This window comes from Peromyscus californicus, unplaced genomic scaffold (genome assembly GCF_007827085.1).
Source record: "Peromyscus californicus insignis strain IS unplaced genomic scaffold, ASM782708v3 Scaffold_7__1_contigs__length_154581171, whole genome shotgun sequence".
Classification (NCBI taxonomy): Eukaryota; Metazoa; Chordata; class Mammalia; order Rodentia; family Cricetidae; genus Peromyscus; species Peromyscus californicus.
The window spans coordinates 143,081,787-143,223,396 of record NW_026294595.1 but is presented as its reverse complement, the minus strand read 5'-3'; the positions used below and the strand labels follow the sequence as shown (position 1 = coordinate 143,223,396).

At 48.2% G+C, this 141,610-nt stretch overlaps 4 protein-coding genes and 1 long non-coding RNA gene across 12 annotated transcripts in view; 3 read left to right on the top strand and 2 right to left on the bottom strand.

Annotated features, from left to right (window-relative positions):
- Positions 1–8,745, top strand: part of Kcng1 (potassium voltage-gated channel modifier subfamily G member 1) — a 19,325-nt gene extending 10,580 nt beyond the window's left edge. Inside the window, exons 2-3 of the mRNA XM_052724952.1 lie at positions 2,425–3,224; positions 5,621–8,745. Coding sequence (XP_052580912.1) covers positions 2,451–3,224; positions 5,621–6,391 — 1,545 coding nt within the window. The 5' untranslated portion in view covers positions 2,425–2,450 and the 3' untranslated portion in view covers positions 6,392–8,745. The remainder of the gene's footprint in view (positions 1–2,424; positions 3,225–5,620) is intronic.
- A 26,204-nt stretch (positions 8,746–34,949) lies between these two features.
- On the bottom strand, positions 34,950–37,332 carry Mocs3 (molybdenum cofactor synthesis 3). Its single transcript, XM_052725452.1, has one exon. The coding sequence runs from the start codon at positions 37,114–37,116 to the stop codon at positions 35,740–35,742; it is 1,377 nt and encodes a 458-aa protein (XP_052581412.1). The 5' UTR covers positions 37,117–37,332; the 3' UTR covers positions 34,950–35,739.
- Positions 37,333–37,354: 22 nt separating this feature from the next.
- On the top strand, positions 37,355–58,973 carry Dpm1 (dolichyl-phosphate mannosyltransferase subunit 1, catalytic). Of its 2 annotated transcripts, none has more exons than XM_052725454.1 (9): positions 37,355–37,548; positions 40,660–40,759; positions 44,060–44,093; positions 48,020–48,096; positions 48,315–48,340; positions 52,055–52,150; positions 56,130–56,198; positions 57,753–57,867; positions 58,606–58,973. In XM_052725454.1, exons 1-9 carry the CDS (start codon positions 37,388–37,390, stop codon positions 58,708–58,710), a joined length of 783 nt encoding a protein of 260 aa, XP_052581414.1. In that variant the 5' UTR covers positions 37,355–37,387; the 3' UTR covers positions 58,711–58,973. The 2 variants fall into 2 exon arrangements, with proteins under 2 accessions (XP_052581414.1, XP_052581413.1); XM_052725453.1 differs by lacking the exon at positions 37,355–37,548 and adding an exon at positions 37,738–37,937.
- Positions 58,974–62,344: 3,371 nt separating this feature from the next.
- Positions 62,345–90,158, top strand: Adnp (activity dependent neuroprotector homeobox). 4 transcript variants are annotated; one of them, XM_052725449.1, is made up of 5 exons: positions 64,262–64,436; positions 70,490–70,558; positions 81,214–81,326; positions 82,892–82,984; positions 85,999–90,158. In XM_052725449.1, exons 3-5 carry the CDS (start codon positions 81,219–81,221, stop codon positions 89,110–89,112), a joined length of 3,315 nt encoding a protein of 1,104 aa, XP_052581409.1. In that variant the 5' UTR covers positions 64,262–64,436; positions 70,490–70,558; positions 81,214–81,218; the 3' UTR covers positions 89,113–90,158. The 4 variants fall into 4 exon arrangements, with proteins under 4 accessions (XP_052581407.1, XP_052581411.1, XP_052581409.1 ...); XM_052725447.1 differs by lacking the exons at positions 64,262–64,436; positions 70,490–70,558 and adding an exon at positions 62,345–62,441; XM_052725448.1 differs by lacking the exon at positions 70,490–70,558.
- Positions 90,159–99,909: 9,751 nt separating this feature from the next.
- Positions 99,910–109,955, bottom strand: LOC128102196 (uncharacterized). Of its 4 annotated transcripts, XR_008215346.1 has the most exons (5): positions 109,836–109,955; positions 109,287–109,577; positions 101,929–102,081; positions 101,260–101,311; positions 99,910–100,121 (listed from the first exon to the last, which is right to left on the bottom strand). It is a non-coding gene; the product is annotated as an uncharacterized LOC128102196 (long non-coding RNA). The 4 variants fall into 4 exon arrangements; XR_008215347.1 differs by lacking the exon at positions 101,929–102,081; XR_008215348.1 differs by lacking the exons at positions 109,287–109,577; positions 109,836–109,955 and adding an exon at positions 105,390–108,611.
- Positions 109,956–141,610: the final 31,655 nt, after the last annotated feature.

Below are 141,610 nucleotides of genomic sequence, written 5' to 3'. Positions count from 1 at the left end.
ACCTCCTCTTTGCTAGTTACAGCCAAGTGTAGACCCTCACAAACACCTGGTACCCAGGCCCGTATGGGGTCCCATCAACCTCTTATGCAGTCATGCTGCGTACAGTCACTAGGAAACCTAGTGAGCTACAACAGGGGAGTAGCTGGGACTGCAGTAGACCAGAGATGTCTTGAAAGGCAAAGGCATTTCTCAACTGGAATTCAGGCCATGAATACATATTACATGAAATTTCTTAATTAGAAGTATTCATGAACCAAGCTGAGCCCACGAGCTGGAGACGGTTAGCCATCTGATTCACTGGGTGCAGACCCTTCCCTCTGAAGCCGGGAAGGAAGGAAGGAGTTCCTAATTGCTGATGTTCTGACCTGTGTTTTCTAAAACTGGCGTGTGCTGTTGGCTTATCCACAGTAAACGCTCTCATCTAGCGAGCGGGTCTTGAGCCTTTACACTGCTGGGTGATGGGGTGAGTCAGGCATGGGACCTACCTCCCCCGGTGAGCAGACAGCACACAGGAGGATCCAAGCTGCTCACAGATAACCGTAAAACTGGATACACAGTGGGGCTAAGAAAATGGCTCAGCAGGGAAAGTGCTTGTTGCTCCAGCATGAGGACCTGAGTTCAATCCCCAGCACCGAGTACTAAGCCAGGCCTGGTGGCGTGTGATTGTGATCCCAGCCCTGGGAAAGTGGGCAGGCAGACCCCGGGGCTAGTCAGCTAGCCTGGCTTAAAAACAGCAAGTCTCAGGTCCCAGTGAGAACCTATCTCCAAAAAAAGGGTGGATGGCTCCTGAGAAAGGACACCCAAAGTTGACCTCTGACCTCCACAATATGTACACACACCTGCACATTACAGTTCATGCGCGCACACACACACACACACACACACACACAATGTACCTTGAAAAAGGAAGAACATGGCCTATGAATGTGACTCAGTAAGACTGCTTGCTCTGCAAGCATGAGAACCTGAGTTCAAATCCCACCTCCCATGTAAAAAGCCAGACATAGATGGGTGTGTCTGTAGCCCCAACACTGGAGGATGGAGAAAAGCAGATCACAGGAGTTCACTGGCCAGACAGCTGAGCTGAAGCAGCAAGCTTCCGGTTCAATGAGAGACCCTGCCTCAAGGCAACAAGGCAGAGAGCCATAGAGGGTCCTCCAGGTGACATCTGCCAACAGTCAAGCAAACCAAGCCCAGTCAGACATTTCTTTGTCCATTAACTCTTATGTACCTGCTTCCTGTTTGTGGACGTGATAGGATGTTCAGATAAACATTCATACAATAACCAGCCAGTATTGAGTCCCTGGCCTTTGTCCAGGATTTTGTCCTTCCTGATCCCCTGGAGTGGGTCACATGATTAAACTCATTTCACAGGTAAGTGACTTACCTGGCTGTCTGACTCCGAAATCTGTCACCTCAGTACCAGGGCTTTTCTCCTCAGCATGAAGGATCTTCTCAGCCAGATGACTGGCAGGGTTGTCATGGGCTGCCTCCCTGGCCCCTCTGCTGGAAGCTAGAACTCCCCAACACATCAGTCAAAACTACCTCAGACATTGCCGAATGTCCCATGTGGACTAAGTCCACGCCACTTGAGAGCAACTGGCCTGTGCCCAGCTATCCTTCTCAGCTAAGCCAATCTGATAAAAGTTGGCTGGGCTAGGGATGCCTGCCACTCTGGCAGAGTGCCTACCCAACATGCACCTGGGCTCAGTCTCCACCACCTCACGCATGAAACTAACCCAACCCCAGGACCACTCTGACCCTCATGGACCCCAGTTATCTCAGAGGCCCGCCTCCAATTCCCAACACCAAGAAGTCAGAGCCTCAGGCTGGTCAAGCACGCTGTGACCGAGTTCGTTCCCCAGAGCCCATGTGAAAGCGCATGGAGAGAACCAGCTCCGCAAAGCTGTCCTCTGGCTTCCACACCCATACGTGCGTGTGCACACACATCTGCCACACAGACACATCCACTACCACACCCACAATAATAATAGTTTTTTATATGTTATATATTACATAATTGGGGGAGCTAGAAAGATAGCTCAGAGCTTAAGAGCACTGGTTTCTTTGGCAGAGGACCAAGATTCAATCCGCAACACCCACATGACAATTTACAGCCACCTATAACTCCATTTCCGGGGACCCTAACATCCTCTTCTGGCCTCCTTAGCCACCTGCACACATGTAATACATACAGACAAATAGGCACACACACACATACACACAAACAAAAATATTCAGAACCTACAGTGGCATTTTTAAATATAATAAAAATGCATATTCTTTTTGTTTTTCAAAGTCAAGGGTTTCAACCTGTGGCCCTTGGGACCCAGACCAGGGAAGTGTCTTTAGAATCCACAGTCAGAGAGGGACTCAGCTAAGACTCGGGGTTCACCAAGGGTCTCTCTTCCTTCTCCTCCCCAGGCCCAAGAGGGATGTGAAGCCCCAAAATGACCCTGTTACCGGGAGACAACTCGGATTACGACTACAGTGCCCTGAGCTGCACCTCAGACACCTCCTTCCACCCAGCCTTTTTCCCACAGCGCCAGGCCATCAAAGGCGTCTTCTACCGCAGGGCCCAGCGGTTGCGCCCGCAGGACGACCTGCACCAGGGTAGCTCACTTGGGGACCGCAGGCGCCAGATCATCATCAATGTGGGTGGCATCAAATACTCGCTGCCTTGGACCACGCTGGATGAGTTCCCGCTGACGCGGCTGGGCCAGCTCAAAGCCTGCACCAACTTCGATGACATCCTGAGCGTGTGTGACGACTATGATGTGACCTGCAATGAGTTCTTCTTCGACCGCAACCCTGGAGCCTTCGGCACCATCCTCACCTTCCTGCGGGCTGGCAAGCTGCGGCTGCTGCGGGAGATGTGCGCCCTGTCCTTCCAGGAGGAGCTGCTGTACTGGGGCATCGCCGAGGACCACCTGGACGGCTGCTGCAAGCGCCGATACCTGCAGAAAATCGAGGAGTTCGCCGAGATGATGGAGCGGGAGGACGAGGAGGAGCCTCTGGACAGCGAGGACCCAGACACTGAGGGTCCGTCCACCAGTGAGGGCCGCCTGGGCCGCTGTATGAGGAGGCTGCGGGACATGGTGGAGAGGCCACACTCGGGGCTGCCTGGCAAGGTGTTTGCCTGCCTGTCCGTTCTGTTTGTCACCGTCACCGCCGTCAACCTGTCTGTTAGCACCCTGCCCAGCCTGCGGGAGGAGGAAGAACAGGTAAGGCTTTCTGTGACTCCAAAGACTGGCTGTAATTTCAATCGCCATTACCTTCCCTGGGCAGCCTTCCCTCACCGCACTGGTTGAGTAGCCTCCATGGTGCTCGACATCAAACTGTGTGGATGTGTTTGCATCCATCTTCTCTGCCTCCCCCCTGGAGTCAGTGGCTGTGACTAAGGAGTCAGTGTCCTAGTCTCTACTGTGTCCCCTACTCTCCCATCCTGTGAGATCTAGAACCAAACCCAAGAAAGAGGAGACTCTCAGCCTCTTCTGCAGACTGCAGGAGTGAGTGAGTGTGAATGAGACATGCCCGCCTCTGAGCTGGGCACATTCCAGAGGCCATCAAAACTGACCTGAGTCCTCTCTCCTGCTTCCTATCTCCCTTCTATAGTAATACCCCAAGCACCTTTTCTTAGTCATAAAAATTATTTTTATCCATAGGTCTGTGTGTTCGTGCATGTGTCCACCGGGTTAGCATGTCTCTGTGTACAGTAGGAAATTGTATATAAGACATTTACTGCCAGGCTGACACAGGCTGTGTGCCCCCAAAAGCCATGGGATGGGGGGAGGGGGGCTCTGCCCTCTGCCTCCATCTTGTCTTCCCTCCAGGTCCTCCTGTGACCCTGCAGGGGATATGTTTCTCACATCCACCCAGCAGTTGAGGATGCTGGGGCAGGCAGAGCAGTTTGCCGAGTCTAGGTTCATGAAACCCACAGTCTCTATGCCCCATACAGCAGCTGGAGACCCAGGATAAGCCCACAAAAGTACACAACTCCCCTACATAGCACCTCCCCCAAAGTGGACTTGGTTGAAATCTTCAGAACTATGGTTGGTGTTTGCCATATAAAAATGCACACTAGGCTTTTCTTACAGATGACAGAGAAAGGCCTTTGGTGAGAGCTGGGTACATGGGGGAGGTCTCCTAGTGACTCTCCTTACCTACAAGACCCCTGGGCCTGTGAGTTGTGACTCCTGCCCCACGCATACAGGAACAAGGTACACACTGTATAGGCATTTGAGGGATAGGCTTGATGACATGAAGTGAACATAAATGTCATGCCAGCCAGCATTTATTGAGCACCAACTGGACACCCTGTGTGTGCTAAGCATTTTATGCTGTTTGACTTAGCCTTTTCTTACCAGGGAAAAGTTCTTCTATCTACAGATATCATGGAGGATGTGATCATCACTACTGTATTTACAACCCAGAGGGGATTACTGGCATGGTCTTACACAGTGAAGCTTTTAAAAGGATCTTAAGAAAACATGTGGCTAATAAAATTAACTTTTGATGACCATAGGGACTGGGGACAAGGAGGAGGGCTGGAGCCTGAACCTGAATCCCATCTCATCCACTCTGGTAGCGTAGCTGTGGGACAGTTACTAGACCACTCTATGGCTCAGCTCCCCTCACCTGCCCAGGGGACTATGACCACTCTTAGTGAGTCTATGTAAAGGGATCAGAACAGAGCATGTTATCTAGTACCTGGGTTAGTGGCCCCCTACTCCATAACCATACAGGGGGGCTTATGTAAGAGACCTCCTATACACCTGAGGCTACTTAGGTGGGGTGCACTCCAGGAAGGTTTCCTGGAGCAGGAGGGATTCCCATCTCAGGTTAGAGACATCAGAGTCCCCAGGTCAGATCATGTCCCCAGGCTGGAGGGCATTTTCAGAAAGACAGACTACACAGGCCCTCTGAGAACCTAGCCATTTAGAAAGTCTCCAGCTGGGACATCTGTAGCTTTCCAGGGCTCCAGCCTCTTGGGAACTGTGTGCTAGGAGGATGCTGGCTAGGCATGTGGGTGAGGGGGACGCAGGCTGCCTGAGTTTTGTGGACTGCATCATCTGAGCACCTGTATCAATATTCTGATGCAGAAAGAAAGACTGGCAGAAAAGGAAAAGAAGGAGAGCCAGGCTGTGGTGGCGTACACCTTTAATCCCAGCACTCGGGAGGCAGAGGCTGGTGGGTCTCTGTGAGTTCAAGGTCAGCCTGGTCTACAGAGCAGATGCCAGGACTGTTACACAGAGAAATCCTCTCGTAAAACCAAAAGAAAGGGAAAAAGAGAGACAGAGGGAGGGAGGGAGGGAGGGAGGGAGGGAGGGAGGGAGGGAGGGAAGGAGAGGGAGAGGAGGGAGGGAAACACATACAAGGCACGGGAGCACCAGCCGCTGGAGGGGTGGGATTGCCTAAGTTGAGGAAATCGAAAGGCCCAGAAAATAGGAACCCAGCTGGCAGCTGCAGAGGAGTCTGTCTGGAGATCAGAATCATCAGCTAGAGCAGTTGCCCCCAGGGCCTGGTGGCATGGAGAGGCAGGGAAGAAGGGTGCCCAACCCAGGCTAGAGCTTCTTCCCTGCTGGCTTGCTGGTGTGACCCCTGCCCTGTCTCTCCGCAGGGCCAGTGTTCCCAGATGTGTCACAACGTCTTCATCGTGGAGTCCGTGTGCGTCGGTTGGTTCTCCCTTGAGTTCCTGCTGCGGTTCATCCAGGCGCCCAGCAAGTTCGCCTTCCTGCGGAGTCCACTGACCCTCATCGACCTGGTGGCCATCCTCCCGTACTATGTCACACTGCTGGTGGATGGCGCTGCCTCCAGCCGCCGCAAGCCAAGCACCGGGAACAGCTACCTGGACAAAGTTGGGCTGGTGCTGCGTGTGCTGCGGGCACTGCGCATCCTCTATGTGATGCGCCTGGCCCGGCACTCCCTGGGGCTGCAGACGCTGGGGCTCACAGCCCGTCGCTGCACGCGCGAGTTCGGGCTTCTGCTGCTTTTCCTGTGTGTGGCCATTGCCCTCTTTGCCCCACTGCTCTACGTCATCGAGAACGAAATGGCCGACAGCCCCGAATTCACCAGCATCCCTGCCTGCTACTGGTGGGCCGTCATCACCATGACAACCGTGGGCTATGGAGACATGGTACCTAGGAGCACGCCTGGCCAGGTGGTGGCTCTGAGTAGCATCCTCAGCGGGATCCTGCTCATGGCCTTCCCTGTCACCTCCATCTTCCATACTTTCTCCCGCTCTTATCTGGAGCTCAAGCAGGAACAAGAGAGGGTACTGATCCGCAGGGCCCAGTACCTCATCAAAACCAAGTCGCAGCTCAGTGGCATGTCCCAGGACAGTGACATCTTGTTTGGAAGTGCCTCTTCAGACACCAGGGATAACAACTGAGGCCAGAAGACATCCCTGCCCTGCCTGCCAGCTGCGGCTTCATGCAACCACCGTCACCAACCTGGAGTGCAACCGCCTGGAGACGGACGTTAGCGCTTTCAAGTCCTGCCCTGGCCCGGGACTGACCTGAGTGAGCCACACCACAAGAAGGATATGTGCCACATCACCGAGAGTCCCTGCCCTCCCTCAGAGCCCAGAAGTGAAAGGGAAGCGAGCTGAGGCCAGCACCTCACCCGCCCCAGCCTCACATCTGTTTCCCACCCTCAGGAGCCGACTGGCTCCTTTCCACATGTAAAGAACACACAGGGGACTGTGTGGAGAGAAGTCCAGACAGCAGGCGGCCACACATGACTTTAATTCGTCCACTGAGAAGGGAAAAGCCCTCCACTGGGGCTCTCGAGGAAGGAGCTATGTCTCTAAGTGAAGCCAGCAGCAGGGTCGCAGAAGTGAAAGGGCCATGTTGCTGGGGTCTCGGGGCTAGTGAGACCCCGGTGGGATGGGAGGAAAGGGAACAGACAGACCTCTATGGAGACCACCTTGGATGCTGTGCTCAGCCTCCTGCTGCTCCTGACTCCCAAGCCTGCCCTTCATCCTGCTTCCTGCTCACCTCCGCCCTGTCCTCTTTTTCTCCTTGAGAGCCCCCTTTCCAGACTCCCCTCATCCCAGTTGGGGGACACCATAAGCCGGTCAGCTCTACTGACTTTATAGGTGAAATTGCTTCATTTTGTGGCTTAAAATAAGTGAGATTTTAGCCCACTCCAATTTATTTTAATATTTTTAAAAAAAGCCCTTGATACACCTTACCAGATCCTCAGTCTCAACCCACAGTGGGCCAGTGCTTCCTGCAGATGCAGCCCTGGGAGGTCTTGGGAGTGTGTGGAACCTCCTCTGTGCCCTCAAAGGGAGCCGCTCCCGGTCTCAAAAGCATAGTTTGTGCACCAAGAGGGACCCTAGGCCAAGTTAGAAGACTCCATCCCAGCTCACTGTGTGAGTCCTGGGTGCCTGGCACTGAGAGGAAGTCACACATGCACATGTACACACATGCACATGTAACACATGCACACACACTTGTCCCCAGCCTCACAGGTGCAACAGCTTCCTTGACTGCTTTATCCCACATCCCAGCTGCCTTCTCTCTGTTCAGCAGCAGAAATTGCGCATTGAGACACGTCTGGTTCTGACTGTGGGCTGTGCAGCTCAAATCCCTGCCTGCTGCTACAGTCTCCAGCTTTTCCCACACCTCCACACCTGTCCAGACAGTCCACTGGCCCCTCCTACACCTCCACACCTGTCCAGACAGTCCACTGGCCCCTCCTACACCTCCACACCTGTCCAGACAGTCCACTGGCCCCTCCCACACCTCCACACCTGTCCAGACAGTCCACTGGCCCCTCCCACACCTCCACACCTGTCCAGACAGTCCACTGGCCCCTCCTACACCTCCACACCTGTCCAGACAGTCCACTGGCCCCTCCCACACCTCCACACCCGTCCAGACAAGCCTCCCTTCAGACACACCCAGCCCACCCCATCTCATCACGGGCCTTCACCCCTGCAGAGCCATCAGCTGGAATGCCCTCCCTACGGAACCTGCATGGCTAAATCATTCCTTTCGCTGCTTCCCTGACCTGAGCACCCACTCCTGCAGTTTCCCCATTTTCTCCTTCCTCTGCTGGATCTTCACCAGGTGAAACTCATTTCTCGGCTCCTGAGCTCTGGTTCGTCTCCTACAGGACCAGCTCAGTTTATACTGGTAGGGACTCTAAAGCGGTTCCCTCCCTGCTGCCTCCCAGGACCTCAGGCAGGTTAGCACCTAAGAGGTGCTCAGAAAACGTTTTTGAAAAGCAGAATAAAGGGGAAACAGCAAAAAGGAACAGAGATGGAAAATGTATCCATTACAGCTTAGATCTGAACTGTCCCTGACTCTCTAGAGCCATACCACCCCAAATGTGCCTGATCTCATGTGAAATGTCACCCAGAAGCTCACATGTCAAAGACTTGGTTCCCCATGCAGAGGTGGGACCTCTGGTAATGGGGTTATGAGGGCTCTGACCCCATCAATGATGACCCCATCCACAGCTTTCAACGACCGCTGGGAAGCGGTAGAAACGTAGAGAGGGTGGGGCCTGGTTGGAGGAAGTAGATCATCAGAGATCTGCCCTTGAAGGGTGTGTTGCTCCAGATAACTCCCTCTTGGTTTCTCTCTGCTTCGGCTCCAGTGAGGGGAGCAGCTGAGTCCCACGACATACCCCTGTTGGGATGCTGCCCCTTGAAGTGGGCCAGAAACAATGGAGGCAAATGGCCATGGACTGAGACCGGAAACCAAAGTAAACCTTCCCTCCTTCGAGCTCCTATCCTCTGGTGTCTTGTCATAGCAATGGTAGCTGTCTGTCACCGAGTTTATTTTTAACACTGGAGCCTGGGTCCCTGGAGCACCCACACACACACATCTTCTCCTTACCTCACGGGAAGACATAGCCATCTCTGCACGGCATACCCACAAGCAGGCGGAGTGGAAATACCATCCAAACCCCAAGGGCCTCCCTTAAAGCTCCTTTAAAGCTCCTCTGACGCCTGCTCCAGTGACTCAGCTCTGCAAAGAAAGTTTTCCTACTAATTAGCATCACCTTCCCTGGCCCAGCAGATGTCACAGTCCAGCCACTTCAGGGTGGCACCTCAGAGTGGTGGGATGCCCTTTCCCCCTCAAAGGTGGCTGTGAGAAACAGTCTATGAATGCATTAAGCAGGGTGTAGAGGGAGCCTTCTGAAGGCAGAGTGTGGGAAGAAATGCCACTTGTTGGGGAGGGGACCCTCAAACTGAAAACAGGGCCTGGAGTGTGTGGAGAAGCTGTGGGGTCTGTGGCCGGGGTCTCTAACCTTACCTTGCAGGTTTAGCCCTGCCCTGGTGAGTAAGGCTGAAGCATAGATTGGCCACCACCCAGGACCTCACCTAGGGATGAGAGGCTCCAGATTCCACCAACATAGTGAAGAGGACTCAGGCCCAAACTAAGAGACAGGGCACCTAGGACACCCAGCAAACTGTTCTAGAACAGAGGGCAATCTCTAGGCCAGGCATTTTGTCCTCATAGCCAGGGACTCACTGTCCATGGGCGATCTGAGGCTGCAAGACAGCTGTGGTCAGACCCAGATGAGAAATGGTCTGGTGTGACCTGTTGGCCTTGTGCGCAAACCTTGGCTCTAGAAGAATTTAGGAGATTTGGCAGTGTCAGTCTGTAAGTCACGTGGCTGTCCCTACCCAGGACTTGTCAGACACTTCAGAGTCACAGCGGACAGGAGCAGAATCCCAGCCCTGCCTCTGGAGTGGCCCGAAACCAAAGTGTGGTGACTGGGTACCTGTCTTTGACACCAAAGAGAGGGAAGGACCAGAAGACTCAGGTACCTCAACACTTCCAGCTTCACAATCCAAACACTGCCGAAACTACACAATGAGGAACATGTCAAGATTTCACATGAAAACAAACCTGACCCCGATCTCCTTCACACTTGGTCCCATCCTGTCCCAATGCCTCAATGTACCCAGGTGAGACACTGTTACGTAACCACAGCCTGTCTCCATGGGGGAGCTAATGGCTGTCAACACCTAACTATGGGCACGGCATCTGTCCACATCCTTTTAGAAGGATCAGGGAGCCATCAGCAACACCCTCTGCTCGGCCAACCCTGGGGACCAAGGCCTGATCCTTGTGCGGTCCACACAGTGACAGGGAGAGAAATCGTGATATGCGAATTTGGCAGAAAAGAAACTGACTGTGGGTGATGCTGGTGACTTCCCAGAGAGTGACAGGGTCAGGGGAGGCCATGAAGTCTGTGACCCCGGCCACTCCAGAGGCCAGAGCAGAAGCATTGTCTACTCAGTGCCTGCCTGGGCTCCCGGGGGACTTCAGGGCCAATCTGGGCAACTCTGGGAGAGTCTGTCTCAAAGTAAAAAGGGCAAAGAAGGTCGTGGGGCAGTATTCAGAGACACAGCATTCCCGAGGCCTTAATACCTCAAAAGGTATTTTTAAATGTTTGTCCAGAGAAGGACTTGCAGAGGAGATGACACTAAATACAGAGTGGCGACTCAAGCCGAGAGAAGGGCTGGCCTACACGTCCAGAGGTTGGGGGCCTTTCCACCAGCCTTGGAGAGAGCTGAGGACAGACACACACACTGCCGGACCACCTCAGGATCCCACTTATGCCGCATCAGGGCCTGGCCCCTGACTCCCTCGGCTGCCCCCATCTCTCGCTGTCCCCCCTCATGTCTCTTCAGCTGCCCTGCCTGCCTACATCACCCTCTCCTGGCTCTGGGCCGCAGGTCCACCCCATTACCTCCCAGCTGAGGTATCACAGGTACCGCCTCCCTGTTTCTTCCTGTTTCTTCCTTTCCTGCCCTCGGTCCTGCAGCCCAGGGACCCTGTCGGATCTCTCACATCTGCTCGGAGCCCAGCCCTGCCTGGCACCCTCACCCCTGCCTGTGGTACAGACAAACACAAACACAATGTCTCTGGGCATTTCATCCTTTTTGTCTTCACCAGCGTCACCACAGACCAAGGGCAGTTGCTGCTTCCTGGGTCTCAGTCCCTAGAGAGGGTCGTTTTCAAACCCACCTCCAGAGCCCTGACCCAACCACTTCCCGGGCGGGGTGGCCACCCCAGCACACAGTTCCTGTGCCATGTGCATTAGAACCAGGCACCAGGTGGCAAGGGATGGTCCCTGTGACCCGGAGACTGCTAAGATTCCTCAAACAAGCTAGTTCCGTGTCTGCCCACTCGCCTCCCCTCGCCTGTCCTCCCTCACACAGACGCCACAGGAAAAGGCCCTGATACAGGCCTCCTAGCCCCCTGGTATCTCCTGTGCCCCTCCCCTGGAGTGGCATGCTCTCTACCCTCGACATGCATGACAGGCTGACATACTGTCCTCACATGCTTCAGTAAGGGTCAAGCCTTCACTCATTTATTTCATGGTGGAACCCATGGCCTCACACATGCTAGGCAGGGACTCTCTCTACCCCAAGCTTTGCTTCCAGACCTCTTTTTACTTCTCATCTTCAGACAGTCCAGGTGGGCCCTGAACTTGTGATCCCCCTGCCTCAGCCTCCAGTGTCCCTGGAATTACAAGCCTGTATGACCAGGCCCAGCTTAAACCTATATTTTAAACACCTCTTTGCCCATCTCTAAAAGCCATACTACCAAATGATACATTATACAGTCGTTTGCTTGTGATCTTTCTGTCCCCCTTGATGCGCAACCCTTTGAAAACAGAGCCAGAAGCACCCTGTCTGGGACAGAGCCAGGCCCACACTGGCCCAAATGCACCAGCTGGATACCTGTGCACATAGCCTCGACCAGTTTACCCTGGGGTTCTGCTTGGAAACGGATTCATCCTGTGAGGATTGCTGTCCATCAACGGTCTTTTATGTTGAGTCAAATGGACGAGCAAGTGCTGTGGGGCTCATGTCCCAACCATAAAACAGCCCCACGAAGTTTTTCACTCGCTTCTCAGAAAAAAAATCACTGTTTACCTAAATGACGTGTAAATATCCAGGCTTGGCTGGAAATAGATTTAAAGTCACCAACTAGCCTTGCTTGAAAGAAAAAAAAAAAAAAAGGAGGGTAGAGGTGGAGATGGGGGAGGAGAGACTGAGTACAGAAGGAGGGGGGAGAGAGGAGGAGAAGGAAGAGGGGAGGGGGGAGGGACTAGCTCCTGAGGCCAGGTGACTGTGCAGCACCTACTGTCTGAGCACACTCTATTCTGTATACATGGGGCCCAGAAAGGAACACCTGTCACCTGCCCCTAGTGACAGGTCCGGTTAGTCGGTAGCTTGAGTTTATCTAAAAAGAGGATACAATAGGAAGCATCTTGCTTCGGAAGTTTAAGGGCATAACACATGTGGTCATCCACCAAGGCACCTGGGGACAGAATTCCAGGGGAGAGAGACCCAGGAGAATGCAGCCAGGCTTCCTTCCTCCGGCCTCAGCTGGTGATCTATCCCCCGGGGAGCTCCCAGGGAGTGCTTTAGTTTCACAGGGAAGGAAAATGGAGGGGGCACCAGAAGCAGACCCCCAACACCTTGAATCCCTTGTACGGAAGACCTGAGTGGCCCTACCCGCCCTCCACAGTCCTCAACACAACAGCAGCCTTGTCACAGAAGTGCAGGCTGGGACACTGATGGAGGTGGCCCTGCTGCAGAGCAATCCATGCCCGGATGAAGTTCTAGCAGGAGCAGAATAGGCTGGGGTGGTGATAAGTCACTGTCACTTGTATTGGCTGAGCAGTGACTTTGACATTGCTGGCCACAGACTGCTGCTCTCCTGTTTCTCTGACAGTCCTGCTTGTTCATCTCAGGGTCGGCTTTGGGGTTGGACCAGCTGAAGTAAATCCATCTTCCCTCACAAGCGAGTCCCCGGGAAGACACATGATCCTGTGGCCACTCAGAAAAAGCCAGCTTAGGACCACTGGGGGCACCCTGTGGAAAGGAGAAGCTCTGCCTCCTCTCTGCCTTGGATATGTCCCAGGCACATGGGGGATTGATGCTGCCAGTGGCTAGGCTAGGGGCCCACACCTTGAACTCTGTGAGTTCAAGGCCAGCCTGATCTATATAGTGAGTTCCAGGCTAGCCAGGGCTGAGACCCTATTTCTCAAAAAAAAAAAAAAAAAAAAAAGCACCTGTTGCTCTTCCAGTGGACCCAGTTCTGTTCCCAGCACCCACACTGTGCCTCATCATTTATTCCAGGGGATCCAACCCTTCTGGTACATATACAAACATGGAAGTAAACACACTCATATATAGATAAAATGTCTTAATTTTTTTTTTCAATTTTATAAAAAAGGGAAGAGGAGGAACCAGGGCTTCCAACACTGTATTCTCAAGAACATCACCTTCCCGGAATCTCTCTAGGAGAGACCTCTGTACCCAGAGATACCAGGGAGTGACTGCACATCCCATCAGGGCAGCCCACAGTGAGACTAAAGGTCATGGGTCCCAGACTTGGCCCAAGGATGGAGCTTATTCTGGGATGCCAGCTCTGTTCTAGGCTCCCAGCTTATTCTGGGCTTCAGATAAATCCCAGGCTCAGTGCCACCACCATGCTCAACTGGGAACTGAATTTCTGCCTCTGAGGGAGACGCGGCACTCCAGTGTGCCCAGGACCCACAGGGTTCCCACAGTGCTTCATCGGGGTTCACTTCCTCATGCTAACACCAGCAAAGTAGCAAGGAAACCAGAATGAGTGCGTTTGGCATCTCTCCCTGCAACCAGAAGCACTCCGGCTACGAGGCCAACTCCCTCCACAGGAGAGGTAACAAGGAAAGTGCTACTGGCATGTGATCTTTGGGGGTTATTTGGGTTTTTTTTTCTTTCAGATTTAAGTTTAGTTGATTGGTTGTGTTTTCCAGACAGGGTCTCATGTAGCCTTGAACTTGCTATGTTGGTGAGGCCAGTCTTGAACTCCTGATTCTCCTGCCTCACAGAGAGCCACCATGCTCATTTGAAGTCCAGTTCTTTTTTTTTTTTTTTTTTTTTTTTTTTGGTTTTTCGAGACAGGCTTTCTCTGTGTAGCTTTGCGCCTTTCCTGGGACTCACTTGGTAGCCCAGGCTGGCCTCGAACTCACAGAGATCCGCCTGGCTCTGCCTCCCGAGTGCTGGGATTAAAGGCATGCGCCACCACCGCCCGGCTTGAAGTCCAGTTCTTAAAAACAGACTGTCTGACGGACATTGGTGTCGCGATGAGGAAATGAGGCAAATCATGTGACAGACCCAGCAAGAGTGAATGTGGTCCTCAAGAAATGCTCATGGAGTAGGAGATCTCACCACTGTTCTTAACTGTCCATCAAGGAGTAGACAGCCACAGTGGAAGGTCTGCTCACCTAACAGCAAACAGGCAGGGAGGGGGGGAGGGGAGGGGCGGTTCGCTTCAGCTGAGTTTTCATGGCGCCACCGTGAAGGCTTTCACACACGCTCCATCTGCCTGCACCCCAGCTGCTAATTGCCAATGCATGTTCACACCTCAACAGCAGACTTGGCAAAGCAGCTGGAGAGTTTTTCATTAGCCTTTAGGAGACAAGCTGCTTTGCCTCATTACTCAGCCTCCAGGCTCCATCCTCCTTTCCCCATGGTGACAGTCAGAGTCCAGGCTTGGGTCACCTTCCAAGATGCTCCCTTCAGACTCCGGGAGACATGGATTCCTGGATGTCTCTCCACTATGAGGCAAAGCACGATGGTGTGAAAGGCTGGGTGGCTCTCTGTCTGCCACTCATGAGCTGGGTGGCCTTGAGCTGGTTATTTAACTCCTCTGAGCAGTTTTTTCTTGTGTGGAAAATGGAAATAATATTGGCTCGGTCTGTAGCTTGGTTGGCAGAGTGCTTGCCTAGTATGTATGAAGTTCTAGGTTCTATCCCCAGAGTTGCATCAACTGGGTGTAGTGGTTAAGGTGTGCGTGTAATCTTAGCAATTGAGAGGTCGAAGTAGGAGGTCTTGGGCCAGCCTGGGCTAATGAGATCCTGTCTGCTCTCCCCCTAAAGAAAGGAAAAGAAGGAAGGGGGCTCATTGAGACTCTTTCCACCAAGGACCAAGTGAGGACATGAAGGAAAAGAAGTGAGGTGCACAGGAAAGTGTCTGAGAAAGTAGCAATTCTATCCAAAACTACCATGTTAGGAAGGACCACTGTGTTCCTACGTATCCAAAACCCAACAGCGACTGCTTTATGGGGACAAGTTATGACGAGGGAGGTAACTGGAAGCGAAGCCAGTTTTAAGTTCATGAAATTGTAAAGACCAGGGTCATGCCAGCCTCACACAGACAGGCTGCACCATGCCGTGAAGAGTCCCTTTCTGTTTTACAGCTCCCATTATATTTATCTCACTCCTACATTCTCTGCGGTGATTACTGACAGCTCAAGACTCTCTTCATGGTGACAACATGGCTGCCGCAGGCCCAGACGCTCATCTTCTCAAGACCAAGTCCAACAGGAAAGCCCAAGAGCTAAAATAACTGCTGCATACATAGGCCCTGAGATCTGCTCCGAGCAGAACAGCCCTCAGCCAATGAGACCCCGGGGGGTTGTGGTCTGAAAGCAGGTAAGGGATAAAACCCAATGGAGCCCACAGTGTCTCTCTACCGCCCTCTGTGGAGAGAAGTGGATATAGCACTAAGTGTAAAGGCCAGGTGTTGAAAGAAATACTGTTCTTGATCAGAATGAAGGCTTTATCTGGCTCACCCGCCTGCCTGGCAGGAGCTGCAGAGAGAAAACCGTAGTTGCACCTAGGAACAGAGGGAACCGGTAAGAAAGCCTTTAGCCCACCTTTGCCTGCCCTTCCGCCGTCACAGACGCGACAGAAACCACAGCAGGGGCACTTAAGCGATGCAATCCCCAAAGGTCGGTTCCCCCGGGGCAGAGAATTCTGTTGGGATGCATCTTATTTGCCAAGGACAGATGGGCAGGAAGCTGGGTCTTCAGAGTAACCATGTTGGGAAGCAATAGGACCTAGAAGGAAGGAAGGAAGGTCATGGAATCTTCCCTAAGCAGAGATTATAGTAGTTCTCATGAGACCCCATTTAGATCCAATGAGAGTGAATTGCTATAAAGAGCAGGCCTGTGCCATCCCCCACCCCCTACCTCCTCACCGCACGATCTCCTCCTCTTCCACATACAACCAGCATGATGCCATCCACCCAAGTGTGACCTAGCCAAGGAGACTTCTCCCCTGAGTACAGCCCGCAGTGGCACCATGCCCTTGAACCTCCACACCATGAGTCAAATCATTTCTCTTCATGCCATAAGACCCAGCCTCGGGGCATTTTCTCATAGCGACAGAAAGCAGGCTCGTACACCCAGCTCTGCAGGTACAGCCATCGTCCCTAGTTCCTAGAGGTGGCCAGCACAGGCCTGTAGCCAGCACGTGAGTGCACAGAGTCAGGCAGCTGGAGGCAGGAAGCCACTGCTGAGGCTGAGGTGGGTCTCTTATGGCCAGACTGCTAGGTACATAGGCCCAGTCTGGAATGTTCTTCCTGACTGTGTGAGTCAGCTTCCCACACCATGACCAAACACCTCAGATCAGCTTGGAGGAGGAAAGGTCTCTCTGGCCGTGATTTCAGAAGTTTCCATCAATGCTGCTTGGCCTGTCACTTTGAGCCTGTTGCAAAGCCATGGCCAGAAAGGCAGGGCTGGGAGAGGGGTGTTGGGGGGGAAGAATCTGCTCACTACAAGGCAAAGAGAATGGGAGAGTGGGGGGAGAAAACAGAGAAGGGAGAGAACAGAGACAGTCAAAAATGGGGAGGAGATTTCCGCCCATGGTGGCATGTGCCTAGATTCCCAGCACTCATGAAGCTGAGGCAGGAGAATTGCTGAGAGTTTGAGGCCAGCTGGGACTATATGGTGAGTCCCTGGCCATTCTGAGATCTGTCCAAAACAATAACAAAATCCAGTGTCTCCCACCGGCAGCTCCAGGTGCAGCTGAGTCTCAACAGCCACTTAGCAATCCCAGGGTTCAGTATCCTAGTCACTGGCTGCTGCCCTGCCTGCTTAAGCTTCTTGGGGGGTGGTCTTCCTTAGACTAAAAAAACACCCCCTCCTACCTCTGACTCTTCCCCGGAGTGGGGATGTGCGGGATGCATGAGGAGAGCCCACGGTGCTTGACCGTGTCTAAAGTTTCTCCTCCCCTCCACCTCCCTGTGCTTGCCCTGATTTATAGAACCCCAGCAAGATGGCAGGGTTGCTCGTGAATACTCCTCCGGCTTCTGTGCTGCTAGTTTTACGTCAACTTGACACAAGCTAAAGTCATCTGAGAGGAGAGAACCTCAATTGAGAAAATGCCTCCTGGGGCTGGAGATGGATTAGCTGTTGAGAGCACCGTCTGCTCTTCCAGAGGACCCGGGTTCAATTCCCAGCACCCACACGGCAGCTCACACCTGTCTGTAACTCTAGTTCCAGGGGATCTGACACCTTCACACAGACATACATGGAAGCAAAACACCAATGCATATAAAATAAAAATAAATTATAAAGAAAGAAAAAAGAAAATGTGTCTGTAAGATCAGGCCATAGGCAAGCCCTTGGGGCATTTTCCTAACTAGTGATTGATGGAGGAGGACCAGTCTATTGTGGGTGGTGCCATCCCTGGGCTGGTGGTCCTGTGTTCTATAAGAAAGTAGGTTGCACTTGGCGGGCAGAATCAGGTGGATCTCTGTGAGTTCACAGGCCAGCCCTGGTCTACAGAGTGAGTTTCAGGACAGTCAGAGATACACAGAGAGATCCTGTCTTGAAAAAAAAAAAAAAAAGCAGGCTGAGCAAGCCTGTAAGCAGCCCCCTCTGGCCTCTGCGTCAGCTCCTGCTTCCAAGTTCCTGCCCTGCTTCAGTTCCTGTCCTGGTTTCCTTCTTATGATGTGGAAGTGTAAGTCAAATAAACCCTTTCCTCCCAAGCTTGCTTTTTTAGTCATGGTGTTTTATTGCAGCAATAGAAACCCAAACTAAGACATTCTTTTTTTTTTTTTTTTTTTTTTTTCCAAGACATGGTTCTCTGTGTAGCTTTGGAGCCTTTTCCCTGGAAACTCGCTCTGTAGACCCTGGCTGGCCTCAAACTCACAGAGATCCACCTGTCTCTGCCTCCCGAGTGCTGAGATTAAAGGCGTGCGCCACCACCGCCCAGCTCAAGACATCTCCTTTGACCCATACTGATTTACATGCATGTTCCTGTGCCTCCCTCTTTAGCGCACATACACTAATGGATCTGGACAGCTCACTGGCTTCCCCTGCTGAGCCATTGCGACAAGTCTGTTCCTTGTACTTCTTCGCCACCCTTACTGGTCCATTTTCAAAATTACAACCTGGGATCAAGGCTGGCTTTCTCAGCCCACCTGCTTGTAAATAGCCAGATTCTATATATTGACTTAAAAGTAGTAGAGGCTATTTGTGGTTTTCTTTTGTTTTGTTTGAGACAAGGCTTCTATGTGTAGCCCTGGATGTCCTGGAACTCGTTCTGTAGAATAGGCTGGCCTCAGAGATTCTCCCCGTCTCTTGCCTCCTGAGTGCTAGGATTAAAGGCATGTTGCCACCACCACCTGGTTTATTTGTGCTTTTTTTTTCTTTTTTTCTACTTTTGAGAGAGCTTCTCAAGTATTCCAGAATGAGGGGTGATGCTGTGGATGATTGATTGATAAATTAAAACACTGATTGGCCAGTAGCCAGACTGGAAGTATAGGCGGGACAAAGAGAGAAGAGAGGTCTAGGAAGTGGAAGTCTGAGGCAGAAGAGACACTACCAGCCTCCATGATGAGGAGCAGGATGTAAAGTACTGGTAAGCCACGAGCCACGTGGCAAAGTATAGATTAATAGAAATGGGTTAATTTAAGATAGAAGAACTAGGTAACAAGAAGCCTGCCATCGGCCATACAGTTTGTAAGCAATATAAGTCTCTGTGTGTTTACTCGGTTGGGTCTGAGCGACTGCCGGGATCTGACTGGTGAGAGAGATTTGTCCTGACCGTGGGCCAGGCAGGACTGGAGAAAACTCCAGCTACAGGGGTGACCTTGGACTTCTGAGCTTCCTGCCCCCACCTCCCTATGCTGTAATTCCAGTTTAAGTACTTTAAAACACCTGCACATCTGGGAGGTGTCCTCTCTTAGCTCCTTATTTTCCTGTGTTTTGTGTGCCCCTTTCTGCACAGGCAGGGGACAGTTGGGCTGTCGCTCACAAGCATTTCACATCCACGGTTATCTTCCTTCCAACAGGTTCCTACCTCCATTTAGAAAGTCAGCCCCAAAACGAGGACTGTGCAAGCTTTTTCCCAGCTCTGCAGAGGCCTGATGCTTCTCCGTGCTGGACAGTTCTTCAAATATCACCCCCGGAGTCTGACTTTCACTCCCCTTACAAAAGGTACCACGAATCTGCCCACCCTGCCCCTCCTTATCCCATTCAGTTCCTCCTTGTTTACTGTTTCATATCTGTTAGCCCAGCAGAAAGCCGGCCCCAACTCTCTCTGCATCTAATTTGACCGTTACTCTCACACATCCGTGGCAGGGTTTATTTTCAGTATCTTTTCCAGTATCCATGTTTAACAGAAGCCAGCTATGAACAAGTACAAGATGGGGAGTTAAGGTTGTCTTCAGCTGCAAGTCTAATTCAAGACCAACCTTGAATTCAAGGTCACAGAAGACACTGTCTCAAAAAAAAATAGATGACTGGAGGAGACATGGCTCAATGGTTATGAGCACTGGTTGTTCTTGCAAAGGACCTGGGTTCAATTCCCAGCACCCACACAGTGGCTCACAACCAATCTGTAACTCCCCGTCTCAGAGGATGCAATTACTTCTTCTGGCCTCTGCTTGCACCAGATACAAACATGGTACAGAGACATGCATGCAAGCAAAACACTCACACACATAAAATAAAACTAAAAACTCAAAGGACCTAGGCTCAATTGCCAGCACCCAATGGCAGCTCACAACTGTCTGTAACTCCAGTTGCAGGGGATCTGATGCCTTCACACCAATGCACATAAAATAAATTTTAAAAGGCTGGCAGTGGTGGCGCACACCTTTAATTCCAGCGCTTGGGAGGCAGAGCCAGGCGGATCTCTGTGAATTCGAGGCCAGCCTGGTCTACAGAGTGAGTTCCAGGAAAGGCTCATAGCTACACAGAGAAACCCTGTCTCGAAAAACCAAAAAAGAAAGAAAGAAAGAAGAAAAAGAGGAGAAGAGACTACCTCTGGGCATGGTGATACACTTCTTTAATCATAGCACTCTAGAGCCAGATGGACCAGAGTTCCAGGCCAGCCAGGGGTTATATAGTGAGACCCTGTCTCCAAAAAAAAAAAAAAAAAAAGTCGCAATGACACCCATTGTTTGTTTGGCACATTACCTAAATCACGGTCTTTCATTTAAAGAGCCAGCTAGGAGTCAAAGGAAAGCGATCAGGCCAAGGTGAGCAGGATAGGCAGAAACTGCGGCTGGATGGGATTTGAGAGAAAGCAGGTGAGCTGCTTGGAAAATGATGTACACCCTGGACACACTGGCATAGGATGAATACACAGTGACCTCCTACAGTCAGCCCCCACCCACATACCTGATTCAGGACCCTCCTACACTTCTGATCACAGCCGCGGCCTGCCTGGCTCCCTCAGAAATCACCTCAACAAATGATGGAGGGGGGCACACAGGGTAAATAGAGTCTGTTAGACTCCCTGAAGCCACCGCGAATCTGCCAGTCTTCCTGGGCAGGAATTGTGCCCTCGGCAGCTGCCTCAGACACGTGTCTCTCACATTTCCTGTCTTGTGCCGTGCCTGGAGCTGGCTTAGTGGTTTTGACACCTAAAGAAAGCATGTGCCATCACCCACACTCACCCTCTGCTCCTGGCTACAGCAGGTGCCGTTTCTACACGGTCTTAAGATGACAAGAGAGGCTGGTGACAAGGGACGTGCGAGCCACTGTCACCCTCAAGTGTCAACTTTTCCTGAGAGTCGATGAAGTGAGCGCCAGTGGCAGGTGGAGCCCCTCGGACCCAGTGACCCCAGGAAGAAGCCTGGGGGAAATCCACTGCATCCAAGTGGCACTCCTCAGGAGACTGGGGGTGCATGGATCCCAAGACAAAGAAAGGGACTTCGGATAAAAATGAGGGAAACTGAGGCCCAGTTTGGGGTCTGAAGCATCTGGAACGGTGCTGACACAGAGAATGCCTTTTGTCTGCAGGCCCAGCATTTGTAATCTTGTTTTTCCTTGGGAAACTGAGGGGAGCAACCTTTGTTTCTTTGCTGGTTTTGTTTTGTTTATTTGTTTGTTTGTTTTTTCAGTAAGGTCTACCTAGGCTGGCCTGGAGCCCTCCACCCTCCTGCCTCAGCCAGTGCTCCCTAATGTTGGGATCACAAGTGGGCACAACACACCAGCTACTGTTTTGGGGGTTTGTTTCAGTTTTTTTGAGACAGGGTCTCACTATGTAGCCCTGGATATCCCAGAACTCACTCTGTAGCCCAGGCTGGCCTCAAACTCACAGAGATCCACTTGCCTCTGCCTCCTGAGTGCTGGGATTAAAGCACGCACCACCACACCTGGCTGCGTGTATGTGATTGTTACACCTGTGTTAAAGTCAGAGCACAGCTGACTACAGTCAGTTCTCCCCTTCCGTCATGTGTGTCCTGGAGACTGAACTCAAGTGGCCCAGCCTGGCAGCAAGTACCTCCGCCTACCGAGCCCTCTGCCTACCGAGCCCTCTCACCAGCCCCCTTTTGATGTTTTTATTTTGAGACAGGGTCTCACTTCTTAATCGGGCTGGCCTTGAACCCCCTCTGTAGACCAGGCAGGCTTTGAACCTGTGATCCTCCTGCCTCAGCCTCTATGTATTGTAACACTTTTCATCTTTGAAAACTTAGGATCTTGAAGACTCAGAGGGGTTAGCCAGGCTGTGCAGACAGAAATCAACTCACTGGGAGCTCGCATTTCCCATGCAAACCAAACTGGAGCCCACAAAATAACCACATATTTTGTGGGTTGCCATTATCCACCTCCCTAAAGTCACTATCACTCCAGAGTCACCAGGCAATGATTATCAGCCCTACACCCCAGGACCACCTGGTAGGTAGGGTCAGACCCTACACCTAAGAACCCACTAAAGTTCTTCAAACTATCCAGTTCTGGGGCTTCCCATGGAGGCTGCTATAAAGGTCCATGTTTTCCTGACTCAGCCTCCTGGCCCTGGCGCTCACCTGCAGCCTCTCCCAGGCAGAACAAGCCCTGTTCCCCTGAGAGCTGGGGTATGACCAGACATCTTCCAATAGCATCCTCATAACTAATTGTCTTAGTCGGGGTTTCTATGGCTGAGAAGGAACACCACGACCAAAAAGCCAGTTGAGGAGAAAAGGGTTCGTTTGCCTTACTCTTCCATATTTGCTGTTCATGACAGAAGGAAGTCAGGACAAGAACTCAAACAGAGCAGGATCCTGGAGGCAGGAGCTGATGCAGAAGCCACGGAAGAGTGCTGCTTACTGGCTTGCTTCCTGTGACTTGCTCAGCCTGCTTTCTTAGAGAACCCAGGACCACCAGCCCGGGGATGGCACCACACACTATGGCCTGGACCCTCTCCCACTGATGCTAATTGAGAAAATGCCTTACAGCTGGATCTCATGGAGGACTTTCCTCAACTAAGGTTCCTTCCTCTCCGATGACGCCAGCTTGTGTCAAGTTCAAACACAAAACCAGCCCGTATGGAATTCTTTTCCTGTTGCTGTGATAAAACAAACCAACGAAAGTGACTTGATGGGGGAGGGTTTCTTCTGGCTTCCAGTTGGGGGGTCTGGGCCATCACAGCAAGGAAGGCAAGGTGGTAGGAGCTTGAAGCAGCTGTCACGTGGAATCTGTGTGTCATGTGGAATCTGTGACCAGGAACAGACTGAGGGTGAAAACATGCGGCACTCAGCTCCCACGCTCCACTAAACATGGCGCAAGATCCCAGGCAGGAAGTCACCACAAGCCCCTCCAAGGATTGTGTTGAAAGGCCGGGGACAGGGCGGGGCTGAGTTTATGGGATGCTTGCTTAATTTAGGAGCCATCTTTAAGAACATGATTATAAAACTATGAGAACAAAATTTAAGTCCCACCAAGGGCCTTGGAGAGGGCCAGGGCAGGTGAGAGGCCAGACTCTTGTGCACATTCACTTCTTAGAGACTCGGCCTCCACCAGAACATGGTTTGTGTGGTGGTTTGAATGTAATTGGCCCCCATAAGCTCATAGGGAGTAGCACTATTAGGAGGTGTGGCTTTGCTGGAGTAGCTACAGCCTTGTTGGAGGAAATGTGTCACTGCGGTGGTGGGCTTTGAGGTCTCCTATGCTCAAGATACTACCCGGTGTCTCAGTCAACTTCCTGTTGCTTACAAGATGTAGGATTCTCAGCTACTACTCCAGCACCACGTCTGCCTGCATGCTGCCATGCTCCCTGCCGTGATGATAGTGGACTGAGACTCCAAAACTGTAAGCTGCTGCCTCAATTAAATTAAATGTTTTCCTTTATAAGAACTGCCATGGTCATGGTGTCTCTTCCTAGCAATAGAAACCCTAACTAGGACATAGGGAAAGGGAGCGATGAAACAGTACATAGGAGACACATCAACTGGTGTGGACCTCACCAAAATTCTTAAACGGTGGCTTTCTAGTTTTGACTTTTCTTTTGTTTTTTTTAATTTTTTGTTTGTTTGTTTTGAGACCAATTTCCTCTGTGTAGCCCTGGCTGTTCTGGAACTTGCTCTGTAGACCAGGCTGACCTCAAACTCAGAAATCTGCCTGCCTCTGCCTCCTGAATGATGGGGGTAAGGTGTGCGCCATCACCACCCAGCTATTTTCATTTTGTTATGTGTATGGACATTTTGCTTTCATATGTACATATACACTGTGTGTGTGCACTGTGTGTATGTGTGCACTGTGTGTGTGCACTGTGTGTATGTGTGCACTGTGTGTGTGCACTATGTGTGTGCATTATATGTATGTGTGCACCATGTGTATGTGTGCACTATGTGTATGTGTGCACTGTGTATGTGCGCACTATGTGTGTGTGCACTGTGTGTATGTGTGCACTGTGTGTATATGTGAACTGTGTATGTATGTGTGCACTGTGTGTGTGCACTGTGTGTATGTGTGTACTGTGTGTATATGTGCGCTATGTGTGTGTGCGCACTGTGTATGTATGTGTGCACTGTGTATGTGTGCACTGTGTATGTGTGCACTATGTGTGTATGCATTGTGTATGTGTGCACTATATGTATGTGTGCACCATGTGTATGTGTGCACTATGTGTATGTGTGCACTATATGTATGTGTGCATTGTGTCTGTGCACACTGTGTGTGAACTATGTGTATGTGTGCACTATGTGTGTGTGCACTATTTGTGTGTGCACCATGTGTATGTGTGCACTATGTGTATGTGTGCACTGTGTGTATGTGTGCACTGTGTGTATGTGTGCACTGTGTATGTGCGCACTATGTGTGTGTGCACTGTGTGTATGTGTGCACTGTGTATATATGTGAACTGTGTATGTATGTGTGCACTGTGTGTGTGCACTGTGTGTATGTGTGTACTGTGTGTATATGTGCGCTATGTGTGTGTGCATTGTGTATGTGTGCACTGTGTATGTATGTGTGCACTGTGTATGTGTGCACTGTGTATGTGTGCACTATGTGTGTATGCATTGTGTATGTGTGCACTATATGTATGTGTGCACCATGTGTATGTGTGCACTATGTGTATGTGTGCACTATTTGTGTGTGCACCATGTGTATATGTGCACTGTGTATGTATGCACTGTGTGTATGTGTGCACCATGTGTATGTGTGTACTGTGTATGTGTGCACTATGTGTATGTGTGCACTATGTGTATGTGTGCACTATGTGTGAGTGCACCATGTGTATGTGTGCACTATGTGTATGTGTGCACTGTGTGTATGTGTGCATCATGTGTATCGGGGACTAGGGAGGTATAGCCCCTCAATAGTCCCCTCCCAGGGTCCGGGAAGAATCTACAACCAGCTGATAATTAATCTTTGATGAAAAGAAATGAATCTATGTACACGAAACTCCTTAGTTCATACACTTTATTATTCTGTGATAGTTCTCTCTCTACACAGCTTCTATTCTGCTCTCATGTCTAGCTCCATTCTTGCCTGATTTCTCTCTACATTTATCTACTGTCCCCTCTAGGTTCTATCTTAATTCCTTCATCTAGTTCTGTCCCTTCTAGGTTCTCATCTATCTAGTTCTTTCCCCTATCAGCTCCTCTCCCATCTTCTTCTCTCTCATCTGGGTCTTCCTCATCTTGTTCTTCCCCATCTGGCTCTTCCTCATCTCCCATCTCATTCCTCTAGTCCTCTCTTCTAGCCCTTCAATCTAGTTCTTCTTCTCAGTTTGTTCCTCTCAAGTTCTTACCCATCTTGTTCTTCCATTCTCTTTTCTCTTCTTCATCCTGTGCCCTGGCAGTCCCAGTATATAAAGGAAGGGTCCGGTCCGAGCTAAACTGTGTAAAGCTATTACTTAACATCCACCTCTCCTAGGCGGTGTCTCCTTGTGGAATTTACCGTAAGTCAGGAGACTTGCATGTGGGCTGTTATCACTGTTAGTCCTCGGAAGCTGAGCGCCCACCTGGGTGGTGTTTCCTGTAGTCCTTGAAAGTGGCTAAGGGAGATATCTGATTCCAGAGAAAGCCTTTCCCGAGGCTGTTCTCCAAATTCCTGGAATGTGTATGTCCAGAGAGTGATCAGTCCACACTGTTAGCCCTTCTTAGGGAAAAGTCAATTGAGAAAACTATGAAGGCACACATGATTTTCATAACAGAAGACAGCTGATATATAACAAGCCAAGTAACACCAAAAACTCCTTGGGATTTGGCTTCCTCTGGAGGAATTCCCTGATTCCTCCAGGTAGTGACTTTGCCATAACCAACTGAGTTCTTATGATATATTCCTACGGCCCGCAGCACATGTGTATATGTGCACTGTGTATGTGTGCACTGTGTATGTGTGCACTGTGTGTATGTGTGCACTATGTATATGTATGTATGCACTGTGTATGTATATGTGCACTATGTGTATGTGTGCACTGTGTATGTGTGCACTGTGTATGTATGTGTGCACTATATATATGTGTGCACTGTGTATGTATATGTGCACTGTGTATGTATGTGTGCACTGTGTATATGTGTGCACTGTGTATGTGTGCACTGTATGTATGTGTGCACTATGTGTATGTACGTGTGCACTGTGTATGTGTGTGTGCACTATGTGTATGTGTGCACTGTGTATGTATGTGTGCACCATGTGTATGTGTGCATCATGTGAATATGTGCACTGTGTATGTGTGCACTGTGTATTTGTGCACTGTGCATGTATGTGTGCACTGTGTATGTATGCACTGTGTATGTATGTGTGCACTATGCATATGTATGCACTGTGTATGTATGTGTGCACTATGTGTATGTGTTCACTGTATATGTATGTGTGCACTGTGTATGTATGTGTGCACTGTGTGTATGTGTGCACTGTGTATGTATGTGTGCACTATGTATATGTGTGCACTGTGTATGTATGTGTGCACTGTGTATGTATGTGTGCACTGTGTATGCATGTGTGCACTGTGTATGTGTGCACTGTGTATGTATGTGTGCACTATGTACATGTGTGCACTGTGTATGTATATGTGCACTGTGTATGTATGTGTGCACTGTGTATGTATGTGTGCACTATGTATATGTATGCACTGTGTATGCATGTGTGTACTATGTATATGTGTGCACTGTGTATGCATGTGTGCACTGTGTATGTATGTGTGCACTATGTACATGTGTGCACTGTGTATGTATATGTGCACTGTGTATGTATGTGTGCACTGTGTATGTATGTGTGCACTATGTATATGTATGCACTGTGTATGCATGTGTGTACTATGTATATGTGTGCACTGTGTATGCATGTGTGCACTGTGTATGTGTGCACTGTGTATGTATGTGTGCACTGTGTATGTATGTGTGCACTGTGTATGTATGTGTGCACTGTCAGATGCCTCATGCTCCTGCTGTCATCCTGACACCATGGACTGTGCTCTTTTACACTGTCAATCAATCAAACCCTTCAGGGGGCTGGAGAGCTGGCTCAGCAGTTAAGAGCACTCTCTTACCACAGTTGGTAACTCTGGTTCCAGGGAATCCTTTGCCCTCTTCTGATCCCTCCTGGCACCATACACGTACACACACACGCACACATACATGTAGGAAAAACACTCATATGTAAAATAAACCTTTAAAAAAAGAAAAAAGTTAAACCCTTCCGCCCCAAGTTGCTTCTTCAGGTGTTTGGTCACACAAATGAAGAATAACTGACACATGGAGCAGCCAGGCAGCGACCAAGCTGGGACGGTCAGATGCCAAGTGGCTCCTGCGTGGGCGGGAAGCAGCAGCCAGGGAAGGAAGCAGCCGAGGACACACCCATCCACTTCATCTGGGTCCTGATTCGGAAAGGACCCTCCATATCGTGATGGCTATCCCTGCCACAGAAGGCACGGCCCTGACAGCCCAGTCACCGTGAGTGGACTCTGCTTAGATCCAGCTCCCAGCTGGAGTCTGGGGCTCAGAGATGCCGTGGTATCTCTGCATCATGAGAAGTAATCGAGTACACAGCACTCCTCCTGCGACCTGTGTGCCTTGAACAAGGGGACCAGAGTGTCTTTTGTCCTAGAGGCCACAGCTTCCAGGGGACATTGCTGCCAGGGCTTGCTGTTGGGCCAGTGTCTCTCATTCCGTGCAGGGCAATTTCTTTAGTGACGTTTCAACCAAGTTCCTTCCCTCAAACTCCAGAAATGACCAAAATGTTTTTTAAAGACCCTAATGTTTTATTGTTTTTGAGACAAGGTCTCTCTACATAGCCCTGGATGTCCTGAAACTCGCTATGTAAACCAAGATGGCCTAGATTTCAAAGATCCATCTGCCTCTGGGTTTTGAGTGCTGGGATTAAAGGTATGCACCCCCATGCCTGGGAAGACTTTCAGATTTTAAAAACTTTGCCCCAGATGGAAACTTCTGGGCCACTGTTTTCTGAGGAAAGAATATACAAATACATAGATTTTCATTCTTTCCAGAAACAACAATGAATGCCCGAGGCTAAATGCCATCTTCTGGTGAAAACTGTTACCGCACCACACCCCATCTTAGATTTGTTCCATGGCCATGCCCTTTGTCTGGGGACTTCCCATGGTCACTGTCACCCTGCAAGGGCTAGGGTAAGCAGCCACAGTGGGGACCCTACAGCTTGAAAGCCCAAAAGCTTGGTTCTGTTTCAACCAGTCTTGTATTTCCAAGGTCTCATGTGTGCATAGATGCTGGACACAAACTGATTGCTTCCTGGCAAAGCTGATGTGCTGATTTGAAAGAAAATGGCTCCCAAAGGAAGTGGCACTTGAGAAGGTGTGGCTTTGCTGGAGAAAGTGTGTCACTGTGAGGGTGGGTTGTGAGGTCTCCTATGCTCAAGCTACTCGCAGTGAGACAGTCTACTTCCTGTTGCCTGATATTAACACGTAGCAGCTACCTCTCCAGCACTGTCTGCCTGCACACCACCATGCTCCCCATCATGATGATAATGGACTGAACCTCTGAACTGTAAGCCAGCCCCAATTAAACGTTTTCCTTTATAAGGGTTGCCGTGGTCATGGTGTCTCTTCACAGCAACAGAAACCCTAAGACAGCTGGGGACAGTATTATTTTCTTCTGTTGTCATTTTGTGTGTTCTCGTGTTCATGAGTATGTGTGCATCAGTGTGTATGTACATGTGTGTGTGTGTGTGTGTGTGTGTGTGTGTGTGTGTGCGAGTTCGAGAACACAAGCCAGAGGACAACTTCAAGTGCCGTTCCTCAAGAGCCATCAACATTTTTTTTCCTTTTTTGAGGCAGAGTCTTTTACTGGCCTGGATTTTGCCAAGTAGACTGGGTTGGTTGAGCAGTGGGCCCAAGGGATCTGCCTCCCTGCACTTGGATTACAAACACACGCCACCACACCTGCCTTTTTTTTTTTTAACTTGCATTCTAGGAATCGAACTCAGGTCCTTGTGCAAACAAGCACTTCATCAGCTTAACCAACTCCCCAGCCCCATGTTTTGGGTTCTTGAGACAGTTTGACTAGCCCAGGCTGGCCTGGGACTTGAAGTCATCCCCCTGCCTCTGTGGGTCACAGGTGTGGGACCCATATCTGGCTTTTGGCTGCTTTCTTTAACGTTGCTAACTGTGGGTCTGGGTCCTGTGAGGAGCAGTTTATGAGAGCGTGGTTTTGCTCAGGCTCCTGCTCATAGCTGGAGGAGGCTCCCTCAGATCATGTATGATGGGCAGGGAGCTGGCCCGGCTTGTGCTTGAGTTTCCATTCTTTCACCCATTAGGGGTCCAGGGGGCTCACTTGCCTCTTAAGATGCTGATGCTGTTGTTCAGGAAGGCCAGCCTGGGCTGCTGCTGAGAGATTTCCTCCTCTGCCTGGCCCCATGACCCCACACAGCTGGGACCAGACAGGATAATCAATTAGGGAAGATGAATCTGAACTCTAGTTGCTTTTATCTTAGAACTCACAGGGGCAAGGGCATTTGAGCTCAGCCTTTTATCTTTTGGGACTTTAATGCACTTGCACTTTCAGTTACAATGCAGCCTTTGGACATGAACTTGACCCAGGGACTATAATAAAGACTTCCTATTGGAACCTGGATCTACTATTGGCTTTTCCTATCAGAGTTCATTTCATCTTATTCCCAAATCTCTAAAGAGCAACTGAACAACAAAGCCCAGAGTAAATTGAGATGGGAAAAAGAATAGACAATTAATATTCAAAACAGAAAACCAAGTAGCTGCTCTTGGTGGTATTTTACTCTTTTGAGGGACCTGCCACCCAGCTCCCAAATAAATCACACATGGAGGCTTATTCATACTTACAAATGTCTGGCCTTAGCTTGGCTTGTTTCTTGCCAGTTTTCCTTAAATTAGCCTATCTTTTGCCTTGGGCTTTTCCTTTTCTATTCCTGCACACCTTTCTTTGTTTCTTACTCTGGCTTGCTGGGGAGCTGGGGGGCTGGGGGGCTGAGGGGCTGGGGGCTGGGGGGCTGGGGGCTGGGGGCTGGCCCCTGGCATCATCATCCTCTTTCTCTGGCTACTTCTTTCTTCACTCTTCCATCTCTCTTCTTCCTCCTCCTCCCAGATTTTACCCTCTATATTCTCTCTGTCTGCCAGCCCCTCCTGTCCTTTTTCCTGTCTTGCTATTGGCCATTCAGTTCTTCATTAGACCATCAGGTGTTTTACACAGGCACAGTAACACAGCTTCACACAGTTAAACAAAAGTAACACACCTTAAAATAATAATCTACAACAAGTAGCCTTTGTCTTAATTTGATGAGTGCATGATTCTCCAACCCAGGGCTGAGATAGTCAGTTTAATAAGAAACACCTGCAAAGTCGAACATGGTGGGCACATCCCTTAATCCCAATGCTCCAGAGGCTGAGGCAGCAGGAATTTTGCAAGTTTGAGGCAAGTCTGGGTTACATTGTGAGTTGCAGACCAGCCTGAGCTACATAGTATGACATTGTTTCAAAAAGGCCAAACCAAAGGTCTAGAGAGGTGGCTCAGTGCGAAAAGTGCCTGTTGAACAAACTAGGACTTGAGTTCGGATCCCACAGCAACTTTGTAAAAAGGTGGACGCTGCAGTGTGTGTGTCTCACCCCGGAGCTGAGACGGTGGAGACAGGCAGATCCCCGAGCTCACTGGCCAGCCAGTCCAGCCGAATCAATGAGCGAGAGAGCGAGAGAGACTGATTTTTGTCTAAAGAAATAAATAAGAATGGAGAGTGCTAGAGGATTCCTGGCATAGAACTCTGGCCTCTACATGCACATTCAAAGACATCACACATGTGCACACACATGCACAGACACCAATAAACAACACACTAATAAGCCCAGAGTGGTTACACAGGCCTTTAATCCCACACTTGGGAAGCAAAGGCAGGCCAGTCTCTGTGAGCTCCAGGTCAGCCTAGTCTGTGTGGTGAGACTCTGTCTCAAAGTAAATAAATAGCCAAAAAACAATGACAAAAAGGAAACATTGGCAGATATCTGGGTCCAGGGATCCAGGGCCAGGGCTAGTCTGAGTCACTGTTACTCTCGGGGTGTCCACAGGTTTGGGAGCCGTACCTACAGGTTGAGAAGAACCAAAGAACAAGAAGGCACCTTCTAGGACCCCTAGCCCTACTCATTCTGTTGAGACAGCCTAGAGAAGCTGAGAGGCAAGCCTCAGTTGGGGAATTGCCATGATCAAATCACCCTGTGTGCATGGTTTTTGGGAATTGTCTTAATTGTTAATGTAGGAGGGCCAAGACCACTGTGGGCGGCACCATTCCCTGGGTAGGTGTCCTGAGCTATATGAGAAAGGCAGATGAGTACAGCAAGAAGTACCCCTCACGGTTCCTGCTGTCCTTCTCTGGCTGTGAAGTAAGTTCCTTGACCAAAGGTAATGCTGTATGGAATGATAAGCAGGCCTGCCTTCAGGTTCCTGCCCTCAGGTTCCTGCCTTGACTTCAGCAGAGAAGGTGCTACAAGGCACTTGGCTTAAAGCAGTGGCCTCCCATCTGGGCTTCCTGTCAGACTCACTGGAACTTAGGCAATCATAATTTTGTTTACATTGATTTATTTTAGGATTTATTTATGTATTTATGTATATGGTTATTCTGTCTGCACACCAGAAGGCACTGGATTCCATGGGACTACAGTTATGAACGGTTGTGAGCTGCCATGTGGGTGCTGGAATTGAACTCAGGACGTCTTGAAGAACAGCCATCTCTCAGCCTCATTATTTATTTACTTGTGTGTGTGTCTGTGTGTGCACACACACACACCCACGTGCACATGACTGCATTCTCATTCCAGTGCGCATGTGTAGAGGTCAGAGGACAACTTATGGAAGTCAGTTCTTCCATCTCGTGGGTCCCAGAGACTGACCTCAGGTGGTCAGGCACCTTTACCTGCTGAGCCATCTCACCAGCCCTAAATGCAGTCTTCGAGGTAGGTTATTTATGTGCGCCTGCGTTGTCTATCAGAAATGTAAATGTAATGAGGAATCCTGTGGTGTCTCTAACAACCCTGAGCAGAGGGAACTGTGCAGTAACCCCAGCACCCACTCCTGAGGTTCTGGCTGAACGCTGCCCAGTGCTGAGATTAAAGACGTGCACCACCACCACCCAGCTATCCCTGGGTTATAAGGACTCACTTATGCAATCAATGCCTGGGGCTCTGGGCGAGCACAAAGTGTGTCCACCTTAATCACTTCTGTGTCCCTGTTACTGGGGAATAGAAGGTGCTGGAAACCTTCAGAGAAGCTGCATCAAGGCCCTGAAGCTGTGCCTGCAGAGTCCAGAGGCAAAAGCAGTTCTACCCATTGGCTCACTGCCCCCAGGCTTCAAGAACTTTCTTCCAAATCCCTCTTGCCTGTGGAGCAGCAGGTATAGCTGTGTGGTCTGTGGGCCTCTCCTGTGGCCTGCCACATGCCATAGCAGCTAGACTGAGTGACAGCCCCCAGATGTCCTGGCTGACAGGGTAAGCTGATTTCTGTCCAGTTCACTGCACATTAACCCTGACCCATTCAGCTGTTGGCCATCTCAGTCTCATGAGCTATGGACTGCACAGGGCCCCAGGAAAAGGCTATTTACACTTAAAGTGGGGACCTAACAATCAGAGGTAAGTCTGACGGCTCTGATGCATCTTGATGAGTGTGGCTTCATCTTGGAAAATATTAGCTGGGCATGATGTCACAGCCCTCTAATCCCAGAACTGGGAGGCAGAGGCAGGCAGGTCTCTGTAGGCTCAAGGCCAGCATGGTCTACATATAAAGTTCCATGCCAGCCAGAGCTACACAGTGAGACCCTGCCGGAGGAAAAAAAAAAAAAAAAAAAAGAGCCTGTTGCTGCTCCCTACAGGTTCTCAGCCTATGCTGCCTCCTCGGGGATGGGGAGAGGTTTGGGGTGAAAGGGGACTCCTGTATCCCCGACAGTTTCTTTGTCTAAGAGGGAGCTGGTGACAACTGTGCTCAACTTGAGAAAAGCTTGGGCAACTTAGTGAAACTGTGGCTCAAAATAACACAGTTTTAACAGGGGGCTCAGTGGGAGAGTGAGTGCTCTCAGGGCTTGGCTACACGGATAAAGCTCAAGGTTCAGTCCCCATGGGGTGTGTGTGTGTGTGTGTGTGTGTGTGTGTGATCTCACACAGCTTCTGGCTGGTGTGCTTTTCTGTACGTTCTCCATCGTGATGTCTGCTGGACTGTCTCTAGAATGGAAGCACATGTGGAAGTCTGTCTTGTCTACAGCTGTGGCCACACCAGCACTGCCCATCCTTAAAAACAGCTTCTCCACTGCAGACTATTTGTCAACATTCAAGTTATAGTGAAAAGCTGACTTCTTCCTCCTTTTACTTTTTAAGTTTTTGGGGTTTTTTTTTTGTTTTTTGTTATTTTGTATAAGTGTTTGCCTAAATATGTCTGCACACCACATTTGTGCAGTGGCCACAGAGGCCAGAAGAATGTGTTGAATCCCCTGGAACTGGAGTTACAGACAGTTGTGAGCCATCATGTGGGTGCTGGGACTGAATCTGGGTCCTTTGCCTGCTGAGCCATCTCTCCAGCCCACAAACCCTTCTTTTAAAAAAAAAAAAAAAAAATTACTTGCCATCACCAGTTCATCAAAATACCAGGGAAGTCTGACATGAGGGCACATGCCTGTCACTGAATTTCAAAGCCAGCCTGGACAGCAAATAAGACCCTGTCTCCAGAGTAAATAACGGGCTAGGAAACAAAGACATGCAGGTGCATAGTACCTGGGAGTAGTCTTGATATACCTGCCCAGCTCACCATGCTGTTCAGTGGACCTGTTCAGTGTGGCACAATGTCACACAGCCGAAAGTAAAGTCTGACCTAGCTTTGACTCTTGTAATAATCCCGTTCTTATTTAAAAAATATATTTATATATTATCAGTGCTTTCAAAGAGGAGACTCTGGCCCACAGAGGGTTTTGTCTAGATACAGTGCTTTTATCCATTATTTTTTTTTTAATTGCCAGAGAAGCCAACGGTGGTGGCTCATGCCTTTAATCCCAGCACTCGGGAGGCAGAGGCAGGTGGATCTCTGAGTTTGAGGCCAGCCTGGTCTACAGAGTGAGTTCCAGGACAGGAGCAAAGCTACACAGAGAAACCCTGTTTGGAAACAGCTCCCACTTAAAAAAGGTTGCCAGAGATATGGCTACTTCAGTTACTTCCAGGGTCTTTACTTCTCTTAAGAAACAGTAGCTAGCCAGGTGTAGTGGAGCACATCTTTAAGCCCGGCATGCCAGAAACAGAGACAGGTGGATCTCTGAGTTCAAGGCCAACCTGGTCTACAGAGTGAGTCCCAGGACAGCCAAGACTACATAGTGAGATCCTGTCTCAAAAAAACCAAAAAGAAAAAGAAAGAAACAGAAACCTGGGCCAAGAAAGATGGCTTACCACTGGCTACTCTTTCAGGGGAATCAGGTTCAGTTCCCATCACCTCTTTGGCAGTCACATCCCAAATGCATTAACTTTGCTCTACATAATGAAGTACAGTGACGGCCCGCCAGCTCATCAAACTGTTTTGTGGTGCTGGAGATGAAACCCAAGCTCTTCTGCCTGTTACCACTGACTCCACTCTTAGCCCCCTTTTTACTTTTGATTTGAGACAGGTCTCCCTCAGTTGCCCAGGCTGACCTTGGACTCACTCTGTAGCTCAGACAGGCCTTGAACTTGTGCCTCGGCTTCTACAGTAGCCAGGAAGATGGACCTGGACCAACAGGCTTGGCGAACTGTTTACCTTGTAAACAAACATAAAAACACCTACATAAAAATTTGGGAATAGAGTAGATTGAATCAAAACAGAAAGACAAAGGGGTAGGAGCAAAAGGCTGGGACTTGGACTAGAAGATTCCAAAGCAGGAAAACCACAATGCACAGATAAGCAAATGTCTCATGTGTATGGCATTAAGGTGGACATGGAAGCGAAGTACAAGAAAAATGCTAGCAACTTCTGTGGGAAGCTGATGGCCCACAAATCAGTTTCCTTTATTGTGCTGTCAAGACTGCACTGACACTCGTAATAGTTCTAGAATGACCCATTTCCACTCTGCAGTTAAGTCGTTCTAATGGGTATATCCTATCATTTTAAGTAGAAATAAGACTCAAGTAGTCTTTTTCAAACTTTTTTTTTAAAGATTTTTAAAACTGTATGAGTGTTTTGCCTGCATGTATGTCTGTGCACCAAGACCCCGTCTGGTGCTGGAATAGTCGAGGAGACATCTGACCTCGTGGAACTGGAGTTACAGACAGTTGTGAGCCAACACAGGAGCGCTGGGAGTCAAACTAGGAAACACCACCACCACCACCACCGACGGCGGGTAGGGAGGGCAGCCAGTGCTAAGCCACTTCTCTGACCTCTCAAATACCTCCATTTAAAATGGGCTGAATGCAAGTGTACCATCTGTAAATAATCCACTTAGACTAAGGTGCAGTAAAACTGCATCTGAACTCCACGAATAAAATTGATGGTCCAGAGAGTATTTTGATTAGAACAGATGGGAAACATAAATACTGTCTGTCACACTCCACGTCGTATGTTGAAAGTACTGTACAAGTGCCCAAAACAAAAGCGGCTCTCAGAAACAATTTTATCCTGTTTTCTCAAAAAGCTCCTTGCAAAAGAGAGTCCATTTGTTCTGAGACTGTGGACCCAGGCTCTTCCCCACATTACTGGAAAGGTGCTAATAAATGGATCCTCGAGGTTACCACAACCATCCACGCATATCCCATGCTGTCCCCTCAGTACTGTGGAAATGCCCCATCAATTTTGGTGGCCCAGGCCATGAGTCCCCCTACAATATCCTGAACGGTTACAGAGTCCAGCTCTGGCACTGCCTTTAAGGACTGCAGGACCCTCACGGCTTTTTGGGAGTCGTTCCCCAGTTTGCAAATCACATACACGGAGACAGCAGCTCCTTCCTGCGAATCCCGCTTCCCATCCCGGAGGGCATCCCCTAAAAGCTTCAGGCTGTTGGCATCCCTGCGTTCCAACTGGTTCAAAGGGATGTGGAGGGCGTGCGGCAGACGACAGATGTCGACCTCCACTTGAGGCCGGACGTCCAGCAAGATGTGGGGCGCTCCGGAATCCAGAAGCCGCTTGTAATCGGTCACAGAAATCCGCTCCTCGGGGCTCAGGAGTTTCAAGGCACGGCACTTGTCGGTGGCCGAGGAGCCACAGAAGGCCTCGTAGTCCTGCAGGCGGGTCACGGTGGGCTGCTGACCGCATACGACACAGTCGGGCCGGCGGCGCCGCAGCCGGATCCTGCGGAAATGGCCCCCGAGGCCGTCGAAGAGCAGCATGCTGCCGCTGTAGGACGTCCCGAGCCCCGCGGCGATCTTGAGCACCTCCAGCGCCTGCACGCAGCCCAGCACGCCGGGCACCACTCCGAGCACGCCGCCGTCGGAGCAGTTGGTCACCGTCTCCGCCGGGGGAGGCCGCGGGAACACGCAGCGGTAGCAGGGCCCGCCGTCGTAGTGGTAGACGGTCATCTGGCCCTCGAAGCGCAGCGCACTGGCCGACACCAGCGGCCGGCCTGCCAGCACGCACGCGTCGTTCACCAGGTAGCGCGTGGGCACGTTGTCGGAGCAGTCGGCCACCACGTCGTAGCCGCGGACCAGGTCGAGCGCCCAAGCCTCGCTGAGCGCGCGCGCGTACGGCACATACTCCACCGCCGAGTTGAGGCGGCGCAGCGCGGCGGCCGCCGACCAAGCCTTGGCATGGCCCGCCAGCACCTCGTCGTGCAACACCTGCCGGGCTAGATTGCTCGTCTCCACCACGTCGTGGTCCACCAGGCCCAGACGGCCCACGCCGGCCGCCGCCAGGTACTGAGCCAGCGGGCAGCCCAGCCCGCCGCAGCCCACCACCAGCACCGAAGCGCCCGCCAGTCGCAGCTGACCGCGCACGCCCAGCTCCGGCAGCAGCAGCTGACGGCTGTAGCGGAGGATCTCATCCCGCGACAGGGCGGCCTTGGGGAGCAGCGGCGACAACGGGACCGGACGCTCGGGCTCCGACTCAGACGCCAGGGCTGCAGTCAACCTCCGCTTCAGCGAAGCCAGCTCTTCCTCACGCCGAGCAATTTCATCCAGTAAGGCCGCTACGTCCTCCTGGGCAGCCATGACAGCCTCTTCCGGAAATATCCGGGAAGTGACTTCCGTTTCCGGTTGCCCATCTCTTAGCGACTGGACGACTAAGGCGCTCCCTAGAGTTTGAGGAAATGAAACGAACGGGTGTTTCCTGATGAAAACTTCACAGTCGACTTGGAACAGTCACAGAATCTGAGTACGTCCAGGGAACCACACGGAGGCCAAGACTCCCTCGGCTTCCGGAATTTGGTACGACCCACGCGGGTGACGTAATTCCGCTTCCGGTGCCTCGCGCGGACCCGTCATGGCCTCCACGGGGGCGAGTCGCAGCGGTGCTGCGTCTCAGCGACCGCCGCAGGGCCGCTCCTCGCGACAGGACAAGTATTCGGTCCTTTTGCCCACCTACAACGAGCGCGAGAACCTGCCGCTCATCGTGTGGCTGCTGGTGAAGAGCTTCTCCGAGAGGTAGAAGCAGCGTCTCGCGCGGGCGCCGCGGAGCCAGCCGCGGGCTGCGGGTCGGCGGTTGGCCGCGCGAGGAGACCCATCTGGCCTCCGCTCCAGCCCGAGCCTGCTCGAGGCTTTTCCCAGCGAGGAGAGCCATGGCGGTCAGCCCCGCGTCTGTCTCGCTTGCCCTCATTCCTGCTCAGGACTCTGGCGAGATCTGTTTATCTTATGACAGCTCGCTCTGGCCTCCGCCCCCTCCCCCGCCTTTCTCTCGAAAGGGCTAACTCCACTTTTACTTGGGGCGAGGCTGAAAGCCTGACCTCATCCCCCTCCAGGCGGTCACCATCTGCCGCCGGAGCCGGGAGCCCCGAGCCAGCGCGCTCACCACCACGGCAGGGCCGAGTGCTTACGTAAGCTTGATGTTTGCGCTGTCAGGGAACCTCTGATGAGCAGTCGGAGGAGAGAGCACCTTCGCCGAGCATTGTTTGGCACCGTGATTAGAAACTGGGTCTTGTTTGTTTGTTGTGTTCATAAACACGGGGCCTTGCTCACTGCTAGGCAGAGTTGTACTGAGCCCCATTCCTAGCCCTTAGAGGAACGGGGATTCTGACATTGGACGTGTTAGGCAGGTTTTTTTAAAAGGTCTCCTAAGTGAACTAAATAAAATGCCTCCTGAGAGCAGTACGGAGTCAGTTGTTCTACGGCCAGACAAGTGTCATCATGCTGTGGTAATCTTGGGCGATCTTTTACTATCAACGTACACAAACATGCTTTTGCCAGTTGGGTAGGATGCCATGGTAGAGCGCTGTTTATTTAGACCAGTTCTGTCAAAGAACAGATTGTTTCCAGAGCTTTGTTTGTTCATTGGTTTTTGTTTTGCTTTTCAAATGAAAACGAGGACGCTGTGCCCATGTTTCTAGCAGTCAGAAAAAGTACTTGATGCCAAGCTTGGTGGTGTGCTGCAAGGGATGCAGAGGCAGACGGATTGTAGCAAGTTCAATTTCAGCCAGGGCTACATTAACAGCCCCTGTCTCAAAAAAAGAAACAAAATACTTGATACATAGTTTCTCTTTATAGAAAGCACAACCTCACCATACTGGTCCGTTGAAAGCCATAGACTGCCTTGTTTGATTGAGCCCTGACTGCCCTGGAACTCAGATCTGCCTGCTTCTGCCTCCCAGAATGCTGGGACTAAAGGTGTGAGCCACCACTCAGGGCCAGGATTGCCCGACTTGTTGTTCTTGTTTGTCTATTTGGAGTTGCTGCTGTTGTTTGGTTGTTTTGTTGTTGTTGTTTTTTGTTTTTTGGCTTTTTTTTTTCTTCTTTTTTTTTTTTTTTTTTTTTTTTTTTTTTGCTTTTGGTTTTGGTTTTGGTTTTTAGAGACAGTTTCTCTTTGTAGCCATGGCTGCCCTGGAACTCACTCTGTGGACCAGGCTGGCCTCAAACTTGGAGATCCACCTGCCTCTGCCTCCCAAGTGCTGGGATTAAAAGGCCGGCCACCGCCACTGGCCAGGCTTAGGATTGCTGTTTTGATTATATCTCTGAATAAAAATCACTTTGTATATAGTAGCCCCTCCATGTGCAATGCATATCTTTTTCGTTAGGTTTTATCTTTTAAATTGGTTCTGCCATCAGTATACTAAGCCAGAGTACATGAAAATGTTATGGTTAAGTTCTCTAATTTGGGAAAAGCTGGCAGAACCAATTTAAAAGATAAAACCTAACGAAAAAGATTAGAGAACTTAACCATAACATTTTCATGTACTCTGGCTTAGTATACTGATTTTATGGTATTTTTTGTTCTGTTTAATTTATGAGTCCAACACCCGGTACCTCCCCACTCCGCTTCCTGCTCCCTTTCATTACATTGTAATCAAGGCTGTGCTGGAATTCCCCAGCCTCAGCCTCTAAAGTTCTGAGATATCCTTTTTTGTGGTTTGGGGGCCAATTGTGCTGGGGGATGGAACTCTGCCAGTGAGCTGCATCCTGCAGTGAATATTCTGGAATCAAAATGAGGTTTACTAGGAGTAGCTGCATCTCAGATGTAGTTCTGTTGAATTGTTTAGACTACCTGACCCTCTGGTGATCTGGCTTATTTGAAACCAGAAAGGGAGGAATTTTGCTTAAGAATGACTTCACTTTGTGACATACATTTTTCAAAATCAAAAACAGTGGGGAGCTGGTCAGTGTCCCTACTCTTTTGTGTATGTTGTGGGGGTAGAGTGTGTACACACAGGCTAGTTGAGGACATCTGTCTTCCTCTTTAACTCGCCACTTTGAATTTTTTGAAACAGGGTCTCTCTCAGTGGGGAGCTTCTGTTATTTGGGGGTTTCAAACTCCCACCCCCCAGTGCTGGAGTTACAGGAATGCCTTGTCATCCCCATTCTTTTGGCTGCTGGGGATCCAAATTCAGGTCCTATTGCTTGCATGCCAAGTGCTGTTACCCACTAAGCCATCTCCCCAGTCTCCCTTGTACCTATTCTTGACATGTAGGCTGGGTTTTGTTTCTTTCCTACCAAGTTTGCCAAGGCTAACTTTCACAACCTTTAACAGTCTATTGTTTTCTGGTTGATTTCCTAGGTGCCTAATTAGGGTCAAGAGGAAGATGCTGCTTCCTTTCCATTCCCCTTTATGTCTTATACAAGGGGATGGGGCATGATGATTATGTGTGCAGCAGGTGGGATTTATCCACCAGACAACTGATGTTGAATGGTTTTTAGAGTAGAAACTATTGTGTGAATATAATAGAAAGTAATTTTAAGAGTGAAATAGCTGGTCAGTGGGGGCGTATACCCAGCACTCTGGAGGCAGAGGCAGGCAGATCTTTTGAGTTCGAGGCCAGCCTGGTCTAGGACAGCCAGGGCTACACACAGAAACCCTGTCTTCAAAAACCTAAATAAATAAATGTGAAATTAAGTCAGATAAATTCCAGATTATTTAAATTTGCTAGTGCCATTTAAAGTATTATTTTGCTTTGGATTTTGAAATAGGATCTCTGGTATTGCAGGCTGTCTGTGAAAGTCACTATAGCTGAGAATGGCCTTGAATATCCTCCTGGCTTTTAACTTAAGTTACTTAAAAATTTGAGAGATTGTCACCTAACATTAATATAAATTTAAATTTTATTTTAGTGCAATCAACTATGAAATTATAATCATAGATGATGGAAGCCCAGATGGGACAAGAGAAGTTGCTGAACAACTGGAAAAGATCTATGGGCCAGACAGAATTGTAAGTCACAGACCCCCTCCTTTCTCTATGGGGGAAGGGTGGTAAGGAACCAAGTCTGGAAAGACAAAAAGCAGCAGACCTTTTTGGCATCAAAACTATGTATCTTGCCGGGCGGTGGTGGCGCACGCCTTTAATCCCAGCACTCGGGAGGCAGAGGCAGGTGGATCTTTGTGAGTTCGAGGCCAGCCTGGTCTACAGAGCGAGATCCAGGAAAAGGCGCAAAGCTACACAGAGAAACCCTGTCTCGAAAAACCAAAAAAAAAAAAAAAAAAACTATGTATCTGATATGTGGGCCAGTGGTAATTTTACAACAAAAGAGTGGACCTCTGATTTATGATGGATTCTGCAGATAAAATGTGACACTGGGTGGATATGTTATAGCGCTGATCAGGAAGGAGTTCTTGGTTTCTGTCTTGTTCTCTCCCTTCTCTGGGCCTGCAGGTACTTTGTACACGGTGCTACCTGAGCTCTGAGCTTGTAGGGAGGAAAGACTGTTAGTGGAGACACAGGAGTGACTTCAGGGCTTGAGGCAGTTACATTTTTTCCCAAAGAGTAGGGGGAGTTGGGGAGATACTTCCTGAATCCCCAAATCCCCAACCTGACATTCTCACTGTACCATGAAGCCTGACCCCCTGTGGGAGTGACTTGGGCAGGTACAGAGGCGATTTTATAGTGGCTTCATGAATTTGATACTATTTTTAAAGCAGAGTCAGAGCTTATTAGAAGATATTCTTGATATAATCATTAGAAGATGTTCTTAGTGTAATTTGTAGAAGATATTCTTAGTATAGAAGAGCTCTTGCTTTTCTGTCAGAACCTGCCTGATCTTAGTACCCACATCAGGTAGTTCACAGGTGTCTGTAACCCCAGCACACTAACACACATGTGTAGCTGGAGTTTTCTCCAGTCCTGCCTGGCCCACGGTCAGGACAAATCTCTCTCACCCGCCAGTCCCGCAGCACTCAGATCCAACCAAATAAACACACAGAGACTTATATTGCTTGCAAACTGTATGGCCGTGGCAGGCTTCTTGTTATCTAGTTTTTTTTTTTTTATCTTAAATTGATCCATTTCTGTTAGTCTATAAGTTGCCACGTGGTTCGTGGCTTATCAGTACCTTACATCTTCTCATGGCGGCAGCTGGCAGCATCTCTCTGCCTCAGCCTTCCACTTCCCAGAATTCTTTTCTCTGCTTGTCCCGCCTATACTTCCTGCCTGGCTACTGGCCAATCAGCATTTTATTTATACAGAGCGATATCCACAACACACATGTAAAGAAAGGTACAGCGTAGCTGTGGCTTCACCAACAGTTGCTGTGAGTTGTATTTTTTTTATTACTAGTTGAGTTTTAAATCTTTCAAGATATTTGTGAATCCTGCTTTGGATAGCTTGGACCAAAAGTGCACAGTTGAGTATAGACTTAACTATAGAACATGTTCTGGTGTCAGCTTGCATTTCTCATTTGTGTTTGCAGCTCACTGCACTCCAGGGGTTCTTGGTGTGCACACATTGCTGGATGATTTACTGTGGGGACCTGTCCTGTTCATTGTAGATGTTTAGTGGCATCTCTGGCCTCTACCCACAAGATGCCAGTAGCAGCTTCCCTCCCTTCTTGGCAAGTTGAAATGAAGTTGTTTCATGTTCCCTTGGGGGCAACATTGTCCCTTTTCCAGATAGAAAACCATTGTCAGAGACACAGAAGTCTTTGGAGACTCTCTGGAGACTTACTTGCCTTTCAAGAAATGGTAGTTCATCACCATAAGAAGACTAGATCTTTTTCCCTGTGATACTGGAGAACTGAACCTCGGACCGTGCACATGCTAGGCAGATGCTCTACCACTGAGCTCTACCACCAGCTCTCTTTCTATTCTTCGAGACAGTGTCTTACCACTAAGTTGTCCAGGATGGCCTCAACACATACCTTCCTGAATGTGGTGGTATACTCTTTTAATCCCAGCACTCGGGAGTCAGAGCCAGGCGGATTGTGAGTTCAATGCCAGCCTGGTCTACAGAGCAAGTTCCAGGACAGCCAGAACTCTGTTACACAGAGAAACCCTGTCTTGAAAAACAAATAAACAAAACAAAACAAAAAAAAGCAACTGGCTATGTTATCAGAGCAGTAGAAAACAAGGTCAGTCATTCAAGGCACAGTTAGCTGGCAGAGGAGAAGGGGTGGCAATAGTGTTTAAAGTTTGGAAAGATGAAAAATGACACCAAAAGCTTTGGAAAGCTGTAGAATGATTTGTTAAAGGCTCAGTTTTTCTAATAATGAATCAACGAGTGCTTGAAAAAAGGGTAGATGGTGCATGTCTTTAATCCCAGCACTTAGGAAACAGAGGCCAGCCTCATCTATGGAGTGAGTTCCAGGCCAGCCAGGGATACACAGTGAGACCCTGTCTCCAAAAACACAACAAAAAAAAGTATGATAGATGTGAAGATAATTCTGTTTCCTATAAGAGTGGAACCAGAAGTGGGGGACATGTAAAACTTTTACTGTAAGATTAGAATTAAAGTTCTTTTTCCTGTTGCAGAGGCCCTGGATTTGATTCCGAGCACCCACATAGTAGCTCACAGCCATTCCTAACTCTTGTTCCAGTGACTCCCACACCTCCTTCTGGCCTCCATGGGCACCAGGCATGCACATGGTACATAGACATACACACAGGCAAAAATTCATAACACATAAAAGAAAATTTAAAAATCTAAAAAACGCCGGGCATGGTAGCCCACGCCTTTAATCCCAGCACTCGGAAGATAGAGGCAGGCAGAGGATCTCTGTGAGTTTGAAGCCAACCTGGTCTACAGAGCGAGTTCCAGAACTGTTACACAGCAAAACCTTGACTTGAAAAACAAACAGAAATCTAAAAAAAAAAAAAAGAGTTGCATTGAACTGGCTGGTGTGGGGGCTGCTGTCTTTGCTTTGTTGTTAGAAGTAGGTGTCCTGACGTCTGGGTTGACTCAGACCAGCTGAGCTGGAGCTCCTGATGCTTGGCCCTGCCTCTCAGACACTGGTACTGCTGGTGTTACACCACAGTGTGTAGTGTTGAGGAGGGAGCCGGCTCTTCATGCATGTTAGGCTACATCTCCAGCCCCCAAATACCTTTTTGGCTTTGGACAAAAATGTTGAACATACTCCACTTCAAGGTCTAATAAATTCAATAATCTTTTTCAGTGAGATTGCATTTATAGTAACAAAGTTAAGATCCCTGGAAGTATAGTCTTGAGTATGCATTTTTGGGAATAAAATGAAATTTTAAATATTTTTGTCTTTTTATGTTGACATGTTGTTTCTTCTTGCAGCTCCTGAGACCACGGGAGAAAAAGCTGGGCCTTGGTAAGTTGGGGCTCCGCCCTTCCTGTTACGTGACCTAGTCACATTTGCCTCCGTGTTCCCAGTTTGGAAAAGGGCCCAGTACAGTCAGCTGTGGTGGCCTTTGTGATCTTTGTGACATCTGACGGTTTTACTTAGGTTGCCTGTATCAGTCAGGACCCACTCAGCGAAACATAAACCACTCCTTCTGTCTAAATAGGATACTTAATACAGGGATTCTAGTTAAGAAGGAGAACAATTGTTCAGAAGTCTGATACAAAGCTGAGCTACTAGGAGAGGAGTGACTGACTGCTGAGGAGCTGGAGTGGGGTGGGAGAGGTGGGAAGTTGGAGTATGGTAGGGCCCAGAAACCTGCTCTGGGTAGAGGAAGAAGAATGTAGGGGAGGGGCGAAGGTTGCTGAAAGTGGAACTGTGGAAGCTGGTCAGTTGATGCTGCTAGGTGCCATGCAGACAGGGTTACTTAGATGTCCCTGGCTTCCCCTGGCAATCTTCACTTGTGCTTCCCACAACTGTCTGGAACACAAGTGACAAGAACCTGGGAAGTGGGGTTCCGTATAGTATAGCCTAGATAAAGGAAGAGCCAGGGTCTGAGGGTGCACATCTTGGACCAGTATATACTTTGCAAAGTCTTTAAATGGTAAGTCTAAAAGGTGATTATTTCTAAGAATGAAAAAGTTTCCACCTTAAACAGCATTCTAGAGCAGTGGTTCTCAGTCTACCTAATGTTTTGAACATTTAATACAGTTCCTCGTATCGTGGTGATCCCAACCATAAAATTATTTCACTGATATTTCATAACTAATTTTCTACTGTTAAGAATCATAATGTAGCCGGGCGGTGGTGGCGCATGCCTTTAATCCCAGCACTCGGGAGGCAGAGGCAGGCGGATCTCTGTGAGTTCGAGGCCAGCCTGGGCTACAGAGTGAGTTCCAGGAAAGGCGCAAAGCTACACAGAGAAACCCTGTCTCGAAAAAACCAAAAAAAAAAAAAAAGAATCATAATGTAAATATCTGATATGCAGGATATCTGATATTCGACCACTATTGAAAGGGTCATTTGACCCCCAAAGGGGTTGCAACCCATGCATGGATTGAGAACCGATGTTCTAGAGTATTTCACATGAGCCCAGTGGTTCTGAGATGAGACTGGAAATGCCTTCTTTTCATAGTTCTTAACAGATGGAAGCTGCTAAGCTGGGAGATGGCTCAACAGTTCAGTACTTGCACATGTACCAGGACCAGAGTTCAGATCTCCAGAAATGCTGGGTGTATGTGGTGGCTCACCTGTAATTCAGCCGCAGAAGGAGGAGTGAGACTAGCCAGATCAGTGAGGTCTGAGTTTGCTTGAGAGATCCTGCCTTTAATAAATGAGGTGAAAGAAGGATTGAGCATGACTTCCACCATCAACTTTGAACCTTCACATGCTCACACATACATACCTCATTCCCAGAAAGAGGGAAAACATGCATGCACACATGCATGCAAACACACATGGAAGAGGGAACAAGAAAAGGTTCTGTCCTGAAGAATGAACTTGCTAGCAGCATCAAATGCTTGAACTTCTAAGTCCACAGGATTCTTTGAGATTGAAATGATCTGGAAAATGCCACCCAAAAAAAGCCACAGTTTTTGAACAGTCAGTGAAAACATTAGAGTCAGTCAAAGTTGTTAGGAAACTCAGCGCTCTAAATGAGGTGTTTGTGATGTTTTATTTTTAAAACTTGTTTCTGCTTTCATTGATCCATAGCAATTGTCCACGCTGTGACACTAGCTTCTGTGTACAGTGTGCAAGGATTAGGTCAAGGGACTTGGCATTTCTGTCACCTCAAACGCATCATTTCTTAGTAGTTGGAACATTGAAAAACCTCTCTAGACAGATCTAGTGGTGCATGCCTTTAATCTCAGCACTCAGTAAGTAGATACAGGTGGTCTTTATGAGTTTGAGGCCAGCCTGGTCTACATAACAAATTTCAGGCCAGCCAGAGCTACATAGTGAGACCCTGTCTTAAAAAAATTAATAAACAGATAAATTTAAAAAATTTTAAAAAATCAAAAAGTCTCTCATTTTATAATGCTCAACTGGTGTCAGCCATTGCAACCTGACTGCTATGGATTGTGATGGTACTCAGGATAGAGAATGCAGGCATTCCCAGTCCTCCTGGCATAACTAATCAAGTTCTGAATGGGAGACTTTGTGCATGAAGATGGCAAAATAAGATAGCTGGGCCCCTGGCCACATACTCTAGTAGGGCCTATTGTACCTGGCAAATTGCAGTTGACCTTGAATAGACAGCTCCTTTGGAACCTGACTTGGAGTGCAGGAAGAGCAGGAGGGAAACTGGCTGGGAAATGAAACTGGGGCCAGAAGGTAAGGCCTGGGGCACCGTGAATGTGGAGACAGAGTAGGCAGTTAAAAGATGGTTGGGATATACAGCCAGTATGCCTTGTAATCACAGTGGGGAGTCACTGGCAGAGGCAGGAACTCAGCCTTCCCTGGGCGTGGGTAGCACACCTGGTGCCATTTCCTGCACAGTAGCTTGTTAGACGGCCAGAAATTTTGGGGGGGAGGTCATTGGAATATATTTGAGGTTTCTGAAATAGATAATATGGCAGTGGCTAGGAAGCTGATATGTAAATAAGGAGCTCTGAGAAACCTGGCCTCTTTCTGAGAAACCTGGCCTCTTTCTTGTTAGTGCTAAACAAGAAGGTTGGGTGGCTTTTTTGGGGGGCGTTGACCAGGGAACATAGCATATAGTAATGTTTATATAATCTGAAACTTTGGAAGCTTGGCATTGATGGCTCTTAGTGTTAGCATTCTGGCCCACCCAGCATCCTGACAACATCGTCCTATGTAAAGTCCCCTTTAAGAGAAGCCCCCTTCTCATTCCCTCCCTTCTCTTTCCCTTCCCCCTTTAATACTAAAACTTTTTTTTTTTGTTTTTTGTTTTTTGTTTTTTTTGGTTTTTTTTTTGGTTTTTCGAGACAGGGTTTCTCTGTGTAGCTTTGCGCCTTTCCTGGATCTCGCGCTGTAGCCCAGGCTGGCCTCGAACTCACAGAGATCCGCCTGCCTCTGCCTCCTGAGTGCTGGGATTAAAGGCGTGCGCCACCACCGCCCGGCTCTAAAACTTTTAAGGTAAGTGCCACCTACATGATGTGTCTTTCCTGCAGCTCCCACCTACCAGGACTGCCAGCCGCCATGTCTGCATGGTGTGTCTCTTTCTCACCTGCCCTGGGACTCCTCAGATCCAACTCACCAAAGTCTCTCCTGCTGTTTTTCACAACACTTAGCAGTTTGAGGCTGAGGCAAAAGGGTCTCCTAGGTTCAAGGTCACCTTGAGCTACAGTGTGAAACCCCAACTTAAAACCCCCCCCCAAAGAAAAGACTTTTGTATTAGACTTTTTTTTTTTTTTTTTGCTAATTTTAAATACAAAGATGGTTAGTTTTGTGTTGTTTTGTTTTTTTAAAGTTGGCATCAGAATGAAGGATGGGTGGCCACCTTCCTTCTTGATTGTGTTTATAAAGCATGTGAACTGTGCCACTGAATATGGGGAGTTACCAGCTAGTTAGGGTCACTTTTAGAAGATGAATGTTTGCTTTTAGGATGCAAAGTGATTTCTTTTCCTATTTAAATGCAGACCTAAGCATTTCGGGGGGGCTTTTGTTGTTGTTTTTGCTTTTCAAATTTTATATATATGAGTGTTTTGCCTACATGTATGTCTATGTACCATATACATGAAGTGTCTGCAGAGGCCAGAACAGGGCAGAAGATACCCAGAAGCTGGAATTACAGTGGTTATGAACTGCCATATAGGTGCTGGGAATAGAACCTGGGTCCTCTGAAAGAGCAGCCAGTGCTCTTAACCGCTGAGCCAACTCTCCAGCTCCTTCTGGCTATTTTTATTAATGAATCTAACTACTTTGGTTTTTAGGAACTGCCTATATTCATGGAATAAAACATGCCACAGGAAACTATGTCATCATTATGGATGCTGACCTCTCCCACCATGTAAGTGGCCTCCTCACTCTCTGTTCTGTTCAGTGTTGAGATGGTCTTACTGTATCATCTAGACTGGTCTGGAGGGTGCAGGGATCCCCCTGCTTTATCCTTAGAATGCTAAGATTACAGGTATGCACCACCACACCCAGTTTGCCTTTCTTGATTAGGTGTTTATGATAGACTTGTCATATGTTTCTGACTTACTGTTTATTCTTTCCAAATTTCAGCCCAAATTTATTCCTGAATTTATCAGGTAGGTACTGTTTCTAGTTTTTTGGGGGGTTTTTTGTTTTTTGTTTTTTGTTTTTTTTTTTTTTTTTGGTTTTTTGAGACAGGGTTTCTCTGTGTAGCTTTGCACCTTTCCTGGAACTCACTTGGTAGCCCAGGCTGGCCTCGAACTCACAGAGATCCGCCTGGCTCTGCCTCCCAAGTGCTGGGATTAAAGGCATGCGCCACCGGCTTAGTTTTTTTGTTTTGTTTTGATTTGTTTTGTTTTGTTTTTCGGTGTGTGTGTCGGGGGGAGCTGCCCTTTTTTTTACATTTATATTTTATGTATGAGTGTTCTACATGTATACCTGAATAGCGGAAGAGTGCATCAAATCCTATTATAGATGGTTGTGAGCCACCATGTGGTTGCTGAGGATTGAACTCAGGACCTCTGGAAGACTAGCCATTGCTCTTAACCCCTGAGCTATCTCTCCAGCCTTGTTTCTTATATTTCTGATACTAAAAATTTAAAACTCTGGGCGGTGGTGGCGCATGCCTTTAATCCCAGCACTCGGGAGGCAGAGCCAGGTGGATCTTTGTGAGTTCGAGGCCAGCCGGGTTACAGAGCGAGATCCAGGAAAGGCACAAAGCTATACAGAGAAACCCTGTCTCGGAAAAAAATTTAAAATTCAGTTTGTTTGTTCATTTAAAATATTCATGCTACTTTAACTTTTCTGTCAAAATTTAACTAACATAGAGACTTGAGACTCATAAATATAGGTCTATGACTAAATGACTTACTTTAGGAGCCCTTTGGAACCATCAATTGATGGTTCCTATTTTCTTTTCTTTCAGAACAAGGAAAAGATGAAATCCTTGTTGTCTAGAATTAGGCCTGACTTGTTAAAGTCAACGACCATAGACAATAGGATTTGGTCCAGGATTTCCAGGATTCTAGGCATCATGACTCCACAGTATAACTACTCACCACCTTGTCAGTCAGCAGTCACTGCTTAAAAGAGAGACTTAAAGGAAATCATTTCCAGGTGACCAATAAAGCATGAGAGAATTCCATCCTGTTGTGACCAGTTAAGTCTGTCAGATGTGGAGACTTTTAGAGAAGCAGTAAGATGGTAGACTGGACATGTTTGAAGGAGGTGAGTCATAGACAGGGCCTCTCTGGGAAGTCATTTGGGGAAATGCATCAAGTGTATTCCATTTGAAGGTCTAAGCATGCTGATTCTCTTCAAGAAGTTTTATTCTGACATTACTGGTTGTGAGTCTTTTGAGGTGAGCAGCGCCTACAGTGAAAACAGTCACTGTCCTTCCTAGTCAGGTTTCTGTTGCTGTGACAAACACCATGACCAAAAGCAACTTGGGGAGGAAAGGGTTTTGTGTCAGGATATTTAATCACTATGTGAAGATGCACCACTGTGATTAGTTTAATAAAAAGCTGAAAAGCCAAGAGATAGATAAGAGAGGTTAGGAACTTCCAGGCAGAGAGAGGAACTCAGGGATGAATCTAGCTAGGCTCAGGAATTTCACCAGCAAGACACAGAGGGAGTCAGACGTACAGAATGGAGGAAAGTAAAGAGCCACATGGTAGATTAATAGAAACATGTTAATTTAAGTTATCGGAGCTAGTTAGGAACAAGCCTAAACTAAAGGCCAAACTTGCATAATTAATAAGTCTCCATGTCATTACTGGGGAGCTGGCAGTCCCAAAAGAAAAATGACAAGATTTATTTCATCTTGCACTTCTAGGTCACATTCCATCACTGAGAAAAGTCAGGGCAGGAACTGAAATAGAAGCCACAGAGAAACACTGTTTAACTGACCTGCTTAGCCTGAGTTACAGGCTATAGACTCCAAAACTACTGCTCGGGGATGGCACCAGCCATAGTAGGCTTGGCCCTTCCATAGCAATCGTCAATCAAGCAATGCCCCAGGGGCTTGTCCACAGACCAGTCTGAAGAAAGCTTTTTGTTGTTGTTTTTTGTTTGTTTTTCCAGACAGGATTTCTCTGTGTAGCTTTGCACCTTTCCTGGAACTCACTCTGTAGCCCAGGCTGGACTCAAACTCACAGAGATCCGCCTGCCTCTGCCTCCCAAGTGCTGGGATTAGAGGCGTGCGCCACCACTGTCCGGCTAGAAGGCATTTTCTTAATTGGGGTTCCTTTTTCTCTGAAGACTAACTTGTGTCACGTTAGTGACAAAAACCAACCAGCACAATTGCAAACATCTGAGTTGAATAGTCTGGACCATTTTTGCAAGTGTTAAAATTTAATGGGCTTGCTAGGCATAGTGGCACAAGCCTTTAATCCTACACTAGGGAGGCAGAGGCAAACTGATCTTCGTGTGTTCAATGCCAGCCTAGTCAACATAGTGTTCCAGGACAGCCAGGGCTACATGGACCCTGTCTCAAAAGGGGGAGGGAGGGAAGTACTGGGCATATGGCAGCATCTGTAATCTCAGCATTGCTGAGTCAGAGGCAGGAAGAGTGCTGGGAATTCAAGGCCAGCCTGCACTAAAGTGAAACCCTGTTTTTATTATTGTTGCTGTTGTTATTGTTGTTTGTCCTAGTCTGAGAATTGGGAAGGTTTCTATTGACTTATACAGATATATACTTGGATTCTAAGTCAATAATTGCAACAAAACTCTTAGTGGGAATATGGATGTCTTGTTTTCTTTAAGAAACAACAGTCTGGGGCTGGAAAGATGGTTCACAAGTTAAGAGCACTAGCTGCTCTTGAAGAGGTCCTGAGTTCTATTCCCAGCAACCACATGGTGGCTCACAACTATCTAGAATGAGATCTGGTGCCCTCTTCTGGCCTGCATGTATACATGCAGGCAGAACACTATACATAATAAAGAAATCAAAAAAAAGAAGAAAAAGAAAAGAAAGAAACAGTAGTCTGGAGGTTCCTGGCCTTTCCTATAGAAGGGACCTGGACAGTGGGGGAGGGCTTGGGGCCAGCATGTGGTACAGTTAGCAGATAGAATCCCTGGACTCTAAGAAAAGTAAATAGAAGGACTGGAGAGATGGCTTAGTGGTCACAAGCACTAGCTGCTCTTTCCTGAAGACCCAGGTTCAATTCCCAGCACGCATGTGACAGCTCACTACCAGTCTGTAACTCCAGTTCCAAGAGACCCAACACCTTCTAGTCTTTGAGGGTACTGCAAACACATGGTATACTGATATGCAGGCAGGCAGATCACCCATACACATAAAACTTTTTAAAATTTTAATAAAACTGGCCAGGCGGTGGTGGCACATGCCTTTAATCCCAGCACTCAGAAGGCAGAGGCAGGCAGATCTGAGTTCAAGGCCAGCCTGGTCTACAGAGCAAGTTCCAGGACAGGCAGGGACTGTTAGACAGAGAAACCCTGTCTCAAAAAACTAAACAAAATAATAAAATTCAAGATCAGTTCAGGTTTGAAAGACTCATTTTGGACAGTCAGGTCATCTATTTGGCTTCATGCTTTGTCTCTGCTTCCCTTAAAACTTGATTGTGTGGCCGGGCGGTGGTGATGCACGCCTTTAATCCCAGTACTCAGGAGGCAGAGGCAGGTGGATCTCTTTGAGTTTGATGCCAACCTGGTCTACAAAGTGAGTTCCAGGACAGGCACCAAAACTACACAGGGAAACCCGGTCTCGGGGAAAAAAAAAAAAAAAAAAAAAACTTGATTGTGTGGTTTATAAAGATGCTTGTTGAAAGCCTAAGAGTTTTTTCTAATTGAGTTTTCCCCCCAACACACAGGAAACAAAAGGAGGGTAATTTTGATATTGTCTCTGGAACTCGCTACAAAGGAAGTGGGGGTGTTTATGGCTGGGATTTGAAAAGAAAGATAATCAGGTACATGTGTGTATGTGTGAATGTTACGTGATTGCTCTACAGGGGAACTATTGGAAATAGATGGAATACTAGGATTAGATTACCACAGTCAAGGCTTTTGGGTTTGTAGGATCAGGTTATAACTGTCAGTCAGTCTTCCCAGATAGCATCTAACCTGCAGTTTTTCTTTTCCAAAAGTTTTACTTTGGCTGTCTAGGGGAAAATGAGCACAATTATTAGAACCCTTAATAGCATTGGTCTGTATCAGTAGAGTTACTGTTTTGATTGCAGTTTTATATCATGCAGTTTTGGAAAAACCATTTTAAGTAAATACAGCACTAGATGAGAGCAGCTTTTAAGTCAATCAGACCTTAGTTAGAGTTATGTTTCTCAATATTGTGTTACCTTGTATATTTACCCTTTTAACGCTTTACTTTGGCCATCTTAAAGCCAGCAATCTAGTTCTGTGATACTGTCTGACAAAGCTGGGTAGGATTCCATGGGCTGCTTGGCAGCCCCTCCACTGCCTCACCTGGCCTTGCTCCTGCAGCTAACTCCCTTCAGCACAGGGCTGGCTGACAGGTCACACAGCAGGCAGTTAGTGCTGGTGGTTGGCTGGGACATCTCAGTTCTGATGGCTGCTCGTGTGTGTGTGTGTGTGTGTGTGTGTGTGTGTGTGTGTGTGTGAGAGTGTGACAGACTGGGAGATGTGCACCTCAGGTGTTGTTTAGGTGCTAGTCTTAAGGCATCCTCCACCTTGTATTTTGAGATAGGGTTTCTTTTCTGCCTGGCTTTCAGTGAGCATTCTGAGGACCCCACTCCTGTCTTCATGCATTTGAGGCTGGTACTTTGCTACCTGCGACATCTCCCCATCATCCCCCACATGTGCTGCTGGGGCTCCTATAAGATCAATATTTTCCATAAACAGATAATAGGGAATCATCTGGCTCTTGGTGTGAAGACCATAAGGAACTGAGACACACAGTATACCCACTCAGTGTCAGGTGATAGGAAGGGAGAGAGGTGTACCTACACTAATGTCTTCTGTCACCGAATGCCTCATCCAATTGCAGATTCAATTCACCTCAGTCATGGCATCTTGGGGTAGTCATTTAAAACATTTAAGAGACTTAATCTTCTGTGAAGTAAAGAGATTGGATAAGTAGTGCTTTTCAATCCTGCTAACACTGGAATCTTAAGACGAGAGAAGTACACACAGCCCTTTTCTCACCCATTGCAGACTTCATGACTGACAGTCCCCAGAGGGTGGATGCAGACTCAGCTAGGCTGACATTGAGTTATTAATCTTCCAGGGCATTTTGAACTTGGGCATTCATTCACTGTTAATTAACATTAGGGAGTTCTAATCATGAGCACGTTCTGACCTTTTAGTCATGGCATTTAGTACATCTGGTGATAGCAGTTACTGTCTGCACTGAATAGGCTTTGTGTCTTTCAGTGTGGCCAAAAATGAATTCAAACCCAGACCGGGAGACTCTGAACACATTTTAGTCACAACATTCTAATTCAAGGTCAGCTTGAACCATACAGGGATTCCACACCATCCAATTAAAAATACACCATCACCAGGCGGTGGTGGCGCACACCTTTAATCTCAGCACTCGGGAGGCAGAGGCAGCCAGACCTCTGAGTTCAAGGCCAGCCTGGTCTTCAGAGCAAGATCCAGGACAGGCTCCAAAACTACATAGAGAAACCCTGTCTCGAAAAACAAACAAAACTCCACCATCACTGGGCAGTGTGACACCTGCCTGTTGTCCGCCATACTCAAGAGGCTGAAGCGGGAGGGTGACTTAAACACAGGCTTTTGGAACCAGCTTGGGCAGCATAACAAGATTCCATCTTACAAATGTAAGATAAAAAAATAACATTGTTTTGGGGCTGGGGGTGATCACCTAATATGTAGAAGCCCTGGAAGTCCCAGAGGGGCTAATCCATGATCATGTCAGGAAGCATAACGACAGGCAGGCAGGCATAGTGCTGCACACTAGCTAAGAGCTTCCATCCTGATTAGCAAGTCGGAGGCAGAGAGAACAAGACTGGGCTCAGCATGAGTTGTTTTGTTTTGTTTTGTTTTTCTGGTTTTTCTAGACAGGGTTTCTCTGTGTAGCTTTTGGAGGCTGTCCTGGATCTCACTCTGTAGACCAGCCTGGCCTTGAACTCACAGAGATTCATCTGCCTCTGCCTCCTGAGTGCTAGGATTAAAGGCGTGCGCCACCACTGCCCAGCTTGGCATGAGCTTTTAAAACCTCAAAGCCCACCCCTAGTGACGCCCTTCTCAAACAAGGCCACACTTCTTAATCCTTCCTGAACAGTTCCATCAACTAGGAACCTAGTATTCAAATATGTCTATGGGTTCATTCTCATTTAAAGTACCACAGAGAGAGAACATAAGCTCTCTAAAGCTTTGTTTTTTTTTGTGGGGGGGCACTATATCTTGGAATGGTATCACAGATTTTAGACATAACTGAAGATTGGAAAAATGTTTGTTGGTAGCCATCATCCCAGCTGCAGTCTCTTAACATTGTGGTTTGATCTTTTTGGGGGGTGGAGTGGGGATCAAGACAGGATTTCTCTGTGTGTAATCCTGGCTTGCCTGGAACTCTTATCTGTAGACCAGGCTGGCCTCAAATTCAGTAGTCTGCCTGCCTCTGCCTCGAGATGCTGGGAGTAAAGGCCTGCGTCACCAATGCCTGGTGAATTTTTTTTTCTTTTTTAATTATCTTCTATAAGGAAGCCTTGGTTTAGGGCTTTGGGGCTTTGGAGAGTGATTCTCTACCTTCAGGCCATCCCAGAAAACCTTTCTGAACCTGTGTTACTAAAATGGCTGCCACACAAAAGTCATTTCCTTCAGGCCTTTGACACCTTTTGAAATGCTAATACAACAGTCTCCAATAGCTTGAGACTGATAATTGTGTGGGCTATGTTAATCTAGAGCCATTGTTATGGATTGAGTGTTTGTGTTTCACAAATTCCTATGTTAAATAAGAACCCCTCCCCCGCCCAGTGTTTTGGAGTCTTTGGGAGGTGATTAGTTTGGAAGATAATGGGATGAACCCTTTGATGGGATTAGCATCCTTTTAAGAGATCAGAGTGTCACACTCCACCCTATTCCCACGTCTAGCACCTTTTTAACTTCTCTTTAAAACCAGGAGACTACATCTCCAGTTTAAGACAGTGTACGGTTATAAAAATATGATGTGCGGTATCCAGACACCACCTGAAGCACCCGAGACCCCCATCCCGCTTGTTTTTCTTCAGACAGTCCGCTTCCCTGGCTGGCCAGGAGTTTGATCCTCCTGCTGCAGTCTCCTGAGTGCTACCAGGAGACTTGTACCGCCATGTTAGGTGTAAAGTCAGTCTCCATTGGCTGAAATCTGAAAAAGAACTTAGCAAACCTTATCTTTTCCTGCGTGCAAACTCATTCTCAAATCCTTGACCTTTTTCTGCCAAAGCATTTATAAGTTTAAATAATTGGTTTTTCTGTTTAGCAAAGTTTGTGTGTGTGTGGGGGTGTTGTTGAGTGTGTGCATTCGTGTGTGTGTGTGTGTGTGTGTGTGTGTGTGTGTGTGTGTGTGTGTGTGTCACTTTCATGTAGCCCAGGCAATCCTTGCCACACCTAGTCCATGCAGTGCTGGGGACTGAACCCAGGCCTTTGTAGACATATGCTGGTAAGCACTCTCCCAACTGAGTCATGCCCCCAGCCCTTCTTTCTCAGCATACTTTGGCAGGGTGGTTACTTTCAGGTCTCCTCTATTTCACTTGCAAAGGGTAAAAATTCCCTATTCTTTTCTGAAAAGTGTCAGGTCTCATTTCATTGTCTTTTTGTTCTACAGAATTAAGTGTATGTGTGTGTGAGAGAGAGAGAAATTGGTATCACATTTATTAATGACTAGCATTTGTAACATTGTGCTCTTGGGTATCTTTGGGTTTCTTTTGTTATTAAAATATATTAATAAGGAAAATCTGATTAATTTGGCAGCCGTGGGGCCAATTTTATAACTCAGATTTTGCTGAGACCAGGAGCGTCGGACTTAACAGGAAGCTTCAGGTACAGTGTTTCTTCTATATCTGGAACTTTTCCCTTCATTCTTGCTTTAAGAGGCTATTAAGCAGCCGGGCAGTGGTCGACCATGCCTTTAATCCCACCACTTGGGAGGCAGAGGCAGGAAGAACTCTGTGAGTTCCTGGCCAGCCAGGGTTACTCAGAGACCCTACCTCAAAAACCAAAAAAAAAAAAAAAAAAAAAAAAAAACCACTGTTAGGAGAGCTGCTTTCCCAGCCAAGCATGTTAATCCCAGCATGCAGGAGGTGGAGACAGATGGATCTCTGAGTTTGAGGCCAGCCTGGTCTACATAGTAAATTGCAGGCCAGGGCTACATAGAGAGACCCTGTCTCAACATCCTCCACCCCCCAAAACAGCTGCTTTTCTTCCACACTGACTGTCAGCAGACTGGACCTCCAAAGAACCTTGTTAAAGGCAGCGTGTTAGACTCTTGTTTTCCAAGTTGAATTTGGCATACTTGTTTACCTCATTGCTGGGCTGGCTGCCCACTGGAAACATGGCTGTTGCTGGTATGCTCTAAAGAACAGCACATTCATATCTCAGCCATAGCATCCTCTGCAAAAAAAGCCTTAGGTCCTTACTATTTCTTCTTTTCAGTTACCTTGTTCTCTCTATAAGTGAGTCTCTCCTGTCTGTTTTACCCACACTTAAAATCTAAAAGATACAGGAGCCTGGGGTAAGACTGGAGGAAGAGTTGGTTTCTAGATGACTCCCTGGATCTTCAGAGAATATAACTATGCCAAATTGCCACATTGAGCATGCGTGTGCACACGCATATGAGAGAGAGAAATAAAATTAAAAAGGAAATTGTAGCCTCCCTACCTATTGTTTTAAAAGAATAAAACCCCTTCTAAAAACTGATACCTCTTGCTGCTTGAATTTACTGAACAAAAGGATTGGATTCCCCACACGACTTCTACATCTTTATAAACTGAGTCAGCCATGTGCTTGAATGGCGAGGTGTGCTTAACCTAAGGGATTTGCCTACCACAAATGCCTGTGACCTCAAATGTTCACAGAAGTCTGCAGGATGGCCTCCATCCTGTGATGCCTAATCCTGGTCTAACCTAGCTCACCCATAGTATTAACAGCTGTTCCGGGGGTGACCTGATTGTCCTCAGAACCTTAGCCCATGTTGGCAAGTAGATGCCTGTTAACTGCTGGGCTGCTTGTCACCATGGTACATATCATCACTTCCATCTGTCAATTCTGCCATTCCAGCATGTCTGGTTCAAAGGCTGATGTTAAAGCAGTTTCAAAGCCAAAAGTACAGGTGCTTGTGTATCAGTGGCTAACTTACCATATCTTCATAATTCCTAATAAGTCTCAAGAAGACACTAAGAACTCATTTTCAAAAGTATTCCAAGCTCTTATAAGGTACATCTTGCCCAAGACACATGATCATAAGCTCTGAGAACTTGTGTATCTACCAGTGACTACTGAGAACTTTAGATTATAGACACCAGTGAGTTCTGAAAGTTCAGGATATGAGTGACAGGCATGTGTCCAGATGTTTATAAATACTCTGTTTTCTTACAGATTGTACCGAAAAGAAGTTCTACAGAAATTAATAGAAAAATGTGTCTCCAAAGGCTACGTCTTTCAGATGGAGATGATTGTTCGAGCAAGACAGTTGAATTACACCATTGGTGAGGTGAGTGAGTTGCTGAGTTCTGTGTCCTACTCCCCAAAAACGGAGGTTTACAAAAGCATAGCTCTCCTAACTGCTGAGTTAGCAGCATCTTAGACTTCCGGTTATTTGGAGTGTCCATACACTACAAGGTGAACATTCAGATGAGTGTGTTTGACCTACTGCGATTTATACCAAGGCATGATTCCTTGTAAATAATGAAGTTGCTGGCACCCAGAGCTCTTTCTTCTGAAGAGTCAGCTCTGCGGTATGAGCTTCTTGGCTGCTTTTCCTCTTAGTAGATGTTCAGGGCTACAAAGCACCCGCTGGAGGCAGGGTTTCAGGCTGGATGGTGAGTTATTAGAGAGAATCCCATATCTAATACCAAAGCCTTACTCATAGCAAGAAAACACCCCCTCCCAGAATGCCTCCTTCCTTGTGAACATTAGAAAATTGGCAATTTAACTCCACCGTGATCATTAAATGTAACAAACTGAAGGGAGAAAAAAGTGAAAGGTCATTTTACTTTAGAAATTTAAATGAACTAACATAATATTCGGGGTCAGTGCTTCTCAGACAGCTATGGATTTGAGTCAGATGACTTATTTTAGATAGTAAATATGCTAAAGGACAGTTACTTGAAGAACCATGACTGTCAATGTACATGTCCAACTGGTGGTGTGGGTTGAAGCTTTGCTCTTGTATTAGTAATGCTGTAGTCCTAGCTTGCTGTTTACTAATGTATATGTATTTTTTAACCAGGTTCCAATATCATTTGTGGATCGAGTTTATGGTGAATCCAAGTTAGGAGGAAATGAAATAGTCTCTTTCCTGAAAGGATTATTGACTCTCTTTGCTACTACATAAAAGAAATTATTCATTTATACTTACCGTGTTCATTCCAATTAAAAGTAAGAGAAGCCCAGGTGACTGATTTTTATCATTGTTCTCTTAACACATGAGCCAAAGGTAAGGTGTATTTCATATGGATCGTTTCTCTGGAGAAACTCCATTTTTATATTTCAAACTAAAATTTAAAGTTATTGGTTTAATGAGCAATGTTCTCAACTTTCATGTATATTGTGCTGTATTAAGACCTATAAATAAATGTATACGGGTTTTTTGTAAAATGTTGCTGCTTTCATTAGATATGTTGGTGCAGAGTTTCCTATGAGAAAGAATATGAAATACTCCATATAAAACTAGGTTGTTAGTTCTTTATACCTAGATGTTAGAAAGGGAAGGTTAATTACATTTACAAAACACAGTTCATGTATGAACTGAAAAAAAAAAATTAAAATTCTGACCTTAAAGTACATCTGAGATTTCTGAACCTAGATAAAGTGGTGCTCTGCACACAGACCGAGAGTGCTAGCCTGGCAAGAATGCCAGGAAGCAAACTGCAAAGTATACATTGTGAGGTGGGAAAGAGCTTGGCAGTGGTTGGCACACAGCTGCTGGTTTGTTCTGTTTTTTCCTTTTGAGCACTAGCTTCTGTTGGAAAGAACAGTATCATATCTTGTTTTATCTCAAAATACTTGTTTTTACATTATTTCAGTACCTCAACAAACTTGCCAACATGACAAAAATGTATACTATTTTTCTCCAGAAAAATGTCCTTCTTGTTAAAATGAAGGATAAGTTGCTCCATGCAGCTGGGACAAACATTCCATTTACCATCCTTCTCTAACTCTTAAAAGTCGGTAAATTTCTATCTGTAGCATAGCTTTTGAGTCATGGAGCATATTTTAGGTTTTGAGTCAATACATGAGATCTAGTTGCCTGTCCTTTGCAAGAAAAAAGAGGAGGCATCTGCCTCTAGGTCACTTGATAATCACATTTAGCTAACAGAGTCTGAGTATCAAAGAGCCCAAGCTGACTTCCAACTTCCTCTGTAGTCAGCTGGTGTTGAATTACTGGTCCTCTTGCCCTCACTTGTCAAGTGCTGGGATTATGGGTGTGCACCATCACTTAGATGCATAACCTGTATATCTGTTTTCCCACCTTACTTTGGCTGCTAAAGAAATTGAAAGTCTTAAATTTTTGTTTCCATCTTTCTGGCTGATTGTAACAGGAATGAACATTGATTAAAGTCTTCATTTATGTTGAGTATTAAAATCTTTCCAAGTAGTCCCTAGCTAGACCCATAGCACGCATTCCAATAAGGGCCACTACTGTGCTCCCCTTTGCCAGAACCTGTTGAGTGGCCATAGGAAGTGACTTCTTCATCCTTAATAACTAGAAAATTGATTAGTGTCCAATTAAAATTTTTTTAAACCAAAGTCATAGGATTATAATATTCTGAAACTTTTTTGAGTGCTGAGGAATCTTACCTGTTCTCTTGAAACGCAGCATTAAGTTGTCAGTGTCAAGTACATGGAGCAGAAGTTAAGTAGCCAGCTCAGAAGTCACTGTAGAGACAGCATTGCTACCTCACACCTCACTGGAGCAGAGAACTTTGGTCTTCTTCATGTTCGCAGTTCTTAGCGTCACAATCATTCTGTCACTGCTGGAGTTTCTCTGGGCATGTTTGAGCAGTGAACACCACCATCCAGAAGTCATTTAGAGGAGAATGTTGTCTCATTTTTATGCTGCATTTTTGTACTAATTCTGGTGACATGAGCATGCACGTCTTTTTTTTTTAACCCCTCAATCTGAATCCAGCATCTTTTGTGCTTCAAAGTGAAGGCAGTGATGAAATCCAAATTCCCTTCATTCAGTGTTATTGCTGTAGTGAGTGTCTAAGGAAAACTAGAGATGAATTTACTTTGCCTATTTCATATGCCCGTTGCCTATCTTCTACATTGTGTAGGTCCTTATCTCTAGTCCTTTGATGAAAGGCCTTGCCACACCCCTTTTAAACAACTTCTATCCCTTGTTTTCCATTGAGGCACTGATTACGCTTTTAAATATATATATTGTAATACCTCCAGAAAACAATAGTGTAGGATAAAGGTTTGTTCAACTTCCTAACCAAACTCTTAAACACTGAGCTGTATATAGTTTGTCAGAGTCTTTCAAACTTGTAAACAAGTATAGAAACTACCTATAGAAAAAAAAAGTGGGTGTGGCCAATCCTTCACAACTTCACTTGCTACTTTTCAAAGCATTTAGTCTTCCATATACTCTAGGGGAACTACTTCATTTAAAGTGGACCCAAGGGTGTTGATGTTGACATGGTGTGTTGGTTGGGGTTGATCCAAAGTGACAAAGCCAACAGTCCACATATAGTCATGTGTCCAAATTGTGGGAGCGTTGACTACAGAGGGTTAGTGCCAGAACATCCTTAGGCATCGCCAGTCCGATGGCCTCAACTCTACAAACCCCACTTTTTTTTTTTTTTTTTTTTAAGTCAAGGAGAAGTGGCCATTTGATGACTTGGAAGAATATGTTAAGTAAAGCTGAGCCCTTGTCCATCTGTTATCCCACACCAATCCACTGGAAGAGCCGACATGGCCCCAGAGCTATGTCATCTCAAGAGAATGTGTGAAGCACGAGGGCATCACACCTCATTTAAGGCTGGAAGTATCAGCCTCAACCCTTCGCCTTGCCTCTCAGCCTGTGAGAGCACGCTCTCTGAGCACGTGGAGCTTCAGGCTGCCCGCACACCCTCCCTCCAGATGTAGTCCAGGCCCAGATGGGCCCGCGCAGGGATCCCCAGCACAGCCACCTGACTGATTGTCGGAGCGTGCTGCGGCCCGCTGCTTCTGCCTCCGCAGGCGGCGCTGCGGCCAGAGGAAGGCACCCAGGAGCGCACTGCGGCCATTATCCACGGCGCCTCCTAGTGGGTCAATGGCAAATCCTCCAAATTCTCGCGAGAGCTCCCCCTCAGTGGGGATTATATAATGTCCCCAGGCGAGGTTGGGGGTGCTGAAGACACCCTCCCACAAGACAAGTAAGGGTCCCTGCAGCAGAGGCCGGAGAGCAGTCCCTGGGGGGTCCCCGTGCAGGGGGCGCTGGCCCCCACGCCCCCCCTCCCGCTTAGCTGGACAATGAGTCCTCTTATGCTAATGAGGGGCTTACGTCACTTCCGCTCTTTCTCGGCCGCCATTTTGGCTAGGGCAGGTTCGGGGACTCGCTCCGAGGCGCTTGTATTGTCTGCTGAGGGGAGACGCGGGACCAGCCCCCTCCCCCGCCCGCCGCAGCCGCCACTACCGCCGGCCCGGTCTACCCGCCGCCGCCGCCGGGACCCATGAGCTGAGCGCCCGCCCCCCGGCCGCCGCCATCTTGGCCCCCTCCCCCTCGGCGCCGCGCTCGGGGGGATTTGGCGTCTCCTCAGACACAGCTCCCTCTCTCGGTCCCCGCCGCCGAGGAGCCGCGCGGCTGCCGCCGCCCGCCCGCCCGCGACGGTGAAGCCGCGGCCCCACGCCCTCCGCCACCCTCCGCCCCTCCTTTGTCTGCACTGCCCGCGCCGCCGCCCGCCGCTCTGCTGCGCCCGCCGCGCCCCCCGGCAGCAGCCGCGGCCGCGGCTCGAGCCGGAGCCCGAGCGCGACGAGGCCCGGGGCGCGTCCTCGCTGCCATCGCCGTGCCGCCGCCCGCCCGCCGCCGCCGGGCCCCGGAGCACGCCGGCCCCGCGCACGCCTCGAGGCCGAGCCAAGGTAAGCCCGCGGCCCTGCCCTGCCTGCCAGCCTCCGGTCCCGGGCGCGGTCATTGTGCTCGGCGCGCACACACTGCTCCGCACCGGCCTCTGCCCTCCTGCAGCCCGACCCCCTTCTCCGCCCCGCGAGGCCGCCGGCTACCCAAGGCTCTTGCGGCTGGTGGCATCTTCCCGCACCCACCCCGCCCCCAGCAGTACCCCCGCTCTCTCATCTCCCCAAGAACTAATCCCCTCCCGCCCCTTCCCCCCACGCACGCCCCCAGTCCCCGGAACCAGCTTTCTGCCAGGTCTGCCCACCCTAGACTTGGGGGGGAGGGGAAAGGCCTGGGGGGCGGGGAGTGCATGGCACAGAGTGAAAGTCTTTGCCACCCCAACAACATGCCAGCTTCCCTCCCATCCTAACAACCACAGTCCTTCACCAGCCCAGCTCTCAGTCTCGACTGCCTGGTCAGCACTACCTCTTTCTGATCCTCAACTTTGCAGTCAGAAAATGGAAATGCAGAAAGCCGCGAAAAGGTTTTTGTCGAATGCAATGAATGGGGAGTAGTTCTTTGAGCACCCTCTTATTCACCTCTTCTTTCCTCTGGGCTGCCTGTCCTTCTCTCCCCCCACCCCGCAACCTGGATGCCTGTCTGGTAGAAAAGGCGCGATTGCTTCTCTTCCTCTTCTGTCCAGGATCGGGCTCTGAAGTCTAACACCCGTTTTAGCCTCACTCCCTGCCACACACCCCAGTGTCTTCTCAGTGTTCTTCAGTCACCAGTTCCTCTGGACAGTTCTTGTCATAACCCCATTTCACAGACAAAGGCTTAGGAGGGAAAAAGAACCAAACTGTTTCCTGTGTTAGCCATTTGAATGCTGTCCAGCCCCCAAAGCCCAGTTCCTATCCCTGATGCTTCTTGTGCCTGTGTCTTGAACCTTCAAAATGGTGTGTGTGTGGGGGGGTGTCTCTTGGATAGCTTTGTGCAGTTTCTTTATAAATCTGCATTGTTGCTTCTGGTTTATGGCCATGAAGAAAATACCAGCCCCCACCCAAAATGCACCGCAGCCAAGTCGGTTAAAGGCAATGAGTGTTGGAGTCAGTAGGGGGCGCATTCTCTGCACTGGGTAAGGCTGCAGAGGGGGGAAGGGCCCCAGAACTAGAACAGGATGTGCTTAACAGCGCCTTCTACAGACCATGCGAAAATGGGCCCAGCAAGACTTGCACTTAGTTGAGCTGACAGACAGCAACATGGCGAAGGATTAAGTGAGTCTAAAGGGAGATTTATTTAAGAAAGCCACTTCAACGTTTGGAAAGTTCCTTTTTACTTTTTCCAAACTGTTCACCCTCAGACTTTGGTTGCTGATCAGTCACTTTGGTGTACATCCTTAGGTCATAGGTCCCTTTCTCAAGAATCCTTTCACCTTAAAGTTTGAGTGGGTTGACATCTCTTTCCAAGGACAGATGGTAAAGGGCGTTGTTTAAAGCCTGAAAGTAACGGGCTTGAGGTATCACTGGTCAATCCAAATCTCTCCAACTCTTTTAAGAGTGAAAAGTCATTCTTGAGAGGTTTTTGTGGGGTGGTGATTTTCATAGCCATGAGAGATGGGTGTCATGATTTGCAAGGCTTTGTTGGTAAACATCAGGCCCCTATTGAGTTCCTCGTTGTCAAACTTGATAGAGTTGATTGCAAATTTTTGTTGCCTTCCAACTTGAGCCTTCCAGCCATACATTACCTCAGTAGCCAACTGCCTTCGCAAGTGCTGACGCCAGTCTTGGTATGCACCCACTTTCTTAGGGTGTGTGGATTTCTGTAGATTTTACTCCTGTTGTTATTTCCATAGGTGTGAGATGCACAATACGAAACCTAGGCCCCAACTTTTACACCGTGATGCACAGGGTTGCACTTTTTGTACTGAACTGATAGGTGGCCTAGTGGTTATTCCCTGTACTGCCATTTTGAGGATCTGGACTCCGTTCTCTGCCTTGCTCTTTGGACTGCATTGTCAATTCACACCGGTGGGTATATCGTTTTGGAGGGTGGGGACTGCAGCATCAGGGAAGCCAAAGACTTCCTCCTTGGTCACCACCAAAACCTACACTTCCAAAATTTCAGCTTAGCCACATTCCTCAAAGAACCAGTTAGAGCTGGTTGCAGTAGTGGGTTCTGAGCATTTAAGAAATGTGGCTCTTTCAAGAGAAAATTTCAGAGTTAATGGTGGCATTATAATCATTTGCATTCTGTACTATTGGGCATAAAGTTTTTAGTAGTTAAACTCGGGACTTGCTAAACTTTCGCCTTACTTACTTACTTGATTAAAAGGGGCTGGAATGGATCATTGGTAGAGATCGTAGCTAGACTGGTAGGAGTTCCTGGATTTGATCTGCTTAGGAGGATTGACAGTGGGTGTTGATACACCTGTGGATACTTTATTCTACTATTACAAACATCTTACATGGGCATGTCAAGATAAATTTATGGGATGCCAAATGGATATATATGATAAATAGTTAACCATTTAGTGCTTGAAGATGATTTTTTTCTTTGTTTGATAGTTGCCAGCAGGTAACATTTTGCTGAGTGAAAAGGAGGCACTTTGGTCTTGGTGCCAATATTGCTCTAAGAGACTGCATGAATTCACACTTTATTTATTTATATGTCTTTGGTATTTACAGATTCCAATATTAAATACAAATAGCATTTTTTTTTTTTTTTTAAGATTTGTTTTCTATGTACTTTGGGATTTTGCCTGTATGGATGTCTTTGTGAAGATGCCAAATCCCCTGGAACTGGAGTTACAGATAATTGTGAGCTGCCATGTGGGTGCTGGGAATTGAACCTGGTTCCTTTAGAAGAACAACCAGTGCTCTTAACCGCTGAGCCATCTCTCCAGCCCCAGTTACTAATTCTTAAAGTGAATGATAAAGTTTGAGTATATGTTTGAGGTCAAGTTTGCAAATGTGATTTTGTTCATTCTGATAAGTGAAATACAGTGTTAGTTAATGGTGGTGTGGCCATTTTTCCTTCAGGGAACTTTGAGCTGTGGAATGTGTGTACTCCCAAGTTTGAACAGTTAACTGAGTTTGACACAAAAAGAGGGAGGGCAGGCATACTTGAGTTTGAAAGCAGAAATCTGTTTTTAGATTTGTGTGTTTTGTCTACATGGTTAGATGTGCATTGTGTGCGTGCAGCGCCTGTGGAGTCTAGAGGAGAGCAGTCGTCTCCTGGAGTTGGAGTTACTGATGTTGTGAGCTGCCATGTGGGTGCTGGGAACCCAACTCGGTCCTCTGCAAGAGCAGCAGTGCACCTCACAGCTGAGCCATCCTAGCCCAGTGAGAGCTGAGATTAGAGTCTGTGAACTAAAGATTCTTTTGAATAGCCTCAATTAACTATACTAAGGAAGTGGGTCTTCTGTTTCATTAACTTTCTTAGCTTGATTTGTTGAAAAATTTTCTTCCAGCTACTGTCATAGTCTTCAAAGACATTGAAAATAACCAGATCTTCTTAAATCTTGTTTCTCAAGACCTTACGTAGGAAATGCAGTCGATAAGGTTGTTGAAGTCATTGGTTGGTCTTATAAAACACCCACATGGACTGATTTTGCTTAGATATCTTTTTCTCTTCCTAAACCAGAGTCAGAAAAAATTCTGATAGCATTTTAACTTGACAATGTTGAACAGGTTTTGTTTCCACAAAAGTGTAAAAGTAATTGACCAATAAGCTTGGTTACTGAAAGTGTAGATATATACAGTATACCACAAATGAAATTGTTAACTTCCTTGTAGCAAATCTCTTAAATACCTGTTAAAAAGTATTCAGTCTTTAGAAAACAAAAATGTTCAGAATTATACATTATCTAAGTGCCGATGTCTACAATACAAATTCAGTTGTGAGAAGTTACAACTTGAGAAATAGCTGGTTTATTATAAATGAAAAAGTGGTAACTTAATATTTGGTAGGTTAAAAGAATGGAAAACTTGGCAAATTTAAGTAGTGTCTTTTTGGTGTGTGTTTTTGCTTAACTATAGTTGAAGCCCTAGCATTTTGAGCTCATTACTTGGGTGTGTATGGATGTGTTTATACCCACCAAAAAAAAAACAGTTGGGATTTTTTTAAGAGTTGAGAATGATTATCACACTCAATACAAATAAAATATTTAAGAGTTAGAAACGTGGTTTATGATAATTCTTAGCATTAAAGAAAAATTGAAAGTTTTTTTTTTTTAATAAATATTAGAAGCTCATTTGTTGTTCTCCCCATAGTGTCCATGACTGTTTTACTGTAAGCTACTTGTTAAGTCAAAATACAAGTGTCATAAAGCCTTTTGTACTTTCTGGAAGGTAAAATACTTTTCAGTAGAGTTTAATTTTCATTGGCTTGCCCAGAAGACTTGTAGGGGGAAAGTCACTCCCAAATGTGGATAACTTTAGTGAGACTGAAAGAACTTGACATTTTGTTGCTATTACATAAACTTGGAAAGCTTTTCCTTGGGTTTTGTAAGCACTTATGATGGCCCTGCAGCTAGTGTCACATCCCTTGCTGAGGTTTATATCATTTTTCATGTTGTCATTATGGAAATGTGGTTTATGAAGCTAGTATAAACTGAGGCTAGCTAACCAAATGGATGCTTCAGTAGGGTTATTGACTTCATTGCAAATTGGCGTTCCCTATCTTGATTGTGAAAACTCCATCTAAGTAAGCCATCCATGTCTTGACCAGACTTTGGGCTTTTGTTTGCTTATCCGTTGTTCAGATAGAAGGTTGGTTTTTGTTATTTTTGAGTGTCTTAGTGCTCCTCCCCACTGCCCTTCCATGACCCACCTAGTTCAGTGAGACTATACTCTGTCCCGTTGTAAGGAAAGATTCTAACACATATTGGCCTGCTTCCTACAGTTAGGAATGGCTACATCACCTTGATTGTGCAGAGGAGATATGAGGTGGGAGAGGGGAGTCTTAGACAGAATATGAGCCACAGTCTTGTTCTTGTCAGTGAAAAGTGCAGAATAAGTACAAACCCATTCAGGTTCCTTCATCTTCATGTGTGATCACAGTCCTTTTCCTTCTGAGAGGCACTCCCGTGTTTCCCTAGTGTTGTTGTTCTTTCCCTTCCAAGACAGTTGGTAGAGCAGTCCTGGAACTTGGAGAGAGGATCAGCAATGTTCCAGAAATGTGTTTGGGGAGCTCAGAGTAGTATAGAAGACCTTGGAGATAGAGCTTTTGAAGGAAGGCTGAATCTCTACACATCTTAATACTTTCTCCTTAGGCTAGGCTATAGATTTGTAATTGACTCCTGGTGGGGAGTTAGGTGTCACTTCTCGGGAGCCTTGGCTGGTAGCCTATGGTGTAGGGATAGGGACCCACTACTTGATTTTAGAGTATTAAGTAAGATTACGGCTGGAGAGATGGTTCTGTGGTTAAGGATATGTCCTATAGAGAACCAGAGTTCCCAGCACCCATGTCACGTGCCTCAAAACCATCTGTAACTCCAGCTCCAGAGTATCCAACAACACCTTCTGGCCTCCACAGGCACATGCCCTCACTCCCACACACACACACACACATGAGTGCACACTAAAAATAAGTCCACAAGAAGAGTAAAATGTAATGTTTCATCAGTTTGGCTTTCTAGTGTTTTGAAAACCATTCTTTCAGCACTGTCTTTGTTTTGAGAATCAAGGCACCACTATGTATAGCAGTGTAGTGAGCCACCAGCTCTGTCAGGTGTCCAGGCCTGTGCTTGGGACACTTGATACTTACTTATTGGGTGGTGGTTGTTGTTGTTGTTGTTGTTGTTGTTATTGTTGTTTTATGTATCTGAGTGTTTTACCTATAAGAGTCTGATCCATGTGTGTGCCTGATACCTGTGGAGGTTGGAAGGAGGGTGTTGGATCCCCTGAAACTGGAGTTACAGGTGGTTGTGAGCCGTTGGTGGTGGGAACTCAACTTGGGTCCTGGAAGAGCCAGTAGTGCTCTTTAACTGCCGAGCCATCGTTCCAGCCAGTGCTTGGGACACTTTGGATGCTCCTGTGAGCTGGTCGCTGCTGTCTGCTTAGACCCGTGGCCCTCCATGGCTTCTGACTGAGCTGGTCACAACCCATTGAGAGCAGGGTGGGAGCTGTGCAGGCTGCAGTAGTGCTTCTGGAGTTAGCTGTCCAGGGTCTGAAAAGAGAACTTGCTCAGATCCTGTTGCTTCTCCCAAAGTTTTAGGTTGCCTGGTTCCTGTTCTCACTCTGCTGAGTGGTGACTTCGCTTAAAATCTCAGCTTTTGTCCTCTCTTTCCGAATTCCTCCGAGCCTTTGCTTCCTGTGGGAGTCTGTATTGTTTTCTCTGGTGGGAGCTGTGACTGGAGAGCTTTGTGATTGATCTCTTTTGAAACAATATACCGGGAAAAACTTATATGTGGTGCTGTGGCTGCTTCTATTTAAATTTTAAATTGCAGTTGTGAATTCTGAGTTAGTAGAGTTCCTTACTCCTGTGAAAGGTGAGCTATGTTCCAATGCAAGAAGTGATCCAGATTATTAAAAACATCTGGCGCAAAAGGCAAATGAAATGCCTCTGGTTAAGCCAGCAAGTGGTGAAAACCGCTACATCACATTGGTTTTGAAAGAACTGCCTTGAATCCCTAGCACTGCGGAATCCCTGTGTGGTAGTACATGGCTTTCTTGTACTCAGCACCCAGGCAGTAGGGGCAGGAAGATTGGAAGTTAATGGTCTATCTCAGCTATGTGCCTTTTGTTAAATCTTGACCCTGAGGGGTGGCTTAGATAACATGGTTTAGGTAAACTGTCTGTTATTTAAGAATGGTACAGAAAATAAGTCCTCATTGCTGTGGAAAGTTATTCCTGAGTGGTTTTGATAGATAAATTAGAGTATTAAAATAACGTAGTTACACAGCATTGAGATACAATGTTGCTTTGCTCTCATGATTATAAATGAACATGTTTGCTGTGCGTAGGCCATCTATTTGAATTGCCTTTTTTCAGGTTCGTCTTAAACCAGGTTATCCACTATACTATACTGACAAGGACGTGCCTCTTAAGCCTGTGGAGCAAATAAAATAATAGCTCTTAAATTGATGAGGGGCTAAGGGGAGACCTTTTGGTGTCTCAGCTTTTACCTTGTTCCTTGGACATGGGGGTTGGAATGTGAATCTTAAAAGTTACTCAGCTAAGGTGTGAGTGTGTGCAAAAGTTTCATTAGATAAACATTTGAAGTACCACTAATTTTTTTTTTTTTTTTTTTTTTTTGGTTTTTCGAGACAGGGTTTCTCTGTGTAGCTTTGCGCCTTTCCTGGAACTCGCTTTGGAGACCAGGCTGGCCTCGAACTCACAGAGATCCGCCTGCCTCTGCCTCCCGAGTGCTGGGATTAAAGGCGTGCGCCACCACCGCCCGGCGAAGTACCACTAATTTTAAAGACTAGAATGTACTAACTTTAATGGTTCTGCTAAGTATACCTAAATTATTGCCCAAAAATACTACGGTGTGTCTGTGAGTACAGATGCATATTATACTGTATACAGAGAGAACTGTTACTATGGCAACCACAGCTGTTTCTCAGGAATAAGATAGCCTAAACTTTCTACAAGGTTATTAGAATTTTCAGAGTCTCTTACCTGGCTTCAGGAAACAATGGGAACTGCTTTAGTATTGACCTGACTTAATCCTGACACTTGAACAGTGCGATCATGTGTGTTTTTCTTTTGATACAGCGTCCCACTGTGTAGTCCTGGCTGGCCTCAAACTCACAGAGATCCACGTCCCTCTTTCTCCCAACTCCTGGAATGAAGGTGTGCACCACCACACCTGGACAAGAATTTAGATTTATTTATGTTTGTGTGAATGTCTGTGTGAGTAAATGTGCCTGTAGTCTAGAAGAGCACATCTGACTTCGTAAGTGCTGGGAACCAAACTCCAGCCCTGTCATACCACGTTAGGAAATAGACTTGTAGAGGCTAAGTAACATTTTTAGGGTCACAGAGCTAGTATATGACAGAGCAAGGAATTCAACACAAGTCTGTTTAGCTCCTGGGTAGATTCTCACTCACTCACTGCATTTTACCATCTTTTCTAGCAAATAGCAGCTTTACTGACAACCCTACCTCTCAAGAAGTTTGACATTGAAGTCTATATACCAAACCAGGTATGTTTTGGTCCGTGAACACAACTGTCTTACCAAGAGACAAAAATTTTGATTCAGGACAAATGTGCCTTTAATCTTAGCAGAGTTTGGGGCTAGTCTGATCTATAAAGCAAATTCTAGGCCAGCCATGGCTATATAGTGACACTCTGTCTCAAAAAAAAAAAAAAGTTTTGCTTTTTAATTGGGGCTATAAGTTGCACACCTGAAACTGTTCTGTCTCTTCCTTTGCTGTGCCTTCACTGTCTTAACTCACACTTAAGGAACAGACAGACTTAAGGCTCCACAGACGTTTCAGAGAAGAGTGAGGAGTCTAGAATGGTCTTAACAATACCTTGAGTGGTTCTCATGTTGGCTAATTCTGGTATCAAACAGACAACCGGACTAAATCTACTAAAGTGCCTTTAACTTCTTGGGTCTTAGGACTATAACTTAGTGTGGTAGTCCTTGCCTGGCTTGTCTAGGTTTAATCACACACAAACCCATGTTAGTTTCTATACCTGTAAGTAGACATGGTACCAAACTGTAGATTCACATTCAAGGCCCTATCTAATCATCACCCCACTTGTCCAGCTTTGCCATTCAAACTCGGTGCAGGGCTTGCTAGGGCTTGACTTTCCTGCCTCTGGCACCATGGCCATGCCCACTAGCTTGGAGCCAGGCCCCATCAGCAGCTTCTACTTCTGAAAATGTTTCTGACATGGCACCCCTCTTGCTGTTGGTGTTTGTGAGTGTCCTGTCTGTGAGCCTTATGTGGGCAGGCCCTAGTTCATTCAATCTGTTTCTTGGGGTCCTGCTTTGTAGCAGCCACTGATATAGGTGACAGGGACACCAAGAATGTCCTTTTTAATGGGTATTGTTTGTCTTGAATAAGGAGATGGTGTCTTTTATCTCAACCCCATAAGGGGTCACCTATCAGATATTTACATTACAGTTCATAACAGTAGCAAAATTACAGTTATGAAGTAGCAACGAATTAATTGGAATGTTTGAAATCACCTGTGGTGATCATTTAACATGAAAGCTCCTAAACCGGTGTCATTGTCATTGTGATAGTTGGTGATATGAGGAGCAGCTGTTTTTTAAGTTCGGTAGTTTCCTGGTGTGCTAAAGTGCTGTGCAGCAGTAGTCCTCCTGTTCCCTTTGAGAGTGCGCCCGCTTCACTTTCCCTGAGATGTCCCTTCTATTGAAGTGAAACTCTTGAAACTACTAGGAAGAAAAGTAAAGTGAAGTTTAAATTCAACACATGAGATTTTTCTGAAGGTGGTCTCTGTGAATTCACATCCTCAATTTTGCCAAACAAAAGCAGAGTTGAACTTGTAATCTGTCATCTGAGGCAGAGTGCATTAAGACCTTCGTTGTTAATGATACACTGCGCTGCTCTTGGCTTCTAGAAACGGAGCCAATTTGCAAGAAAGCTGTCTAGGTTTTTGTTTTTTTAAGTACTTAAAAGTTTTGGGGCCACCCAGCCAAGTTCCATTTGCTGTATTACCACAAAGTAACTCACCAACAGTATCTAGATTGTTCTGTAAACATGTCAAGATCATCCTGCTAGATTGTATCCAAGAACTTGCTCTAGAAACTCATCCTAGGCCAGAAAATCTTAACAGGTGTACAGTAATCACCATTTTGACTAAGAGCCATCAGTGATAAATTCCCCTGGTTTTGAACACCGACTATGGTTTAAAATTATCTCCCTGGTCTAACTGCGTGAATTCCAAGACAACTTGGGCTACACAGAGAAACCCTGTCTTGAAAAACAAAAACAAAAAATTATCTCCTTCAGGCTTTGAGTGTTGGCACAAGCTTCTAATCCCAGCGCTCAGGAAGCAAAAGAAGGTGTGGATCTTTGTGCATAGGAGGCCAGCCAGGGCTATGCGTTCATATATTGTTGTTGGCCTTGAATTTTTGTTTTGTTTCAGTATTTATTTATGTATTTTATATATATGAATGTTCTATTGCATGTATGTCTGCATGACAAAAGAGGGCACCAGATCTTATTACAGATGGTTGTGAGCCACCATGTGGGTGCTGGGAATGGAACTCAGGACCTCTGGAAGAGCAGCGAGTGCTGAGCCATCTCCCCAGCCCTGTTTTTTTTTTTTTGGTTTTTTTCGAGACAGGGTTTCTCTGTGTAGCTTTGCGCCTTTCCTGGAACTCGCTTTGGAGACCAGGCTGGCCTCGAACTCACAGAGATCCGCCTGGCTCTGCCTCCCGAGTGCTGGGATTAAAGGCGTGCGCCACCACCGCCCGGCTCCCCAGCCCTGTTTTTTATTTATTTATTTATTTATTTATTTATTTATTTTGGTCTTTTGAGGCAAGGTTTCTCTGTGTAGTTTTGGAGCCTATCCTGGAACTCACTCTGTAGCCCAGGCTGGCCTCAAACTCACGGAGATCTGCCCGGCTCTGCCTCCCGAGTGCTGGGATTAAAGGTGTGCGCCACCACCGCCCAGCCTGTTTTTATTTTTTAATGTGTGTTTGTCTGTATGTGCACCACATGCATGCAGTAATGCCAAAGAAGCCATTAGAGGTTGTCAGGTTGTCTGTGGAAGTGGAATTACAGGTGATTGTGAGCCATCAATATGGGTGCTAGAGACTGAATGAAGCCTTGTCTTCTGGAAGAGCAGCAAGTGCACTACTGCTGACCCATCTTTCCAGCCCTAAATTGTTTCTTGTCTTTGAGTCCAGGTCTGATATAATCCAGGATGACCTTGAACTCCTGATGCTCTTGCCTTCACTTTCCAAATGCTGGGATTACGGGCATGTGCCCCCTGCTAGTTTATAAAAGGGAAAACATTCCTGGGGTGTAACACTTAGACTATGCAATAACTTGGGTTTAGTCTCTAACACACAAAAAAAAATCCGCCGGGTGGTGATAGTGCACACCTTTGATCCCAGCACTTGAAAGGCAGAGCTAGGCAGATCTCTGTGAGTTCCAGGCCAGCCTGGTCTACAGAGTGAGATCCATGACAGGCACCAAAACTACACAGAGAAACCCTGTCTCAAAAAAAGAAAGAAAGAAAATCCAATTAATGTGCATAAAAATCTAGACTGTGTATTGTGTTGTCATGCCTTTGAGTGATGTGAGAATTTTACTTTATATTTTGGGGTTTTGTTACTTTGGTAACAGCTTTCCCAGTTAGAGCATACAGTTCAATAGAGTAGTTGGGGTGGCACCTATTGCAACAATAGACAGAAGAACACCTTTCTCCTCCAGGAAGAAGCCTGGTGCCCATCAGCAAGTACCCCCCTATTCTCCCACCTCTCTCAGGCTGCCCTGGTCTCCACCTGAAGAGTCACTTCTACATATTTCGTAGAAACAAGGTCAAATAAATATGACCTTTTACGACTGGATTGATTCACCTAGCATGTTTCAAAAGTTCATCTGTGCTAGGAACCTGTGTAGTAGTACTTTATTTGGGAAAAGGAGCCTAGTCGTAGTTGAACAGTCTAACATCCTACTAACAATCAACAAACAACAGTTTCAAAGCCTCTGCCTTCCCCAAGTAGCTTTTAGAAAAACAGGAGTACAGTGGTACACATCTGTAATCTCAGTGCTTAAGAAGTAGAGGCAAGTTCAGAAGTACAGGGTTACTCTGCTACAGTGCCAGCCTTGGTTGGCTGCATGAGAACTTATTTCCTCCAAAAACTTTAACAATGGGGAGGTGACAGAAGACATTTGGTTTTTGAAAAGCTGACTTCAAAGTGGGCTTGGGGGAGAGGATGTATGTAATGCTCAGTAGTAGAGTGCTTGCCCAATGTGTATAAAACACTGGATTTCAGCAAGCACTGAAGGAAAAGCAAAGCTGTCAGGGGTACCATTTTCTGTTTGTGAAACAATAGCTTTATGAATTGAATAGAAAGATTCTTCAGTGCCACAAAATGGCTCATTCCTGAGACGCACATGATAGAGAACTAACTTTTTTGGTTTTTTGAGACAGGGTTTCTCCTTGTAGTTTTGGTGCCTGTCCTGGATCTCACTTCTTTAAAGTTGTTCTCTGACCTGCCCATGTGTGCCCTACATACACAAATTTAACTTCTGGGTTTTTTTGTTTTGTTGTTGTTGTTGTTGCTTTGGTTTTGTTTGTTTGTTTTTGGGTTTTGTTTTTTTTTTTTTTTTTTTTGAGCTGAGGATCGAACCCAGGGCCTTGTGCTTGCTAGGCAAGTGCTGCTCTACCACTGAACTAAATCCCCAACCCCTTGTTTTGGGTTTTTTTGTTTTTGTTTTTGTTTTTTTTTGTTTTTTGTTTTTTTTTTTGAGACAGGGTTTCTCTGTGTAGCTTTGCGCCTTTCCTGGAACTTGCTTTGGAGACCAGGCTGGCCTCAAACTCACAGAGATCCGCCTGCCTCTGCCTCCCGAGTGCTGGGATTAAAGGCGTGCGCCACCACCGCCCGGCTGTTTTGGTTTTTTTTTTTTTTTTTTTTTTTTTTTTTGGTTTTTCGAGACAGGGTTTCTCTGTGTAGCTTTGCGCCTTTCCTGGGACTCACTTGGTAGCCCAGGCTGGCCTCGAACTCACAGAGATCCGCCTGGCTCTGCCTCCCGAGTGCTGGGATTAAAGGCGTGCGCCACCACCGCCCGGCTTGTTTTGGGTTTTTTAACAAAAGAAAACCTTCAGTGTTGTTACTTAGTGGCCATTAGCGTCCTAGCTGAGGTGAGAGTACACCTTGTCCTCATCTGTGTCCTTGTTCTCTTTTGGATGTTATGGGGTCATCTGGCTGACCTTAGATGTTACAGGTTCTGTGTGCACACCACAGGCTTGACTGAACAACTCAGGACCAATTCAATTGTGGCAGTGATGTTAGGTGCAGCACCTCGGGTGTGGTCTTTTTTCTTTTCTAGTTACCCATAGGTGTATGAAGTGGCTTTCACCAAACATAACTATTTTAGGAGAATTAATTTAAAAATAATGTCTAAAGCCGGGTGGTGGTGGCGCACTCCTTATAATCCCAGCACTCGGGAGGCAGAGGTGGGCATATCTCTGTGAGTTTGAGGCCAGCCTAGGCTACAGAGTGAGTTCCCGGAAAGGCTCCAAAGCTACACAGAGAAAGCCTGTCTCAAAAAACCAAATAAAATAAAAATAATGTCTAGAATTAGTGTTGCTTCTCTGTCTTCTGCTTTTGTCACATCCAAAGTAACCAGTTCACACGGGGCCAACCACGGAGATTGACAAACTGTAGCCTGTCCATTGAGAATGACTTGAAGATCACTGAGATGATGCGGGGATGGCAAAAAGAATTGATCAGAGGGAGAATGAGGGAGATGTCTTTAATTTGCAAGGTTGATGTCTAACAGTGGTTCTGAAAACAGTATATTTGTGTCGTCATTATTGGGGGTGCCACGATGCATGTGTGGAGGTCAGAGAATTAACTACAGGAGTCAGTTTTGTCTTTTCCATCAAGTGGGTCTCAAGAATTGAACTCAAATCACCATGGCAAGTGTCTTTTACTCAACAAACCAGCTGACTAGCCCTAGACCTAGATTTTTCTTGTTTTCTTTTTACTTTCAATTCATGTTTGTGGATTTTTACCTGTATGTCTGCACTGTGTTGTGCCTGGTGCCCTCAGAAACCCAAAAAAAGGCATCGGATCCCCCTAAAACTACAGTTACAGACAGTTGTGAACTGCTATGTGAGTACTGGAAATCCCACCTGGTTCCTCTTGAAAAGCAACCAGTGCTCTTAACCTCTGAACATCTCTCTAGCTCCTGGGCTTTATTTAATCTGTCTTGTTGCAGTTTTATCTAATGGAGAACATTCTGGGTAGCTAAAATCAGCCACTGTTGTGGTTGTGGTCGAGAGAGGAGGAGAGGGAGAGATGTTAGAGCAGCCCTTCTGTGGGAGCTCTCGAAGGGCTCTCCCCACGCTAACAGGGAAAAGAAAAGGGTCTGTAGGTTGTAGATGATCACTTTCAGATTGAAAAGAGCCTTTTGATAAGAGTGGCTTGCTGGATGGAAGGTTCTAGCAAGGCTTTGTAGAGTTAATTTGCAAAGAAAAAAAGTACAAATAGTATGTAATGGCATGTGCCTTTAACCTAGCACTGGGGAGGCAGAGGCAGGTGGGTCTGTTGAGTTCAAGCACAACCAGCTATGAAGAAAAACCCTGTACAAGATAAGTACAAATATATAAACCTTACAAGTATTTTAATTAAAAAATGGGGGCTGGAGAGATGGCTCAGTGGTTAAGAGCACTGGCTGTTCTTCCAGTGGGTTCCATTCCCAGCACCCACATGACAGCTCACAACTGCCTATAACTCTACCTCCAGGGGATCCAACACCTTCACACGGATATACATGCATGCAAAACACCAATGCGTATAAAATAAAAATCATTTTGTAAAAAAGAAACAAGGTATATGTTCACTGCTTCCCCAGATAGTTGGGGAAGAGGCTAGAGTCTGAAGACTAAGAGAGTGTTGCTGTGGCTGTAATTCCTTAAAATACTTTATTTCGTGTGGGCATGGTATGTCTGTGAAGATTGGAGGGCAAATCTCAGCAGTGGGTTCTCTTCCGGGTCCTAGGGTCAAACTCGGGTCCATAGGCTCGCACAGTAAGTGAGCCATCTCACCCATGGGACCATACTTAGTTTTTGAGACTGGCTCTCTCATAGCTTCTAACTTGTTATTTAGCTTAAGTTAGCCTTGAATGCCTGCTCGCAACTGTCTCCACCTCCCAAGTGCTAGGATTATGGATATGCCTCACCACCAATGGTGAACTAAATGATTTGAGAGAGAAGGGTTAGGTCCACTGTGGCTAAGATAGGAAGGTGAGAGAGAGACTACAGGGGAAGTGGTTAGTTAGCTGGCTATCATATTTACTGTTGCAGTTGGAGTGTGTTCAGTTAGCCTGGATACTCATTAGAGGTCTAGAAATACCAAGTTAGAGTGCATATTGAGGGGGCTGGAGAGATGGCTCAGTGCTTAAAAGCACTGGCTGCTCTTCAGAGGTCCTGAGTTCAGGTCCCAGCACCTACATGGTAGCTCACAACCATCTATAACTGTAGTCCCTTGGGATCCAATGCCCTCTTCTTGTGTGCAAATGTACGCGCAGACAAAACAGCCATAATACAAAGTGCATATTGAAACAAGGTGACTTTAAGGACACAGTGTTGCATCCTCCAGGTAGCTTCAGTGTAACCTGTTGATTTGAGGATTTTTCTTGATGTGCTCAGACAAAATGTTTCCAGCTGACTGTGAAGTTCCTTCCTTTCTGTTGTTTTACTTGGTGGTGTTTGTTTGTTTGTGATACTTCCTGGACACTCGGCAGCATCTTTACTGTAGAGTTGCCAGCCCCTGCAGTAGCTCTGCAGGGACAGTGACATAGACAGTCCCCATTAGTGCTTCGTATTTTATTCTGCTCAGGTCTGCAGACCTTTCCTTGAGCTAAGCTGTCACTGTTATTGTTGGGTCTTTCTCCATCCTACTAAGAACCTACTTGGCCTCTGAATGAATCCAGGACTTAAGGTAGAAGCTGTAATTAGTCTCTTGGTTCATAGGTTGTCCTCCGTATTGCCCCGTACTGATACTAGTTTGTGGTCTTTGTCCCTGCACAGTGTTGATCTGCAGCTGGGCTGTTTTCTGTTTACCCTCTTGGTGCTTGAAGTAATTGCTTTGGATATCTGGGGGGCAGAGAATATCAGGCATACTATATTATTTACTATATTGAATATATATAGTAAATAATATGTACTGTATTATACTATGTATACTATATTATTTACATAGTATATACTATATATACTATATTATTTACATAGTATTTCATATGTAGCCTTAGGGCCAAGATGAATCTCGAGTTTTCATTGCAGCTGTTAGACTCTTGCTTTCTAATAAAACACAGAAGATGAATTTGACCTAGGTTACACTGTGCTCCTGCCTTCCTCTTTAGGTGTAGGTAAGATTGAGAAAGGGGTGTGACTCATTCATTCAAAATGAATTTAATCATTCTCAAAGTTGATTGTGAGCCAGGAGTAGTAGTACATGCCTTTAGTCCACCACCCAGGAGGCAGGGGCAGGGTCTGTGAGCTGAAGGTCAGCCTATCCTATATGATGTAGCTCTTCTTCCAGTTAGTACATGGCTGTGACTAAGACACTTGCATTGAGCATTCCCAAAATTATTTTATTAGCATATTCTAATCAACTGAACTACCTGGCCTGCCCCAAAAATTATTTTAGAATTTAGCAATTGACTTTATATAGTGTTTTAGTTTTGATTGTCAGAGCCAGGAGATTTTTGTAGAATTACTGAATGTTTGGACAAACTTCTTTCTAATCAATCCCATTTTTCCTTTTGACTAATTCACTTCTTTTCTGTGTCCCACTGCCTGTTGATTCATTCTACCAAGACTTTGGTGGCAACAAAGCTTAAGCACATTTGCTGCCTCAGGGGTTTCCCTCTCTGCTTCCCAGCACTGCCATGTTTTTTGAGCACATCATTTATGGCAGGAGTAGTTCCAACTGAGGCTGAACAACAAAGCTTTGTGTAAAACCTATTGCCTGAGGGCCTACTGTGTGCTCCCAGCACCATGACCTGCAGAGTGATTGATGAACAAGAGTACAGTTGCATTAAGTTGGACAGTTTGCCCTTTTTGTGCTGTGTGCCGAAAGGAGGTTCTCCTTGGCAAGGACCTGTTAGACACTGCCAGCATAACAGACCGAAAGGCTGAGCACACTCGTTGGTGACCAAAGGATGGATGGATTAGGAGAAAGTATGCCACCACCCTGTCCCTCTGTACTGCAGGGTTTTTGTTTTTTCTCGTTTTCAAAATATGGTCTCCTTGTTGAAGTTCCTAGTTCAGAAAGGTTTTAAGGCTTGGAATCCTTATAAATTTTGAAGCAAAAAAAAAAAAAAAAAAAACAGATGGGTGATATTAATGAATTCTGGAGCCAACTACTGATATGAACTTAATTTCTTTTCTTTCTTTTTTTGTCAAGGTGTGACTATGCAGGGTTTGTTTCATTTAGGGTGTAGGTGGTCTCTAGCTCATGATCCTCCTGCCTCATCCATCTTGAGTGCTGGAATTACAAATGTGTTACCATCTGGCCCAGCCTGACCCTTAAGTACTTAACAGGTAGTGACCTGAGAAAAAACATAGGGGATCTTTGAGTCCTTTTTCATGTCATGTGTAGTAATTCAAACATGGACTAGTATTTTATTGAAACCTTGTTGCTTGGATTGGTAGAAGCCTCAGGGAGTATGAAGGAGAAATGGTAACTGTTGTCCCTTTTGGGGAAGGACCACTCACTCTAGGCCTTCCCTGGTCTTTAGCTCACAGGAGTTCATCTGGAGAATGATATAAGGCTGGGAAATTCTGATCTTCAGTGAATGTTCTAATGTTGGGAGACCCAGCTAAACTTTGATAATAATAGGGTGTTCTGGGACTTATGACTTACGGGAACATCCCCAGGTTCGGGCTTACAGCCAGTAAAGGTGGCAGTTACAGTTAGAAAACTAAGGTTTGTCAAATCCCAACTGCTGGTGCTTTGGTGTTGGTTTTTTGCTGGCTTTGGTCTTAAAGCTACTTTATTCTACAAAATTATGTTGAATTTAGATTATTAAAACAACTAAGGTCACATCCAGAGCCTTACAAAAATCTCACCTCAAATTGTACAAATTCAGTTTTCTTAAGTAAATACAAGTACTGGGCGGGCGGTCAAATTCAGTTTTCTTAAATAAATACAAGTACTGGCCGGGTGGTAGTGGCGCACGCCTTTAATCCCAGCACTCGGGAGGCAGAGTGAGGAGGATCTCTGTGAGTTTGAGGCCAGCCTGGGCTACAGAGTGAGTTCCACAAAAGGCGCAAAGCTGCACAGAGAAACCCTATCTCGGAAAAAATAAATAAATAAATAAATAAATAAATAAATAAATAAATAAATAAAAATACAAGTACTTTTTTTTTTTTTTTTTTTTAAAGAAACTTGGGAAATGGATCTATATTTCTTTCTACCTTTGTATTTGGGACAGTCAAGCAGCTTTTTGATTCCCTTACACACACACACCACACACCACACACAAAACAGGCATTTTCTTTTTTAAAAGATCCCAGAAAGCCTATAGCAGTCACCATGTGCTCTGAGGCCACAAGCATGGCTTTCCCCGTCTAAGTATTCTGTGGCCTGTGTGACTCCTTTGCCCCCGTGTGTTGCCACCTTAGAAGCAGGTCACACCATCATTTGGGACTTGGATTTGAGGAGGAGACAGAAACAGTCATTGAATGTCAGGTTGCTTCTGTGAGAGTATTGTTCCCTTGACGTTTCAGAAAGCAAAATCTTCTCCTCAGCCTTCAGAGCTGTGTGGTGCTGTGAAGTTCCGAGTCGTTTTCTAGGTTTGTAGGTCCAACATCACAAGGAGAAAAGCGTACTTGATTTGGTTTAAGATCACTGATTGATATTGTTTCATTCTCCAACTTCGAATTCATCTCTTAAAGGGTTGGTAAAGTCCAATCAGACTTGTGCGCCTAGACTCATGTAAAACTGTCCTCTAACAAGATAGGGAAAGCCAGCAAGCACTTACCTCTGCCCGCCTGCTGTAAGGATTCCATATACTAGATGAGGACCTCTTCTCACTGAAGGAGCCAGGGTTTGGGAGCCTGTCATCCGTGGAATTAGTAACTTTGACAAGTTGTTCATGTTTTGACTTTGACTTAAATTTTTTTTTCCAATAGAAACTATGTTCCAACTTCCTGTCAACAATCTTGGCAGTTTAAGAAAAGCCCGGAAAACTGTGAAAAAAATACTTAGTGACATTGGGTTGGAATACTGTAAAGAACATATAGAAGTAAGTAGCATGCCATTTTTAAATTTTAATGTGACTCGGCTTCTGATCCGTTCCTGTGTCCATGGGCAAGATGGTTCACTGTTAGGTGGGATATGAATTGTAACTACGCCTTCAACTTCACCAAAACTTTCTCAGTTAGAGCTTCCTCCCTTTTCCTGAAAGCCTGTTCATCTTTGCATCCTGAGGCAAAAACAGTTACAGTATGGAGAGTATACACAGACAGTGTACGAGGTGCTTTAAAATTGGATATGAACTTTGTCCTTGAAATAACCTTAAGGGGCTCTAGGAATTCTTGTGTCCAGTCTATGGACTAGGAACTGGGGACGCAGTAGTTTCAGGCTCACAGTTAGGGAAGAGGCAGTGGGACAGCAGAGCCTGTTTTCGTTCTCATAGGCCTGGGTATTTCCGTTGACCTGACTGTGGAGGCACGATTGTCTGGGTGTTTGTCATCTCTTTCCTTAGGATTTGAGCATTTGTCAGCCTTCTGACCCATCAAAGACTTATCTTGCCCTTGTGTAGCAGTTTGGCCTTTCCAGACTGTTCCCTGGCCTTTTTATTCTGAGCTTTTCAAGCCCCATGGGATAGATAGAAGCGTCTCCTCCTTGTCCAGATCTCCTTGCTCCAGATCTTACAGTTAGTTGGACACAATCTCCAACCGAAGCATTTAAAGCAATTTCCCCCACAGATTTTAGGTTCCTACTGGCCAGGCTAAAGTGGCCTTGCTTAACCATTTATCCCACGCACAGCACAATGCTTGGCAAGGAACAAGTGCTGAGGACACAGGTCAGGGGTGGAATTGACAGACATTGAATTCATGGGCCAAGTTCTCTTCTCCTGAGTCCCACTCAGAGTAGTCAGGGGTGTATCCTGGAAACTGAAGCTTCTCAAATAGACTTCTAGTGGTTTGTTCCCAGGGTGGAGGTAACTCTTCAGATTCATATGGATCTGTACTTAGGGGTGGGTGAGACCTTTTCAAATAAATATGCAAATAGTCAACTGTCTTTCCTATCCTGTACTGGGTTTGCTCCTCCCACTAGAACTAATAGGTACTCTGAAGTTTACACATATTTAACTTTCCACCTACAGCTGTGAGCCATTCACCCTACTTCTTCTTAGTCATGGAGGGGGAACATTACAATTTCACATTATAGTATAAATTGAACGACGGCATGTTGCTTTCTTTCTGGGTTTAAAAATCTGATTTTTCGTCCAGATCCACCCTTCCTTCGTTTGTTTGTTTGCTTGTTTATGCTGCCAAGCTAGACTCTTACTCCTCCAGGGCTATGAGCACATGTCCCTCCTCCACCCAGTGTTGTGACTGGTGAGTTATGTGGTTATGGAGCTGTTGTGGAACTAGAGCCTTCCCATCTGCACTTGGGGCACTTTCTCTGGAACCCTGGCCATGTGCCTTTTGCATTTGCTGAGCCTCAGCACCACTGCATTACTTCTCAGTGGTTGACCCTCCTGTGCCCCCCACACTGGTTAAAGAGGTAGAGCTTAGGTGTCAGCTCAGGCTGGGCTTGATACCACTATGTTTTTGTAAATTTCTCTCACTGTTTTTCTAGGATTTTAAACAGTTTGAACCTAATGACTTTTATTTGAAAAACACTACATGGGAGGATGTAGGACTGTGGGACCCTTCACTTACAAAAAATCAGGTAAGTCTCATAGGAGATGTCCTGGAATGTCCATTTCCCGCTTGAACCTTTCATAGTGACAGCTGTGTCCAGGTAGTGGCCTGCCGTGGAAAGTGTAGAGTAGCATGCACATCTCCTTTTCCTGAGGCATTACTTGTTACTGGACTGAAACGTCAAGTTAAAAGAATGAACAGAAATTTTGTTTCTTAAAAATTTGTGAGGGGCTGGAGAGATGGCTCAGAGGTTAAGAGCATTGGCTACTCTACCAGAGGTCCTGAGTTCAATTCCCAGCAGCCACATGGTGGCTCACAACCATCTGTAATGAGATCTGGTGCCCTCTTCTGACACGCAAGCATACATGCAGGCAGAACACTATATACATAATAAATATATAAAATCAAAAAAATTTTTTTTGTGAAGTTGGAGCTAAGGCTGGAGCTCAGTAGTTAGAGCATTATTCCTTGCCTGCACGAAACCCTGGGTTTGATCTCCAGCACCACATAAACCAGACATGGTGGCATATACCTCTAATTCCAGTGCTTTGAGAGGTGGAGGTGGGATCAAAAGGTCAGGGGCATTCTATATAACAAATTTGAGGCTATCCTGGGCAAATGAGATCCTGTCTCAAAAAACAAAGATAGCAAAGTTGGGGGACCGGTGGTGTATAAGTATCCCTCCGCAGTGCCTTCCTGCTTCCATTTCTAAGGAGCACTCTTCAGCGTTATCTGTGCAGCCACCCACCTGCTGCCCTGCCTCTGTTAGTTAGCACTTGCTTCTAGGGAAAAGTCACAGTCAGTTGTTTTGTTTGTTTGTTTGTTTGTTTGTTTTTCTAGACAGTGTTTCTCTGTGTAGCTTTGGTACCTGTCCTGGATCTTGCTCTGTAGACCAGACTGGCCTCAAACTCAGAGAGATCTGCCTGACTCTGCCTCCTGAGTGCTGGGATTAGAGGCGTGCGCCACCACCGCCTAGCACACAATCCATTTTTTTTGTTTGTTTGTTTATTGTTGTTGTTTTTGAGACAGCCTTTAGCCCCTGACTGTCCTGGAACTCACTCTGAATACCGGTCTGGCCTCCAGTTCAGAGATCTGCCTACCTCGGCCTCCTGGGATTAAAGGTGTGTGCCAGCACTGCCTAGTTACACTCAGCCTTCTATTTATACCTCTTTATCCCCACCGATGACACCTTATCTTTATGGCAAGGTGTGGAGGGTAACCCCTAGGATGGCAGTGACAGGTCATTTTTTTATGCCTTTGTGTTCAGAAGGATAGTTACTGATGCCAGTGTATCCAATTATGATATAATGATGGCCTGGCAGTAGTGGTGCAGGGCTTTAATCCCAGCACTTGGGAGGCAGAGGCAGGCAGAGCTCTGTGAGCTCAGCTTGGTCTACAGAGTGAGTTCCAGGACAGCCAGAGCTGTTTCACAGAGACACGCTGTTTCAAGGGGGAAAAAAGATGTGATAATAACATTGTAAATGGTACTTCTCTCCATGGAGAAAAGTATTTGTGAACTCCCTTTCTAATTCTGTATTTGTGCTTTTGAACTCTACTTAATGCCCTAGGGAGCGATGCTGAACAGCATTCTTACAAGAGAAGGCCTTTCTAGAGAGGGTTTGGTTATGAAGACAGGGTCTCTCTAACCTTGGCTATACTGGAACTCAGAAATCCACCTGTCTCTGCTTCCCCAACACTGAGATTAAAGATGTACACCACTACACCACATGAGGAGCTTTGAGGGAGTGCAGAGAAACTCATTTTGGTTCAAAACAGTTCATGAAAAACAGGAGAAAAGATGATTGCTTATCACATATTTGCTTGTTTAAGGTCTTAATTCTGAAAGCTGATCCTCTAATATCAGTGTGCTCTCTTACTTAGTACAACGTGGCTTCTGAACACTTTGCCCTATGTCTATAAGACACTCGTAGTTAACTTCTTAGCTGGATTAGAGCAGCTAATTCAATGGCTACTTGTTGGTTGGTTGGTTGGTTGGTTGGTTGGTTGGAATTTGATGTTTGTTTGACTGACTGACTGACTGACTGACTGTCTGTCTTTCTGTCTGTCTGTCTTAAGACAGTTTCTCTGTGTAACCCTGGCTGTCCTGGAACTCTGTAGACCAGGCTGGCCTCAAACTCGGAGATCCACCTGTCTCTGCCTCCTGAGTACTGAAATTAAAAGGATACACCACCATGCCTGGCTTTATTTGGCATTTTTGAAGGGAAAAAAGTATTTTTTGATGTCTGTTTTGCTTGAATGTGTATTTGTGTGCCGTGTACATGCTTGGTGCCCTCAGCGATCAGAACACCAGACACCCTGGAACTGGAGTGTGGATGGTCATTAGTTGCTGGGAATCAAACCCAGATCCTCTGAAACCAACCAGCTCTTACCCGCTGAACTGTCTCTCCAGCCCTCATTGGCCTTTTGGGAGCTGCTCTGCTGGAGAAGAAGTAGAAAGAGACCAGTGTTTCCAGTTTGGAGCCTTTTGATCCACAGCAGTGTCTAAATTCACTGTGCTTTATTTAGATTAGAAAAGAAACTTTAGAGATTTTTTTTTTTTAAATGAAAGTTATTGCATGGTGGGAAAGAGAAAAGTATACCTGTGTTGCTTATAAAGGTGTATATGGGCCTGTGAGTTCCCATGTCTAAAGCCTGAGGAGATTACTGAGCCACAAAATGGCGAGTTTTCGTGGTTTATTCTGGTTTTTAGCAATAAAATGTTTTTCTTGAAGCTTTCTTTTTTTTTTTTTTTTTTTTTGACTTCTTTCTGAAACAAGCCAGCAAATATGACTAGCCATTTTTAAAGGATTAGCAAGGACTTAATTAAGCACTGGGTTTTAATTTACACAGGAATACAAATAAAGGTATTTGATTCAAAATGGATCTGAGTTCCTTGAGGTTCTCTTTCTAGTGTCGCCTCCAAAAATGATTGCCTTGCAGAATTTCTGGGAATGCCTAGGGGGGTGCCTAACCCTGTAACTGCCTGCCTGCCTCGAGCGGCTTTCTCATCCGGTTCTGTTGTTTCATTTCATTTCTTTTTAGGACTATCGGACAAAACCTTTTTGCTGCAGTGCTTGTCCGTTCTCCTCAAAATTCTTCTCTGCCTACAAGAGTCATTTCCGGAATGTCCATAGTGAAGACTTTGAAAATAGGATTCTCCTTAATTGCCCTTACTGTACCTTCAATGCAGATAAAAAGACTTTGGAAACACACATTAAAATATTTCATGCTCCAAACTCCAGCGCACCAAGTAGCAGCCTCAGCACTTTCAAAGATAAAAACAAAAACGATGGCCTTAAACCCAAGCAGGCTGACAGTGTAGAGCAAGCCGTGTATTACTGCAAGAAGTGCACTTACCGAGACCCTCTTTATGAGATCGTCAGGAAGCACATCTACAGGGAACATTTTCAGCATGTGGCAGCACCGTACATAGCAAAGGCAGGAGAAAAATCACTCAATGGTGCAGTCCCCCTGGGCGCAAATGCCCGAGAAGAGTGTAACATCCACTGCAAGCGATGCCTTTTCATGCCCAAGTCCTATGAAGCTTTGGTACAGCATGTCATTGAGGACCATGAACGGATAGGCTATCAGGTCACTGCCATGATCGGGCACACAAACGTTGTAGTTCCCCGAGCCAAACCCTTGATGCTGATTGCTCCCAAGCCTCAAGAGAAAAAGGGCATGGGACTCCCACCAAGAATCAGTTCCCTTGCTTCTGGAAATGTCCGGTCTTTGCCATCACAGCAGATGGTGAATCGATTGTCAATACCAAAGCCTAACTTAAACTCAGCAGGAGTCAACATGATGTCCAATGTTCACCTGCAGCAAAACAACTATGGAGTCAAATCTATGGGCCAGAGCTATGGTGTTGGCCAGTCAGTGAGGCTGGGTCTAGGGGGCAATGCTCCAGTTTCCATCCCCCAGCAGTCTCAGTCTGTGAAACAGTTACTTCCAAGTGGAAATGGGAGGTCCTACGGGCTAGGTGCTGAGCAGAGGCCCCCGGCAGCGGCCAGGTACTCCTTGCAGACTGCCAACACCTCCTCTCTACCCCCAGGCCAGGTGAAGTCTCCTGTGTCTCAGTCACAGGCATCTAGAGTATTAGGTCAGTCCAGTTCTAAACCTCCACCAGCAGCCACGGGCCCTCCTCCAAGCAACCATTGTGCCACTCAGAAGTGGAAAATCTGTACAATCTGTAATGAGCTTTTTCCTGAGAACGTCTATAGTGTTCACTTCGAAAAGGAACATAAAGCTGAGAAGGTCCCAGCAGTAGCTAACTACATTATGAAAATACACAATTTCACTAGCAAATGCCTCTACTGTAATCGCTACTTGCCCACAGACACCCTGCTCAACCACATGTTAATTCATGGTCTGTCTTGTCCATATTGCCGCTCAACCTTCAATGATGTGGAAAAGATGGCAGCCCATATGCGAATGGTTCACATTGATGAAGAGATGGGGCCTAAAACGGATTCTACTTTGAGCTTTGATTTGACATTGCAACAGGGGAGTCACACCAACATCCATCTCCTGGTGACCACATACAACCTGAGGGATGCTCCAGCAGAATCAGTTGCTTACCATGCCCAAAATAATGCCCCAGTTCCTCCAAAGCCACAGCCAAAAGTTCAGGAAAAAGCAGATGTCCCTGTTAAAAGTTCACCTCAAGCTGCAGTGCCCTATAAAAAAGATGTTGGGAAAACGCTCTGCCCTCTTTGCTTTTCAATCCTAAAAGGACCCATATCTGATGCACTTGCACATCATTTACGAGAGAGACACCAAGTTATTCAGACAGTTCATCCAGTTGAGAAAAAGCTAACCTACAAATGTATCCATTGCCTTGGTGTGTATACTAGCAACATGACAGCCTCAACCATCACCCTGCATCTAGTCCACTGTAGGGGTGTGGGAAAAACCCAGAATGGCCAGGACAAGACGAATGCACCCTCTCGGCTCAATCAGTCTCCAGGCCTGGCCCCCGTGAAGCGTACCTATGAGCAGATGGAGTTGCCTCTGCTGAAAAAGCGAAAGCTGGAAGATGATAGTGATTCCCCCAGCTGCGTCGAAGAGAAGCCTGAGGAGCCTGTTGTTTTAGCTTTAGACCCCAAGGGTCATGAAGATGATTCTTACGAAGCTAGGAAAAGCTTTCTCACAAAGTACTTCAACAAACAGCCCTATCCCAGCAGGAGGGAAATTGAGAAGTTAGCCGCCAGTCTGTGGCTGTGGAAGAGCGACATTGCTTCCCATTTCAGTAACAAGAGGAAGAAGTGTGTCCGTGACTGTGAGAAGTACAAGCCTGGTGTGCTGCTGGGCTTTAACATGAAAGAGTTAAATAAAGTCAAACATGAGATGGATTTTGACGCTGAGTGGCTATTTGAAAATCATGACGAGAAGGACTCGAGAGTCAATGCTAGTAAGACTGTGGACAAAAAGCTTAACCTTGGGAAGGAAGATGACAGCTTCTCAGATGGTTTTGAGCATTTAGAAGAAGAATCCAATGGAAGCGGCAGCCCTTTTGACCCTGTCTTTGAAGTTGAGCCTAAAATTCCTAGTGATAATCCAGAGGAGCATGTACCGAAGGTAATTCCTGAGGATGCTTTGGAATCTGAGAAGCTAGACCAAAAAGAGGAGGAGGAGGAGGATGGTTCGAAATATGAAACTATCCATTTGACTGAGGAACCAACCAAACTAATGCATGATGCCTCTGACAGTGAGGTGGACCAAGATGATGTAGTTGAGTGGAAAGATGGTGCTTCACCATCCGAGAGTGGGCCTGGTTCCCAACAGATCTCAGACTTTGAGGATAACACGTGTGAAGTGAAACCGGGAACCTGGTCTGATGAGTCTTCCCAGAGTGAAGATGCAAGGAGCAGTAAGCCAGCTGCCAAAAAAAAGGCTGCGGTGCAAGATGACACAGAGCAGGTGAAATGGAAGAACAGTTCCTATGGAAAAGTTGAAGGGTTTTGGTCCAAGGACCAGTCACAGTGGGAAAATGCATCTGAGAATGCAGAGCGCTTACCAAACTCACAGATTGAGTGGCAGAATAGCACAATTGACAGTGAGGATGGGGAGCAGTTTGACAGCATGACTGATGGAGTTGCTGATCCCATGCATGGCAGCTTAACTGGAGTAAAACTGAGCAGCCAGCAAGCCTGAGGGCCTGGCTCGCCACGGCACATGGGCCATGTTGCATCCTGGGCCTCTGTTCTGACTGCAGAGCTGTCTTCTAACTGGCACTGCCTTGCAAGGACTGGTCAGTCAACAGGCTGTTGGGGACATGTAACCACTACAGCCTCAGTGGTTATTTCTAAGTCTATGACATGTGATTGGTTGATCTTGCTTCAGACCCTTCTCTGATAGACTCAGTAATGAAGTGTGAAAAACCAATAAGCTGGTGGCTCATGAATGCACACAGGGAAAGGCAGTTCTTTACTTGCCTTTCCAGCATTTCTTTCCCTCGGTAAGATGTTTGGTTGGATGTCCTGGGAAAGCCTTACCCTGATTCACATAGTAGTGCAGGGCGGGCATACATGCTACCAGTCAGGTTTGTCTGTTAGACTTGGGAACATGGACCTTTTTCGTGTATTCATTCTGAATAGTTGAAATGTATATTTGTACAGTCTTTTAGACCTCAAGTGATGCTTATGACACTGTTACTGTGTGCCCGTCATAGATTGGTTTTTAGTGTTGCCCTTGCTGTGTGATAAATGCTATATCTAGTTTACCTAGCAGAAGCTTGACCCTGCGATAGTGCGGACCTTTGGACAGACTTAGTTTTTGCACATAACCTTGTACAATCTTGCAACAGAGGCCAGCAACATAAGATATATATCTGGACTCTCCTGTATTATAGAATTTTTTTTCTTGTTCTGAGTATCCTTGACATTACAATTGTCAAAACTGATATTTCAGATCTCTTTCTGAGACCTTTTAAGCTAAAATAACATGCAAGAATTGATTTTACAGCTACTAATTTTGACACCTTTTAGATCTGTAAGAGTGTTGTGTCAGAGCAGCAAGCACAGTTGAGTGCTGCATTTGGGATATTTAGTTTCCTCTTTAGTTGAGCACCGCCGGGTGTATTCATTTATACCACCTAATATATGACACACTGTTGTAGTATGTATGATTTTGTGGTCTTTATTTCCCTTTGTATTCATTTTAAGCATCTAAATAAATTGCTGTATTGTGCTTAATGTAAATATTTGCTTTTATTACACAAGACAGTCCTGTGTGTCCGTTCCATCTTTTGCTGTTTGATGCCACAGCACCCTGAGCAGAGATGGAAGCCACCATGCTTATGAAGAAAACTTGTGGGAAACAACGATCTGTCATTGCCTAAAGCATGCTTTCTCTCCAGGTACCGGCTACAAATTGTTTTCATGCGTGTATATGTTTTCTTTCTGCTGCAAAAGTAAACATCCCTGAGGTTTTCAGTTCCCCTTTTGATAAGGAGCAGAGCTTGGGTCTATATGTAAATGTCATGGTGACAGATGTAAATATGTTGGCCCCTGGTGGTCTTTTTTCCCTGTGTACCGTTCATTCCCGCCTTATGGCAACAGTTGTACCAAACAGGCAGCTGCTTTGCCTCTGGAGTCCTTTGACTATTTTGCTCTGAAGAGAAAGACTAGAGAGCATATACATTTTGGGGGTACTTGGCACTGAAGGAGCTGGTGGATTGACTGCAGAGATTCCTGAGAACAGGCTCGATGCAGGATGCAGTAAGGAGACAGAAGTGGCATAGCGTTCAGAGTGGGACTTCTCTCCATACTTGGGTGGGTAGGTCAGCCACCTCTCAGCACCATCGCCGTAGAGAAATCAGAAGTGGCTGCCTTCAGGACTCCTGAACCTCTTTCCAAGAAAAGCTGTTTCCTGACTTGAAAACAGTAAAAGAAACATACATAATTCTGCAGGAGCTCTCCTCAGTCGGTCTTGCCAGGCTACATTATGAACATGTGCAGCAGCTATGGTTCAGGGAGGATTATCTCCATAGCCACATACTACAGACACCCAATCAGAAACACCAGCTGATATGTAATCCACCTCCCACTTGTGGGAATTTAGCCTAAGATCTGCAAGAACCACTAACAAGACTTGCAGATAGTGTGGAAGTGAGGTAGGGCTTGTGGTCCTGCCTGATCATCTAAGCAGAGTCCTGGTGCTGCCTTGCCAAGTGGATGTGAAACCTCCAGCACCAAAAGGGGTTTAGCCCTTTAGCAATGGAAATGGGTTCCCAAATGGAAATAGTGCCGAAGCTCTGAAAGTGTCTCAATAAAAGCCATTTTGAAAGAACCAGTGCTGCTGTTTGCTTTTGGCTGAATCCGACAGTCATTCAACTTCACCACACAGGCTGCCACCTTGCACTTTAGAAACTGCCTGGAACTCTTCAGCTTAAAAATTCTATAGGGTTTTCTAAGAAATCTTAATCCCAGAGGTCCTTGCCTTTTTGCACTTGAAATTTTATGTGGATGTAAGTTCTAGTTCATGATTGCAGTGGACACCTGTTTCTCTCCCCTCTGTACATCTCTCATCATTGTCATAGGGGCATAAAAGATTCATCCAACTGTTTTGCTAAAATGGAGGCAGCAAGGGTCAAGATCCCTTGTTTGCCTAAGCGTGTGTTCATTTGATCTCAGTGCTGGCTGTTGGCATAGTGAGAGTCCAAGTATTTAGACAGGAGAACTCACCAGCTGAAGCATTCCAAGAAGGGAGTATTCTGCAGAGCTGCCCATCAAGTGATCCCTCTCACACACAAGTCCTTCCTCGGCTTCTACCTCACTGCCAAAATGGGGCCCGAAAATCTCCAAGGGGCTCTCTGCCCTTAGCCTGAGATGATGAAAAATCTCTTCTTAATGTTGACTGAATTTCACCAGAGGATCATGTTGAGTGATGGTTGGTTCTACCAACTATTTCTAGCCCTGCTGTTGAGAGCTGGTACCAACTGGAAGCCTGGTTCAGTACAGCATTGGTGTGAAAGATCTGGAAAAATCCCAAAGACTAGAAATAAAGGGTGAAGACTGCCTGAGAGAACATTCCAGCATGGCAGCTAGCAATTGGCCCTCAGTGTAAAACAACGTCTCCCCACAGCAGCAGGGAAGCGGGCTTCAAATGGCGTCCAGTTCTGTCCTGAAGATTCGGCCAGGAAGCATCTGGCTACTTTCCATCAGCTAGAACTTGAATTCAAGGCTCAAGTTTACTATAGTGTGGTTGCAGGGCTCTGTTGAAAATGACCAGAAATAAAGGTAGTCAAAATACTCCCCTGGGAAGCCTCAGGTTGCACTTTAAGAGTTCAAGTGAAGGCATGAAAAAAGACTATCACCGAAGTTTTCTTGCATTCAGATACGATCTTCATATGACCCTCCCCTCTCCAGTGCACCATCTGACCTTCAGGTGTGAGACCACCTAGACAATTTGCAGTTTACAATCTTGCATACCCTTAGGTCTTAGGAGCAAAAAAAAAAAAAAAAAAATGTACACCCCAATAGACTGGTTACCTTTTGGGAACTAATAAAGTGGCTGGAAATAAAAGGGCCTTTCCAGGGCTGGAGAGATGGCTCAGAGGTTAAGAGCACTGGCTGTTCTTCCAGAGGTCCTGAGTTCAATTCCCAGCAACCACATGGTGGCTCACAACCGTCTATAATGAGATCTGGCGCCCTCTACTGGCCTGCAGGCTGAACACTCACTGTATGCATGATAAATAAAATTTTAAAAAAAAAAAAAAAAAAAAAAAAAAAAAAAGGGCCTTTCCAATGTCCTGGCTGCTAAGCCCAGTGTGACAGTAGCGTCCTTGATTAGCCATCTGGAAGCAGAGAAATTTGCTGCTTGGAGTTGGAGGAGGGCAAACCCCAAGATGTGCCTGCTGCTCTGGGTTGTACGTCCAGCTGCAGGCTGGCATCTCTAGTAGTTCCTGGAGAAGTTCCACCCTGGCTGGTCTCCACTAGGAGGGTCCTAAAAACTGGAAGTTTGGGGAGCATTCCCTCTGAAAGGTGGTCCCAGTCTGCTCCTCCCTCCCTCCCTGTCAAAAATCCCTGCAAGGGAGAGAGAGGCCCTCAGTCAAGTCCCCAAGGCTCCTCCTGTTCTCAGCCATATCCTGCAGCCTTGGTCTTGCCTGAAGATGTGTTGCATGAGAAAGGCTTCCCTGGTTGGGAATAGAAAGGTGTGCAAGTCCAAACTTTCACATTGACCTTCCTGCCTCCTGTTTGTAACCACACCCATTTTTCTGGTGGGGGGCAAGGATTGAACCTAGCAGCGTTCAGTCATGGGAGACAAGCTCGTGGTTGTCCCCACCCCCCCATGCCTTTTTTGGAGAAAGGAGACAAGGTCTTAACTCATCCTGGCCTTTACCTTGCTTTGTAGCTAAGGATGACCTTCAGCTTGTGATCCTCCAGCATGCACTTCCCAAGGGCTAAATGACAAGCATGCATCAGCCACCATACAGATTGGTGTGATTCTGGAAATGAACCCAGGAATTCTGCATGCTGGGCAAGTACTGTTGCTGCTGCACCGTCTCTGCAGCCGATGCTGGCTGTTACCAGCTTTTCCTGTGTGCTGAGGACTAAAGGGCTGAGGCCTGCTCTGTCTAAAGGGAAAATCACCCTGTATAGTGGAGCATACCTTTAGTCTAGGACTTACCGGCCCATTTGAGATTTTTCTCCTCCTCAATTCTGGAGGATTGAAAGGCTCCTATTACTCTGGTGTGGTGGCTGACACTAGAGATGAGTTGTCAGCCCAGTTGGGGCTCTAGCTCCAGCCCTTTTCCAGGAAAGGTGGCTTCCTTAGCAGTGGTGGCCCAGGTTGCCTCATGTACATCACCTCATTGAGATCAGGATGGCTGGTGTCAGTTCTTTTCCTGAGTTCCAGGGATCAAACTCAGGTCACTAGGCTTACTCAGCAAGTGCCTTTACCCACAGCCATCTTTCTGACCCCTAAATCTCTGAGATAACCACGACCCTCAGCTCAAGCTCAAGGAGACAGTAGTTGACTGTCAGGGGGACTGTTGAGTGATGCCATCAGCAACAGCTCAGGGTCTTTTGGGTTTTGTTTTGTTTTTCAAGACAATGTTTCTCTGTGTAGCCCTGGCTGTCCTGGAATTCTCTCTCTAGACCAGGCTGGCCTCAAATTTACAGAAATCCACTTGCCTCTGCTTCCCGAGGTCTGGAACTAAAGGTGTGTGCCACCACATCCCGGCTCAGCTCAGGGTCTTAAGTGCCCCACCTTCATTCTAGGCAGACACCAGTTTGTGTGTGCGTCCCATGCAGTACCCTAAGAAGGGGCTCCCCTCCAGTATTGAGCACAGTACTTGGATTGACCCATTGCCTGGTAGAATGGGTTAGCCTAGAGCCAAGAGCCACTACCACCAGCACAGTGGACGGAACATCCTGGCAGTCACCTGTTAGGTCCCTTCTGGAGCTGAGGTAGATCTATTGACACAAATCAGAAACAAGTTTGAGCCAGCACCATGTGAACCTCAGAGATAAGAGATGATGGGAATGCTGTGCTCAGTCTTTCATCGTCCCTTGCCAGCTGGAAGTAGGTGTCCTGGGCAGCCTTATGGCTGCTCTGGGCCCCTCTAGGGAGCCTGTGGGATTAGTTGACATGTAACAAGGACCAGGACAGACAGGTGCCAGCCAGACTGCCAGCAGCTGGAATTGCCTAGAGCACATGTACAGATCCCACCCCAGAGACTGCCCAAGTGTCTCTTCACTAGTCTCCTTGGAGTAAGCTCCTTGACACTAAGGATGCCGAATCCAGCGCCCACTGGTCCTAGGCAGATGCAGGAAGTCTGAAGGGATCTGGACAGTTGTCCTAAGTGCACATAGTTGGGGCTGTAGAGACGGCTCGGCCTATGAGAGAGAGTGCTTGCTGCTCTTCCAAAGGGCCAGAGTTCAGTTCCCAGCACCCACACATGCATACTTAAAAAAGAAGTAACTGCCACATGCCTGGGGTGTAGGTACTTTTTAACTCCTAATACGAATGTTTGTGCCACGTGTGCAGGTGCCCATAGAAATCAGGAAGTCAGAAGCACCTCACCCTGGAGCTGGAGTCAACAGCAATTGTAAGCTGCCCAATGTGGGTGCTAGGAAGGGACTCTGGTCCTATGAAAGAGCAACAAGCACTCAACAGCAGAGCCATCTCTCCAGCCCCATAGATACCCATTTTTTTTTTTTTTTGGTTTTTCGAGACAGGGTTTCTCTGTGTAGTTTTGCGCCTTTCCTGGGACTCACTTGGTAGCCCAGGCTGGCCTCGAACTCACAGAGATCTGCCTGGCTCTGCCTCCCGAGTGCTGGGATTAAAGGCGTGCGCCACCACCGCCCGGCGATACCCATTTTTATGTGGAATATCCTGGGGGGGAGAGGGGGTTGTTGGCAGATTCTATTTTCTGGTTTTTCGAGGCAGGGTTTCTCTATGTAGCTTTGGTGCCTTTCCTGGAACTCGCTCTGTAGACCAGGCTGGCCTCGAACTCACAGAGATCCACCTGCCTCTGCCTCCCGAGTGCTGGGATTAAAGGCGTGCACCACCACCGCCCGGCCTTTTGTTTTGTTTTTGAGATCCATTTTCTCTGTGTTGCCCTGGCTGTCCTGGAACTCCCTCTATAGACCAGACAGACTTTGAACTGACAAAAATCCACCTGGCTCTGCCTCCCGAGTGCTGGGATTAAAGACTTGTGCCACCACTGATCAGAGGGCAAATACTTTTGAGTAGGAATTTTTGATTAGGTAAATAAAATAGGTTTTTGAGTAGGAAAACACATCAAGATATCAAAAAGGAAAGGAGAAAGCAATAAAATGGACTCCATGGAACAGAACCACTGAGAGCATCTCATTCCCACACATGCTGTTTCCTATACTTCCTTTTCATATCTTGGAAATAATTTTGCATCAACTCATAAGGAACTCCTGACCCATCATCTCCACTTTATAGCACCATGCCCTGGGGACCAGCCAGGACAGCAGCATTCCCCTCAAGGAACACTTGGGGCTTGGGATGGGGCTGAGCTGGTAGAGTGCTTGCTGAGCATGTAGACGCTCTCAGTTCCATCCCCAGCACCAAGTGAACTGGGTGTGCTGGTGCAAGCCTGTCCTGCAAGCCCGTCATCCAAGCAGTAGAGAGGAAGCAGATGGGGGAAGTCAAGGCCACCCTTTGCTCTGTGGTGAGTCTGAGGCCAACCTGAGCTACATGCGCCTTTAACCCAGCAATTGGGAGGCAGAGGCAGGTGGATCTTTGAGTTTGTAGCCAGCCTGGTCTACAGAGTGAGTTCCAGGACAGCTACAGCTATTACACAGAGATGCCCTGTCTCAAAAAAAAAAAAAAAAACTTGGTTTCTGGTTTCTTTGTTGCTTTTGCTACAATGCACAGTGGATAACTTGTTTGTTTACTATCTTCTTTGAGTTCTAAAGATGAATCCAGGGCCTTGAACAGACTAGTCAAGTACTCTTCCAATATCTTTCATTTTTCTGAGATAGTTGCACTGTGTAGCCCAGGCTATCCTTTGTACCTGTTTTATTTAAGGTCTTACTGTGCAGCCAAGTGTGGCCTGGAATTGACTATGTAGCTGGCTTTAAAATCAGAATCCTCCTGCCTCAGCCTCTCAAGTACGGGATCAGGTATGAACCCACCATGCTCAGCTGGCATTTGTCATTTCCTTGTACATTCTGTGAGCTGGGTTCCTAGAGGTGGAATTCCACACAGTCCTCGTTCTGGCAGACACTGCCAGTTGTCCACAAGAATGGTGTCCATCGTCAGGGAACAGGATGTGACTGACGAAACTTTCATCAGCACTGCCATCAAACAGTTTAATCTTCTCAGCCTAAAATGTCAAACATCAAAGCTATTGTAGGCAAGTGCCCGACCACTGAGCCACGTTCCTAGTTCACAGTGATTTCAGGCAGGCAGGCAAATCTCTGAGTTCAAGGTCAGCCAGGACAACATGAGTTCCAGGCCAGCTAACACTACACAGTGAGACCCAACCTTAAAAAAAAAAAGAAAGAAAAACAGGAGGACTAAGAAGATGGCTCTGTGGATAGAGAGCTTGGCACACAAGTGTGAGGACTCCCTAGACCCACGTGAAGGTAAAGCCAGGAGTTGTAGCACACATCCGTTACCCCAGGGCTCCTTTGGTGAGGGGAAGTGGGAGCAGGAGAATCCAGTTCATGGCCCACATACACAGTGGCAAAGGGCAGCAATGAAGAAGCCCCTGTTCTAGTTGGTAAAAAGCGAGGACTGATACCTGAGGTTGTCGTCTGACCTCCACACCTGCTCCATGGCCCATGCACACCCACACTCACACAGAGAAATGGGGGCTCAAAACGGAGAGGGTCCTTCAATGAGTGTACTTCTGTGGAATGCCTGCTTATATCCTTTGCTCCTTTTCCTAATTTTTTATTTGTAGATAATGTTTGCATATTATCTCTTTGTAACATGATTAGTGTTGAATTTACTTAACATTTTGTTGGGTGTGGTGATATATTGTGCACCTTAATAAAATTTGCCTGAAGATCAGAGAACAGAAGAAGCCACTAGATTAAACATAGAGGCCAGACAGTGGTGGCACACACTTTTAAACCCAGTATTTGGAAGTCAACACGCCTTTAATCCCAGCATTAGGAAGGTTGAGACAGGAAGTGATGGCAGGGTGGAGAAAGGTATATAAAGTGTGAGGAGATAGGAACTGAAGTCTTTTCAGGCTGACAAGTCCTAGAGGTAAGACGTGGTGGCTTGTTCCTTTCTCTCTCTGATCTTTCAGCATTTACCCCAGTATCAGGCTCCAGATTTTTTATTAAAAGACTAATTTAGGGGTTGGGAATTTAGCTCAGTGGTAGAGTGCTTGCCTAGCAAACACAAGGCCCTGGGTTCGGTCCTCAGCTCCGAGGAGAGAGAAAGAAAAGAAAAAAAAGACTTTTAGAATTCGGTGTACAGTTGGGGTCAGAGAGATGGTTCAAGTAGGTAAGGATGTTTGCCACCTGACTTGACTGACCATCTAAGTTCAATCCCCAGAGCCTATACGGTAGAAGGAGAGTACTGACTCACACAAGTCCTCTTACCTCTGTATTCAAGCTATTGCACACATGCACACACAATATATTAACAGTAAATGAATGTAAAAATAAAGATCTATTTTTTAAAACTATGTCAAGTGTGATGTGTAGCAGTTTCTTCCCAGAATGGAACATTTTGTCCAGCAGACAAGTAAACAGCTCAGTAGCTTCAGGAAGTCCCTGAAACTGACCAGATTCAATAGCCCATCTCTCCCAGGAGTAAGCAATCAAGACTGCTGGGGGTCACTCTCAGAAAAGCCAAGCTACAAAGATTCTCAGAGACCAGACCAGCTGCCTGAAGAGGATGAGGCCTACTGAGGCACCTGGGAAGGACAGCCTCCAACCTGTTGAGATGCCTGCTGGCTGTGCAGTGTGCTCCAGGTTGCCACTTTTCAGGAGCCGTCTACCCGCGCTGGTGTGGACACTTGGTGATGTGTCTGTTTTTATGTCATTTCTGATGTAAGTAACCCCTGTTACCCCCAATAAAACTCATTGGTTCAACAATCAGGCTTTGGAGCAACTGTTACTTTGGTCTGTGGAGGGCTCCCTTTCTGGCATGAGTAGATGTGTGTTGTGTCTTCCCCAGGAAAAGCCTGTGTCAGCATGGCATTGAATGCCCTGGAGCTGCAGGACATGGGTACTGGGAATCAAACTAAGGTCCTCTGTAAAAGCAGTGGGAAGTGGGAACTCCTAACTGCTGAGCCAGCTCTCATGCCGCCTGGAACTTTTCTTTTTTCTTTTTTTTTTTTTTTTTTTTTTTCTTTTTTTTTTTGAGACAGACTCACTATGTAGCCCTGGCTGGCCTAGAACTTAGTGTGTCGCCCACACTGGTCTCAAACTCCAAGAGTCCCATCTGCCAGGCTCCTAATAGCCAAAATCAACACTATTTCAATAAGTTTATTTACTACTTTTAAAATTTTTTTAGTAATAAATAAAAATGTTTGGTGGTGGCGCACATCTTTAACCCCAGCACTTGGGAGGCAGAGGCAGGCAGATCTCTGAGTTCCAGGACAGCCAGAGCTACACATAGAAACTACGTCTAAAAAAAATTTTTTTAGATTATTTTATGTCTATGAGTGCTTTGCCTGCTTGTATATCTGTGCACCATATGTGTGCCTGGAGCCCACAGAGGTCAGAAGAGGGTGTTGGATCTCCTGAAATGAGTTTCATACAGTTGGGATTAATCGTGAATGCTGGGAATTGAACCCTGGTCCTCTGCATGCAAGAACAACAGCTGAGGGCTGGAGAGATGGCTCAGTGGTTAAGAACACTTGACTGCTCTTCTAGAGGTCCTGAGTTCAGTTCCCATCAACCACATGGTGGCTCACAACCATCTGTAATGGGATCAAATTCCTTCTTCTGGTGTGCATGAAGACAGCACTCCTATACATAAAATACATGAATAAATCTTTTTTTAAAATTTCTTTGTTTTTTTGAGACAGGGTTTCTCTGCATAGGTTTTGGAGCCTGTCCTGGATCTCACTCTGTAGACCAGGCTGGCCTCGAACTCACAGAGATCCACCTGGCTCTGCCTCCGGAGTGCTGGGATTAAAGGCATGCACCACCACCACCCAGATACATGAATAAATCTTAAGGAAAAAAAAAAAAAAACAGCTGAGCCAACCCCCCACACACACAACACTTACATAACAATTTAGGCCCAGCAGGGTGGCACATGTCTTTAATCCCAGCTCTCATGAGAAACAGGCAGGCAGATCTCTGTGAGTTCCAGGCCAGCCAGGGCTGCATAGTAAGAACCTATCTCCAAAACAATAGTAACAGCAACAGAACAGTATAATTAAGAACCAAATTATTTCCCCAGGGCTCGAAGACCACCTTGGAAGCTGGGGCAGAGGGGTGTGAAGTGCTGTCCCCTGGACATGGCAGCACCTCTGCACACAGGCCCTCCCTGCACTGACCTTGAGATGCTAGTGTTCAAGGTTCTCCCCTACAAGGGCTTGGCTGCAGGCAGTCCTGTAGAGTATTTCCTTCATTAGTGATTGATTGAAGAGGGCCCAGCCCATTGTAGATGATGTACAACTCCTCCATGGTCTCTGCATCAGCTCCTGCCTCCAGGTTCCTGCCCTGTTTGAGTTCCTGTCCTGACTTCCTCCAGTGATGAACAGTGATCTGCAAGTGAAAGCCAAATAAACACTTTCCTCCTCAGTTTGCTTTTGGTCGTGGTGTTTCATCATATCAGTTCTAACCCTAAGACACTTTCCTGCTGCTGTCCTGCCAGGTTCATTATTTGGGACTGAAATTCCATCCTTTGGTCTCTGTATGTGCATGTGTACATGCATGTGTTTTAGGAAGGCACATGCAAGGGGATGGAGAGATGGCTCAGAGGATAAGAGCACTGGCTGCTCTTCCAGAAGACCTGGGTTCAATTCCCAGCACCCACATGGCAGCTCGCACCTGTCTGTAACTCCAGTTCCAGGGGATCCAACACCCTCACACAGACAGACATACATAAATTAATTTTTAAAAATGCACATGCAGGTCAAGTGGTGGTGGTGTACATCTTTAATCCCAGCACTCGAGAGGCAGAGACAGGTGGATCTCTATGAGTTCAAGGCTAACTTGGTCTACAAAGTGAGTCCTGGTATGGCCAGGGCTACACAGAGAAACCCAGTGGGGATGGGGGCAGGGTGGGGTGGGGGAGCACATTCAGGAGGCTGGAGAGATGACTCAGCAATTGAGAGCACTAGCTGCTCTTCAGAGGACCCGGGTTCAATTTTGATTTCCAGTGCCCACAGATCAGTTCACAACTGTCTATAACTCCAGTTCCGGATGATCCAATGCCCTCTTCTGACCTCCTCTGGCACCAGGCACACACAGTGCACAGACATATGCAAGCAAAACACCCATACACATAAAGGATGCACATGCAGGCTGGAGAGGTGACTGAGCAGTTAAGAGCACTGGCTGCTCCTCCAGAAGACCTGGGTTCAATTCCCTGTACCCACATGGAGACTCAAACTGTCTGTAACTCTAGTCCCAGGGGATCTGATGACACTTTTTGGCCTCCATGGACACTAAGCATGTGCATGATGCACAGAACTATACTCAGGCAAAACACACATAAAATAAAAAGAAGCAGCAGCCAGTTGCGGGGGCATACACCTTTAGTTCCAGCACAAAGGAGGTAGAGGCAGGCAGATCTCTATGAGATTGAGGCCACTCTGGTCTACATAGTGAGTTCCAGGCCAGCCAGGGATACTGAGTAAGACCCTGTCTCATGACACTGCACATGTGTGAGCATTCTTACCTCTAAGAGGAATTCCAGATGTCTAGCCCAGATGCAAGCCTTGTAGGGGAACCTAGAAGGCAAGGATAAGAACAAGATGCCCATCTGCAGAAGAGCGGCCAGCACCTAGGGACAGGGACCTGGGAAGACCTTGCCTGCCCTGGCCAGGAAGAGTGGCCTCCAAGAAACACTAACACAGGAAAAAGGAAAGTTTCACCTCCACAGTTGCCATCTGGGTCACATGGGGACCTCTTGACACCTTTATTGGGGTGATTTACAGGACAGGGTCAGGCAGAGGTCTGCCTGCAACAGCCCTCACGCCCAGGCCCTGAAGACTGACAGAAAATGCCTTTGCAGGCTGATTCAGGCCTGGCTCCTTCACTGGGTCCCATGGCTGCTTCATACCCCTCAAGGAGAGAACCCCAAGTGAGCACAGAGAGGAAGAGAACCTGGCAGCTCCTGTGCAGTTACTCCACACCCTGGGGTGCCAACAGTCAAGGGACTTGAGGCTTTGCCTCCCAGGCACCCCAGGGAAGATAGCTTTTCGTCAGGACAGCTTGGGCAGCTGTATGTCAGGAGTGCTGGCACTCCTGGCTCCTGGAATGACAAAAGCCAAGCTGTCATGTCACAACAGGGGACCACTTGCTCTGGTGCCAAGACCCTACCAGCACTGCCACTGGAGAGTCTCACCGTGTCCAAGGATCCTGTACAGCACTGCCTATGGTAGCCAGAGCCAATCACCAAAATGTCCAGAGCTGAGGCCACCAGCATGGGGACCACACCACTGCAGAACTCTGAAGGTGTTGGCCAGAACCAGAAGCCCGGGGTTCGGTGGAGAAGGACCTAGAGAGACAGTGTTTAAGCCTGGTGCTACAGCCTGCATTTCCAACCAGGGGCCAGATACCTTGGTGTATGTGTGTACACTAGCATACATGTGCGTGATGCACAGACACCTTTGCAGTGCTGAAACTCACATGTGCCCAAGACTGTACCACACTCATACACTCCTTTTCAAAACTGGAGCCCCTTAGGAAGTCCCACACCACCAGTTTCTGGCTTGTGCCAGTATAACTTTGGGAAGGGAGATTTCCCATCAGGCACCTCTGCCTGGCTGGTTGGTGGTCTACAGCAGAATATGAGTGCTAGGGCCAGGCCAGAGTCAGTGTCCCAGTTCCAGGGGACTTCTGCAGGGAACACCTTGATACCCTTAGGGGCTGGGGAGGGCGGAAACAGGCTCTCATGTATCCAGGGCTGGTCTTGGACTCCCTAGCTGAAGCTGGCTTTGAAATGCTGATCCTCCAGCCTCCACCTCCTGAGTCCTGGCAACAGGCCAGCACCACCAGCCACCACACCCGGATCCCCTGTTCCCTCCAGAAATGGTTCTACCAACAGCGATACAGACTTCCAAAAGAAGAGTGAGTTGGACCTAATTTGGCTGGACCCCAGAAGCAGCAATGAGAAGCCCTGGCAGGTCTAATGAGCTAGTTCAGCAAGCTGGCACCGGGCTTTTCTCCTAGTGGTGGGAAGAAACGCCAGCCATTGCTGGCTTCAGGAAGCCAGGAAAAGAGGGACTGGGAGCGGGGAGGGCTTCGTCACCACCGAATGTTACACTCTGGAGCTTGTGCGCTTAGAAAGGGGGATCTCCCCAGACACAAGCCTCTGCAACCGGGCTGGCTTTCTTTTTCTGAAAGGGTCTCCGCCCTGGACACTAAGAAAGGCTGTGGAGGTTAGTACAGTTTCATCCTCCCCCACCCCCACCCCCCGCCCCAGCAGGGCCCCTGGCGTTGTCTTGGGGATCATACTGGAGTGATCTCCATGTTAAGTGATTGGAGAACCCGCAGGAGAGCAGCCAAAGGCTTTGCCATGTCCCCTTCGGCCCCAAACCCCCGCCTGGAGAGGATGCAGGCCGAGGGGCTGTCCTGGTCTGTGCACTTCCGCTTCCGGGATGGCATCCCGATTTCTCTCGGCCAAGCTGGTCTTGCCCAACTCTCCAGCAGCCGAGCCTCCCCTTGCCCACAGCTACTGAGCCAGCTGAGCACGTGACCCAATCAAGCCCGACGGGAAGCCACCTTGGGTTCCTCAGGCGGTCACTGGGTTACTCTCCTCCCAGAGTTTGCAGGAGTGCCACCACCCAGGGCCCTCCCAGGAACGCAGCACCCAGGGACACGGAGTGGGGCCCTGGACAAGACAGAGGCCGAGTACCACTTTTGGAGTTCAAGACCCGATTCTGCCCCACGCTGCAGCTTTTCCTGTTTAGGAGCCACGGCATTTCTTTGCTTCAGCCAAGTTGCCCTGAATCGGCTGTCACTTGCCGCTCAGGCTCCCGCCCGAGGCTGTAGGAAATACACCTGGATGCCAAAATCCAGCTCGGCAGGATCTGGCAGGTCCGGGGCTCTGCAAAGTGCCTCTGTCGGGAGTGCAGACACCCTCTTCAGGCCTGGCGATCGCGACTTCACACAGGGAAGCCCTAACCATGAGTCTGGTGTTCAGCTCCTGCCTATGACCCATCTGTCAGGCTCCTGGATGACAGAGTCACAAAGCCACACCTTAAGTCTCACCTGTGGTTGGCACCCCTTAGTTCCTCAGAGGGGATTACAGGTTGAGTACCGAAGGCTATGAGCTCTGGCTCCCCACCCCCACTCCAGACTCCCAGGCAGGAATGCTCCGCGGCTCAGGGGTGGGCTAGGTCAAGACTAGAAACCTGACACCATCCTGCCCAGCCTTGGGGCCACAGCCAGCCTGCTGTTGCTGCAGCGCCGGCAGGCCCACACTCCATTCTTTCTCCACCCACCCCACCCGCAAGCTCCCTACCTTTAGAAGCCTGCCGGGCAGGCATTTCTCTGCCTGCTCCCTTTGTGACTTCATAAAAATACGATTAATTGTCAATGGATAAAAACCAGATTTCCCAGAAACCCGACTGCAAGTTGGCTTCTCTTGGAAAATCATACAGTTTGGTCGGCTAGGGCCACAGGCCCAGAGAGGCCTGTCTGAGGCAGTTGCCCTGAGTGCTGCCTCTGGCAGAGGCTCAGAGGGTCTGCTCCCGGGAACTGTCCCACCAAGCAGCTCCTTTTCTCACAAATGCCCCCAAACGGCTGATCTACCCTATGACAAGCCGGCCTCAGACACTGCAGGGACAGGGGTTTCTGAATCTGTACTAAATTGAGCCCGGACCCCAGGGCCTTTGCTGTCTCCCACACCTTCCCCAGCCCGCCTCGCCCATTCGTGTATCTCATTCTAGGGAAGCCCCGCCCATGATCCTGATCACAGCTGCTTTCTGTACAGGCCAGGGCCAGCAGCCCTGTCTGCAAAGGGCCAGACAGTCGGTATGCTAAGCCTTGTAGGCCATGTGGTTGCGGTCCCAACTGCTGAACTCTGCCCTTGTGATCCCAAAGCTGCCTTAGTCAATCCATAAACATAGGCACAGCTGGAGCTGGGCGTGACAGCACACGCCTGGAATCCTAGCACTCAAGAGCCCAAGGATTATGAATTTGAGGCCAACCTGGGCTACATAGTGAGGTCTTGTCTCCAAAGGCATGGCAGTGTCCCTATAAAACTTTATTTACAAGAACAGTGCTGGGCTAGACTTGGTCCCAGAGCTCTGTCCTCCTAAACAGATGGCCACACCCTCCCCCAGCTTCCAGACAAGAGAGCACTGCATTGTGGGTCCCAGCCACAACTGCCAGAAGGGGCGTGGGGGAGAGGCTGTCTTGCCAATTGGCCTTAGGCCTGAATGTAATCTGCTCAGAGGCCCTGACCATTGTAGTCCCATGTAGTCTGACTCAGTGTGACAGGCAGGAAGCCCAGGTCAATGCCAGCATCCTCCACTCTGAAGCCCTCTCAGGCCTGGTCTGAGATCTCCAGGATCTCTCCCAAGGACCAGCAGCATCCTCCCCACAGACCCTGGATCAATCCGCAGGGGTTGAGTCCCACCCTCAAGAGCTGAAGTGCCAAACACCAGGGTCCCATGCCCCGGCTCACCAGGCACCCTAAACCAGGAAGCTTGAGAGAGGGCCAGCTCGCTATCAGACAACTCCACTGACTCTGTGCTGGATAGTTCTCCCCCATCACCGAGCTCTCCTTCAGCTAGAGGGTCACAGCCTCCGAGCCTCAGTTCCCTCCCGGGCAGATGAGGGTAATACCTTCACACTTACCAAGCCTGCTTGGAGTACTGTAGCAATGTTGGAGGTGCCACAGCCACCTTGAGACCAGGGGGACAAACACCACACACCAAAGAGAATAGAAGAGCCAGAGTATGTGTCCCTTGCTATTTCCTTAAGAAGCCCAGACAACTCCAATGGCCACCTCAGTGCTTTGTGTCGCGGGAGGAAAAACAGAACACAGCTGGTCAAACCACATAGAGGGGTTTCTGTCCTGCCTGACTCTTCAGGGCCTGACGGTAATGTTACCAGGACTTTTGTCTCGATGAGTCACCAAGGCCACACAGACCGCCATGGCTCAGGCACAGCACTTGACCTGGGCTGTGGGGCAAGGTCATGGAGGAGGGTCTCCAGCAGTGAGAATCCTCATGGGTCTTCAAAATGGCCATGCAACCCGATGACCTGAGTTTGGTCCCTAGAACTCACAGAAAGGTAGAGAGGTAAGAACTGACCCATCAAATTGTCCTTTGACCTCCACACAAGCACTGTGTTGCACATGGGCACATCATGTGCATGCTTGAGTGCTCGAGCATACACACACACACACACACACACACACACACACACACACACACACACACGCACACACGCTCTCACTCACACACACCATGTACATGAACAAATCCCAGCTGTCAGGGGGCAGAGGCAGGAGGATCATGAGTTTAAAAGGAGCCTGAGCTACACAGAGATCCCATTCCCCCAAACTGAGGGCTGGGGGTATGGCTCAGTGGTAGAGAGCTATGCAGCCGCAAAGCCCTGGGTTTTACCCCCAAAACAAAACAAACACTGAAGAGTCCAACGGGATCCAGAGCCTGACTGTCCTGCTCCTTCAAGTACTGGCTTCCAGGGAGCAGAAGAGAGAGAGGTGGGGGTGGGAAGGATAACCCGGGAAACAGCTCCTCAGCCACCCGCCGCCCACTTCGTCTGCTCCATCGCTGTGATGGGGGCCGGTCTTTCTCTTCAGTTCTCCTAATCTAGCCAGGAGGAAAAGGCCAGAGAAGTGCTGAAGGCGCACACTGTACAGCATGTTCAAACTGCAGTCCTCACAGGGGGATCTCCAGTGAAGATCAGAGACGCCACCAGAGGCCGGAGGAGGCGAAGACCTGTTTTGTTCCTAATACAATTAACAAATGACGGACAGCAATGTGGTGTCCTGGAGGAGAGACAGGCCCAGGGAAGGCAGCAACATCCATCCACCTCCCTGAGGTGGAGCTGCTCTCACTGAGGGATCCTGGGTGATATCTCAACCGAGCACTCTGCCCTACAGTTAATAGGATAGTCAATGACAACCCAGGGGACACTGCGTGGCCACAGCAAAAAAGTTTCTCTAATTCTAAATGTATTTAAAAAAAGGGGGGGGTTGGGGATTTAGCTCAGTGGTAGAGCACTTGCCAAGCAAGCGCAAGGCCCTGGGTTCGGTCCTCAGCTCTGGGGAAAAAAAAAAAAAAGACTCCCACCCTCAAAAATAAAATAAAATAAAAACAGGCTGGAGAGATGGCTCAGAGGGTTAGAGCATTTGCTACTCTTGCAGAGGACACAGCTGGGCTCCCAGCACTCAGGTGGTGGCTCACGACCGTCTGTAACTCCAGGTTGAGGAGCAGCAACACCCTCTTCTCCTCAGGTACCAGGCATGCACATAGTATGCATGCAAGCATACATGCAGGCAACACAATCATACACATAAAGTAAAATAAATCTTAAAAACAAAATAGGTATACTGGCTAGTTCTACGTCAACTTGACACAAGCCAGAGTCATCTTCGAGGAGGCTACCTTGATTGAGGAAACGCCTCCATAAGATCCAGCTGTACAAAAGCCTGTGGGGAATTTTGTTAACGAGTGATTGATTAGGGAGGGTTCAGCCCGTTGTGAGTGGTGCTCGTCCTGGGCTGGTGGGGGTGAGGAGAAAGGTCAGCTGTGGGAGGGACAGGTAGGCTTCATCTCCCTCTGCAACGGAGGAGCTTGAGGCCTGGGCTATCTCTGGGTCATAACCACCGCTGACTGAACCAGCGGAGCTGCATCCGAATCCAGTCCCGCCTGGCTGCACCAACCTGGAGCCCAGTGGGGTTGGGATGGCCTTTCTCTAGGACCCAGAAGTCCCCTCAGCACAAAGGGGCCCCTGCCTGCCACTTACAGACTGTGCCTAGCAGCCTTGGCTGGCACCTGTAGTCCTGGCACTCGGGAAGTGGATGCAGGAGGATCAGGAGTTCAAAGCCATCCTTAGCTACATAATGAGTTTTTGGCCAGCCTGGGCTACATAAAACTGTTAAAATGAATAAATAAACAAAGAAAGAAAAAAACTAAGATGGTTCCCAACTCTGAAAAACTGATAGGTTCAAATAACACACCAGTGCCAATCTCCATTCAAAAGCTGAAGCTGAGAGAGCATGCTGCCAAGTGCCTGTCATCCCGGCACTCAGAGGCAGGACAAAGTTTCAAATCAGTATGAGCTGGCTACATAGTGAGTCCAAGGATAGCCCAGGCTATGCAGGAAGCTAAAACAGAGGCCCAGCTTTCAGCCACAGGAGTGAACACATCAGCCCTATACTCCTGAGGGGTGCAGAGAACAGGTCAGCAACACCTTTCCAGCATGCCTGTCTACCCAGCATGCCTCAGTCTACCTACCTGACTAACTTGCCTTCAGGCCCTGTGGAGCCTGAGGGCCTGGAGGTGCCGGTGGCTGTTCCCTGAGGCTGTTGTTCGCTGGCTGGAGGCCTACACTCCTGGCACCTGACTTGAGCCCCAAGGGTGTGGGAAGGGACTGGAGTCATGTCACATGGTGTCTGCTAGGTACACAGAGTCCAAGAGCTAGGAACTGCAACACAGACATGCTTTTAATAGGTGCGAGCAGCTTAGGAAGGCTGGGACTACACGGCTGCTACGTGGCTGGGCTGGAATTCAAACTGGGCTCTTCTTGGGCCCTGTGTGGTGGCATGCGCCTTTAATCCCAGCACTCAGGAGGCAGAGGCAGGCAGATCTCTTTTTCAGGATCCTAGTTTACATAGTTAGTTCCAGGACAGCCAAGGCACACATAAAGAGATCTTGTCTCCAAAAAGGAAAATTAAAACAAAAACAAGCCGGGCGGTGGTGGCGCACGCCTTTAAACCCAGCACTTGGGAGGCAGAGCCAGGTGGATCTCTGTGAGTTCGAGGCCAGCCTGGTCTACTGAGCGAGATCCAGGAAAGGCGCAAAGCTGCACAGAGAAACCCTGTCTCAGAAAAACTAAAAAAAAAAAAAAAAAAAAAAACAACAAAATTGGGCTCTCCTGTGCTCTGGGCCTGTCTTCCCTTCAAAGACCACACCCCATTGTCTGGCTTGGGTCGCTGGTATCTCTGGGGGCCTCCAATCCTTCTAAATTCCCTGACAGCTCTAGGCAGGTCCCTTCCCATTCTGTGAGCCTCAGAGCCTGCCTGATGATACTTCTTGCCCTGCAGCCACAGGAGCAGATGAGCAGGAAGGCCACTGAGGGTTCCTAAGCATTGAGCCCAGCAGCCTGCATACACAGGTACCATCTCATCAGGCAGTTCTGGAAAGTTCCTAGATGCCCAGAAGCTCTGCAGAACACTGGCCACTATGCACGGGGATAGCGAGGTCTAGACTTCTGTGGCTTAGCAGTACGTTATTCAACTTGGGGGTCACAACTTGTACCCCAAGTCAGGTCCAGCTACCTGTTCTCACTAAGCCAATTTAAAGAGCCAAACTTAAAAGGGGAGCAGAAGGCATTTATTCAGTGTGGCCAGGTTGGGAGGAGGGCAGAGAGATCCAGCAAAGGTCCCACAGTTTACCGCTCCTGAAGTGAGGTCAAAGTTTAAAGAGGAGCCAGGGATTCCCATAGCTAAGCAGACCAGGTGTGTGTGGTCTTAGCAGAGGTGTGATCCCACCCACCACAGACCTGTTGGTGTCTGGTCTTCAGCCTCATCCCAAGGAACTGTGTGAAATCTCTTTCCAAGAGACAAGTCTCCCTTCTGGCTGGCACCTTTTTCTTCTCTCAGCATGGGATTCCTGGGGAAATTTCCATTTCTCTGGGTCCTTTGTTTAATAGTCGGATAGACTGAGAGACACAAGTCGGCCGGTGTCGGAGGGTGAGGCTGACTGGCAGGCACAAGGCCCAGGCTTCCCTTCCCCTCCATCCGCCTGGGGCTAAGCCCAAGGGTCCAGCCCCGGACCCCAGTGAAAAGGTGTTCTGAGAGCGCAAAGAGAGGAAGAATCAAGGAAGGGGGTCCAGGGACTACCCCGAGTCCCCTGGGCTCCCCAGGCACCCAGCCCCTCCCAGTGCAAGCCCAGGCTGGTCTCCACAGCTCACTGCCTTGTCCCCAGTGAGCAGGCTGTCTACAAGCTCTTCCGTCAGTTAGGCTCTGACCCTCCCTCCTACCTCCAGCACTTTGGAGGTAAACAGTGATGTCATTCACCCTCTCCACGGCTAAGTGACCTGTGGGCTTACCTTACAGGAGGGCTGGGTTAGATGCCTCCAGGCCCAGCATTCCACCCTCAGATCCCCCACCTGACAACACCTGCCCCCAGCCAGACTCATGGACTCCACCTGCCAACGTCCAGCAGACTGAAATCGCCCAGCAGCTTGGGAGAATCTCCAGGGAGACCAATGAGACACAGAGCCAGTCCCAGCAGACGCCAGGCTGCGGGCTCCATTTATAGAACAGTTGGAAATGGTGACATTGTGGAAATGGAGGGCTGGTGGGGGTGGCAGAGTGGAGCAAGGCGAGGGGAGTCTAGAAGTTTGTCTCAGAGCTCCCTCTGAACATCTTGACTCCGGGGGTTAAAAAGCGAACCAAGGAAGATGGCTTAGGATCCCAGCATTGCGGAGGTGGAGGCAGGAGGACAAGACTTCAAGGGCATTGTCAACTGCATAGGGAACCTGAGGCCAGCCTGGGCTACATGAGGCCCTGTCTCAAAGCACCCAAACCTGGTACAACTACTGCAGATGTGAAGCAGACTGCCTGGGAGGTTGACCCATGGGTGGGGGATGGGAGGTGGGGTGCAGAGGTCAGGGCCAGCGGCATTCACAAAGAAAGCCAGTCAAACGGGAGACCCAGGAGACTGGCAGGTTGGATGAGCATACAGCATGAGGCTGGGCGCCTGCACAGCCTGATGTACTGGGTCTGCTGCAGGGACCAGGTCTCGCTAGGTAGATCAAGCTGACCTAGAACCCACTACATAGCCCAGGCTAGCCTTGAACTCATGATCTTCCTGCAGCAGCCTTCCAAGAGCTGGGATTCATCCATGAGCCACTGCACCCAGGTTCCCAGGCTCCCTTCAAATTGCATGCAGATCTGAAATTTTCCACAACCATGTCCAGGCCACCTCCACGTCCCCAGCTACCTCCATGTCCCCAGCCACCTCCGTGTCCCCAGCCCACCTCCGTGTCCCCAGCCCACCTTGCTCAAAGCCCCTCCTCTCACTTGGACACCCAGTGTCTGCCCTCGGTGCCAGTGAGGCCCCAGCTGTCTGTCAGCACGCAGGGCAGAGGGTGCCTCAGGACCCCAAAGACAGGTCTTCACAGTTACCAAAGGCGGCTCCTTTTGCTCGCCCAGAGCCTCTGTCCCTTGACTCTTCTCAGACGCCCTCCCAGTCACCACTCTGCCTCCCGACATACCTGTGTCCTTCCCCCTGGTGCTTGCCCCCCTCAACACAAAGCACGTGACTCTGGACTGTCAGCTGTCCTAGGAGGCCCACCCCACCCTGCACCACAGAGTCTGAAAAAAGCCTCTGGTGAATGAATGAATGAATGAATGAATGAATGAATGACTATCTGGGGATGAAAAGTTAAGCCTGGCCCAGGGGTCAGGGAAGGTAGGACTAAGGGAATTCAAGAATGTGGGGAGTGTGTCAGACAGGGTGGCCTGCTGGGGGGTGTCTCCAGACTCATCTCTCACTATGGATGCTCTCATTAGAAGCTGAGATGGGGAGTTGGTTGTGGAGAACATTGCTGGGGCTGCTCAGGAGCGCCAACCATCAGCCCAAACCATGCTATGTGGCCCTCGGAACGAGGGCAGGAATGGAGACTCGGGTCGGTCTCAGAGGACTTCAGATCTGCACCTTGGCACCCACACGTGGAGCGGTTGGCACCATGAGTGGGGCCTCTTCACCCACCTCAGTGAACTGTGTGTCCCACTACCAAGACCTTCCACATAGCAGCTGACTCCGTGTGTGTGTGTGTGTGTGTGTGTGTGTGTGTGTGTGTGTGTGTGTGTGTAACAACTTCAGTCAGTTCCTTCCTTCCACCATGTGGACCCATGGGGATCAAACAGCCCCCACAGACTTGGTGACAAGCACCTTTACCCACTGAGCCCTCCCCTCGACCCGGTGGCCCCCTTTCTAGCTGTGTGGCTTCGGCCAAGTTACCAACCTCGGTCTCTAGTCTCAGACCCGGACGTCGGGGCTGACGACGGCACCTGCCTCACTGAATACCCACTCAACTCAAGGTGCTTCGAAGGCAGCGCTCGGTGAATGCTGCTAATTTCATTACTGTTACAGCCCCAGAGTTCATATTCACTTTAAACGCCGTCATTAGCCTGTGAACAGAACAGGTGTATAGTTTTATGATGTTGCATTTTTAGAATTAAAATGAAGGAGAGCACTTAGACTAAATCACAGTTGTGGGGTTTGGTTCGCGCACAGCTTCAAGCTGTAATTTACAAGGTGCCTCAGAAGGAGCCGCTCTGGGACATCTCTGGGCTGTTTCAGAGGCCTGGCTCCATCAGTAGGAAGGCCTGGCTTACAGTAGGTGCTGGCCAGACGGCGGGAGCCGCAGCAGGCCACCTAGTCATGCCAGCCGCCTCCTTCTCCCTGCGGTCTCCATTTCTCCTGAGGCACTGACTGACCACTGTCACCAGGGCTCCCCCTGAAAGTCCCCAGAATACACCCAAAGGACACTGCTCGGGCCCTCTTCAGCCGGGTGCACACTGTGGAAGAATAGTCAGATGTGAGCATGGAAGGGGCGGGGTGGAGGCTGGGGACCTTCGGTACTCAACCCAGGTCACAGTGCACACCCTGGGGTCTGGACCTGCCCTTGCTTCTCATTCCGTTCAATCTCCGGGGGCTCCCGGGTTAATTATTAGGAATTTCCAAGTTACAGGAACTTTGGCCCTGACTCTGGGCCTGGTGAAGGGACAAAGGACCTGCCAGAACAGACACCTAGAGAAACCCCTGCTAATGACAAATGGTTTATTTTCCCAGTAGGGAATTAAGCATGAACAGGAAGAGCTCAAGCACCTCTGGAGCACCAAAGGAGCAGAGCTCTTCCAGGCCCCACCTGACCCATGTTGCATATCACTTCCCAGGGCCCGCCCGAGCCAGCAGGATCTTCCCACCCTCCCTCTGCCTGGCTGGGCCTCACTAGTGAGTGCCCCAGGAGCCTTTCGGAGCTGAGAGGCTCAAGTCAAGGCACACCTGGAAGTGGGCACGTCTTTTTCCTGTCCCCTTCCTCTTCCTCCCCACAGTCCCCTCCCTTCCTGGCAGCCACAAAGAGAGCAGCATTTGTGTGTGTGTGTGTGTGTGTGTGTGTGTGTGTGTGTGTGTGTGTGCGTGACATTAGCTCCCACTCTGATGTCCTGGCTCCCTACAGACCTAAAGCAAGCAGACCATGAGACCATGGGCTGAAATCTCTGAAACTCTGAGAAAAAGAAGTCTTTCCCTTTAAGCTGATTCCTCTTGGTGTTTTGTCTGTGAGGCTAGCCTTGAGACAGGGTTTTGTGTATCCCAGGCTAGCTCTGAATTCAGTATGTGGCTGAGGATGGCCTTGAATTTCCGATCCTCCTCCCTTCCCCTCCTGGGTGCTGGGATCACCCAAGTACACCCCCATGTCTGGGTGATGTGGTGCTGGGGTGGTCCAGGGTCTCAAGCGCTCTACCACCTGAGTCTGGCGGCACCAACCCTACCGCTTGACCAGAACCTTTAGTGTGTGCCGTGGATGCCTCACTATGGAGAGCAGTGCCGTGCCGTTGGTCGCCAGGGAAAGAGTTCCTGTGCCATGGAACCAGGAAGTCCTGGCGTGCCTCCACAGCAGGGTGATCGGAGATAACGGCTATGTTGTGGGTTTCTCAGGAAGTTTTCTCTGGGGCTGACACTGAGTCTGGGGCAGGCCTTCCTGTCCTCTCCTGTATTCTCCTCAGCACTCAATCCCAGTCATCATTCCTTACAGCTCCGATGTACCACGGCATTACCAAACACACCATGGGATCCTCTATGGATTCACTTACATCCTACCAAGGAGGTTAGGGCTCAGGGTGGGGCAGTGGGTGCCCATGTGCCATTCACATTGAGGACCCGCCCTGATCCGGCAACAGGGTGGGGGTGCTGGGGTCGAGGGTTGGGGGTTGGATAATCTAGCCTTACATCCTCCTTCTGTCAGCTTGGGAGGAACAGATTCCCAGAAGGCCACAGGGCAGGGAGGAAAAACCTATGTACATGTACGCACGTGTCCGTGTGTGTACATGTGAGGCCCAGAGGTCAGCTATGGTTACTGTTAGAAATATGTTAGGGTCACAAAGAAAGAAACACCACTCCAACTGAAGCGGTGGGACAGGCTAACTTTATTCTTTTTTTGGTTTTTCGAGACAGGGTTACTCTGTGTAGCCCTTGGCTGTAGACTGGGCTAGCCTGGAACCCACAGAGATCCATCTGCATCTGCGTCTGCCTCCCGAGTGCTGGGATTAAAGGCATGCACCAGCAGGACCTGTGTGCTCGGAAGAGCTAACACACAATGACACAGGAAGTGCATTGAGTTTATGTTCTAACCCGGATGCTGACCGTGTCTTTTCTTCATTGGCTGGGTTCTGACCTCAGCCAGCCAGTCTTATTCAATTGGCTAGTCTGAAAAGGATGAGTTCACAGGACATGAAGAAGGAAGGGAGAAAGGTTACTGCTCCAGGCCATCAAATTCGTGGACCAGCACAGTGGGTCTTTTCTCAAACAGGGTTTTATTTTGGGGTGGGTGTTAAAACAATTACATAGGGCTGGAGAGATGGCTCAAAGGTTAAGAGCACCGACTGCTCTTCCAGAGGTCCTGAGTTCAATTCCCAGCACCCACATGGTGGCTCACAACCATCTGTAATGAGATCTGGTGCCCTCTTCTGTGTACATAATGAATAAATCTAAAAAAATTTACATAAAAGGTGGGGGAAGATATGAGATTTTAATTCCTTGTCTTAAACATGAGTGTTACAGAATTTGATAGAAAAGACTTATTTGATATTTCTCACAATGTAGCCCTGGCTGGCCTGGTACTCACAGAGATCCACCTGCCTCTGCCTCCTGAGAGCTGGGATTAATGGTGTGGGCCACCATGCCTGGCTCAAAAAAGAACTATATATATATATCTTGTTATATATATGGGGGAGTGCCAGAATGCACAGATGGAGGCCAGAAGAGAATTCTCAGGAGTCTGTTCTCTCCTATCTGAGTGTCTTTTCCCAAAGTCTGGCACTTAGACAAAAGCCAGCACCCCCTGGGGGACTTGGGAAAATAGCTTCTACCACCTAAAAGAAAGCCTTCTCCTGCTCTCTGGCAAAAAGGCTCTCATTACCATATGCCTGTGGTGTCTATTAGCATATCAAGGTCTAGTTTAAGTATGCTTTATACACTTCAAAGTCCTTCACCCCAGGTTGCTTGTTCCTCTCTTCCCAGGTACCTGTTCCCCTGAAAATCCCAGAAATCTCTGGGCTGTGGTGGTGGCGCACGCCTTTAATCCCAGCACTCAGGAGGCAGAGGTAGGCAGATTTCTGTGAGTTCCAGGCTAGCCTGGTCAACAGAGAGAGTTCCAGGACAGCGAGGACTGTAACACAGCCTCAAAAAACAAAAACAAAAACAAACAAACAAACAAAAAAACCGAAGCTAGAAATCCTGTGCACCCCCACCTTCTCTCTGCCTTCCTGAGAGGCGGTCCTAGCAGTTTGGAATGAACTTTTCCCTTTTACCCACGAGCGTAGGTTACTTTGGTTTCTTTACTGTGTCCATCTCACTCCTCTGGTACTGAGACCCAGGACCAGTCGAGTTCCTTTGATTTCAGTGTGGTTCTGGGGATCAAACTTAGTTCATCAGGCTTAGTGGCAAGTGCCTTTTACCGGCTAAGCCATCTCGACAGCCCAGTGTTTTGTTGACACAGGGTCTCATAAAGCCTGGCTGACACCAAGTTCCTAATTGTCCTGCCTCCAGCCTCCGAGTGCTGGCATTCCTCATCTCAGGCCTATGCTCTCACAGTCTGTCACCGGGCTGGCGCTTGCCCAGCAGGCTAAGCTGGCCAGCCAGCAAGCCCCTGGAGTAAGCATGCCTGTCTCATCTTCCCAGGCCTGGGATTACTATAGTGACCTCACTACTGACCAGTTTGGTTGGTTGTTTTTCCCCCAAGACAGGCTTTCTCTGTATTTCTCTAGGTGTCCAGCGCACAACCCTGCTTTTTAAACACAGGATCTGGGGATCAAAGTCACATTCTCATGCTTTTGAGGCAAGGGCCTTACCTACTGACCTGATTAACTGTTCGTTCGGGAAACTGTAGTAGAATATTTTAGAATGTGTTACTTTTGTTTATGTTGCATTTGTTTAACTCTGTGGAGCTGTGTTACTGTGCCTGTGTAAAACACAGGATGGTCTAATAAAGAGCTGAATGGTCAATAGCGAGGCAGGAGAAAGGATAGGCGGGGCTGGCAGGCAGAGAGAATAAATAGAAGGAGAAATCTGGGTGGAGGGATGTAAGATCTAGGAGCTAGAGAAGGAGGAGGATAGCAGGGGCCGGCCAGCCAGCTACACAGCAAGCCATGGAGTGAGAATAAGATTTACAGAAGTAGCCGGGCGGTGGTGGCGCACGCCTTTAATCCCAGCACTCGGGAGGCAGAGCCAGGCGGATCTCTGTGAGTTCGAGGCCAGCCTGGGCTACCAAGTGAGTTCCAGGAGAGGCGCAAAGCTACACAGAGAAACCCTGTCTCGAAAAAACAAAAAAACAAAAAACAAAAAAAAAAAAAAGATTTATAGAAGTAAGAGAATGGGAAAAGCACAGAGGCGAAAGATAGACCAGTTAATATAATAAGAAAAGCTGGCTAGAAACTAAGCCAAGCTAAGGCCAGGCATTCATGAGTAAGAATAAGCCTCCATGTGTGATTTATTTGGGAGCTGGGTGGCAGCCCCCCCCCAAAAGAGCAACAACCTCCAACAACAGGAAAGTACCACAGGGGGCTCAGAGGGGACAGAGAGGGGTCCCTTTGGCCTTGGGCGACTATCCACAGCCGTCATCCACCTGGGCAGATAACCAAGGGGAGTCAGGCCATGTCTGGACACCTTGCTGGTTGCCTCCTGTGGGATGGATGCTCTTGGCATCCCAGTAGTCGGGCAGGGTACACTAGCCATGCATGCTACCACAAGAGCCCCAGACATCAGAGGACTGCACAGTTTTAGGACAAGGGCGCTGTTGAGTGTGTCCCACCAAATAAGAAGTTGGGGATAGCGGGGTGGCAGTGGTGCACGCCTTTAATCCCAGCACTTGGGAGGCAGAGCCAGGCGGATCTCTGTGAGTTTGAGGCCAGCCTGGTCTACAGAGCGAGATCCAGGCCAGACACCAAAACTACACAGAGAAACCCTGTCTCGAAAACCAAAACCAAAACCAAAAAAAGTTGGGGTTACTGCTCAGCATGTTTATACAGACAGCCCCTCAAATAAAAACTCTTTATTGTCATGAGGGGCATCCAACTCACTCTCCTCAAAGCTTTAACAAAAACACAACAACCTAGAAAGACATTCCTGGGCCAGTGAGAATGCTCGGTGGGAAGCCGACAGATGGAGGTCTACCATCCCAAGGACCCACATGGTGGAAAGATCCAGCGTCCGCAAATTGTTCTCCAAGCTAGACATGGTGGTGCTAACCTTTAATCCCAGAGTTTGGCAAGAAGAGGCAGGTGGATCTGTGGGTTCAAGACCAATCCTGGTCTACAAAGCAAGAGTTCCAAGCCAGTCAGGGTTACACACTGAAGTTCTGTCTCAAAAAAAATTAAATAAAATAAAATTAAAAAAAATTGTACTCTGACCACCACAGAGTGGTGCTGTGGCATGTGCACACTCACACGCACACACATATGCACATAAATAAATATAGTAAAACCCCCAGAAGCCTACTTTTTAAAATGCCTTTGGCTCTAAGCCAGCCTGCTCCCAAAGTCCCCTCTGAGGCCACACTCCAAGCATGACTGTGTAGGCGGCTGGGTGTAGGAGGTGTGGGACTCTGGCCTCCAACCTTGCTTCACTACTAGCCTCTGTCAGGCTGCATTTTTCCTACAAGGACTGCTGAGGGCAGGAGGAGAAGGAAGCCAGTTCAGGGCTGCCAGCCCTCGCCTGGAACCTCCCCTGGCTGTTTTGTTTGAGCAAGAGCCCTCCCTGCTCCAGCCCAGGCAGGCTCCTCCCCATGGCCCTCCAGGGGCCCCCGCTGGGGGAGGAGGGCCCCTGAAAAGCCTCTCTCCCGATGGCTGGGGGAGGGGAAGGGAGGGACTCTCGGCCTAGCACCCAAGGACGACTCCTACAGGCCTGTCAGGGCACAGCAGCATTGCCCACGGCGGCCATTGCTTCCCTGCCAGCTCTTTGCAGCCTGAGACATAGACAGACAGAGCTGGAGGGCCTGCAAGGGCCTGAGACGCCCGTCAGAAACCCCTCTGGCATTTATCAAGCACCTGCTGGGTGCGCAAACCTTGTGGAGGAGCACATGCCCTTGGCAGGTACTGGAAATGTCACTGGGGGGGATGGGGACTTAGGAGAGATCCTACCCAGGGTCCCATCTGGATTTCACAGCTGGGAGCAGATTCTTCCTCCCACTTGTCGCCATGGGCAGGATGGAAGCCGTGCTCCACCCCAGGGCAGAATATAGGCAAGGAGAGGGACACTGAGACACGCTGAACCTGGAGGCCCTTCCTTGTAAACTGGATTCACCTGTTTCTGGAGTTATTCCAGGGAAGTCAAAATCAGGGGCCAAAGCTAAGAGCCGGGAGGTCTGAGCTGGTGCTCATGAACCCTCATGGACACATGTCCTTTCCTCCATGCTCCTGGTCTCAGAGGCCTCAAAGGGGTAGGGTGGGAGGTAGGAGGAGCAAGAGTTCAAGGTCATCTCTCGCTAATCTGAGGATGACCTGGAATTTCTGATCCTCTTGCCTCTGCGTCTCAAATGCTAGGATTACAGGAGTGTACCACCGCGCCCAATCTAAGACATGCTGGGGGTCGAGCATGTAGGCGAAACCCAATCTTCACGTAATATAAAACTCCTAAGTTTGAAGCCAATCTGATCTATATGGCAAGTCCCCGACCAGCGGGGCTACAAAGTGAGACCTTGTCACAATCAAAACAAAACAAACAAACAAAAAACTCCTGATGTCTAAATTTCCCCCCAAAAGGGAAAATCTGGCCCCATCTCCCCACCGCTTCCACGGTCCAATCCCGAGCTGCTGTGGCCAAAGCATCCTCTCTCCTATCAGTGCCTCTGACCATGTCTCCTTCTAGGCAGGTTGGGGTCTTCTGGCCTCCTGGTCTCCTCTGGCCCTGTTGGACCAAGGTGGAAGTCCAGGCTAGGCCACCATGGCCAGACTACCTGCCATGTGGGAAGTGGGCACTGGGCCAGCTGGCCTTACCCTCAGTCCTGGAAGTCTCCTTCCCTGGAAAGCACCACTCTGGAGAAAATTAATCAAAGTAACACCTCGTGAACAAGATGTTTTGACTTGGCAGAAAACAGACAGCGGTTTACAACAAATGAGTGAGCTTCTGAGCCTCCAGCCCATACACGGGCTAAGGGCATGGCCAGGCAGGCTGTGGATATGGCCAACCCACACTGCTGTGGTCTCTCACACATCTGAGGCTGCGCTGCTACAGGCCTGGCTCCCAAGCTCCCTTCCCACCAACCAGAGCTTCTGTGGGTGGGATCTTCACCTGCAGCCTAGTCCTCTACTTTGATTGCACAAGGGCCCCAAACCCCTCAAGTGGGAGGTCCAGGGAGCCCAGAACTCAGCATGAAATGTTCCTAGGCTAGGGCACTCTTAGGAGCCAAAGTCTACCTTGGGCATCCAGCTACCCTGCTCAGCTCCAGGGTGAAAGTCTCTGCATGGTGCCACCCGCTCTGAAGAGGTGTCCACTCGTGCCATACCCAGCCTGTCTGGCAAGGGCGGGTACATTCTAAAGAGACACTCAGGGTCCTCTCTTTGGCTCTCAGACTATTGAAAGAATAGACCCCAGGAAATGAAAATTTCCCCAGGATTCTCCTGTTGGGAGAATTGGCTGGAGACAATGGAGGGGTTGGGGAACTGGTCAACTGAAGGCAGATTAAGGGTTAACCGGATGATCTTGCATGGGAGTGGGAGCTGGGAAGATGGGGTGGGGGCAGGGTCACACCTTGACTGTTGAGTTCTGCAAATCTCTTGCTTTCTATTCAAACCCCACCCCCAGGTCAGAACCCCTAAAGGACTTGGGAAGTCCCTGGATCGTTTTGTCTCTTCCCGCTGTGGCCACGCTAAGTGAGCCCACCTTTTCCTGCTTTTCAGCATAATTACCGCTGCTTTAACTGGCTTAGTGAGGTCTGGAGTCCCAAACCTGGCAGGCTGTGGCCCTAAGCTTGGTAACACTGCTCTACAACCTTCTGTGGCTCCCCATGGTCCTTAGAGTTAGAGACATTCCCTGACTCTGGCTCTACCCACTGGACTCTCCCCCACCAACATTCAACCCTTCTCAAGCTCCATACTCAGCTTTTGCACACACAGGCCAAGAGCAACCTCTTCTTCAGAGTCCAGACAACGCTTTATCATCCCATTCTGTGTCCCCAGCCCTTCCTAAGGCCATCCCTGATTGGACCCCTTTAGACACAGCCGCCACTGAGTCTTAGCATCTGACCATTCTTGGTATCCTCCCAGTAGACACAAGTTCCCAAGGTGCTGGAGACTAAGAACAGGTTTCCCAGTGCCCAACTGTGTGACCTTAGGCTAGTTACTTAACCTTTCTGTGCCTCCAATCTTTTTTTTATTTATTTTTATTTTATGTGCATCATTATTTTGCCTGCATGCATGTCTGTGTGAGGGTGTCAGATCCTCTGCAACTGGAGTTGTAGACTGCTGTGAGCTGCCATGGGGGTGCTGGGATTGAACCCGCATCCTCTGGAAGGACAGTCAGTGCTCTTAACGCACTGAGCCATCTCTCCAGCCCCATGGGCCTCCATTTCAAGTGGGATATACACAGCACATCCCTTGAAGAGGACTGGCCCGCTGAGAATCAGAACAAGTCTGGCTTTGTCCCCTGCCACTGCCATGGCCCTCACCTACACCTAAGTGCTGAGGGCCGGGTCTGTCTTGAACCACTGTCTCCTGCTCCGAGTTCCACCCTAAGAACATACATGATAGGAGAGAACCGATGCCCACGGACTGTCCTCTGAACTCCACATGCACTGTGGGACACGAGTCCCCTACTCTCTCTCTCTCTCTTTCTCTCTCTCTCTCTCTCTCTCTCTCTCTCTCTCTCTCTCTCTCTCTCACACACACACACACACACACACACACACATACATGCACCTAAACAAATAAATAAATGAAATACAAAATTTAACATTAAGCCGGGCGGTGGTGGCGCACGCCTTTAATCCCAGCACTCGGGAGGCAGAGCCAGGCGGATCTCTGTGAGTTTGAGGCCAGCCTGGGCTACCAAGTGAGTTCCAGGAGAGGCGCAAAGCTACACAGAGAAACCCTGTCTCGAAAAAACAAAAAAACAAAAAAAAATTTAACATTAAAAATGTAGATTTGTTTGTCTGGGCAGTGGTGGTGCACACCTATATTCCCAGCACTCAGGAAGCAGAGGCTGGCAGATTTCTGTGAGTTCAAGGCCAGCCTGGTCTACAAAGTGAGTTCCAGGACAGACAGGGCTGTTATACAGAGAAACCCTGTCTCAGAAAAACCAAAACAAATTTTAGATTTATTAATTCTATTAATTCTATCTTATGTGTCTAACACTTTTGCCTCTGTGTATATATATGTACCACGTGCATGGCTGCTGTCCATGGAGGTCAGGAGAAGGCATCAGATCTCCTGGAACTTGAGTTAGGGATAGTTGTGAACCACCATGTAGGTGTGGGAATCAAACCCAGTGTCCTGGCTGATTTTTTTTCCAGCTTGATGCGGGGCAGGGTCATCTGAGAAGAGGGAACCTCAATTGAGAAAATGCCTCCGTAAGATTGGTCCGTAGGCAAGCCTGTGGGGCATTTTCTTGACTGATGATTGACGTGGCAGGGCCCAGCTCACTGTGCCTGATGCCATCCCTGGTGGTTCTGGGGTGTGCAAGAAAGCATACAGCAAGCCTTAAGGAGCAAGCCAGTACGCAGGGTTCCTCCATGGCCTCTGCATCAGCTCCTGCCTCCAGACTCCTGCCTTGAGCCCCTACCTTGGTTTCCTTTAGTGACAGAATGTGACCTGGAAGTGTAAGATGAAATAAACTTTGGTCATGTGATTGTGTTTATCTCAGCAACAGAGACCTTTAGACACCAGGGTCCTCTCTGCAAGAGCAACAAGTGCTCTTAACCGGTTAGGGTGGATTTTTCTGTTTGTCTTTGTTTTAATTATTACAAGGACCTGTCCCTCCAGCCACCCACCTGCATTTTTTCAGTTAAAAAAAAAGACTTTTAAAGTAGTAGTTCTCTAAACTCCCAGCCTTAGTCCTGGAGCAGGAGGAGGAGGCTGGAGTGGGTCCTGCCTCAAAGGCCTCATTCTAGACCCTGAGGGCATTGGCTTGACCCTAAAAGCAGTGTCCACCCAGAGCGGGCAAGCGCAGACTTGAGCCCATATAGCAGCTTGACTCTGGGGGAGACAGAGCTGTCTTGGAGTCCCCAGGGCAGGCTGGGGCTCACAACATCAGTCAGCAAACAGCAGCAGCCATAGCCCGGTGACAGAGGTTCAAACCCAGTTCTATCACTGTCTCCCTGGTGAACCATTCAATTTCTCTCTGTTTCTTCATTTGTAGAAGAGAAACAGACAGGCCTATGTCATAGGGGGAGCGAAGGGCTGCAGCCAGCACCCTAGGAGCAGCGACAGCCTGGTAAGCAGGGCTCTCCACACACACACCTGCACACCTTCCCTAGACAAACCCTCGGGGACCAAGATCACATCAGGGCTCCTGTGACTCACCACCCTGGCAGGAGGCTTCCTGAGACAGGTCACTACAAGCAGGCCCTCTCCAGGAATGCTGGAGTAAGGCACAGGGTGGGGTGGGGGAGTGGGGGGGTGAGGAGGAAGAGGTGCAGGTCCCAGCATGAGGACCCTGTGAGCCAGTGACTGGGAGGGAAGGCGACGGGATGCTGGCCCTGCCCAGCACTGACCTCCATGTCCACGCTCAGTCTCTTCTGTGTCTGAGAACCCAGTGCTGCTGTGGGTGTGGTGGCATGGGAATAGGAGAGGTGACAGGAGGAGGACCCTGGATGCACCACTGTCAAGACATTTGCGGGCTAGGAGTAACTCCCAAGTCCTTTGTCCCTTCTCTTCTAATGTGCCTCCAGAGCAACGTCTCTCAGCCTGTGCGTCATGGCCCCCTTGGGGATCGAACAACCCTTCCACAGGGTCACCTGAGACATCAGAAAACACATATATTTATGATTCATAACAGTAGCAAATTTACAGTTATGAAGTAGCATTGAAAATAATTGTATGGTTGGGGAGTCACCACATGAGGAACTGTATTAAAGGGTCCTAGTATTAAGAAGTTTGAGAACCACTGCCCAGCCGGGCAGTGGTGGCGCACACCTTTAAACCCAGCACTTGGGAGGCAGAGCCAGGTGGATCTCTGTGAGTTGGAGGCCAACCTGGTCTACAGAGCGAGATCCAGGACAGGCACCAAAGCTACACAGAGAAACCCTGTCTGGGGGGTGGGCAGGGAGAAGAGAACCACTGCCCTAGAACCACCTGTGGTCACCCAGGAACACAAACAACTCTGGGACAAGAAAGACCAAGAACCTTCGTGACTTCCCTGTCACTGGTTGGCAGAAGGGCCATCCCAGAGGATTTCAATAGCAATTCCTGGCCTTGAGCTAGACGAGGCCACAGTGTCACTATTACTGGCCTCCAGAAGTGAGCAGGCTTGCAGGATTGGGGGGATGGGGGCAAATGCAAGCCTGGGTCTCCCAGTTTACACCACCTGGCCAAACAAATGTGTTGACAGAGGCCAGATTCTGCACCACTCCGATGAGAGGCAGGAGGCAGGAGGATTAGGAGCTCAAGGCTAGCAAATTAATTGGAAGCCAGTAGAGGCATAGGGTATGTGAAACCCTGTCTCAAAAAAGCATGGTGGTGACATGGCCAAGCAGGTAAGGGACATACAAGCCTAGAAATCTGAGTTCAATTTCTGGGACCCATGTAAAGGTAGAAGAAGACAATCTTACCTTCTGACCCCTGTGCATGACATGATGCACACATGTGCACACACACACACCCCTACACTAAATGCAATATAAATAATTAAAATTTTTAGCTGGGCGGCGGCGGCGGCGGCGGCAGCACACACCTTTAATCCCAGCACTTGGGAGGCAGAGGCAGTTGGACCTCTGTGAGTTCAAGACCAGCCTGGTCTACAGGGTGAGTTCCAGGACAGCCAGAGGTGTTACAGAGAAACTCGGTCTCAAAAAAACAAAAGAAAAAAAATTTAACAAGGAGGTCAACACCCGGTGGCCACTGTGGCTTTGAAGGCAGACCATCGATTGGGTACACAGACGTTACCACAGTGGCTGGACACTGAAAGCGGTGAATGAGCTGCTTGGAAAACACAAAACACAACGTGCTTGTGGGGCAGGGGAGGGGATGGGGGACAGAACAGGAAGAATCCAAGGAACATGAGAAGATTGGCCAGTGAGCCAGACGCATCGAAGCCAAGGCTCTCTCCAGCCTGTCCCTTACATGCCCTTGGCAGTCATGGTCTCCTCCTGTATAAAATGGTGTGCATGGAGGGCGGGGAGCACTTTCCTAGGGACACCACAGGGTGGTGGGTACCAAAGACAGCAGCATTCGAGGTGGGCGCGAAGGACCTGGCCTGAACCCAGCCTCAGTGTTCGGAACAGCAGCATCTTCAGCTCTGCTGACATATGCTGGGTAGAGTTCTGTCTAGGTGACCTGCACACCGTATGCGTTCATGGGAATCTGTGTGTCCCCACTTGATGCCTGTGGCACCCCAAGCTATTCTAACCAAAGCGTCTGCAGTCACAGGGAGGTTCCCCAGGTGTCAGTCACACATCTTCCTGCTTCAGCTTCTCACCATTGAAGGGACAGGATGGTGCTTCCCTGTCTCCACGGGGAGACCCCAGGACAATAGAGATGGGGTGGCGGAGAGCGCAAAACGCTGTATACCTTTCACCCCTTGGCTCCCCGTCAGTTGCAGGCTGAACTGTGCTCAGGAAGGCGAACTCTGGATGTGTGACCCTTGTCCTTAGGCAACATGGACAGGCAACAGAGGGCAATGCTGTTTCTGCTTGCCATGGCAACAACACCTGGCAAACAGTAGGCCCTCAATAAATGGAGGGCCAGGAGGATGGCTCCCTGGGTACAGGCGCTTACCACCTGGCAACCCGAGTTTGCGCCTCATGTAGAAGAGAACCAGCTCCCGCAAGTTGTCCTCTGACCTCCACATGTGTGCTGTGGCGCATGCGTCCCACAACTAACTGAAGAAGCCAGTGGATAGAGGTGGGTGCTGTTTAAGCTGTCAAGAAGCAAGAAGGGCAAGCTGAGGAGATGCTTGCCCAAGAGAGGAATGGGCAAGGCTCCCAGCCACTCCTGTCTACAGGGCAGAGCCAAAGTGACCTTCGACCATCTTCCCACTTACTTCCAGAGGCTTTTCCTCTGCTAGGTCTGGAGGTGTATGTGTGTGTGGGGGGGGGGGGTGCCTTCACTGCTGGGGCCACACTCACTACTCGTGTTACTGAAGGAGCGAAGCCCTGCAGAGCCCAACGCCCTCCACAGGACCTGTGGGAAGGCACCATGGGCCCGCTTGGCCTGCTGTACATGGGGTCTAGGAAGGGAGCATGGTGCTCAGCCATCTTGATTAAGACCTGAAGGGGCTAGAGAGGGAGATGACACATCTGCCAGCTCCAAGCACGCTTCTGTGAGCCTTTAATCACTTCTGGGGGCTCCCTCCACCCAGACCCAGACCCCCAGGGTTGTGAGACACCCTGCTGTGACAGCAAGAGCTGCCTACCACAGTTCACACTGTGGACCCAATTGCTCCCAAAGTGAACATGTTTTCAGCCTCCATTTTCCGGAGGGCCACTGAGGCGCGCGTGAGAACAGGAGGTCGATGTCAGATGGCTCATTCCATTGCTCTCTACCTTATTTTCTGGGTCGGAGTCTCTCAGACTGGCTGGCCAGCAAGCCCCAGGGATGTTCCTGTCTCCACTTCTCCCCAGCTGGGGCTGTAGTTGAGTACCTACCTGCTGAAAGGTCTTTAGTTCTTGTCCTGGATAGTCACAGATCCACAGTTTAAAAGAAAAACAAAACAAAACTGTGCAGGGGCTGGAGAAGTGGCTCAGTGGTTAAGAGCACGGGCTGTCCTTGCAGAGGATATAGGTCCAATTCCCACACCCACACAGTGTCTCACAACCCTCTGTGACTCCAGTCCCAGCAGATCTAATGCCCTCTTCCGGCTTCCCTGGGCACCAGGCACACAAGTGGTACACAGACATACATGCAGGCAAAACACTCATACACATAAAATAAAATAAAAAACTGTGCAGGCCCAGGAACATTCAGCAACGTAGGTAGCCTCTTGTCTTTTCACACCTTCCTCTACACTTGGCGTGTGTGTGTGTGTGCTCGCGCGTGTGTGCACAGCTAAGAGCACAGGGTACAGTAGCGTTGCCTCCCCCAGCCTCCCCTCAGTCCAGGTGTGCAGAGACTCATGTAGCGGAAACAGGCTCAGCACAGCACAGGCTCGGTGCCAGAGCTCCTCAGGCGGCTCCCCTCACTCCACGGAGCAGGCATGGCTCCCATGCCACTGCCCCCAGCTGCTTCTCCTGCTCAGTCCCTGACCTTCCCCCTGCATTCTCAGAAGTGCCCAGCTTCCTTCTCCCTCCACAAGCCCTCTGCCCCTGCTTCCCTTCCCCACTGTCCTCTCTGGATGCCTGGAGTGGCTTTGCTCATCCTTCAGACATGCTTTCTATGTCATCATGGTCTTGACACCCCTGCCCAGGTCTTCCCAGTCAGTGGGGTCTGGACACGAAGGAGCTGCTCAGTGAGGCACACAGGACAACCAACTCCTGGGCCTGTGGGAGGGTGAGTGCTAAGACACATGGTGAGTGATCTGAGAGGGCAGAGCAGCACAAAGACCCAGGTGAACTCAATATGGTGGAACCTGCTTTGATCTGCGTGGCTGAAAGGCTGGCTCAGCCTATTGTGTGAGTGCATATAGTGTGTGTGTGTGTGTGTGTTTGTGCGACTGAGAACATGTATATGAGTGTGTTTGCATGTGTTGCCATTTGTGTGAGAAGTATGTTTGCAGGTGAGAGAATGAATGTATGAGCGTGGGTGCATGTATGTATATGAGTATGTGTGAGCTCTTATGCGTGCATATGTGCAGACAGCCTTCCGACGGGCCTCTACCTTGGAGCTGGGGCCTCTTGGCCCACACATCTGGCAGGGATGCATAGACCAGAGTCTGCCTCCCAGCTGCAACCCATTCCGATTTTATACTCCTAATGCTGACTGGAGGGATCTGAGGGTGGCAGACCAGAAGTGATGTAAGTATTTATGTATGAAATTGTCTGTCTGTCTGCCTCTCTCTCCATACACGCGCGCGCGCGCGCGCGCGCACACACACACACACACACACACACACACACACATACATTTTTTTTTAAGAAAAGAAAATGTGCTGTAGCATGAATCTTAAAAGTTCTTATTAATAAAAACAAACCTGGAGCCAGGTATTGGGGTGAACGCTGGAAGATCAGAACAAGCCACAGCCACCTCACCTCGCCAGTTTCTCTTGATCCTGTTTCCTCAGCCTGGAAGCTTCTGAGTCCTCATCCAGAATGAATCTCAGCTGAACTGTTGCTCAAAAGCCTAAAAGGTTAACCAGCCAGTTCCTGGTTTTCAGGCCTTATATACCTTTCTGCTTTCTGCCCTCACTTCCTGGGATTAAAGGCTCACTTCCTGGTACTAAAGGTGTGAGTCACCTTGCCTGGCTGTTTCCAATGCGGCCTTGAACTCACAGAGATCCAGACAGATCTCTGTCTCTGGAATGCTAGGATTAAAGGTGTGAGTGCCACCATTTTCTAGCCTGTATATCTAATGGCTGTTCTGTTCTCTGACCCCAGATAAGTTTATTAGGGTACACAGTATTTTGGGGGACACAATACCACCACAATGTGCTTCATCAGCTGACTGAGTCAGCTGGGGCAAAGGCAGGAACTGGGAACGCTGCACTGGCCCCAGGTTCACAGCAGGGCCACGCCTTGGAAGGGTCTCGACAGCCAGCACGAGCGTCCACATTAGGTGAATCACTTGCGTGTCCCAGCTGCTGTGATTGGGACATGGAGAGTCATCCCCTTGGGTTGCTGAGGATCCTACATATGAAATGCTTACAGTCCTGGCCAAGTCAGCCCTCAACGGTATTGGGTTTTGTGAGTTTTGTTTTTGCTTATTTTGTTTTTCGAGACAGGGTTTCTCTGTGTAGCTTTGGAGCCTGTCCTGGATCTCGCTCTGTAGACCAGGCTGGCCTCGAACTCAGAGATCCTCCTGCCTCTGCCTCTCAAGTGCTGGGATTAAAGGCGTGTGCCACCACTGCCCGGCTGGTGTTGGGTTTTTATTAACGACATCCATAAAGGTCACAATGCTGGCCTGAGGGTCACTCAGAATTTCTGAACTGGTAAGTTACACAGATTCTATGGGCAGGGTAGTCCTGAACTCTGTGACAGCCAGTAACAGTGTAGTAACTTGGGCCTCTGGCCAGCAAGGCACAGTGGTGACGACAGCCCGGACTGAGCCTGCTTTCTCAGCAGGTGGACAAATGCACATTTGTCTTTGAGCTGATTACGGCTCAGCTGGTAGAGTGTTTGCCAAGTATGCGCAAAGCCCCGAGTTCAAGACTCGGCATCGCATCAACCAGGCAAAATCAGGAAGCAGATATAGTATCCAGGGGACAGGAAGGAGGATGGTTCACAGGTGGGGAAAATGTTCCAGAAGGATACTAGGATTGACTTTGAATAGTGTGATACAAATTCAGTCATCTTAGGCTGGGGGTGGCAGTACAAGCCTGTGACCCCAGCATCAGGAGGCGGAGGCAGGAAGATGATGGGTTCAAAGCCAGCCTGGGCCGCATAGCAATACCTTGTCATGAAGAGAAGGAAGGGAACTTTCTCATTGCCCAAAAACTTTTGCCAGGTAGGCTAGACTCCTGGGGAGCTTCCAGGGCCAGCCAGGGCTGGACCTGTCTCTGAGGTGCTGGGTTTACAGATGTATAATGCATGCTTTTAACTTACTATGTGGGGTCTGAGGACCCAAGCTCAAACCTGGCTGTGAGTCTAAGTCATCTCCTCAGTCTTTTTTAGGGTCTCAAGTCTAGGCTGCCCTTACACCCCCTGTATAGCTGAGAATGATTTTCGCCTCCTGCCTCCACCTCCTGAGTGCTGGGCTTACACACGTGCACCATTATTCTGGGTTTATGTAGTGCTAGGGATCGAACCCAGGGTTTCATGCATGTTGGGCCAACATTCTCCCCACTGAGTCACATCCCCAGTCCGTGGCCCATATTCTGCTTGAAGCCAGCCAGGTGTTGACAGCCTGTTACCATAGCAACAGAAAATCAACGTGGCCAAGCTTTGCTGAGAGACTTTGGGCAGGATCATGGCGGGCTGCCTTTCTCACTGTCGCGGCCTCTCAATGGCATACAGTAGTTCCTCAGACCATGTCCATGGACTGCACACTAGGAAAAACACAGGGTGTGGCAGCTGGGCCGCCCCCCAGCATGGTGAAGCCATTGGTCCCCGTTCCTTTCCCTGTTCACACATGAGCCATAAAATTCAAATGAATCAGCTATTCCAGGGGCAAAGTTTTAATTATCTTCCTGCTTAGCTCTCTGCTGACAAGAATGCTAATTCTCCTCTAAGTCAGTATAAGCACAAGCTCACTCCCTCTGCATTCTGAGCTCAAGTCCCTCCAGCCAGTGATGGCTGGTGAGTATGAATGGGAGTCCCGTCTCCTAGTACCAGTACCCCAGAGAAGGGGGTGGTGCTGAAAGGCCTTTTCTGCTCCTCTGGGGACAGGGTCTGGAGAGGCTATCTGGGGGGGAAATGACACACCGTGCTGTGTCCAGACTTGGATATGAGGATGAGATGAGTCAGTGGTGGGAAAAACGGTACAGAGGAGAATGAGGGAGACAGGAAAGCTGGGCGGCCATCCTCCTCCTCTCTGTTCCCTGTCCTTCTGTGAATGCTGCAGGATGCCTTCACAGCCCAGGAGAATAGTCTTCTGCCACCACATGAATGTGACATACAGGAAAACACACTAGACTATACACTTAGTCATACAAATCTGAAGAGTAGTCAATATACAGTGACTGATGATAAAAGTATTCAAGTGCTTTAAAATGTGGCTCAGGCTGGGGAGATGGCTCAGTGGGTAGAGCCCCTGCAGTGGAAACAAAAGAACCCGGGTTCAAATTCCTGACCCCCATGTAAAGGCCAGCATGTAATCTTCTAATCCCAACATTCGAGGACAGAGACAGACCAGTCCCAGGAGCTTGCAAGACAGCCGGGTCTAGCCAATACCGTGCGTTCCGGGTTCAGTGAGAGACCCTGCCTCAAAAAAGGCAGACAATGATGAGGAAGACACTCAGGGTCTCTGGCCTTTGCATGTGCATGGGGCTGTGCACACACACACACACACACACACACACACACACACACACACACACAGAGAAATGAGAGTTTGAGTTGACTGTGCTTCTGAATTTTCTTTTTCCTTTTAAAATTTATTTTACTTTTAATCACATGCCACGTGTGTGTCTGTGTGGGGCTGACCTAGTTAGCGTCTCTGTTGCTGTGATAAAACACTGACCAAAAGCATTGTGGGAAGGAAAGAGTCCATCTGCCTATTGTACATCCACAGCAGTCTGTCATCAAGGGAAGCCAAGGTAGGACCCTGGAGGCGGGAAGTGAAGTGGAGACCTTGAGGAACGTTGCTCACTGGCTTGCTCAGTGCTCTTATATAACCTGGGACCACCTGCCCAGGAGTAGCATTGTGGGCTGAGTCCTCCACATGGACCATTAATGAAGAAAACGCCCCATAGACATGCCCACAGGCCAGTCTGATGGTGGCAATTCTTCAACGGGACTCCCTCTTCCCAGGTGACTCTTCTGTCCAGTTGATAAAACTAACGAGCATATGTGGTATGTGCAAGTGTGTGCACATGTGTGAGTGTTGTGTGCCTGGAGGATGGGTGTATACGGCTGGGTGTATACAGCTGTGTGTGTCCATATACAGGGGTCAGAGAAGAACGTCAGTGTCCTGCTCAGCCTTTATCTACCCTTATCCCTTGAGACAGCGTCCCTCACTGGACCTGAGCAGGGCCAGCAGCCGGCGAGCCCTGACAGTCCTCACATTCTGCCCCCACCCCCTCACTGGGATTATAGGCAAAAGTGGCCATGCATGGCGTTTTACATGGCTTCTGGGGATTTGAATTTAGGCCCTTGTGTTTGCACAGCAAACATTCTTACCCACTAAGCCATCTCTCCAGCCCCACAAATTTACAAAAGATGCTTCAAATGCATCTTTCTATGAAGGAGATCTTTCTGACCTTTAAAACACTCTGTAGGCTGACTGACATGTCATTTGCCACCAACCAAGGCTGGCCTTGAACTTGCAACAATCTTGACATTACATCATCACACCAGCATACAAGCTTGATTTAAACATGTCTGAGCTGGGCGGTGGTAGCATACACCTTTAGTCCCAGCACTAAGAAGCCAGAGGCAGATGGATCTCAGTGAGTTCAAAGCCAGCATGGTCAACAAAGTGAGTTCCAGGACAGCCAGGACTGTTACACAGAGAAAGCCTGTCTCGAAAAACAAACAAACAAATAAATAAATAAACAAAACAAAAAAAATGTCTGAAATTTTTTTTTTTTTTTTTTTTTGAGACAGGGCTTCTCTGTGTAGGGCTGTCTGAACTCACTCTATAGACCAGGCTGGCCTCAAACTCACAGAGATCCACCTGCCTTTGCCTCCCAAGTGCTGGGATTAAAGGCGTGTCCCACCATCACCCAGCTGAAATAAATTCTTGACCAGTCTGGGCTATACAGGGAGAGTATATGGCTAAAGAAAAAAAAAGTCAGGCCATGTAGGGGCCCACCCTTGTAACCCTAACCCTGGAACCCAAAAGGTGAGGGCAGGAGAATCAAGGGTTAAGGTCATCCTTGGCTACTTAGTGAATTCAAGGTCATCTTGGGGCACATGAGACCCTGTCTCAAAAAACAAACAAACAAATAAATAAAGCCAAAAACAGAAAAGAGAAAAAGGCCGAGGGCTGAAACTGTCGCTTTCCAGCATGCCCAAGGCCCCGACTTCATCCCCAGCACCTAGCAAACAAATGCACCGGGTAAGAGAGACAAGAACTTAAAAATTTAAGAAATCATTTTCAAAAACTCCAAATTTTTCACTAGTTAAAGGCATTTGACCACCTGAGTTTGACTTCCAGAACCCATGAAAGGTGGAAAGAAAGAACACACACACACACACACACACACACACACACACACACACACACACACACACACGTCCCCTCTGGGCTTCGACTTCTCAAAACCATCTCAGCCTGTTTTCCCACAAGACACAGGCAGACCACAGGGGCCCACAACAGCCAGGGTCTCCAGTTGCTCCACCTGGACACACATCACACATTTTTGTCACGGAGTCTTAAGCAGTGAGAGGTTTTCCTCCAACGTCTGCAAAGTGTTGCTCCTGATCCAAAAACCAGTGTGTGAGGTGTTCTTCTGGGTCACCACATGCCTTCAACTGCCTAAGGCTCCAAGCACTCTGCTCCAGGACAGGCCCAGGAACAAGCCAGATACCCAAGCTCAGCCTCCTCCCCTCCAGGGTCCAAACCCAGAGATCATTTATTGAACCAAGAATTTGCCATGAATGTCCGTCCCGAAGACGGCATGAGAGAGAGCACCACATCGATCATGAACCAAGAATTAATCCTTGCTCCAAACACTTGGTAACAGGAGCCCTGGATACAGACACCCGCAAATCTCTTCCCTAAGCCAGTTTGTACTGCATTGGAATTAATATTAATAAGCTCATAATTATAGTTAATATTCATTAATAATGCCAACAAAATCACATGTATCCGAGGTCTTCCCACACAAAGTACTTGAAGTATTGAATAAATACAGCTGGGGTTATCAGTGTTTCTTGGTTTTCAAAAGAAGCTTTGTCTTAGTTAGGTGTCTTAGCTAGGGTTTCTATTGCTGTGAAGGGGCACCATGACCACGGCAACTCTTATAAAGGAAAACATTTAATTGGGGTGGCTCACTTACAGTTCAGAGATCCATTATCATCATGAGCATTGTGGCATGCAGGTAGACATGGTACTGGAGTAGTTGCTGAGAGTCCTACATCTTTCAGGCAACAGGAAATCAACTGAAAGTCACACTGAGGGAAGCTTGAGCAAAAAAGAACCAAAAACCCGCCCCCACAGTGACACACTTCCTCTAACAAGGCCACACCTCCTAATAGTGCCACTCCCTTTGGGGGCCATTTTCTTTCAAACCACCACAAGCTTCAAATTCACTTTGTTTTGTTTGTTTGTTTTTTTCAAGACAGGGTTTCTTGTGTAGCCCTGGCTGTCCTGGAACTCACTCTGTAGACCAGGCTGGCCTTGAACTCACAGAGATCCCGCCTGCCTCTGCCTCCCACGTGCTCAGATTAAAGGCATCAAACACCACCACCCAGCTCAAATTCACCTTTTTTTTTTTTTTTTTTTTTTTTTTTTTTTTTTTTTTTTGGTTTTTCGAGACAGGGTTTCTCTGTGTAGCTTTGCGCCTCTCCTGGAACTCACTTGGTAGTCCAGGCTGGCCTCGAACTCACAGAGATCCGCCTGGCTCTGCCTCCCGGGTGCTGGGATTAAAGGCGTGCGCCACCACCGCCCGGCTCAAATTCACCTTTTAATATGAAGTTTTCTTTTCTTTTTTTTGTTTTGTTTTTTTTTGAGACAGGGTTTCTCTGTATAGCTCTGGCTGCCCTGGAACCCTCTCTGCATGTACCACCATGCCCAGCTGAAGATATATGCACATATATTACATATATTTTATATCTATATGTATATATTTGTGGTTGTTGAGTCAGGTCCTCACTGTCACTATGTAGCTGTGGCTGGTCTCAGATTCACAGAGGTCCACCACATCTAGTTAGTTTAGTTTTCTAAAAGTGAGGAACCAGGCTGGAAACACACACCTTCAGTCTCAGCACTTGGGAGGCAGAGACAGGTGAATCTCTGAGCATTCAAGGCCAGTCTAGTCTACATAGTGAATGCTAAGTTATCCAGAGCTAGACAGTGAGACATGGAGAGAGAGAGAGAGGGAGGGAGAGAGAGAGAGGGAGAGAGAGAGAGGGAGAGAGAGAGAGGGAGGGAGAGGGAGGGAGAGAGAGAGAGAGAGAGAGAGAGAGAGAGAGAGAGAGAGAGAGAGAGAGGAAAGAAACTAGCTCCTGTGTCAGTTACGGTGACACATACCTGTAATTTCAGTAAGCAGGAGTCAGAGGCAGGAGGATCACAAACTGGCCAACAGCCTGGGCTGCATGAGATTGTGCACACACAGAGTGAAGAGCTGGGTGCAGGGCACACCTGTAGCCCACATAGGGTAGGGATTGTAGACACTGAGTGTATGTTTGTGTGTGCAGGTGCTTGTGAACACATGTGCACATGGGTGTGGAGGGAGAGGACAGCCATGAAAGTTACTCCTCAGGTGCCATCTACCTTGTTCGTGTTTGGTTTCAATTTTTTGAGATAGGATCTTACTATGTAGCCCTGGCGAGCTTGGAACTCAGGAATCCTCCTGCCTCTGTTTCCTGAGTGCTGGGATTAAAGGCGTGCACCACCACACTGAGATCACGTTTTTGTTTTGTTTGGAGGCAGGGTGGGGAGTGGGGACTCTATATTGCCCTGGTTGTCCTGGAACTTGCTATGTAGACCAGGCTGGCCTTGAACTCATAGGTTCTGCTAGCCTCTGCCTCCTGAGTGCTAGAATTAAAGGTGTGTGCCACCATGCCCAGCCTTCATCTGGTTTTTGAGGGAACTCGAAGATGAGGGTAGGCGAGCTGACCTGTTGGGCCCCGGGGATCCTTGTCTCTGGCTCCCCAGGACTGAGGTTATAACCACACATGGCCATACAACTTTGTGTTACTGCTTCTGGGGACTGAATTCAGCTCTATGCCCAGCACTTTAGAAACTGAGTTATGGCCTCCAGCCTGGAATGTGCATTTTCGGCTAGGACTCCAAGGTAGCCAGAGGCGTGACGTTAGAAGCAGTCCCCTGAGCTTCAGACTTCTTTTGCTTCAGGGGAGAGTGATGGCCTCACACTGGCCCTCCTTCCTTCCCCTTCCTTTGAACACTGTGAGGTGGACATGGTCAGTCCAGTGTGGACACAGGTTGGAGTGTAACTTGTTATGTATTTGTGGTCTCAACAGTCCCTGTCCCCAGAGGACAGCAATGACTTGCAACAAATGGAGAGGGTTGTCCCCCACATCTTGCCCAGTGCCCCTCTTGACTTCCATGCTGCTGGTTTTAATGAAGTAAAAGGCAAGGAGGGTGTCCTCCAGCCAGCAGCAGCTGCGGACCAGAAATCCAAGGGGTGGTGCACCTTGCACACAGTGGAAGCTGATCCCACCTCAACTTGGACTTGGGATGACCCTGAGCCACAGGCCCAGCCTACCAACTTGGCCTCGGAAGCCACCTATCCACCCACCCTTGTTGGGGGAATATTATTTTAAGGTGTGTTAGTTTTGTTTATGTTACATTTGTTTAACTCTGTGAACCTGTGTTACTTGACCTATCCTGATGATCTAATAAAGAGCTGAATGGCCAATAGCGAGGCAGGAGAGAGAGAGGCGGGGTTGGCAGGCAGAGAGCAGAAATAGAAGGAGAAATCTGGGAGTAGGAAGGAAGGAACAAGAGAGGAAGGAGGAAGATTTTGGGGGCCAGCCACCCAGCCACCCAGCTACACAGCCACCCAGCCACCCAGCCACCCAGCCACCCAGCCACCCAGCTACACAGCAAGCCACAGAGTAAGAGTACGATTTACAGAAGTTAAAGAATGGGAAAAGCCCAAAGGCAAAGGGTAGATGGGCTAATTTAAGAAAGCTGGCTAGAAACAAGCCAAGCTAAGGCCGGGCATTTATAATTAAGAATAAGCTTCCATGTGTGATTTATTTGGGAGCTGGGTGGCAGGCCCCCCCCAAAAGAGAAAAAACAATCAAAACACAGCCTAAGCAAGCAGGGTTGCTAGGGTCACTGTTACGTTCCAAGATCGTCTTTGGCTATGTAGGATGCTCTTGTGCAGCTCACCACACCTGCGGTGAGGCAGCACCTCTCCGTCCTCCAGCTCTTCTCTTCTTTCTGCTCCCTCTTGGTGGTGTTCCCTGAGGCGTGGGGGGGGGGGGGGAGTCGATGATATAGACGTCGCACTCAGCAGTTAGGGCTGAGCACTCGGTCCCTCATTCTCAGCCCTTTGACTGGTTCAGTCTCTGCATTAGCCACCCCACCCCCCTTACAAAAGCGGCTTCTCAGAGCACGCCCAGGACAGCACTACTTTGTGTTGGAAAGTGTAATGTCCTTTTTTGTGAGAGAGTAAAAGAGTAACTCCGGCTTGTTCCCAAGTCCGTTTCCTCAGAGTTTACTCTCCATCCTTTCCCACTAAGAACCGTCCGTGGTAGATGTGCTTCTCAGAGAGACAGACAGCTCCTGGTTTTGGTCTAGCCTACAAATTGTGTCTTTTGACTGGAGAAATGAGACTATTAATTTAGCCATTACTGAAAGTTGTCTATGGATCGCTGCCATTTTGCTGATTTTGTTGTGTTTGGTGTTTTCTTCATGCTCACTTACTCTGGTGTGGTCTAGTCTTTCCTGTGGCCTCATGGGTGGGTGTTTTTCTCTTCCATCATCCTGGGTAGAGTTGGCTCAGAGGTCACAAACTCCCTGAGATTTTTTTTTTTTTTTCTTGGAAAGGGTGCTGATGGCTTTTCCTCTGTTGATGACATTGGGTTTTGTGCCTTTTACACCTTCAATTCCTGTGGATATCTTTGCTGGGTATAGTACTCAGCAGCTCTCTTTCAGACATTGAGATCCATCATTGTAAGTCCCTCAGGCTTTGAAAGTTCCACTTAAGTTATCTCGTGTGATTCTGATGACCTCGCCTATAACTGTGACTTGGTATTTTTCTCTTGTCACTTTTGGTGCAGACAAGCTAGAGACAGTCAGTAGCCTGGACACTCATCTGGTTTTGGGTTATGCTCACCCTCCATTCCCAGTTCCCCTCCTTCGAGAACTATGCACCCAGAAACCCCAGGACCCATTCACACCCTGCCTGCTTCAGGCCACACAGACTCCCATCTTTGAACAATGGTGTAAGTTTCCCCAGCCCCAGTAACAACCGAATGTGGACAGTTTCTATCCAGGTGTACCCCCCAGGCACCCAGCTACAAGGAATTGAAGGGTCTGTCTGATGGGAGCCATAAGCCTAAGTGACCCTTGACACACAGGCCACCATATTTGGGCTTCTCTCCTCTTTTCCTAGATCTAGGCCTTGCTTAAGTCTCCATAGCACCAGAACCTCTTCTCACAAATACCAGAACCTCTTCTCAGAAATCAGGTGACCGCACCAGAACCTCTTCTCACAAATACCAGAACCTCTTCTCAGAAATCAGGTGACCGCGCTGCAGTTAGGCAGTTAGGCAAGAATAAATAATCCTGATAGCAACATTCCCTGCTGCTGGCTGAAGCACCCATGATTAAAGTCCCCTCCCTGCTTGCACCCGCCATCCCCCGCCCCCCCATATATGCCTTAAGAGGAAAATAAAGATTTGGAGCTTGATCAGACATCCTGTCTTGCTCTCATTCTTTGTGTCTCTTGTCCCTCTCATTCGCCGGCCCTCCCTTCAGGTCCCCGTTAAAGACCCCACTGGCCGGGGCATCTGTCTATGGTCTAGTTTCAGGTGCATGAGCAGTGAGGTAAAACTGTATTTTCTAGTCGTGTGTGTGTGTGTGTGTGTGTGTGTGTGTGTGTGTGTGTGTGTGTGTGGTTTTTCAAGACAGGTTTAGCTATCCTGGAATTCACTCTGTAGACCAGGCTGGCCTTGAACTCACAGAGATCCAGCTGGCCCTGCCTCCCAAGTGCTGGGATTACAGGTGTGCGCCACCACACCTGGCATCTAGTCATCTTTAAGAAGAATCCCCCATTCACCACTTTATGCCTGTGCATAATTGGGTGTGCATATGATTAAAATCAGATGCATTTGTGGGAAGAGACATTCCCAATAGAGGAAATAATTATAGAGCATCTAAATCAAAATAGACAACCACTCAAACTACATCCCTTAGTAACCTGTCCCTCCCTCCTTCCCTCCTTCCCTCCTTCCCTCCCTCCCTTCCTTCCTTCCTTCCTTCCTTCCTTCCATCTTTTCTTTATTTTTATGAGATACTTTTGCTGTCCTGGAACCTACTATGTAGATCAGGTTGGCCTTGCACTAACAGATCCACCTGCCTCTGCTTCCCGAGTGCAGGGGAATAAAGGGGTACCCCACTACACTTGAGCCCTCCTTCCCTTAGGCCCCCCCAAAAAAGAGAGACTCCAGGCCATAGCCTGGGGCCTTGACTTCCCTCACTGGGAGCCAGCCCACTGTCAGTCTTGACAGTGTTGGCCTCCATAAGCTGCACTACCACTTAGCTGGATTCCGCTGTAAATCTGCATGCACTCTCACTTTATTATTTCTTTTACATGTATGGGTGTTTTGCCTGCATGTATGTCTGTGCACTACTTCTATGTCTATTGCCCATGGGGGTCAGAAGAGGGCACTGGATTCCCTGGAACTGGAGTTACAGATGATTGTGAACCACCTTGTGGGTGCTGGGAATTGAACCTGGGTCCTCTGGAAGGGCAGCCAGTGCACTTAACCACTGAACTGCCTCTCCAGCCCCTTATTTTCAATACTTTGGATTCGAGACCCCAAACTGGGGAACACCAGGCCTCAGCCCAGAGCTCCAGTCACACTCCCAGCATCCATTCTTCATTCTGTTTCAGTTATCCAAGGAGGAGGGCTCTTCTCAGGTCTGACCCGGGTCCTAAGTGTCTCTCTACCTAGATTTTCCTAACTGGGGAGTTTTCTGTTTAAACTCTTTTGCAGATGTCGTTTACACCTTTCAGACGAGAGTCCTTTCATAGACCAGTAATAGATGCCCACCCTGTCTTCAAGCTCAGATAGTCTTTCTTCTCCCTGGAAGATTGTAGATGGATTTTTCTTTGGGCCACCTGCTCACAAATAATGACATGGAGACTTGTTATTAATTATAAAAACTCAGCTGATAGCTTAGGCTTGTTCCCAACTAGTTCTTATAACTTAAATTAACCCATATATTTTCCTTTTTTTTTTGTTTTTCGAGACAGGGTTTCTCTGTGTAGTTTTGGTGCCTGTCCTGGATCTTGCTCTGTAGCCTAGGCTGGCCTCGAACTCACAGAGATCCACCTGCCTCTGCCTCTTGAGTGCTGGGATTAAAGGCGTGCGCCACCACCGCCCGGCTAACCCATACATTTTTATCCCCGTTCTTTTATGTGGCTCAGTTACCTTTACTCTGTACTCCCCATTCTGCTTCCTCTCCGCTTGACTGGTGTCTCTGCCCTTCTTCTTCCCAGAGTCCTCTCTGCCTCAGAAATCTGCCTAGCTATTGGCCAGTTAGCTTTTTTTTTTTTCAATTAAATCAATAATACTGACACATCTTCACAGTGTACAAGATTATTCCACAACAGAGGATGGATCTCAGGGGTTCATTTTATCCTTGAGGCTTCTCAGAGGTTTTGTTTTGTTTTGTTTTTGACTTCCTGTGGCTTTTATTTCCAGCATTTCAGATGGGCCTTCTTCACATTTCCATCTCTGTGTTGAATTCTCTTGTATCAGCCACCCCTTCAGCTGTTTGTGTCATTGAACATAATTATCATCATTACTTTGAGTTCTTTGCCTGGGATTCATCTAGCTCACTCTCCCTAGATGCCATTATTGAAGGGTTAGTAATTTTTGCAAGAATTATGTTGTCTTGGTCTTTCAAGGGGGTTTTATTGTTGTAGTCTCTTTTTGGACAGGGTTTCTCTGTGTAGCCCTGGCTGGCCTGGAACTCATAGCGCTCCACCTGCCTCTGCCTCCTGAATGTTGGGATTAAAGGGGTGTGTGACCATACCTGGTGGCTTTTCAGGTTTCTTAACATCTAATGTTATTTCTTTGCTTGGTTTAGTTTTTAATCAACTATATTCTTTCAGCTAAAGTATGTGCAGTGTTTGTGTGAGCCATGGAAGTGATAGTGTGTAGTTCAGGGGCTCAGGGTGCCTGGTGTGGATTCTGTATTACCCCCCAACTACAATATTAACTGTGATAACAACTGAAGTTTCTGGGCAGCACTACACAGTCATGGTAGGAGCCAATTAATGGCACTGGCCCCTTTGACTTCAATAACTGCTGTGGATAAACAAGTGAGATAGGGCAGAGAGATGGCTCAGTGGTTAAGAGCACTGGCTGCTCTTGCAGAGGACCTGGGTTCAATTCCCAGCACCCACATGACAGCTCATAATTACCTGTAACTCCAGTTCTAGGGATCTGACTCCTTCTTCTGGCTTCCGTGGGCACACACACACACACACACACACACACACACACACACACACTCACAGGTGCACATCTATGCACATAAATAAAAGGAAGGATTTTTTAAAAAGCAAAGATAATATGGAGAATACTTGGATTTTTAGTTAATAAGTTAGGAATGGGAGACAAGGGGATGGGTAAGGATAAAAATGAAGTATTCTCTGCCATTGAAAAGGAAAAAGGGAGCCGGGCAGTGGTGGCACACGCCTTTAATCCCAGCACTCGGGAGGCAGAGCCAGGCGGATCTCTGTGAGTTCGAGGCCAGCCTGGGCTACCAAGTGAGTCCCAGGAAAGGCGCAAAGCTACACAGAGAAACCCTGTCTCGAAAAACCAAAAAAAAAAAAAAAGAAAAGGAAAGGAAAAAGGATAAAGATAGAGTAGTTAGGAGGGTAAGTGGGACAATGTTAGGATGCATAGATTTTAGAGACTGTTAAATTATGGAAAGTTGGCAGCGGTGGTGGCACACGCCTTTAATCCCAGCACTCGGGAGGCAGAGGCAGGTGGATCTCTGTGAGTTCGAGGCCAGCCTGGTCTACAGAACGAGATCCAGGACAGCCAGGGCTACACAGAGAAACCCTGTCTTGGAAAAAAAAGAAAGAAAGAAAAAAGTAAGAAGAGGAGGGATAAAGATGTGGAAGAGGAAGACTCTGAAACGATGCAGAGTATGAGGTTTGGCTGCTGAGTCTAGTGAAGAATTTGTTACAGTAAATTGAGGGGAGAAACAGACACTCCTGAAACCCGATGAGCAGCACACACAGTAAAGCACAGCAATCCCCAGATGCCGAGTGGAGGTGAGAAATAGAAAATAGGGAATACAAACACCACTGACGGAGTGAATGGCTGGCACAGCGGTGATGGACTAACGGGAAGGTCTCGGATCCCTCTGGCCCTGGAGGGCTCCCTGTGGTCACATGGTGCTGTCACTACTTTTTACTTATTGCTGTGAGTGCGTGTGTAAGCATGTGTGCATGCAAAGGCCAGGGGTCACTGTTCAGTGGCTTCCTCTTTTGCCGCCCACCTTATTTTTTGAGACAGGGTCTCTCACTGTGTAGTCCTGGCTGTCCTGGAACTCACTCTGAAGACCAGGCTGGCCCAGAACCCACAGAGATTCACCTGCCTCTGCCTCCGTGTGCTGGGGTTAAAGGTGTGCGCCACACTGGGCCTCTGCCTTCCATTTTGAGACAGGGTTTCTCCCTACCTCCGGAGCTCAGTGATTCAGCCAGGCTGCTGGGCCAGCCAGTCCTCCACGGCGTTAGAATTCTGCACATGCAATGCTGGGCCCAGGTTTTTGTGGGTGCTGGGGGCACAGGCAGCACTTTCCCCATTCAGCC

Excerpts from the sequence above, each read along its gene's own strand:
- Mocs3 (XM_052725452.1), bottom strand. The coding sequence starts at position 37,116 with ATGGCTGCCCAGGAGGACGTAGCGGCCTTACTGGATGAAATTGCTCGG.
- Dpm1 (XM_052725453.1), top strand. The coding sequence starts at position 37,756 with ATGACAGCTCGCTCTGGCCTCCGCCCCCTCCCCCGCCTTTCTCTCGAA. Across the intron at positions 44,094-48,019 it reads GGAGAAAAAGCTGGGCCTTG|GAACTGCCTATATTCATGGA; the intron begins GTAAGTTGGGGC and ends TTTGGTTTTTAG. Across the intron at positions 48,097-48,314 it reads ATGCTGACCTCTCCCACCAT|CCCAAATTTATTCCTGAATT; the intron begins GTAAGTGGCCTC and ends TCCAAATTTCAG.
- Adnp (XM_052725447.1), top strand. The coding sequence starts at position 81,219 with ATGTTCCAACTTCCTGTCAACAATCTTGGCAGTTTAAGAAAAGCCCGG. Across the intron at positions 81,327-82,891 it reads ACTGTAAAGAACATATAGAA|GATTTTAAACAGTTTGAACC; the intron begins GTAAGTAGCATG and ends CTGTTTTTCTAG. Across the intron at positions 82,985-85,998 it reads CTTCACTTACAAAAAATCAG|GACTATCGGACAAAACCTTT; the intron begins GTAAGTCTCATA and ends ATTTCTTTTTAG.